The 110,013-nt window shown below is 44.7% G+C and overlaps 6 protein-coding genes across 13 annotated transcripts; 3 read left to right on the top strand and 3 right to left on the bottom strand.

The window, feature by feature from the left end:
* Positions 1-17,341: 17,341 nt before the first annotated feature.
* MMP19 (matrix metallopeptidase 19) lies at positions 17,342-22,674 on the top strand. Its single transcript, XM_047064865.1, has 9 exons — positions 17,342-17,431; positions 17,750-17,835; positions 18,744-18,874; positions 19,111-19,326; positions 20,046-20,291; positions 20,725-20,850; positions 21,448-21,612; positions 21,775-21,902; positions 22,082-22,674. The coding sequence occupies exons 1-9, from the start codon at positions 17,342-17,344 to the stop codon at positions 22,535-22,537; spliced, it is 1,644 nt and encodes a 547-aa protein (XP_046920821.1). The 3' UTR covers positions 22,538-22,674.
* A 577-nt stretch (positions 22,675-23,251) lies between these two features.
* Positions 23,252-27,783, bottom strand: LOC124502524 (transmembrane protein 198-like). 4 transcript variants are annotated; one of them, XM_047067201.1, is made up of 5 exons: positions 27,493-27,783; positions 26,226-26,485; positions 25,054-25,635; positions 24,479-24,639; positions 23,252-24,357 (listed from the first exon to the last, which is right to left on the bottom strand). In XM_047067201.1, the coding sequence occupies exons 2-5, from the start codon at positions 26,398-26,400 to the stop codon at positions 24,220-24,222; spliced, it is 1,056 nt and encodes a 351-aa protein (XP_046923157.1). In that variant the 5' UTR covers positions 26,401-26,485; positions 27,493-27,783; the 3' UTR covers positions 23,252-24,219. The 4 variants fall into 4 exon arrangements, with proteins under 4 accessions (XP_046923157.1, XP_046923158.1, XP_046923160.1 ...); XM_047067202.1 differs by having other exon boundaries at positions 24,479-24,636; XM_047067204.1 differs by lacking the exon at positions 26,226-26,485.
* Positions 27,784-28,304: 521 nt separating this feature from the next.
* DNAJC14 (DnaJ heat shock protein family (Hsp40) member C14) lies at positions 28,305-36,086 on the top strand. 4 transcript variants are annotated; one of them, XM_047067311.1, is made up of 8 exons: positions 28,305-28,365; positions 28,553-29,068; positions 29,521-30,986; positions 33,498-33,604; positions 33,833-33,952; positions 34,562-34,722; positions 34,805-34,907; positions 35,108-36,086. In XM_047067311.1, exons 3-8 carry the CDS (start codon positions 29,577-29,579, stop codon positions 35,316-35,318), a joined length of 2,112 nt encoding a protein of 703 aa, XP_046923267.1. In that variant the 5' UTR covers positions 28,305-28,365; positions 28,553-29,068; positions 29,521-29,576; the 3' UTR covers positions 35,319-36,086. The 4 variants fall into 4 exon arrangements, with proteins under 4 accessions (XP_046923267.1, XP_046923268.1, XP_046923266.1 ...); XM_047067312.1 differs by having other exon boundaries at positions 28,323-28,365; positions 28,920-29,068; XM_047067310.1 differs by having other exon boundaries at positions 28,328-29,068.
* A 224-nt stretch (positions 36,087-36,310) lies between these two features.
* On the bottom strand, positions 36,311-38,965 carry ORMDL2 (ORMDL sphingolipid biosynthesis regulator 2). Its single transcript, XM_047067317.1, has 4 exons — positions 38,780-38,965; positions 37,685-37,859; positions 37,368-37,519; positions 36,311-36,794 (listed from the first exon to the last, which is right to left on the bottom strand). The coding sequence occupies exons 1-4, from the start codon at positions 38,911-38,913 to the stop codon at positions 36,659-36,661; spliced, it is 597 nt and encodes a 198-aa protein (XP_046923273.1). The 5' UTR covers positions 38,914-38,965; the 3' UTR covers positions 36,311-36,658.
* Positions 38,966-38,990: 25 nt separating this feature from the next.
* On the top strand, positions 38,991-95,627 carry SARNP (SAP domain containing ribonucleoprotein). 2 transcript variants are annotated; one of them, XR_006959940.1, is made up of 12 exons: positions 38,991-39,230; positions 50,356-50,455; positions 52,123-52,169; positions 52,382-52,449; positions 56,935-56,986; positions 58,048-58,121; positions 58,565-58,593; positions 61,235-61,260; positions 62,404-62,472; positions 84,518-84,607; positions 88,677-88,896; positions 93,253-95,627. XR_006959940.1 is itself a non-coding variant. In XM_047067316.1 (11 exons), exons 1-11 carry the CDS (start codon positions 39,195-39,197, stop codon positions 88,716-88,718), a joined length of 633 nt encoding a protein of 210 aa, XP_046923272.1. In that variant the 5' UTR covers positions 38,991-39,194; the 3' UTR covers positions 88,719-88,962. The 2 variants fall into 2 exon arrangements, 1 of the variants encoding a protein (XP_046923272.1); XM_047067316.1 differs by lacking the exon at positions 93,253-95,627 and having other exon boundaries at positions 88,677-88,962.
* Positions 93,215-102,926, bottom strand: GDF11 (growth differentiation factor 11). Its single transcript, XM_047067314.1, has 3 exons — positions 102,446-102,926; positions 97,131-97,528; positions 93,215-96,605 (listed from the first exon to the last, which is right to left on the bottom strand). The coding sequence occupies exons 1-3, from the start codon at positions 102,876-102,878 to the stop codon at positions 96,225-96,227; spliced, it is 1,212 nt and encodes a 403-aa protein (XP_046923270.1). The 5' UTR covers positions 102,879-102,926; the 3' UTR covers positions 93,215-96,224.
* Positions 102,927-110,013: the final 7,087 nt, after the last annotated feature.

Below are 110,013 nucleotides of genomic sequence, written 5' to 3'. Positions count from 1 at the left end.
ATAAATATAATATATATATTTTTTAATTTTATTTTTTATGTTTTTAAATTTACATCCAGACTAGTTAGCATATAGTGCAACAATGATTTCAGGAGTATATTCCTTAGTGCCCCTTACCCATTTAGCCGATCCCCTCACAACCCCTCCAGTAACCCTCAGTCTGTTCTCCATATTTATGAGTCTCTTCTGTTTTGTCCCCCTCCCTGTTTTTATATTCTTTTTGTTTCCCTTCCCTTATGTTCATCTGTTTTGTCTCTTAAAGTCCTCATATGAGTGAAGTCATCTGATTTTTGTCTTTCTCTGACTGACTAATTTCACTTAGCATAATACCCTCCAGTTCCATCCATGTAGTTGCAAATGGCAAGATTTCATTCTTTTTGATTGCCGAGTAATACTCCATTGTATATATATACCACATCTTCTTTATCCATTCATCCATCGATGGACATTTGGGCTCTTTCCATACTTTGGCTATTGTTGCTAGTGCTGCTATAAACATGGGGGTGCATGTGCCCCTTCGAAACAGCACACCTGTATCCCTTGATAAATACCTAGTAGTGCAATCCTGGGTCATAGGGTAGTTCTATTTTTAGTTTTTTGAGGAATCTCCATACTGTTTTCCAGAGTGGCTGCACTAGCTTGCATTCCCATAATATATATACTTTAATCCATGATTTTGTAATTATATCTTAAAAACCCTGAAACAAACAAAGAAAAACTTGGTCACTTTTAGAGGTTTTCTATGTTACTAACTAAATAGTCCTAAAAACTTATAAATAGAAGTAAGAATAAAACATATCCTGACATGTAAAGGGATGTATTTCAGGGTTACCTAATAATTAATAAGGGAAATTTCTTTCTTTCTTTCTTTCTTTTTTTTTTTTTAGAAAAATCACAGATAATAAGATCAGAAGGAATTATGGAATTATAAAATCACCAGCAGGGGAGATATAGGTTTTATAAGGTTGAAGTTTGTGCATTTTGAGAGAACCTCTTACATAGAATACATACTTTCGGAACAAATTAGTTAGAGCACCTTGGAAAGGATTCACTGAGATGAAGGAGCCTGAAGTTTAAAATTCATTAGCTTCACAGTAAGTCTACCTCAGCCAATTTCTGCTAGGCCTGATTCTTCCTACAGCCTCCAATGATCTCTCAGTGAAATCTTTCACAAGATCACATGTCTTAGATAATCTATTGATTCCATTTTTTTTTTTTTTCATAGTGACATCCTCTGGAACCTACCTCTGTGCCTATTAGTCTGGACTGGTTGCTGTCTGGGCCTGCTACATAGTTGAGATCCTGGGACTTCCATTTGTCCTCATCCTGGGAATGATTGTCAACTGTCTCATGTATAAATTCTTGTGTCCTTGATCTCAGGTCATCCTCTTCCTTGGCTTCATCTTTTTGGTGGAGAACACCTTACTGAGAAAAGGCACATAGAAGATAAATTGTTTGAGAGCTTACATTAATGAAGATTCTTTTATTCTACTCTCACACTTAGTTTGTTGTTTGGCTGGGTATTAAATTCTAGATTGAAAAGAATTTTCTTCAGAATTTTGAAGGCATTGTTTCTTTATTTTCTGGCTTCAATTTTTTTGTTGTTGTTGTTTTGTTGTTTTGTTTTGTGGGGTTTTTTTTTAAAGAAAATTTACTTTATGGGGTGCCTGGGTGGCTCAGTCAGTTAATTGCCCAACTTTGGCTTACATCATGATTTTGTGGTTCATGAGTTTGAACCCTGTGTCGGGCTCTGTGCTGACAGCTCAGAGCCTGGAACCTGCTTCAGATTCTGTGTGTCTCCCTCTCTCTCTGCGCCTCCCCCTCTCCTGCTCTGTCTCTGTCTCTGTCTCTCTTAAAAATAAAAAAATAAAAACATTTAAAGAAAATATACTTTATTTAGAAAGCATATATACTATGTCCCATGATATAAAATTCTAAACAGTATATTTTAAAAACAGCATAATGAAAAATATAAATATCAATATTCTGTTCCTATGTATACCTTTTATGCACTTACTGTCCTTTCCTAGGTTTGCATTTTTCTTTATTTTACAATTTGATTCATACTTCCAGTAAAAACATTTTAAATATCATAGATAGGTATAAAGCAAAAAGCAGAAATTCCCTTCTCTTCATCCCCTCCTCAGATATTGGTAAATATCCTTCCACACTGTCAAACAGCTGGATATATTTTTGTTTTTTGCATAGATGATTTCACATTATACATGTTCTGTAACTTACCTTTTTTAAGAAAAATGTTTATTTACTTTGGTGGGGAGGGGCAGAGAAAGAGAGAGAGGGAGAGAGAGAATCCCAAGTAGGTTCCATGTTCATTGCAGAGCCCAACACAGGGCTCAATCTCACTACCTCAAGATCATGACCATGAGATCGTGACCTGAGCTGAAACAGGAGCCAGATGCTCAATCAATTGAGCCACCCATGCAATCCATGCAACTTACTTTTTTCACTGAATGCTGTAGTGGAAACCATTCATGATAGTACATATAGAGCTACTTCATTCTTTTTAATGCTTTTATTTTATTCTTTTATGTATCAATATCTATCTAGCCAGTTCCCTCATGATGGCTATTCAAGATATTTCCAACATTTTATTAATAAAAACAAGGCTGCAACAAACATGTTGACAGCTTATTTAGACAAATGCCATTAATATATTTACTTACATATCCCTACACCTCCTTTTAAAAACTAGATGTTTTTTGGGGTACCTGGGTGGCTCAGTCAGTTAAGCATCCGACTTCGGCTCAGTTCATGATCTCAAGGTTCATGAGTTGGAACCCTGCATCGAGTTCTGTGCTGACAGCTCAGAGCCTGCAGCCTCCTTTGGATTCTAAGTCTCCCTCTCTCTCTCTGCCCTTCCCCCTGCTCGTGCCCTCTCTCTCTCTCTCTCTTTCAAAAATAAATAAACATTTAAAAAATCAGATGTTTTTAATGAAAGTTAAAGTATTGAAAATGAGTAATGGAATATGTGGGTAATATGTGAATTGAAAGGGAAAGAATCAGGGTTTCTCCAATCCTATTTTCATTAAGTAATATTCACATCAACAAACCAGAAAGCCATGTAAAACTAACTCGATTTATTTATTTATTTATTAAAGTTTATTTTTGAGAGAGAGCACGAGCAAGCGGGGGAGGTACAGAGAGAGAGAGAGGGAGACTGAGGATCCCAAGTGGGCTCTGTGCTGACGGCAGAGAGCTGGATGCAGGGCTTGAACTCACAAACCATGAGATCGTGACCTGAGCCAAAGTCAGACGCTTAACCAACTGAGGCAACCAGCTGCCCCCAAACTAACTCTTTTTAAAGACTATGACTGAGTTGGTGAGATGGAGGATTATCTAGATTAAGGCTGCTTTCTTATTATGGAATTTCTTGATGGCTCCGCTTAATTCCCTAAACACATCCTTTTTGTTCCATGCTCAGAAGCTGCCTGGTTTATTTCAGTTCACTTTTCATTTTCAAACCTGTTTGGCAGCAGGTGCTGTACATTTTTTAAGATGTTTGTATCAAAAGAAAATCTTAAAGACTTTATTATTTTTTTAATGTTTCTTTTTATTTTTGAGAGAGAGAGACACAGAGTGCAAGTGGGAGAGGGGCAGAGAGAGAGGGAGACACAGAATTTGAAGGAGGCTTGGGCTTTGAGCTGTTAGCACAGGACCCCATGCAGAGCTCAAACTCAGGAACTGTGAGATCATGACCTGAGCCAAAGTCAATGGCTTAATCGACTGAGCCACCCAGGCTCCCCTCTTCTTCTTATTCTTTTTTTTTTTAAGTGCCCCTCTTCTTTTTTTTGTTTTTATTAAAAAAATTTTTTTTAACATTTATTCATTTTTTTTTCCAACGTTTATTTATTTTTGGGACAGAGAGAGACAGAGCATGAACAGGGGAGGGGCAGAGAGAGAGGGAGACACAGAATCGGAAACAGGCTCCAGGCTCTGGGCCATCAGCCCAGAGCCTGACGCGGGGCTCGAACTCACGGACCGCGAGATCGTGACCCGGCTGAAGTCGGACGCTTAACCGACTGCGCCACCCAGGTGCCCCTAACATTTATTTATTTTTAAGAGAGAACAGAGCATGACCTGAGCCAAAGTCGGACACTCAACCAACTGAGCCACCCAGGGACCCCTTCTTTTATTTTTTAAAAATAGTGTCCTGTACTTGTTTCATAGTATTATTTTATTTTTATCTCTCTGAAGATATAAATTATATATATATATATGTTTTAAAATCTTTTCCTGTTGCTTAGTCTCTTTGTTTTCTCCAAGCCCCACCCCTCCTTTTTTGTTTGTTTGTTTTAGTCTGAGTTTTCCCTATTGGAAGCCTTTCTTGGATTATTCTGCAAACTGTGACTGTTCCTTTATATGTGAGAGTGTGAAACCAAAAAAACTGATTAGAAGCTCTGTGTTTCAGGGAGGTATGTTGATAGATGAGTTTCACTGTGGGGAGAAGCAGGCAGTGAGTTGGATTTTTGTTGGGGGGTACCCAAGTATCAGTAGCTGTAAGTCTCTCTGGAGCTGTTCAGTCTCTCCAGAGAAGAACATTCCAGTTTTCTGTGAGGTGGGTGAAATTCTGGGTGCTAGCATGCTAGTGGCTGGGAAGGAAAAGGGGTCTGTCTCGTTCTTCGGTGTAGCAACTGTGGTAGGCACACACACAAAAAATGCACACCCCCACCAAAGATATATGCACTGTCTAATCTCCAGAACCCGTGAATACTATATAGCAAAAGAATGACTATTTCCATGTATGGAAAGATGTGATCAAGTTAATGATCTAAAGAAAAGTTAGTTTATCCTGGATTATCTGGGTGGATCCTAAATGTAATTATATATATCCTTATAGGAGAGAGGCAGGGGAAGATTAGATGGAGGTCCACACAGAGGAGAAGGCAATGTGAAGCTGGAGTCAGAAATCTGAGTGATGTGGCCATAAGCCAAGGAACATCTAGAGCCACCAGAAGCTGGAAGAGGCAAGGCACAGATTCTCCCCTAGGGCCTTTGGAATGCATGTGACTCTGCTGATACTTTGCTTTTGAACTTTTGGTCTCTAGACAATGAGAGGATAAATCTCTATTGCTTTAATGCCACCAAATTTATGGTAATTTGATAGCACCGCTACGGGAAACTAATACAGGGACTTTCACTTAAACTCCTGTTCTCATTCTGATTTAGTGCCCTGGTCTCCTCTGGGTTCTCTGGCTCAATTTCTCTGGAGAAGAAACTTCATATTTCCTTCTGGGAAGTTATCTGAAGAAGTTACCTGGCCGGGGAAGCATGGGAATGGGGATCTTATATAAACTATACAAACTGTCCCTTTCTCTTGCAATCTGAGGGACTTGTGCCTCCAAGTTCTGAGGCTTCTGGAATGAGGGGATGGGGCAGGGTTGTAAATTAGCATGCTTCTTATTGGTTTCACCCACTATGGGCATTTAGGCTTCATCTTACACCAAACTGTGAAGTTATCACTCCTACATTTGATTTCTTTCTTCCAAAATGTGTTATCTCCTATCTACTGTTGACTTCTTTCCAGTTCTCTTTGCCGCTGTAGGTTTATTTACTTTTTGATTCTTTTACTAGCATTTTAGAGGAGAGACTGTTCCATTTGCCTGTTTAACTGGACTTTTTTTTTTTTTTTTAACTTTTCAAACTTTTAAAAATGTTTATTTGATCATAATGGCTTCTGGATTTTGCCCGATGCTTTAGAAATAAATACCTTTTTTTAAATGTTTATTTATTTTTGACAGAGAGAGAGAAAGAGACAGAGAGAGAGCATGAGCAGGGGAGGAACAGAGAGAGAGGGAGACACAGAATCTGAAGCAGGCTCCAGGTTCCGGGCTGTCAGCACAGAGCCCAATGTGGGGCTCAAACCCGCAAGCAGTGAGATCATGACCTGAGCCGAAGTCAGAGTCTCAACTGACTGAGCCACCCAGGTACCCCAGAAATAAATACCTTTTTTTTTAAAATTTTTTTTTCAACGTTTTTTATTTATTTTTGGGACAGAGAGAGACAGAGCATGAACGGGGGAGGGGCAGAGAGAGAGGGAGACACAGAATCGGAAACAGGCTCCAGGCTCCGAGCCATCAGCCCAGAGCCTGACGCGGGGCTCGAACTCCCGGACCTCGAGATCGTGACCTGGCTGAAGTCGGACGCTTAACCGACTGCGCCACCCAGGCGCCCCTTTACCTTTTAAAAATACTTTTATGTGGGGTGCCTGGGTGGCACAGTTGGCTAAGTGTCTGATTTCAGTTCAGTTCATGATCTCACATGGGAAGCATGGGAATGGGGATCTTATATAAGCTATATAAGATTGTGCTCTATCTCTTTTAAAAATAAAAAAGAATATATTAAAAATACTTTTATGGTTCATTAATTTACAGTTCTTCTTTTTTTTAAGTTTATTTATTTATTTATTTATTTATTTATTTATTTATTTTGAGAGAGAGAGAATCCTAAGCACGCTCTGCACTGGCAGCACAGAGCCCAATGCAGGGCTCAAATCCACGAACCGTGAGATCAAGACCTGAGTGGAAACCAAGAGTCTGGTAGATTAACCGACTGAGCCCTCAGGGAGCCCCCAGTAATTTACATTTCGATCACTGTTTGGTCTGCAATTTATTTCAGTTCATTTAATGACATAAGATCTAGCTTTTTCTTTCTTTTTTTAAATTAAATTTAATTTAACTTATTATTTTTTGTAATGTTTATTTATTTTAGAGAGAGAGAGAATGACAAGGCATGAGCCGGGGAGGGGCGGAGAGAGGAGACACAGAATCGGAAGTAGTCTCCAGCCTCTGAGCTGTCAGCACAGAGCCTGATGCTGGGCTCGAACCCACCCACGAGCAGTGGGATGATGACTTGAGCCAAAGTCAGATGCCTGCCTGACTGAGCCACCCAGACACCCTGCTTTTTCTAGTGTTAGAGAGAGAGCACATGGGGGAGAGGAGCAGAGGAAAAGAGAGAGAGAATCTTAAGTAGGCTCCACACTTAGCACAGAGTTTGAAGCAGGGCTCCATCCCACAACCCTGGGATCATGACCTGAGCTGAAATCCAGAGTCAGAGGCTGAACTGACTGAGCCACCCAGACGCCCTTTGATTTTCTTTTTTAATGACAAATAATTGCCTTAATTCTGTTCATTGAAAAATCTACTCTTTCCTCACTGACCTGAAATACCCTATTTATTATACGTGCTAAATTAAAAAAAAAAGTTGTTTCTTTGATTAATGGGTAATATTATTTCTAACTTTGGAAAGGTTGTTTTATTTTTGTTCCCATATATACACTAGTAATTTTTTTAATTAATAAACTTTATTTTTTAGAGCAGTTTTAGGTTCACAGAAAGATTAATCAGGTACAGAGAGTTCTCATATACTCCCTGTCCCCACACATGCAAAACCTCCCCCACTATTTACATCCCACGTTACATTTTTACTGTATCTGTAGTTTTGCCTTTCCAGAATGTCATATGTAACCTTTCCTGATTGGCTTTCAGTTAGCGATATGCTAACATGGTTCCTCCATGTGTTTTCATGGTTTGATAGCTCTTTTTATTTTCAACACAGAATAATATTCCAGGGGCACCTGGGTGGCTCAGTGGGTTAGGTGTCCAACTCTTGGTTTCAGCTCAGGTCATGATCTTGTGGTCCCTGTGATTTAGCCCTGTGTTGGGCTCTGCATAGACAGTGAGGAGCCTGCCGGGGATTCTCTCCCCCCACCTCTGCCTCTCCCCCACTTGCACACACTCTCTCTCTCTCTCTCAAAATAAACAAACTTGAAAAAAAATAATATTCCACAGTCTGGATGCACTACAATTTATTTATCCACTCACTTACTGAAGGATGTGTTGATTGCTCCTAAGTTTAGGCAACTATGCGTGAAGCTGCTATAAACAAGCATTCACGTGCAGGTTTTTGTGTGGACACAAGTTTTGGCTCATTTGAGTAAATACCAAGGAGGGTGGTTGCAGGATTTTATGGTAAGAATATGTTGAGTTATGTAAGAAACTGCCAAACTGTCTTCCAAAGTGGCTGTACCATTTTGAATTCCCACCAGCGATGAATGAGATTTCTTATTGCTCCACGTCCTTGGCAGCATTTGGTGGTGTCAGCGTTTTAGATTTTGACCATTCTAACTGGTGTGTAGTGATACCTCATTGTTGTTTGTAATTTGCAGCTCCATATGATATAGGATGTTGAACATGTTTTCATATGTTTACTTGCTATCTGTATACCTTCTTTGACAAGATGTCCAGGTCATTTGCCCATTTTAAAAAGTCAGATGGTTCATTTTCCTATTACTGAGTATTTTTGAATTTTAAATTAAGTTAAATTTCATGAGATTCTGCTTGTTTTAACCTTTTTTTTTTTCTGAGAGAGAGAGAGAGAGCCCAAGAGAGGGAGTGACAGAGGGAGAGAGAGAGAATCTTTTTTTTTTAAGTTTATTTATTTATTTTTGAGAGAGAGAGAGAGAATGAGCAGGGAAGGAGCAGAGAGAGGGAGAGAGAGAATCCCAAGCAGGCTCTGAGCTGTCAGCATGGAGCCTGACATGGGGCTTGACCCCAGGAACCATGAGATCATGGCCTGAGCCAAAATCAAGAGTCAGATGCTTAACTGACTGAGTCACCCCAGGCACCCCGGGAGAGAGAGAATCTTAAGTGGGCTCCACACCCAGCTTGGAGCCCAATGCAGGACTCAATCTCACCACCATGAGATCATGACCTAAGCCAAATTCAAGTTAGGTTCTCAACAACCTGATCCTTCCAGGCGGCCCTCTTATTACGAATTATTAAGAGTTCTTTGTATATTTTGGATACCAGTCCTTTATCAGATGTGTCTTCTGCAAATATTTTCTTCCAACCTGTGGCATGTCTTCTCATTCTCTTGACATTGTCTTTCTCACAGCAGAAGTTTCTAATTTTACTGAAGTCCAGCTTATTAATTGTTTCTTTCATGGATCGTGCCTTTGGTATTGTCTCTGAAATTCTTTGCCATGCTCAAGGTCATCTACGTTTTCTCCTAGCAGTTTTTTTTAAGTTTTTTATTTTTTTTGAGAGAGAGAGCGTGAGTGAGTGAGCACAAGCAGGGAGGGGCAGAGAGGGAGAGAGAGGATCTAAAGAAGGCTCTGCACCACCAGCACGGAGCCTGATGAAGGGCTTGAACCCACAAACCGTGAGATCATTACCTGAGCGAAAATCAAGAGGTGGACACTTAACCTATTGGGCCACCCAGGCACCCCTCTCCCAGGAACTTTATAGTTTTATGTTTACATTTAGGTCTATAATCCATTTTGAGTTAATTTTTGTGAAGAGTATAAAGTGTACGTCTAGATTCATTTTTTTGCACGTGAATATCCCCACAGCAAGATCCTTAATCGCATCTGTAAAGCCCCCCCCCCTTTTTTTTAAATATTTTTATTTTTGAGAGAGAGAGGGAGAGAGTGTGTGTGTGAAGTGGGGAGGGGGAGAGAGAGAGGAAGACACAGAATCCAAAGCAGGCTCCAGGCTCCGAGCTGTCAGCACAGAGCCCGATGCGGGGCTTGAACTCACAAACTGTGAGATCATGACCTGAGACTAAGTCAGATGCTTAACCAACTGAGCTACCCAGGCGCCCCTGTAAAGCCCTTTTTGACATGCAAGGTAACATATATAGAGGTTCTGGGGATTAGGACATGGACATGTTTGGGGGCCATTATTCAGCATAGCTCTGTGTTACAAAGAACCAAGAGCAAGGATGCATCTGTTCTTGTGGAACCAGAAGAGAAGCTATCATGAGCCCAGGTGTGTTCTTCCCGTCTCTCCTCTCCTTTTGCCTCCAACCTTCTGTTTTTTGTTTCTTTCCTAGCAATAGGCTTCCTCTCGTTTTTGTCCTGAGAGGCGGAAAATAGCCACAACTTACTGCCTGAGCTTTACATGTTTCAGATCCAGTCACATAAAGAGATAAATGTATTTCTTTTTCAGACCCAACTCCTGGGGGATTGGGAGGAATAAAACTGCTTGACTCCGTTGTCTATCTCTGGTTCACTTAGCAGGTCTGAAGGACAGAGTTTTACATAGCATAAATATGGCTGCTTGCAGTCACCCATTTGACCATGTGGAAGGGGGACAGAGAAGAGGTAATCATTGTGAGATGGACAAATTTCCCACCATATTTACATACATATACCTTTAACCTCTAAGCATGTATTTTCATAATCTACTTGGGGAATTTTGGTAGAAATTTTAAGAAACACCAATAAATTCAGTAAGTGAAGCAGCGAATGACAAATTAATACAATTTTTGCCAATGGTCAGTTCTTTTATTTGCAAGGGTACAGTTGATTAGTCAGAAAAACAACTCTTTCTACTTGCCCTCAAATAAATGCCCTTAATCCAAGCTAGGATTCTTAGAATCCTTGAGTTCTCACCCTTTTACTTGTTTCTTTTTCACTCTCTTTTGTCTCTGGCCACCACCATTGGCCTCATATCAGAGGGTTAACATGCTTGCTTATCAATTTTATCTGATTTTATTGATCACCATGGCTACTCTGGTCAGTGGCCAGCCTTAATTTGTGGCCAGTGATCAACTAGATATTTTTCTATCTGTTCCAGCTCCTGTTTCTTTTCTTTTTTTAAATTTTTAATGTTTTAATTTATTTTTGAGACAGAGAGAGACAGAGCATGAGCAGGGGAGGGGCAGAGACAGAGGGAGACACAGAATCTGAGGCAGGCTCCAGGCTCCAAGCTGTCAGCACAGAGCCTGACATGGGGCTCGAACTCATGGATTTTGAGATCATGACCTGAGCCGATGTCGGACGCTCAACTGACTGGGCCACCCACACACCCCACCAGCTTCTGTTTCTAAATATCTCCAAATCTTTCCTCCCGGTGTGCTCCTATCCCGCTAATATCTGGCTTCCTTTTTGTTTTGTTTTGTTAAGTTTGTTTGTTTATTTATTTTGAGAGACAGAGAGAGAGAGAGAGAGAGGGAGAGAGCATGAGCCAGGGAGGGGCAGAGAGAGGGACAGAGAGAATCTCAAGCAGGCTCCACGCTGATAGTGTGTGGCTTGAACCCATGAACTATGAGATCATGACCTGAGTCAAAGTTGGACAACTGACTGAGCCACCCATGCACCCCTGGCTTCCTTTTTGAAAGCAGGAAGTTATGTATCATCTCAAGTTTTTACAACATGGAGCATCACTCCTATAATAACAACACACACACACACATGCACACATGCACAGACACGCTAAGGAGTGTTACAAAAACGGGCAACAGGCAAATGCACACATCATTAAGAATAGCTTCTGGATTAAAAAAAAATCTGAGAATACAGCCTTCTTTAGGATCCACAGCCTTCTTTTTCCATTATCTTTTTCTATTTCCCATTTTTTTAAAGTTTGTTTTCATTTATTTTGAGAGGGAGAGAGCAAGTGGGGGAGGGACAGAGGGAGGGAGAAGGAGAATCCCAAGCAGGCTCTGCATTGCCAGTGCAGAGCTCAACGCGGGGCTTGAACCTATGAACTGTGAGATCATGACCTGAGCTGAAATCAAGACTTAGATGCTCAACCAACTGAGCCACCAAGGCGCCCCTATAGTTCCCATTTTGAAAACTTCTTTCGCAGCTGAGAGGTAGTGCTCATTATGCCAAAGCTGCCTGCTGCTCAAACTGGAACTTTGACCCTTTGACACTTTAAAATCCTTTAGCACTTTCTTCCTCACTATCTGCAGGACATACTTCCCCCATTGTCAATTAATGAATTCACTAAAAAATAAAAACAGAACCAGACTGGTGAACCCTCCACTATCCTTCTTAAGTAAGTTAGGAACAAAACATGGGCTGCAAAGGAGAGCCTGCTCCCTACGTGCCTCGCCCATCAAGCACAGCCTTCTTACCCTGCCCTCCCCACCCCCCCACCCCCCCACCCCCCCACCCCCAGCCCTCTCTGCGGTTGCTGGCCTGGTGGATGCAGAACTGGGTTATCCCTGGGTCTCCTTTCCCCCATCTAGTTACTACCCTCTTCAAAGGGGGAAGTCAGTGCTGAAGTCCTTCCTTTGCCAAACCCCTATCAGAGCTTTTTGCCAATACATAAGGGAGCCAAACATGAACTTTCCAGGCCCATGACAGTACCCAAACATTACAACAGATCTGTTTCCTGGGATCACAAAGTGAGAACAGGAGGCCAGAGTGTTTCCCCATATCCTACTGCCCTTGCGAAAAACAATAAAAATTAGTTTGGTTTTCATTAAGGAAAAAATAGTCATTCCCAGAAGGAGCAAAAATCCTTTGTGATATCATCATTTCGTTATAATCCTAGATGCTGAAAGAACACTTAAGCTTTTTTTCCCCTTTAATTTAGTCACTTCAAAAAGAAAAAGTGAACTTGAGGGGCGCCTGGACGACTCATTTGGTTAAGTGTCTGAACCTTGATTTCGGCTCAGGTCATGATCTCACGGTTTGTGGGTTCTCACTAGCAGTGCAGACCCTGCTTGCGATTCTCTCTCTCTCCACCCCTTCCCTGTTCATGGTTGCTCTTTCTCTCAAAATAAATAAATAAATAAATAAACTTAAAAAGAAAAGTAAACTCTATACCCAATGTGGAGCTTGCATTCAGGACCCCAGGATCAAGAGTGTATGCTCTATAGGGATGCCTGGGTGGCTCAGTCCGTTAAGTGTCTGACTTCGGCTCAGGTCATGATCTCACAGCTCATGAGTTCAAGCTCCGTGTCGAGCTCTGTGCTAACAGCTCAGATCCTAGAGCCCGCTTCTGATTCTGTGTCTCTGTCTCTCTCTCTACCCCTCCCTTGCTCTTGTTCTGTCTCTCTCTCTCTCAAGGATAAATAAACATAAAAAAAAAAAAAGAGTGTATGCTGTACTGATTGAACTAGCCAGGTGCTCCCACTTAAGCTTTTTATTCCTCTACTCCCCTCCTTATTCTGGAGGCTAGCATTGATCCCTTCATGCATCCTTTTGGCACTGTCCTGGGTAATGGTATAACCAGCAGAAGCCTCCAGCAATCTCCAGGGGAGTGCTGTGGGATAATACTTTCTTCTGTGAATTGGGGTCAAGGAGCAGATCTTGGTCTCCCTCACAGGAACTAAAGAACTTAAGGATTTGGGTCTGATGTCCTCTCAGCTGAGCCAGTTCAGGCCAGTGCCCCAGTGGGTGCATGTTTGAAGAGCTATGGGTGGCTGGGAATGCCCACGATAGGGGAATGTTTGTAGGGTTCTGAGGAAGTCTGGAGCATCCTGGGAACAGAATGAGCTGGCCCAGGCCATGAGCCATCTCCAAACCCCTCCCACTTCTCCTGTCACTAACCAGTTCCAGCTGTGCACGATCTAGCCCATTGCTTCCCATCTGGCTTCTAGGAACTCATGACTAATTAAAGGAGTGTGTGTTGGGGGGTGGGGGGAGGTCCTCTTAAAAACAGAGGTTTCCAGGGTAACAGCTTGGAAAACTCAATCCCATTCAGCCAGGGAAAGTTCCCTCTCTCCTGATTCCCTCAGGGCTCAGGGGAAACAGGCCAGAGGCTAACACCACATTTCTCTAAATCAAGAGCAGTATCTGTGCCCACGAGTTATATCTTATGTTTTTCTCACCTCCAGTTTCCAGTTTCAGTTCCCAGACTTACCCTTATACCAGGATGTCCAGCCCTAGGAGCCACCCCATTCGGGTAAGGGTAGCTGTCGGAGAGGGTGGGTGGTGGTTTACACATTGGCTTCTCTTGGATTTAGAGACTTCTGCAAACTTTTGCCCCATGGCCCCTGATCACTAGAAAATACTCTCAGAATCTAACCTACTTCCTCCTGCTACCGTTTCAAATATTTTAATTAATAATATTTCTATACAAACTCTTCCACCACAATTTGTGGGCAGAGAGGGAAACTAGTTTGCAGGAAGGGAGCAAGCAAGCCAAAGAACTTGGGAGTTCTTTCTCTCAGACTCCTGTTCTCTTCTGGGGGCACGCAGACCACATGTCCTAACCCTTTGCACACATCCCCATATCTCCCCCAGTGAGAGATGACAAATTCAGAGGCAAAAAGAGCTGGCCAGCCTGGCTCAGGGGGTGGGGGCTGGCGGAAGGGGTGGTCACCATGCCATTATGGGAAGAGTTAGTCATGCAATCCTTGACCAGATGCCCCGCCTGCAGCTCCTGGCTCTGTAGGGGGGTTTTGTTTGGGTGCATGTGGAAACTCTTGGGAAGCTGCGCACATCATCATAGCTTGAGCCCGAGCCTCTGCTGCTTCCTGGCTGTGTGACCCGAAGTAACCTACTAGACACTCGGTTTCCTTTTCTGTAAGAAGGTGATAATACCAGCCTGGTTGTTGAGATTTAAACGAGGTAAATTATTTGGCAGCTTTTACTAGTTTATTCTCTCCTGGCTCCTTAGCATCTAGAATGTGGTTTCATTCCCCCGGGGCCTTCCAAGGCAGGCCAGAGTGAGCACCTACCTTTCATAATAATAATCATCTCACTAAGATGCTGTCACACAGTCTTAAGCGTCTGCCCTGTTCTGTTTGTTTTTGTCTTTGTTTTCGTTTTTGTTTTTTACTTATGTGAGAGAGGAGAGAGTAGTCTGCTATCACATTCATCTCCTTTCTTTCATATCCTCCTGCCTGTGTCCTCCTCTCCCCCCACCACCCTCAGCTCCTGTTCCTCCTCCATTATTTTTACTATTTCTTACCACTTTTTCTTCCATCCCAGCCCCAGTCTCCAGGGGCGGAGTCTGGGCAGGCGGAGCTAGAGCTGAACCACGGGAGTTTCAAGTAAATGAGTCAAAATGTTGCCAGTGAGTCTCTTCTGGGTAGAAGCGTAGAATTTAGTGGTGGTTTTCGTGTTCTTCCTTGCTTATTTTGGTATTTTCCAAATTTACGACAACGAGCAAAGGATAGCTTTTATTCAGAAAAAAGAGCAAAAACTTTAATCAGAAAGAAATTATAATATTCAATTGGACCATGTCCTGTTCTCAAAAAAAGAGGGAGTGAGGGGTGGAGGGTGGAAAGCAGGAGAGAAGGGCAAGGTTGAGAAAGAACCCTGCGGGGGGCTGAATGGGAGCTGGTTCCTAAACTCTGTCATTTCCTGGGGACATCAGCCTTGGTGATGGCTTCAGTCATGGCCTTTGTCACTCATCAGTCAGAAGCTCTCTGTTCTTCCTGGCCTGTCACTGGCCATTTGGGACTTAGTCAGCTGATTGTTACCCAGTTGAGGGTTGGATGGGTCAGGGGGATCAGCGTCATTAAAGGAAACAATATGACTCAGGCGTCTCCCCCACCTCAACCCTGGAGTGTGAAGTGTCCCCCTGTAGCCTGCCAGCCTTATAGCCTAGGATGTGGGGAAGGGCTCAGAATTGGGATCCTACTGAGAACATGAGTTCAGTAACACTTTCTCCCAGTCTTACCCCTACTTCCCTGCACAACATTGTATGATGCATAAGTAATAGTGGAGCCCCTAAAGTTTCCCCTAAACATTTAAAAAAAAATTTTTTTTTCCTTCAACGTTTATTTATTTTTGGGACAGAGAGAGAGCGAGCATGAACGGGGGAGGGGCAGAGAGAGAGGGAGACACAGAATCGGAAACAGGCTCCAGGCTCTGAGCCATCAGCCCAGAGCCTGACGCGGGGCTCGAACTCACGGACCGCGAGATCGTGACCTGGCTGAAGTCGGACGCTTAACCGACTGCGCCACCCAGGCACCCCTCCCCTAAACATTTAAAGAGCAAAACTCTGAAAGTCATTAGTGTGGTGCATGGAAAGAGTATGGGTTATGGAGTCAGCAGAGGGATCTGAATATAGCCTAGATCAACTGGGAGCTCCGTGTCCTTAGTCAAGTTCCCTCTCTGGGTCTCCATTTTCTCTTACAAAAAATGTCCAAAAAAAAAAAAAAAAGGCCAGAATAATTCCTCTGTCCTAGGAGGGTTGTGAGAATTAAATGAGATAATAGTTAAATCACCCAACACAAAGTAAGTGTTTTAAAATGTAAGTTTTTCAGGACCTGGGTGGCTCAGTCAGTTAAACATCCATCTTTGGCTCAGGTCATGATCTCACGGTTCGTGGGTTTGATCCCCATGTTGGGCTTTGCCCTGATAGAGCCTGCTTTGGAGTCTCTGTCTCCTTCTCTCTCTGCCCCCTGGCCCTTCTCACACAAGCGTGTGTTCTCTGTCTCTCAAAAATAAAAAATAAAAAATAAACTTTTTTTTTTCATAAATAAAATGTAAGTTTTTCACTTCTTCCTTAAATAGCACTCAAGACCCCCTCTAAACTCTGGCTCCCAACCACTCTCCCACCCCAGTTATTTGACAAAGATTCATTAAGCACCACCTGAAGCATTGAGCTGGACTGAAGTAGGTACTAGGGAGTCAGTGGTGAATGAAGCAATCCAGACCCTGGAAAACCACTCAGTGAGCACAGTGGCTTTTCTCAGCTCTGCACTTTTACTCAAGGCCTGCACTGTCTGTGTCCCTCGGTACTGTTTTACTCCATCCAATTCTTAGTCAGGCTTCAAAGCCTGGTTTCTTGGTGAGCCTCCCCACGGCCTCATGATCCTTAGGATGGGGCATCTCCTGCCTGGCATCCTGGTTCCCCTCATTTCGGGTACTTGGGTCAGCCTTGCCACAAGCTTCCACAAGCTTCCTGTAGGCAAGCTCTGGCCTTTTACTTCTTTGTACCCTTGTTAACCCCCACCCCCACCCTGACATTATGGGCTCATGAAATGCTTGAAATAATGACTTTTTATTAAAGCAGACACAAGTAGGCTTCAAGAACATTTAAATTCCTAATTTGGTCTTGAGTACAAAGAAACTGAGACCTCATCTCTGATTCCTTCACCTGAAACCTAAGCACCTAAGCTGCTTCCTACCTCTTCACTTTTATTTTATTTTTTTCCTATCCTAGAGCAGACAGGGACCTATGAATGTTGAAGATGAGAGTTTGCTGCCCAGGGTTCCTGGGGCACAGGAATGTCCAACTCCAGGGGATAGCCATGGTCCCCATCCCTAGCTCTGCAGGGACTCTGCTTCTCATCCTGCCAGGATGCCCACCCCTGGGGCAGGGCAGTATGAAAAGTCTTCCCATCTCCAGCAGAGGACCCTGTGGGAATGGGCTGGGGGCCCTTCTTGATGGAAGCTCTGTGGCAGGGCAGGGGTTAATGGAGAATTGCAACATACCTCTGGGCTTAGTCACCTCCCACTGCCACTCCCCCCAATTCCCCTCCCCTTAAGTTTTGTAAAGAGGGCCAGAGACTGGAGAGTGGAAAGAACTGGAGGCAAGAGCCCCCCACCAAGCCCTACTCCCCAGGCTCCCAGAAATCTCAGAGCAGAGGACAAGGACAGCCTCTGGAGTTCCTGCCTAGTGGGACCATGAACTGGCAGTGGCTATGGCTGGGCTTCCTACTCCTTATGACAGTCTCAGGCCGGACCCTGGGGCCTTCAGGGAAAGAGGCAGCCGTGGTGAGTTCTCCACACCCCTCCCGGGGAAAGAGGGACCAAGGCCTAGGAAGGGATCGGGGTACTGCGCCACAGTCCCATCCAGGCCTCCATCCTGAACTTCAACGTGCCTCTCCCTTCCTTCCTCTACTTTATGATCTATTCTGGCCCATCTCCCACTCCTTGCCTTTGTTCTACCTGAGCCCCTTCCCGAAGGTGCCTCTCTCCTTTAATCCTTCCATGTCTGTCCTGCCCTATCCTTATGGATCTGCTAGGTCACTGAGAAGCTTTACCCTAAGACTAACTCCCTTTTTATTCTGCTTACCCTGACCCCCATCATAGGATTACCTGTTGCAGTATGGATACCTACAGAAGCCTCTCGAAGGACCTGATGACTTCAAGCCAGAAGATATCATGGAGGCTCTGAGGTGAGAGGTCATAAGGCACATGCTGTAAAGGTTGAGGTTGCAAGGTCATCTTTCCTTCTTCTCATCTCTTCCTCTCCCCAGGCCCACTTCTGCCTGACCCAAATCCATGTCAGGGATCTAGGGAATAGGACACGCCACAGTTTGGGTGGTGGGGTGTGGAGTGAGATGGGGATCAAAGATGAGGAGCAGTCATTGGGTCTTCCTAAGCCCCAAGCATCGTTTTGGGGGCTCCATTCCACATCATATCCAATATACTATTGGTGACATCCCACATGAAGTATGATTTGTATGTAAAGCTATGAGTTGGGTTGAATTGGAGTTGAGTTGTTGACATGATGTTGCTTTTTGTAGACTTTTAAGTCAGCATTTACTTATATTTTGAAGTTTTCTTTTTATATTTTGGATCTAACGGATAGTTTTTCTTTCTGCTTTCGGTTATGTTTACAGTCCCTTCAAAAACCACGATGCCTGACATGCCTATGGGATGAAATTGCCCCAGAGCAGGCTGGGCTGGCGGGGGGCGGGCATCTAGCCAGGAGGAGAAGGCTGAGGGAGGACAGGCCCTCAGGTGGGATCAGAGGTGGGAGAGTCTCCAGAGCAGGGGGACGGGACACTTCCTCAGGAGAAGGTTAGAAATTGTAGGGGAAGAGGGCTACACCTGAGGGAAACCTAACACAAATAAGAGACGGAAGATGGGGAGATGAAGCTGGAGTATCGCTATTTCTGCAGAACTGGAGAGAAAGTCCTAGTTATGAGGACTGGATACTGGAGTGACCCCATCAGCTTCAGAGATTCTGTGCCATTCTCTGCTACCACTTTGGGCAGCAGGTGGCCAGAGAGCTTTCCTCAGTTTCCAGTCATTCCAGATTCCCCTGCTCTGCTGGGCCCATCATTCTTCCTCTTCTCAGAGCTTTCCAGGAAGCATCTGAGCTGCCAGTGTCAGGTCAGCTGGATGATGCCACAAGGGCCCGCATGAGGCAGCCCCGTTGTGGCCTGGAGGACCCCTTCAACCAGAAGACCCTTAAATACCTCCTGCTGGGTGAGGACTGAGACTGGGAAAGGGAGGGAAAGGAGGGGGTGGCATGGCTCTGGAGTACAGGTGACATTGGGACAGCCTGGCCCAGCTCAGTGTTGAATGGATGATCACCTGGTGATTACCTGATAATCACCTGCCTGGAGACATAGCTTTGCTGAATGAATGCCCAGACTCAGGGGATCTTTCTGGGGCTGGCAGGGGATCTGTGTTTCTAACCTATTTTCTGGTCTAATAACCAGGCCGCTGGAGAAAGAAGCACCTGACCTTCCGCATCTTGAACCTGCCTTCCACCCTCCCGCCCCACACAGCCCGGGCAGCCCTGCTTCAAGCTTTCCGGTACTGGAGCAATGTGGCTCCCCTGACCTTCCGGGAGGTGCAGGCTGGCTGGGCTGACATCCGCCTCTCCTTCCATGGCCGCCAGAGCCCGTACTGCTCCAATTCCTTTGATGGGCCTGGTAGGTACCAGCTCTTGGCTCCCACATCACAGACCTCGAGATTATGTCTGTCCCCTTGAGCTAGTGACTCTGGAACCTTAATGTTCAGTCTGCCGCCTATGTCCAACTGCACCCTACACTCTCTAACTACCTTCTTTAAAAATTTTTTTTTTCAACGTTTATTTATTTTTGGGACAGAGAGAGACAGAGCATGAACGGGGGAGGGGCAGAGAGAGAGGGAGACACAGAATCGGAAACAGGCTCCAGGCTCCGAGCCATCAGCCCAGAGCCCGACGCGGGGCTCGAACTCACAGACCGTGAGATCGTGACCTGGCTGAAGTCGGACGCTTAACCGACTGCGCCACCCAGGCGCCCCTCTAACTACCTTCTAATATTCCTTCGGGGAGCAGTTGGTCACCTCCCTGGGGCCTTATCAAGCCTCCTCTTTGAAGGTTATGTCTTATTCTTTGGTCTAAGTTCCTCTTCTCAAGGCACATCTCAGAGAGGATTGGGCCGGAGAGAAGAGAGTGGTTGGGAGGTACAGAAACAGAGTGATGGGCATCCCAGAGAGAAGTGGGTGATGACAGGGGATCTGAAAGGTGAGAGAGAGAGAGGCATGCAGGAGACTGAAAGTAGATGGAATTTTAAGGGAATGGAGAAATTGGGGTTTGTAACAGGCAGGGGATGCTCTAGCCTAGGAGACTCTGACCTCATTCCTGTTCACCCTTGCCTTTGTCCAGGGAAGGTCCTGGCCCATGCTGACATCCCAGAGCTGGGCAGTGTGCACTTTGATGAAGATGAACTCTGGACGGAGCGGACTTACCGGGGAGTGAACCTGCGCATTATTGCAGCCCACGAACTTGGCCATGCCCTGGGGCTTGGGCACTCCCGATATACACAGGCCCTCATGGCCCCTGTCTATGCTGGTTATCGGCCCCACTTCAAGCTGCACCCGGATGATGTGGCAGGGATTCAGGCTCTATATGGTTAGTCTTTTCCCCCGGTGATCATGAGGGTCAGTGTGACCAGCATCTCTTCAGGCTTATAGAGACAGGTCTAACCTCCATGGCAGGAACTGACTTGTCTTCTTCTCTTCCTCCTACCCAGTTATTCAGGCATCTTCATTTTCAGCAGCTGTTTTTCTGACACTTCCATGTCTGATCTTCCTTCCAGGCCTCTCTCCCCTCTTGCCCTTTCTTGGGGATGAAGAATGAATATTCCAGCAAACTTCCTTCTCCCTTTCTGGTGCCCGTCAACACTATCAATTGATATCAATATGATCTTGCTTCCCATGAAGAGAAACGCTCTAGGATTCCCTTTTCCCCTTTATACAGGGCCTCTGAGCCAAACTTACAGAAGAGTGGGGGGAGGTCAGTTGCTATGAGTTCTCTCCTTGAACAGCATCATGCTACCTTGCAGGGAAGAAGAGCCCAGAGACAGAGGATGAGGAAGAAGAGATGGAGCTCCCCACTGTACCACACGTGCCTACAGAACCCAGTCCCATGCCAGACCCCTGCAGTGGTGAACTGGATGCCGTGATGCTGGGTGAGGCCCTTCCCTTTCAGGCTATAGGTGGGCAGTGGCAGCAGCCCACTCACTTGAGACTTGGACAAATGGGAATGACATGGAACCTCAGCATGAGCAACAGGGGTTAGATACCCAGCAGAGGTTAGTGGCCATGGAAGGAGGCATGTGGCATGGGGAGGGAGGCTTCAGAGCCAAATTAAAGGTGGGTTAGGCAGGCATTTACCTCGGTTGCCTCCCTATAAGGGTCACTAAAACACATCTGGTAATCTAGCAAGATGGAGAAAACTATATTTACTGGAATGTCTATTAGAGAGCGTGTTATACATGCAGGGAAAGACAACTTGGAAGCTATTGGAATGGAAGGTGAGGTCCCCAAAGGGGAGCAGCTATCTGCAGGGCTTTTGTTTTATTGTTCAGAGCTAAACTGCTCTGAACAGCAAAGAGGCTGAACACGGAGTCTTCCTTCTCTACCTTTAATCTTCTCTTTGAATTAATGTTGAGTGAATTTCTGAGGGACCAGCCTGTGGGATGAAGGCAGATAATCAGCTTGTCTGAGGTATCCACAAGTCTTTATTTGACCCATCTCTTTTTGACTTGACACACTTTTGCTCTCAGGGCCCCGCGGGAAGACTTATGCCTTCAAGGGGAACTACGTGTGGACTGTGACAGATTCAGGGCTGGGTCCCTTGTTCCAAGTGTCTGCCCTTTGGGAGGGGCTCCCAGGAAACCTAGATGCTGCTGTCTACTCTCCTCGAACACAATGGATTCACTTCTTTAAGGGTAAAGGGACTAGTTTACAGTGTGTTACCTGAGGAGGGCCTACTATTAAAGAAGCCATAAAAGGGAGGGAGAGATGAGAAGTTCCTGGAAGGGTGGGATGGGAGGACCGAAAGCTATCACCTGAAGACAGAGATGACTTGTTCTTTCCTTACATGCACTCAGGAGACAAGGTGTGGCGCTATATTAATTTCAAGATGTCTCCTGGCTTTCCCAAGAAGCTGAATAGGGTAGACCCCCACCTGGATGCAGCTCTCTATTGGCCTTTCAATAAAAAGGTGTTCCTCTTTAAGGTAAACAGTTCAAAGCAAGGGCAAACAGCTTCTTAGGAGGGGTGGGCTACCTCACACTGAGAAGCCAACTTGCTGTTGAGGGGAGATCATCTGCAGCTGCGGTGGGTTGGGGTTAGACCTCTGGGGATCCTTAAGCTCTCTCCTCATCCTCTTCTCTTCCCTACCCACCCCACATCTAGGGCTCCGGATACTGGCAGTGGGACGAGCTGGCCCGAACTGACTTCAGCCACTACCCTAAACCAATCAAGGGATTGTTTACAGGAGTGCCAGACCAGCCCTCTGCTGCTATGGGTTGGCGGGATGGCCATGTCTACTTCTTCAAGGGTAAACAGTACTGGCGCCTCAACCAGCAGCTTCGAGTAGAGAAAGGCTATCCGAGAGATACTGCCCACAATTGGATGCACTGTCGTCCCCAGACCTCAGACAATACTCCATTGGGTGGGAACACCACTCCTTCAGGGATTGACAACTCAGCCATAGGAACAAACTTGGGTACCACTTCCTCAGCCATAGATACCACCTTGAACACAGCCCCCTCACCCAGAGACCCAATCTTGGACATTACCCCCTCAGCCACAGTCTCCACCACCCTTTCATTCCCTGGTAATGTCACCCTCGCAGATGACAAGATGTGAAGCAAATGTCTGCTCACTAGGCAGGAGGGCTGCACCAGGGGCATGCTGTAGACCCCAGGCCTCTAACTCCTAGCCACCACTCCTCTGTGCTCTTTCCCTCCTGGGCAGGACTCCCTAACTCTGGGTCAGCCTCTAGACATTTTTCCTCCATTCTAGATAGCACTTCCAGCTGTGTTATCTATTCTCTGGAAGACAGTGGTAGAAGGAAGGCACCACTCAGGCCCCTGGCTTACAGGCAGCAAAGCTGGGAAGCTAAATGCCTGGGTCCTGTTCTTCCTAGATAAAGTGCAAGGAAACAGCATGGCCAGTAAAATGAGCAAGGGCTTTGGAACACTTGAGAATCACATTTACTTGCTGATGACTTTGGACAAGTTAATTAACCTCACGGAGCCTCAGATTCCCCATCTGCAAAATAAGGTGGATACCAATCCTGCAGGGTTATTGCATTAAATGAAATACTATTTGTGAAGTATATGGCACAGTGTCTGGCACATTTGTGCTTAATAAAGGCTAACTCCATGTTCATTAGAGAGGACTGAACAGTTCTTCCTCTGGCTGTGTGTGTGTGTAGCTGTGTGTACCGTAGTCCAATCTGATAAGATCATACCAGACCTTTAGGGGACAGAGGACTTGTCAGTCTGGCTAACTGGGGATGCAAAAAAAGAAAAAAAAAAAAAGGAAAAAAACAGCAACAGCAGAGGCTGGACTCCCTGGTTCAGTGTTCAATGCCATTTTATTCACATGCTCCCATATTCTTCTTCCCTCCCATCCTAGCTTTGTTGCCCAGGGGAGGAATATATCTTCCTTCATGCTGTCTGGGGAACCAGGGAACAGACTTTGAGCGGGAGAATCAGAGGAGGGAGAGTTAGAATGGGTTAGTGGGTGGGACAAAGTTCTAGTTAAGGAGATTAGCATCACCTACAATGAGAAGCAGAGAAGGCACTTGTCTCCTGTGCAGCCTTGAAGACCAGGCTACTTTGGGCAAAAGGGCAAGACTCTGGCATGTGGGCCAATGCTTTCTCCTTGGGGCAAATAGCCAGCTTTTGGGGGAGGCAGGTGCTGTTCCATACATTGCCCCATCGTCTTCCCTACATTAAGGAGGGAAAAGGAAGCACCATGGAGGACAGTACTCCCAACTGAGGTAGGAGAAGGAGGCTTGAGCCTATGGGACTCGGGAGTAAAGGCTAACCAGGAAGCCAACTACCTTTTAATGAGAGAGGCCTAGGGATTAGGTGATCCTAGAGTTCCTCTGTGTCCTTCTCCCCATCAAAAAGCTATCAAGTGCTTTAGTGGGCTTCCTGATTTTCAATAGGTCCTAAAACAACAAAACTCCTTATTTTACCATTGTGAGGCACACCAAGGCAAGTATATAAAAGGCTATTTGGGTAAGGGCTCTCCTTGGTTTAAAGGGAATTAGAAAGTCAGTTACTTTAGGGACCAGGGCACCTCTATTTTTGGAAGAGGTAGGTTCTCCTACTTCCATTCTTCTCCCCTCCCCACAAGATTCTCCTTTACCTGTCCCTGAAACATATCCCTACAGGGTTGGTCTGGGTTGGAGTACAGATTCTATCCCCAATCTGAGAGGTGGGGAAGTTTGTGTGTGTGTCCTGCGGGCTCAGGCCTTGCACATTTGGGTGTTCCCAGGCTCTTGCTGGGGTGGAAGCCTCAGTGGAGGTTTAGGCTCAGGTATGGGTGGAACCAGAAGGTGTGGTGAGGGGTACAGTGGAACCACAGTCAGAATCCAAGTCCAGGACGGTGTGGGGGGCTGTGGCCCGGGTGCCTGGTCCCAGTTGGCGCTCTCGAAGGCTCTGGAGATAACTCTGGAGAGGCACAGGGCAGAGAAGGCAGAAGGAAGGGCCTAGGTCAGAGCCCCCCCTCCCACCCTGACCATCCCTGAGTGCCCTCTGCCCCATCCCCAGGTGTGCCCCTCCCCTCACTCACAGGAGCCAGACTATCAGCAGGGCTCCGGCCGTTGTGGGGGAGCTGGCGCCGGTAACTGCCCTCACAGAGCCCCACCCCAGGGGATGTTCGGTGCCACTTGGCCTCTTGCTGGCGGATCCGAAGGAGTTGAAGATGCCTTCGCTGGTGGCTCAAGACCACTGCTTGGGAGGGGGCAATACAGACTCAGGCCTCTTTAGACCCTAAATCCCACCCCCAAACACACTCACCCTCTACAGAAACCCATTTGTTCTTCCTGTTCTGGGTCTCTCAAACCTCATCTTTCCCCTGGTTATTCTAAAAGAAACTCTTCTTTGGAATCCTCCTACACTTTCCTTCTGGACTTCCCTGAGATATTCCTTTCCTTCTGTAACGGTCCCCAGTAACTAACTCCTCCTTATTCCCTCTGACAATTTTTCCTCATTCTCACCCAGACCGTTGGTTCCTCCAACTCTAACTTTCTTTCGATGCCCTGCCCCATTCACCTTAGACACTCCCCCCCTCTTCCCCCCCATCAAGTCTGGGAACTGGGGACATGGGCACAGGTTAGCTGCTTCTGTACCATGGCACTAACTCACCATTGGCGTGGCCTCCATGTTCCTCATCCATGAGCTTCCACTGGGCCAGGGCCCCAAGGGCCCCCAGGGCTGGCCAGGTGCCCAGCAAGACCCAGCTATACCAGCAGAGAGGAGGCAAGGCTGGAAGTGCCTGCAAGCGTTGGCCCAGCCGACTGCCCAGTGCCAGCCCCTCTAGGAAGTAGTCAGCACAGGCCACCAGCACCGCAGCACCCAGCAGGGCCGTGCCCAGAACTGTGAATGGACGTGGCCACCGAAGCGTGAGCAGGGCTCCCAGCAGTGCCAGCCCCACCAGCCCCCCAGCTGGCACCCAGGCTGAAGGTGGTTGGTAGATGGGCTCTGTGCCCAGCAGGGCCCCGGCACCCAGGGTTAGGCCTAGCAGGAGACCAGTCAGGAAGAGCCCAACGCTGCGAACCAACATGGTGACCAGGCCACAGAGGAGTCCGATGCCCAGCGCAATGCCCGCGCTCACCTCCAGGCTCAGCTGTGTCTCTAGCACTCGTTCCTTGTGGCACAGCAGGAAGATCACCAGAGCTCCTGACAGCAGGCCCGAGAGAAACATTACTGCCTTGAAGCAGCGGTAGCCTGGGAAGGGAGGCAGGAGGCACTGAGAGACAGAAAGGGGGCATCTACACGGATGGCTCTGATGAATTACAAGGGAGAGGAGTGGCTAACGAGGAGCAGAAGACAGGAGCAGCAACCCAGGGACCACAAGGCAAGGGGTAAAAAGGGATCATCTCAGGGAGGGCAGGGACCTTTCAAAACCTGTGAGGGGTGGGAGGAAAAATTAGGAGGAAAGATGGATATGTTGAGGGAAATAGCTATAGAAAAAAGGTTTAGTCCTTCCAGGGATGGCAGAAGGAATCAGCACAGGCTGATTCAGGTTATTGGGGAAGGGTTGAAGAATCATGGAGGATAATGTGGGAATGGAGTTTTGAGGTAGGAGGGAAGGGTGAAGCAAGTGATAGTTGCCAGGGGTCAGAGGCAGGGGGCATGGATGTGTGTGTGGGGGGGTGGACAAGAAGAGCTGGCAAGAGCAGCAGGGGCTACACTGAAGGTAGGCATCCCCTAATAGAGGAGTAGAGGTGGCCTAGGAGCAAAGAAGAAACTTCCCATCATCCTTGAGGGTGAGAGTCTTGGGCAGCTGCCCCCCAGAATCCTGGCCCTGCCCTCACCGAAGCAGCAGTAGATGATTCCAAAGCAGCAGCAAAGAGCACACACCAGGGCGGGTGCCAGTTCAGGATTGTCCTGGGGTTCCAAGACACATCTTGGGTCTGGAGGCTCTGGGAGTTGTTGATTAAAGGGCCTGGGGTCAGAGGTCATGGCCAGGGGCAGCAAGGCTTCCTCCATGGCCGAAGAAAAGGTGATCACAGAGGGGAAGGTCAGTGTCAGCTCCTCTCATCCATCCATGAATGTCTTGAGGGGGTTGGGAAACCTGCAAGGGGGTAGGGGGCAGGAACTTAGGTGCCCATGAATCTTGAGGATTCTGTACCCCTATGTCTTACGAAGAAAGGCCCATTTCAGGAGGGAGCATGGACTTGCTGGGGTAACTGAAAAAATCTACAGGAGTGGGTCAAGGGGAGCTGGCTGTCTCTTTACTAACCTCTGAAACAAGGACACTAAGTGAAACTTAAACTAAAATCTCATAAGGTAATGAGACTTTGTTCCCTAGCTTTCCAGGGTGGGAAGAGTCAGAAGTCCTAAGTGGGTGGAAGGAGGGGCCCAGGGGCATTAGTGGGACTGGGAACTGAAGGTTCAGCCGCCTGTTCGAGCTAAAAACAAAGCTTGCCCAATCTGCAGCTGGAACTCAATACGACCCTACCGGACTGGGAAAGGTGGGGTTAATCCTGGGGGGGAGGAGGAGAAACAGGAGAGAATGAGTCATAGTGGGGTCTCTGGACAGCTGCTCCAACCCCAGGGAAGGAAGACGTAAAAAGAAGCATATCAAAAAAGTTTGGGACAAGGAACCAGAGACAGTTCCCGCACTTTGTCAAGGTTCTGAAGCCTCCGCTTCATAGGTAGATGGAGTTAAGTTGGGGGAAGGGGTATCCGGCCACAGTCCAATTCCCATATTCCCATGGTCCCTCTTGGACTAAGCAGGCACCTTGCCCGCAGACATCTCACATCCTGGTAGCCTCTTGCTCCTCCCCTCAGGACACTGATGGGACTTTTCCTCCCCCCCCCTTTCCCCAGGGGTGTCAGGGTTGCCAGTGGGGTTTGAATTCAGTTCCTGAAAGGAGAACACCAAGGAAGGGCTGGTTTGGGGAGCACTGTGGGAGTGGGGTAGGGTGGATGCAGGCACTTTCATCTGTCTTCTTTTGGACATCAAGGTCCTAACAGGCTGGAGGGTTGGCGTGGGGAATCCCTGGGGCTCCTCACCTCAATCCGCTTGTAGGGACCCTAAATAAGGAGAGGGTTGGGGAAGGAGTGTTAACTACTCACCACCCTGCCAGGACTCAGGAGAGGAGGGGGTAGAAGTGCTTCCCTAACCCCCCTGCTGCATCCTTGCCCGGAGGTCCTAGGCGTCGGGGCGGCTGTCGGGCGTGGGCACCCCCAGGGCCACTCTGTTCGTTGCCCCCCTAAACTCTTGCAAGTCGTAGCCCAAGCCCTGAGAGCTAAATGCAATCAGCCTAGGGGGTGGAGGAAGGGGACAGGGTGTGTGTGTGAGGGTGGGGGAGTGGGGGTGACATCACGGGGCGGGCCCCTCCAACTCTTTTCCCTATGTGTGGGGGGACCCAGTTTGCCCACTGATCTAAGCTGGGACCAGAGACTCCCGCAACCATAGCAGGGAAGGGTTTGGGGGCACCACACGAAGTTGAAGAAAATGTCTCTGAATACTTAGGCGATAACTCGACAATTAGAAGCTCTCAAAGCCCCAACGGGGGTCCCAGCACCCCCCTAGTCCCGGCTTGGTTTCTTCCACTTCCCAGAGAATTGGAGTATTGTCTTCTGGAGAACCTGGTGGTCGAGACGGGGACCCGGGGAAGGGGCTTTTACAGGACTGGGGGCGCCGGCGAGGGGCTCATGGGCGGAAAAACTTGCGGAGCAAGACGGGCTTTGGAAGGGGGACTAACGAGAGAGGCGTGTGCAGAGGAGGGGACCGACAGAGAGGGGACCCAAGTCTGGTCTGCGTGGGGGCGGGGGCGCGTGTCGACGTCGACCGAGAGCAGCTCGGTATGCAAATGAGACGCAAAGCAGCATGCAGATGAGTGCAGTGTTTTTTGGCACTCCGCTCGGGTCCTGAGCCCGGCGGAGCTACGTTCCTGGTCGCCTGGAACCGCTCCGTGACCGTGCCTGGGAGCTGCGTCCTGAGGGGTGGGTCTGGGCCGTGGGAGCTGTAGATATACCGGGCAGTTCGCCAGCTGGGTCTGGCGCTGGGGAGGCCGAAGATTGCTGGGAAAGAAGGGGCAGTGCAGGGAGGCCAGGGTGGGGGCTAGCCCGGGGCGTCCTCCCCGCCGCTCCACCTCCGCATGATACAAAAGGTCCTCTGTCCTCGCTACAGGCAGCAGGGAAAGGATCGGGGCGGTGGCTCCTCTACGCTCCCTGGTTTTGTCTGCAAAGGAAACAGACTGTGGCTCGGTGGCTATCCTCTATCTCCCAGTCTCTACAGAGCCCAAGAATACAGCCAGAGGAACCCTGAAAATCTGCCCCCAGTCCGCAGGCACAGCTGCAGCGCCCACCAGCGGTGCAGCCAGCGGGGATAGGACTCCAGCACTCGGAGGGCGGCAGCAGAGAGCCCTTTAAGGGGAGGGGCCAGTGTTCCCTAGGACCGCCTCCTCCGATTTGACTCAGCGCTTGCTGGACTGGCTCGCGCCTCCGCCAACCGCCTTTTCGTTTCCTTCCCGTCTCTTCCCTGGTGACCCCGGAAGTGGAAGTAACCGTAGGTCGGTGGCCACGGCGGGGACGGAAGGCGGAAGCAGAGCGTGAGCGGGAGGCGGAGCCGGGGGAGCTGCTCTCGTAGCTCCCCCTGGCCCTAGGCCCAGCTGCTGGAGGGGGAGGAGTTACCGCCGCTCTTCCGGTACGTTACCTTTACCCCCTCTACCCAGCCCAAGGGTTTCCTGGATGTCTTTCTCAGCTGCAACCCTAAGCTCGGTCCCCCAGGTTTTTCTTAAGAGCCGCGCGGTCCCCACCCTTTCGGGCAGCCTGCGGCACCCCTTTCCGGTCGTCTTTCCCTTTTTCCCCCACGAGTGACCCTAGGACCACACCCTTTACGGTACCTCCCTCTTTCCCAGATTTTGGTTTGTAGCTTTCCGGGGGAAGAAGAAAAACTAAGGGGATTTGGAGGAGGGGAGGGAGCATGGTTGTGGTTAATGGAGTATTTGCTTATTGCTGGGGACAACGAACGCTCCAGAAGAATCTGAGAAAACAAGGGAGGTGGGTGCATTAACTGTATCCCCAATTTAAGATAATTTAGCCCCTCTCTTTGTGTCCTATACTTGATCATCCCCCACCTTAATACCTTTGTTACAGGCCTCAGAACTTATCATGATGGCTGTGACCTAAAATCCTCAGGAAGCCCCGGGGTCATGGCCCAGAAGCACCCCGGAGAAAGAGGGTTGTGTGGAGCCCACCACAGTGGTGGCGCCTCCCTCAGGACTTTAGGATCCTCTGTGGACCCTGAAATACTTTCATTCTCAGGACTCAGGGACTCAGCGAGGCCTGCTTCTAATGGTACCCGCTGCCTCACAGAGCACTCTAGTCCTAAGTACACACAGCCCCCAAACCCAGCCCACTGGTCGGATCCAAGCCATGGCCCCCCAAGGGGTCCAGGACCCCCTAGGGATGGAGAGGACCCTGATCAGAGTGAGGCATCTTCAGAGGAAGAGTCAGGAGTGGACCAGGAACTCTCAAGAGAGAATGAGGCTGGGTACCAGGAGGATGGGAACCCTTCTTTTCTTTCCATTCCATCTGCTTGCAACTGCCAGGGAACCCCTGGAATCCCTGAAGGGCCTTACTCTGAGGGAGGAGATAGCTCTTCTAGCAACTTTTGCCACCATTGTACCTCTCCAGTTTTGGGGGAAGATGAAGAGTTGGAAGAGGAATATGATGATGAGGAACCTCTTAAGTTCCCCAGTGATTTTTCACGTGTGCCCAGTGGAAAGAAACCACCTCGGAGACAGCGGCACCGCATTCCAGCCAAGGAGGATACTCGGGAAGGTGGACGCAGAGATCCCAGGTCCCCTGGCCGACATAGGCTGGGCCGGAAACGAAGTCAAGCAGATAAGCGCAGAGGCCTGGGATTATGGGGAGCAGAGGAACTGTGTCAGCTTGGACAGGCAGGCTTCTGGTGGCTGATTGAACTGCTGGTATTGGTGGGAGAGTATGTGGAAACTTGTGGCCATCTCATCTATGCATGCAGGCAACTGAAAGGCAGTGATCTGGACCTTTTTCGAGTCTGGGTGGGAGTCTGGGCAGGGCGGCTGGGGGGCTGGGCCCAGGTGATGTTCCAATTTATGAGCCAAGGATGTTGCTATGGGGCAGGGCTATTAACCCGTTTTCTTAGGCTACTGGGTGCTTTGCTCCTCTTGGCTCTGGCCCTCTTGTTGGGCTGTCTACAGTTGGGCTGGCGGTTTCTGGTGGGACTGGGTGACAGGTTAGGCTGGAGGGGTAAAGCCACTTGGCTCTTTTCTTGGCTGGATTTTCCCACCCTGCAGCGTTGCCTGATTCTGCTGAGAGATAGCAGGCCATGGCAACAGTTAGTAAAAATGTTTCAGTGGGGTTGGCTGGAGTTGCCTTGGGTCAAGCCAAGGACTGACAGGCAGGGGAATGCACCTATAGCTGGTGGTCGCTACTGCCAGCCTGAAGAAGAAGTGGCTCGACTCTTGACCATGGCTGGGGTTCCTGAGGATGAGTTAAACCCTTTCCATGTGTTGGGGGTTGAAGCCACAGCATCAGATACTGAACTGAAGAAGGCCTATAGGCAGCTGGCAGTGATGGTGAGTATTCTTCCCTTCTGTTTCCTTTTCCTCTTTTGTTAAATTTTATTTTCTATTCCAATTTTAGGGAGAGTAGAATAAAGAGAAGGCAGAGTAAAAAGTCAACTTGAAGCTGGAGTAACTTTAATTCTTAGGAAACAGTCATAAAGACTTTTTCCCCTTCACTATGGGATCTGACTTTCCCTTCATTTTAAGTTTTTTGTCATGAGATTCTTAATAAAAAGAAATGAACCTAGTGGTTCAATGTTGGACCACTCACCCTGGAATTTCCAGGTGAAGTCCCTCTAACTAGGGTGGAGAAAAGGCCTAGTCAGATAGCCTGTCAATTCCTCTACCTTGAACAAAAGAGGGTTTTTTGAACATGGGGAAATCCAGCTATCTGTCCCAGAGAGGCAAATGTGGACCTAGAGTGGGAAAGTTCAGGAAATGCATGTGATTATTCCAGGACCAGGTGAAAGAAAACGTATTTCAGGACCAGCAATGTAGAGTGGGAAAAGGAAAGAGAACAGAGCATAAACCGTAGAGAGGCGTGTGCATATGTATGTCATACGTGAAGATACAGTTGTCTGTTTTTTTTTTAAATTATTTTTTAATGTTTATTTAGAGTGTGAGCAGGGGAGGGGCAGAGAGAGAGGGGGAGAGCGAATCCCAAGCAGGCTCCACACTGCTGGTACAGAGCCCAATGCGGGGCTTGATCTCACCAACTGTGAGATCATATGACCTGAACTGAAACCAAGAGTCTGATGCTTAATTGACTGAGCGAGCCTTAAGTAATCTCTACACCCAACTTGGGGCTTGAACCCACAATCCTGGGATCAAGAGTCACAGTTGCCTTAATGACTGAGCTGGCCCGGCACCCCAAGATAGGGTTGCTTTTGTTGATAAGAGGGCATGGTACAGATGGCAGTTGTGATGCCCCATATGCTTCAGGGAAATGGTTTAACACGAGCATGCAATCAAATTGCTATTAGTAGATATTAGGTAATTATTTTCAGATGTGATGATTATTGCTATTTTCTGTAAGTTAAACTATATTATGAATATTAAGTAATGTGTGTAAATTCCATTGGGGACCTATTTGAGTGTATGGAACTGGACTGGTAAAAAATCATGGTGTGTAAATTACCTCAATGATTGCATGACACCAAATAGGAATGAGTAACCAAGGTGTCCATTAACTATTCAAGACACAGTAATATACCAGGTGTGTAACTTAGCAGAGGACTAAATTAGTTTGGTGGGAAATTCATGCCCCTTAGTGGATAGACGGGGGCATATTCTTAAGAGTGGGGAACAACAGCTTACACTCAGTTAGATACTAGTAGTAGAGCTCTTTTCTCCCTTTCGTGTCTTTCTTTTTTTTTAAGTTTATTTTTATTTTTTGAGAGAGAGAGCACACACAAGCAGGAGAGGGGCAGAGAGAGAATCCTAAGCAGGCTCATGGGGCTGGATCCCACGACAACGAGATCATGACCTGAGCCAAAATCAAGAGTTGGCCGCTCAACCCAACCCAAACCAACCCAACCCAACCCACTGAGCCACCCAGGCGCCCCTCATTTTCATGTCTTTTAGCAGATAATCCTCTCTTGGGAAATATTGTCACAAAATTTTTCATTTTCAACTTGTTTTCTTGGAGTAGAGATGGAGTTAAGTCCCCCAATCTTCAACACACCTGTAACACATGTAAGAATTCTTCCTTGTTCTGGGCCAGTGTCTGTGGGCTTCTTTTATGGAACCTCTCACTGCCCTTATTAGGCCCCAGAGTGACCATGACTAAAAGGCTGTTCTCTAAGCTTGGATATGTGGGAGATTTAGCAGCATTCTATTTATTTGGCATCATCAGGAGACTAGCTTTATTCTGTACCTTTGGAAAATAAGGATGGGAACAATCAAGAAGCTGTAGGAAGTAAGGATACTATTTGTCCTAGAGAAAAGGTTGAAAAGTGGGTAAAAGGCCTGTGAGGATCACAATATGCTATATTTCATTTCTGGGACAGAAAGGCAAACTGTTGTAGGAAGTATATATGAGAATTTTCTAGTTAAAAAAGAATGAGTTTGAGGATATAATATCCTTGGAATTCTTTATGATTGATGATAAAGCTAAAATGTGAGGGCTTAGTATATGTATACCAGGTAGCGTATACATCCCTGTTTGCCTGGGATTGAGGGTTTCCTGAGACATGAACTTTCAGTGCTAAAATTGGGACAATCCCAAGCACACTGAGATGGTGGATCACCCTAATGCCAAATTCTGTACTATGTACATCATGTGTATTCTCATTCGATACTCCCAATAATCCGTGATAGATACAATATTCTAGGTCATATAGCTAATAGTGACAGACCTGGGTCTTGATCCTGAAACTATTTGCAGAGCTAGAGCAATTACTTATCTAGGTGTATTGACTCTCCAAAAGGGTGGTCAAAGAGAACACTTTGATATGAGGTTATTTTGACCTAAGATGGGGAGAAAGTTGGAATGGATTTGTGAGGAAATCTTTGTCTTGGTAGGTTCATCCTGACAAAAATCATCATCCCCGGGCCGAGGAGGCCTTCAAGGTTTTGCGGGCAGCTTGGGACATTGTCAGCAATCCTGAAAGGCGGAAGGAATATGAAATGTAAGTGGGAAATAGGAAATTGTAAGCGGAAAATAGGAAAGTGGGGTAAATGAGTAATCTTCAGTAGTAGAGGTCCCTGGACTTGTGGCTGGAGGAGGCTCTCTGAGGTGGAGGGAATTGGGGTTGCTTATCTTTCTAGCTGGCCAGGAGCCTCAAGAGGCTAAAAGATTCATCTCCCTTTGTCCCTTGCTCAATACCCTCTCATTTACAAAGGCTTTCTTCTCTTAGGAAACGAATGGCAGAGAATGAGCTGAGCCGGTCGGTGAATGAGTTTCTGTCCAAGCTGCAGGATGACCTCAAAGAGGCAATGAACACTATGATGTGCAGCCGATGCCAGGGAAAGCATAGGTATGAAATAGGACAGGAATGGGACAGCCACAACTTAGGGATTGGGTAGCCAAAGACCTCCTTGTGAGTATTTCTGGTAGTTGGGGGATATAGATGATGAGTAAAAAGACCCTGAGGTTTCTGCTTTTGCCATCGTATCAAGATTGGGGATTTGAATTAGCAATAAAAAAAAAAGTTATTTTTAGATTTAATATAGAAGGCTGAGGGTAAGGGTGTTTGTAGGCATATGTAACAACTGAGTGGAGATAATTTTAGATCTTTCAGCCATCTTTGTTAATAACGAGGATATTAGGGGTGCCTGGGTGGCTCAGTCGGTTGAGCGTCCGACTTCGGCTCAGGTCATGATCTCACAGTTTGTGGGTTCGAGCCCTGCGTCGGGCACTGTGCTGACAGGTGAGAGCCTGGAGCCTGCTTCGGATTCTGTGTCTCCCTCTCTCTGCCCCTAATCCACTCGCATTCTGTCTCTGTCTCTCAAAAATAAACAACAACAAAAAAATATTATACACTTGATCTTAGCCAAAAGGCTGAGAAGTGATCATAATGATGATACTATAGCAACACCATAGGCTTGACAAATTAAGGAATTTTTGTTGTTGTGTTGGGTTGTAGGAGGTTTGAAATGGACCGGGAACCTAAAAGTGCCAGATACTGTGCTGAGTGTAATAGACTGCATCCTGCTGAGGAAGGAGACTTCTGGGCAGAGTCAAGCATGTTGGGCCTCAAGATCACCTATTTTGCGCTAATGGATGGAAAGGTGTATGACATCACAGGTATACTTCTGTTCTCTAGAAATATGGGCTTATGTACGCTCAAAACTATAATGTTTTGGCTAATTATTTCTCATGCTTGCAGAGTGGGCTGGATGCCAGCGTGTGGGAATCTCCCCAGATACTCATAGAGTCCCCTATCACATCTCATTTGGTTCTCGGATTCCAGGCACCAGTGGGCGGCAGAGGTAAGTGTTATTTCTTTCAACAATCTACCTGTTATTCTAGTTCTGAGTATGATTTCAGACGACATGCTGTTTAGGACACCTAGATGTCTCACCCTTAAGAAGTCTGGCAACTGACTTAGTATGTTTTTAACTTAGGTATAAACAGGTAACAATATAACTCAGTATTTCTTGCCTCGTTATGTCTTCTATTGTCCCCTCAGAGCAGCCCCAGAAGCCCCTCCTGCAGACCTTCAGGATTTCTTGAGCCGGATCTTTCAAGTACCCCCAGGCCAGATGTCCAATGGGAACTTCTTTGCAGCTCCTCAGCCTGGCCCTGGGGCCACTGCAGCCTCTAAGCCCAACAGCACAGTACCCAAGGGAGAAGCCAAACCGAAGCGGCGGAAGAAAGTGAGGAGGCCCTTCCAACGATGACACCCCTTCTCTTCTTTCCTCAGATTAATGTCAGGGAGTCAAAAGGGCTGTGTATAGCACAGGATGGAGTTTTGATTTGTTTATTTTTAAATATTGAAAAAAGGGAAAATTTTAAGTTCAAATTGTTCACTCAGTACCTGTAGGAAGCCCCAGAACCACTCTCCCTCCTCCACCAGCACCTAGGAACTGAAACTTGTCTTTAGACAATACCAAAGAAATAGGGGGTGGCTAGAGCAAAGAACCTAGAGCCTGGATCTGGGCTGGACAGTATCTCCCATGGTAGCATGGGAACTGGGTATTTCCCTGGGGTCTGTATGCCTTTGTCTTTTGCTTCTAGAGCAGATGACACTTCCCCCTCTCTTTTAAAACTGTAAGTCTATCTGATTTCCTGACCCATTTCAGGAGGGAGCCCCCTCCTTTACCCCAACATACTAGTTAAAAGACAGAACAAGAAAGCATGTAGCCCTAATTATAGGAGATTATACATAGAATTCAAAGAGTGGGAACTCTGCATTTTTCCTGACATTCACCTTGTGGGTAATCACCCAACTTCATGCTTGTTGCTGCAGGGATGGCCAAAACTGATAATTTTTAAAAAGCAGACTCATGCCCTCTGCCCTTGGGTGAGAGGGAAGGAAAAAGGGGCTCCCAGCAGCCCCTTTATGATCCAAGGGTTTGTATTTTTTTAAGTTTGTTCATATTTGTATGTACATATCTATTTAAAGCCAGGGGATTATCTTTCTATAAATATATAACTGGCAACCTGTATCTTCCCTTTCTTCTTTGCCCATATAGTGGAGCCCTTTTTCTCACTTGAGAATCCTTTTCCTACTCTTAGCTGAGAGTGAAGGGCATCTCCTACTGGACCAAGGGAGAGGGGATAAAAAAAAAATACCTTAGAGAAGTTTTATACAGAAAGTTACTATTGTTTCTTCCCCAGTCTTATGAGGACATTTCCCAACCCTTCATGCTGACCGAACTGTAGTCATATCTGAAAAAAAATTATCTTTATTATAAGGAAAATACACAGTAAAACAAAGCTGGAAGGTAGTGGGAGTGGAAGATCTAGAAAAACTTAAATCACCAACCAAGCTGCCCAAACTTGGCTTCCTTCTGTGGAAAAAAGAGTGATTTGGCCCTTATCTTTCCCACCTTTCCTGATTTAAAGAAACCTGCTGTTAGCAGGGCTGGGCCCAGGGAGGCCCATTTTCCTATCTGTTCTCTTCCTGGGAGTTTGGGAAAGGTGGTATAGTTCTCAGGCTTTCAAGATACAGAAGACAGTATGGAGAAGGAAAGGATGTTACAGCCCTTTGGTCCAGTGTCATCCCCAGCCCCATCCTTCAGTATTTGTTGATGCCAAAGAGACGAACCCCATGGAATTGGGGTAACTTAGGCAGCAGTACACTGAGCAATGAGGCTGTATTGATGAGGAAGTGAGCAGCATCATACTTGGTGTAGAAGCTGGCAAGAAGGTAGCTGTGGAGAGAAGAAATGGGTTGAGTGAAGCTGGCCTTCTCTATCCGTATTTATGCCTTTCCAGTGACTTTCTCTTCTATTTTAAATGACCAGTTTTATTGCATGTAGTCCTAGAATATCTGAAAATATTCCGGTCACTTTAACAGTGTTTACTTTGGGGTTGGGGAGATAATCAGATGACACCTTTAACTGGAGATTAAGTTAGAGTGTTTTTTAATTGTTAATGACGTGGCAAATGACAGCTGAAGCCTATATGTCAGAGTCCCTTTGTTTCCATTCCCAACAGTTTTCACAGATTTATATAATCTCTGCTTTATTCATTCACTTCCTCTGGAAGTGTAACACCATTTGGTTTTACTTGGCGTTTTCTTAGTCCTTTCTCCATTCCCCTACCACCAAAGGGACAGCAAAGAAAACCTATTTACTGTCTTCCATTTCTTTACTGCTCTTCCTAGATTTAGATCATACCTTATCTTCAAAGTGTTTAAGTGAGTAGTCTGTTTTTTTAAAACTTCCCTGTGGGTGTTTGTACTTGGCACTTGGAGCATTTCCCACCTCTCCCCCTGGACTCACAGTACAATAGGAGAGATGCTGAGGAATTTGCGGGAAGAGGTAAATTGGAGCCCGTAGTCCATCTGTTCCCAGTGTGTCAGTAGCCGAGCCTTTCCTTGGTCAGGGGTCTCAAAGGGTGTCCCTTTCACAGTATGTAAGAAGACATACATAGCCTGGGAAGAGGGATGGGGGCAGTGTGAGGAGGCAGAAAATGGTCCTTCAGCCCAAGAATTACACTGAGATCCCCAAAGGAAGACATACATCCCCAAATAATTGGTGCTTTTGGTTTTGGTTGGGAAAAGCCTGGGTTAGGTATAACGGTGTGGTTTAGTGCTCACCAAGTTATGGATGACGTTGGTCAGGGTCCAGACAACAGGAATGCTGAAGAAGGGGATGCTGAGTAGAACCACATGCAGCAGTCCTACCAAGATGATGTAGGCCAGCCAGATGCCCCGGCTATTCATCACTCGAGTGTTGGGGTTCACTTCACTGTGTGCCACCCCTACATTCATCCTACCACAGTGGGGGATCAGGCAGGAGTCCTACTCAATTTCCTCTCCACCTCTTTGAGTTTGTTCCCCCAAGTTGTCTCCTGAATAGTCCAAATCCCCTGACCTCTATTGGGAAAGAAAGAACTTCCCCCACTGCGCACAAAGGAAAAACTGAAGACTTAGGGAAGAAAACTTGAAAGACGAGATGGGTCCTCTCTATTCAAGACATTAATAGTAATTTTTACTCTGATCCTTACACTTCAACTGTAACTTGAAGGGGCACGCCTAGGCTTGGGGCAGGGACTTCAAGCAGCAAGGGAAACAAGTATCTCACTTTCCTGAAGAAGCTTATAAGAAATCAGAGAGAGGTTACATGCACCAGAATTTCATTAGAAGGTCATGGGAAACAAGGAACCACTGAGAAACGTGGTAATAAAACTACTTCTAATTCCCACCTTTTCCTCTGGGGCTTGCCCGTCCTGTCTCTCCTCCCCTTGGCATGTGAGCAGGCAGCATCCCAATTCCTTCTCTCAAGCGTCGGGCGCTGCCAAGTATTTACCCGTGGCTTTTGGATTGAGCTACGAAGGGACCTGCGCTCAGCATCCTGAGAGATGGAGCCCTTTCCCCGAGTCCAGGGGCGGCTCTGAGCGTCTGAACCTGGCTCCTTGAAGTCGTGCTAATTCTAAACTTGAGGTCTGTTTGGGAAGCAGATCTCGTCCCTCCCCCTTACTTAAATTCCTCACACCCTGCTATGAAACCACCCCAAGCTCCTCCCAGCTTCCCTCTCTCGTTTGTCGTTCATTGGCTGTTCTCAAGGCTCTCTTCAGAGCTCCTCTCTCGGTATTTAACTCGCCGCTGCTCTTGTCTCCCTCCTCCCCCCCCACCTTTCGGCCCTCACCAATTTTCCTCAGCACCCCTTTCCAGTCGGCCGGCCGCCCCTACCTGCTGGCTTCAGAAGCCCGTGGGGCTCGAGGAGCGGCGCTCGCTTCCACACCTGCGGTCTCCAGGAAGCAGCCGCCCTCGCCCATCTGCGCTCTTTCTATTGGTGGAACAGAATCAGCGCTGCCACCACCCATTGGTTGGCAGTTTGCAATGGAGCCGCGCAATTGGTCTCCAGTTCCGCCGGTCGGGAAGTGCGGAACCCGCCCCTCTCCCTGTCCCACCTTTTGAGAGAGGTGGGGAAAGCTGCCTGGAAGAGCGAGAGCGACGTCAGCTGTTGACTAATGGGAAGAGCTGATAGTGTGAGGTGGGAGTAAGAGTGGCAGCGATTGGTCGGCCTTGGTTGTCTGCGCCTAGGCGGGAGCTCCTGGAAGCCGAGGCTGCGGGTGGGGGCCTAGTGGACTGGAGGGGTAACAAGATGGCGTCGGAGACGGTGGAGCTCCATAAGCTGAAGGTACCGTGAGGCGGGGAAGGGCTGAGTTGGACTTTGCTGGGACTGAATTCTGCTGGGTGGCTTGCGCCTTTTCCTACGTGTTCACCTTGCAGGCTTTTCCACTTCGTTTTCTGGCTCCCGCCGTAGTTCTTTTCTTTTGTGCCTTCCTTCGTCCCCGCTACGCCTTCCCCAATTTTCCATTTCTCCGCATGGTTTTACGGTATCTTTGTTATTTTGACTCTTTCTTCATCGTTGTCTCATCTGTGTCACTTCCCCACCGGGTGTGCAAGTGCTTTCAACCTGTTATACCCCCTTCTCGTTTCTCGTCAGAGCTGCATTACGTCAATGGTCCCCTCCTCTTTGCCCCGTGCTGGAGCCAGGACCCCTATCTCTTCCTTGGATTGATGCTTCCCAGTCTGTTGTCCAGAGCCGCGATTGCGGTTAGCAGATGGCACCTTTGTGTTTTCCACCCATCCAGGTCTCAGACAGGAGCCAAAAAATGCTTCCACTCCTTTTTTTTTTTTTTTCTTTTTTCTTTTTTAGGTGGGGTCACGCCTTCGGAGCTAACTTTGAAATTTGAGGAGAAGCCTCAGAAGCTAGGCCTCTCCGTAGAAGCCAGGGGTTTCGAGACCTAAAGGGTTAGTAAAGGCACAGATAGGTCAGATTTAAAAGTTTTTCGAATTCTCCCACGCGCTTCTCCGCCCGCCAGCCTTACCCCCACCCTTACCCCTTACCAATAGAGAGACAACTCAGTCATAGCTGTTAATATTTTGGGAAAGCATTTCCGAGGTTAGCTTTAGCTCTTCCCATTTCACGTTGCGGATGGATCCGGACCCTGCATCTCTTGGTGTCACCACTGGGTGACACTCTCAGTCACAGGGTGGTTTTAAGTTGTATCTTTGAGGAATGTTGGTAGCTTCGACACATTGAGATTGTTATTTTTCTAGAAGAAAAGAGTAATTTTAGGGCGAATTAAGAGAACTTCTTCTTTAGTTGTCCATTTGTGGTTTCACAAGTAGCTTTCCCATCAGATGTTTTGGTTTTGTTTTGGTCACATCCTGGGAACCTTAGACAAACCAGGCTGATTTAGCCAAAGCTAAAAACTGATGCTTTAAAGCTTGATGAGCTTAAAAAAAGACATAAGAGTAAGTGTAGGGAGGACACATACTAGTTGACACCAGTTAACCTTTCTGTGAAAACTGGTTTCTTACTCATGGATTCTAAACTGTGCTAGTGGGTTTTCATGGATCACGGAGTTACTGTTAAATTGGTGGCACTGAAATGTGTAGATCATATTTGTGGTCTCCTAATATAATGAGTAAAAAAAATTGAGTAACCACCTCTGTCATATGTGTAGTTACTTAAATAAATTGTGTTCTGCCATAATGTTATGTGTGTTATGAAGCATGCACAGGAAAGAAAGTTTTGAGTGAATGAGATAAAAAGGAAATATGAATAGAAGACTTAATATTTTCTTTTTATTCCACTTTTGAAATCACTGGAGTAAGTCACCAGCTGTATGACTTGCCTTTATGGATTTAATATTGGTTTATGGAGTGATTCTTTCTATGAGATCTGTTTTGTCAGGTCTGTATTAAATTTGATATTGATAGGATAATGTCCTTTGACCTGATTTCGGGTTTTATAGTCTGAGAGAACATGAGGCACTCCTGACAGCCTGAAAAAGATTCACTCTTTTAATCACATTTGCTTGTCTTTGCTTTTTCTCTAGAGCACTTCTTAACCTTTTGGAGGTCACAGATACCTTTGAAACTCTGATGAAAGGTATGGACCCTTTCCCCAGAAAAAGGCATGTACACATACTTTGCATGCGATTTGAGGGGCTTCATAAAACTACCTTGTAGCCCTGAGGAGTCCGTGGACCTCTGGTTAAGAACCTATGCCTTTAATTCTGACTTCCGGGACACTTAATGTTTGGTTCCACTGTCGATCTTGATGGAGTGATCCTGATTTTTGGGTTGACTTAGAGTTTTATCTCTTTTTTAAAAACTCCTCCCAGCTTTATAAAAAGAATTTGGGGCTTTAGTATGGAGTCCCAGAAGAAAGAAACAAGCTTTGAAGTAAGAGGGGAAAGTATTAATTGGATTGATATGTAAGTCCACATCAACAGCAAATTTCTGAAGATTTTGTAGAAATGCAGTCATTCTAACACAGAAAGAGACTGAATGTGGATGAAAATGCCTTGAATTGTAATAGTACCAAATTTATAGTCCATGCTGAAAACAGGGACTACTGCAGAGAGAACCACAAGGGTGTATAGTATAGTGTTAGATAATATTGAATAAAGCGCATGTGTGTTGGTGGTTGAAGATAGTTTGGAAAGCAGGTGAACTTTGTGACCATAAAGGTGGAATGGAGTGATGTTGAAAAGGGCCTTTTGACTTGTGTAAGGTGTTTGTTTTTTGTCATGCAGGTGGAAGGTGAGGAGCCTTTGAAAATTTGAAAGGAAGAGCTGATATGATCAGTTGTTGTTCTTTTGGCAGTATGGAGGATGGGGTCTGGAGACAGAGAGATTTTTACCAGTTAGATTTTCATTATAGTAGTCACTCTGCTGCTTAAAACCTTTTAATTATAGGGACGTCTGGGTGGCTTAGTTGGTTAAGAATCTGACTCTTGGGGCGCCTGGGTGGCTCAGTTGGTTGAGCATCTGACTTTGGCTCAGGTCATGATCTCATAGCTCCTGAGTTCAAGCCCCGTGTCGGGCTCTGTGCTAACAGCTCAGAGCCTGGAGCCTCCTTCAGATTCTGTGTCTCCTTCTCTCTCTGCCCCTCCCAGGCTCATGCTCTGTTTCTCTTGCTCTTTCAAAAATAAATAAACGTTTAAAAAAAAAAATTAAAAAAAAAAAAAAGAATCTGACTCTTGATTTCAGCTCAGGTCATTATCTCACAGTTCCTGAGATGGAGTCCTGTGTTGGGCCCTGCACTGATAGCATGGAGCCTGCTTGGGATTCTCTCTCTTCCTCTGTCTCTTCCCCTTCCCTGCTCATGCGCATCCTCTCTCTCTCTCTCTCTCTCTCTCTCAAAATAAATGAACTTAAAAAAAGAAAACAACTTTTAATTATATTCTTATAAATCCAGCTTAGTTTCTTACACTCCCAACCACAGTGGCTTGATTTTATTTCATTCCTCAGAATGACTGTGTTAATTACTAATACTTAGCATTTACTATGTTGCAAGATCTGGTTGAAGCTACTTACATAGGTTAACTGATGTAATTCTCAAAATAACCCTGTAAGGTAAATGCCTCTATTATTCTCATTTCAAAATGAGAAAATTGGAAGCTCGGAGAGATTAACTGAGTAACTTGCCCCCTAGGTTGCAGAGCTAATAAGTGGTGGCTCAAATCCAAATAGCCTGTCCCCCAGATTTGTGGTGTTTTTTTTTTTTTTTTTTTTAATTTTTAATGTTTATTTTTGAGAGAGATAGAGAAGCAGAGCATGAGCTGGGGAGGGGCAGAGAGAGGGAGAGACACAGAATCCAAAGCTGGCTCCAGGCTCCGAGCTGTCAGCACAGAGCCTGACATGGGGCTGGAACTCATAAACTGTGAGATCATGACCTGAGCTGGAGCTGGACACTTAACTGACTGAGCCACCCAGGCTTCCCTCCAGATTTGTGTTCTTAATCACTGCGCTACAGCCTGTCTTACCTCGGAACCCAGAAGTGTTATACATGCTTTTGGCTGTAGTGCTCCTGCCACTCCCATCCCCCATACCTTTGTCTAATTAATTAATTAACTGCTAGTTCCCTTCCGATACCAGCCAAACATCATTTACCCAAGGAACCCTTAGGTAGGATAAGTTCTCCGTATCCACACACATGATTTGACTACTTTTTAAATGCTTTCATGGGACCCTGTACTTTTTTTTTTTTAAAGTAGACTCCATGCCTAATGTGGGGCTTGAACTCACGACCCTGAGATCAAGAGTACATGTTCCACCGACTGAGCCACCCAGGTGCCCTGTACGCTGTACTTTTTTATGTTAATTAAACATTATATTAATGATCATTGATTGCCTTGTTTCTGTTTTTGTTTTTTACCAGATTGTAAACTTCATGTGGGCAAGAACTCTTTTATCTTTTGTTTATGATTATTTCCTTGTATCTAAAATAATGCTTGATGGAATGGGTGTTCAATAACTGTCAAGTGAATAAACTTAGTAAAATCTGAAATAAGGTAGTGGCTATTAGAATGGGAGTAAATTTGAAAGAAATTTGGGATATAAAACTGTAAGTATGTATAGATCAGTTAGATGTGGGAGGAATGAAAGATGAATGCAAGGTTTGAGTAGTCTAGGTTGAGAGAAGAGGAAGAAGTCAGTTTTGTGGAACAGAGAAGATAAGTTCAGTTTTTGGCTTAAGTGTCTTTGAGATTTGCACTTGGAGATGTCTAATAGTTGCAAATGTGGGTCTCTAGTTCAAGAGCTGAGGGCTGATAGGAAAGGTTTGCAACTTACTCAAAATATTTATGGAGTGCCTACCATGTGTGCTACCATAGGTTTTGAACATACAGCAGTGAACCAAGCAGATGAAATTCTTGCTGTCATGGAGTTTATATTTTAGTGGGGGAAGTCTCAATAAATAAAATTTATAGTATGTCAAATAGTGATAAGGTCTGTACAGAAAAATAGTAAAGGGGTTAGGTAGTAGTACAGTGGGACTAAGGGTATTAAAATTTTAAACAGGGTGACTAGGGAAGGTCTTGGTGAGAAGGTGATGTCAAAGCAGAGACTCAGATGTGAAATTGGGAGTCTTACATGCAAAGTGTTATAAGAAGACCTTTTAGGTGATTAGAACTCTGGCTTACCCTTGAGATAAGAAACCAGTGGGGGATTTTTGAATAGAGAAATGACATGTTTTGACTTTTTTTTTTTCCTGATTTAAATTTTTAAAAGATCACTCTGGATACTTTGTTGAGAGTAAACTATAATGAGGTGCAAGGGCTGAGAGTTTTTACAGTAATTGGTATCAAAGACCTGAAAGGGTTAGATTCTGGATGCAGTAGATCCCTCCCCCCACCCCCCATTCATAGGAGATATGTTCCAAGACCCCCAATGGCTGCCTAAAATCTAGTGTATGGAAACCTATGTGTATTGTATTTTTTCCTATAAGTATATACTTATAATAAAGTTTAATTTTTACTTATTTGTTTTCTTTAACATTTACTCATCTTTGAGAGAGCGTAGTGGGGGTGGGACAGAGTGAGAGGGAGACACAGAATCCAAAGCGGGCTCCAGGCTCTGAGCTGTTAGCACAGGGCCCAACGCAGGGCTCAAACTCATGAACCCACAAACCATGAGATCATGACCTGAGCCGAGATTGGACGCCTAACCAACTGAGCCACCCAGGCACCCCATAAAGTTTAATTTTTAAATTAGGTACAGTAAGAGATTAACACAGTAAGTAATAGAATAACTATAACATACTGTAATAAAAGTTATGTCAACGTGGTCTCTCAAAATGTTGTACTATACTCAACCTTATGATAATGTGAGATGATAAAATGCCTTTGTGCTAAGATGAAGTGAGGTGAATGATGCAGGCATTAGGACATAGTACTAGGCTATTATTGACCTGATGAAGTGTCAGAATGAGGATCATGTACTTCCGGACTACAGTTGTCCCAGGGTAATTGAAATCACAGAAAGCAAAACTGTGGATGAGTGGGGGACTACTGTTATGTTATGTTATTTTATGTTTTTGTTTTATTTTTAAATGTTTACTTATTTATTTTGAAGGGGGGAGGGGCAGAGAGAGAGGGAGAGAGAGATGACCTGAGCTGTAATCAAGACAGACACTTGGGGCACCTGGGTGGCTCGGTTAAGTGTCTGACTTTGGCTCAGGTCATGATCTTGCCGTTCATGAGTTCGAGCCCCAAGTCGGGCTCTGTGCTTACAGCTCAGAGCCTGGAGCCTGCTTCTGATTCTGTGTTTCCCTCTCTCTCTGCCCCTCCCCTGCCTGCTTGTGTGCTCTCTCTCTCTCTCAAAAATAAAGAAAAACATTTAGAAAAAAGAGAAAAAAAAGATGGGCATTTAACCTGAGTGAACCACCCATGTGCCCTGGGGGACTACTGTATATTAAAGTGAAGCTGACAGGATTTGCCAATGATTGGGTTCTGAGATTGAAAAACCTTTTGAGGGGAGCCTGGGTGGCTCAGCCACCTGGATGGCTTAGTCAGTTGGGCGTCCAACTTCAACTCAGGTCATGATCTCACAGTTCATGAGTTCGAGCCCTGAGTCAGGCTCTGTGCTAACAGCTCAGAGCCTGGAGCTGCATTGGATTCTGTGTCTCCTTCTCTCTCTCTCTCCCCCCCCCCCCCACTTGTGCTCTCTCTCTCAAAAATAAATAAATATTAAAAATAAAGCTTTTGATATAAATGGAATGAGAAGAAGGCCAAAGCAGTCTTAGTGAATATCAATATTCACAGGGTTAGATGGAAGAAGAGCTAGCAAGGAAAGAGAGAAAGCAAGGAAAAGATAGAGGGGTGCCTGGGTGGCTCAGTAGGTTAAGTGTCCAACTCTTTTAATTTTTTTTTTTAATGTTTATTTATTTTTGAGAGAGACAGAGACAGAATGCGAGTGGGTTAGGGCCAGAGAGAGAGGGAGACACAGAATCCGAAGCAGGCTCCAGGCTCCGAGCTGTCAGCACAGAGCCTGATGCGAGGCTCGAACCCACGAGCTGTGAGATCATGACCTGAGCTGAAGTCAGACGCTCAACCAGCTGAGCCACCCAGGCACGCCTAAGCGTCCAATTCTTTTTTTTTTTTTTTTTTTCAAAATTTTTTTTTTTTCAACATTTATTTATTTTTGGGACAGAGAGAGACAGAGCATGAACGGGGGAGGGGCAGAGAGAGAGGGAGACACAGAATCGGAAACAGGCTCCAGGCTCTGAGCCATCAGCCCAGAGCCTGACACGGGGCTCGAACTCATGGACCGCGAGATCGTGACCTGGCTGAAGTCGGACGCTTAACCGACTGCGCCACCCAGGCGCCCCAAAGCGTCCAATTCTTAAATTTTGGCTCAGGTCATGATCTCAGGATTCATGAGTTCAAGCCCCACGTCAAGGGCTCCTCACTGATAGTGCAGAGCCTGCTTGGGATTCTTTTTCTCTCCATTGCTCTGTCCCTGCCCTGCTCGTGCGTGTACACGCTTGGCCCTTTCTCAAAGTAATAAACTTAAAAAAAAAAAATTTTTAAAAGGCGGGGAGATAGAGCTTGTATATGAGAGCAGTGCCAGCATCTTGGTAGTTAAGATAGAGCTTAAATCAAAGAGCCTGAGCTGGCATATTATCTCTACTATTTTTTAGCTGTGTGATTGTTAAGCAAATTGTTGAATTTTTTTAAGCTGCATTTTCTTAATTTCTTAGTTTATAAAGTGGGGTTGTACTACTAATCATATATATTTGTTGTGAGGATTAAGTGAGGAAATCACATTCAAAGTACTTCGTGCTGTTGGAGGTGGGGTCCTGGATGGTTCAGTCTGTTAAGCGTCTGTCTTTGGCTCAGGTCATGATCTCACGGTTGGTGGAATCCCAGCCCCGCATCAGGTTCTGTGCTGATGGCTTGGAATTCTGTGTCTCCCTCTCTCTGTGCCCCTCCCCCACTCATGCTCACACGCACCCTCTCTCTCTCTCTCTCTCTGTCTGTCAAAAATAAACATTAAAAAAATAAAAAACAAAGTACTTAGCACTTTATCTGGCATGGATTAATAAAATAAAGTTGAGGGGCCCCTGGGTGGCTCAGTTGATTAAGCATCTGACTTCATCCCCCATCATGATCTCAGGGTTTGTGGATTCGAGCCCCTCGTCAGGCTTTCTGCTGTCAGCACGGAGTCTGCTTCAGACCCTCTGTCCCCTCTCTGTCTGCCCCTCCTGTACTTGCACTCTCTCATTCAAAAATAAACATTAAAAAAATAAATTTCAGTTCCTGTCATATGAAATATTATAAATTATATAAGGCGTCTCTGCCTTCAAAGAATGTACAAACCAGATTGAGAGATAACAGATGAAAAAAGATTTGAATTAAAATTCAAGATTTGTAAACTAGAGGAAATCGGGAGAATGAATGATTAATGTCAAATGTCAAATGTCAAATGCTGTCCAGTTTGGGGAAGTAAAGAGAAGGGAGGAAAAGCTTTGTTAGAAAGTTGAACTTTTTTTTTTAATTTTAATTTTTTTTTTTAATGTTTATTCTTGAGAGAGAACACAGAGTGTGAGCAGGGGAGGGGCAGAGAGAGACGGAGACACGGAATCGGATGGAATCAGAAGCAGACTCCAGGCTCTCAGCTGTCAGCACAGAGCCCGATGTGGGGCTTGAACCCACGAATTGTGAGATCATGACCTGAGCCCAAGTCGGATGCTTAGCTGACTGAGCCACCCAGGCTAATTTTAATTTAATTTAATTTTTTTTTAACTAGGCTACATGCCCAATGTGGGTCTTGAACTCACAACCCTGAGATTAAGAGTCACATATTCTAGGGGCGCCTGGGCGGCTCAGTTAAGTGTCAGACTATGGCTCCGATCATGATCTCACAGTTTGCGGGTTGCGGGAGCCTGCTTCTGCTTCAGATTCTGTGTCTCCCTCTCTCTCTCTGCCCCTCCCCCACTCACGCTCTGTCTCTCAAAAAATGAGCAAATGTCAAAAAAAAAATTTTTTTTTAAAGGTCTCATATTCTACCAACTGAGCCAGCAAGTCAAACTTTGAATTGTCTGAATATTTACCAAAAGTGTTACTTAAACCAGGGGGAAAAGGAATGGAGGCTTCTGAGGAAGATAAGGGGTTAAAAGAAATAAAGAAGTTGTATTGCTTTGTAACTAACCAACCAGCACCTTCTAAACACATACACACAAATGACATATTTAAAATGTTAGATGTCTGAGTGTTGGGCTTACATAAGATTTTATTTTCTTCTATACTTTTTGGAATTTTCAAACCATTCTACAGTGAACAGTACTTTTGTAAGGAACTAATAAAACTTTTTAAACTGTAACTAAAATCAAAAGCCTTGTTCTCCAGGAAGCTGAAAGAAAATGAAGAAACAAAGTACCGATGTGGGAAAGACCCAGATTCTTAAGAAATGGACCTTAGAGATCACTTAAGTCTAGATTTTAGCTTAATACTATTCAGGGTATGGCCTACAGGCCAGTGCTGGTCCATGAACTGTTACTGGTTAGTGATGAGCTAAGTTTAAAAAAAAAAAGAAAGAAAAGAAACTTTTTCTAGCAGTTTGGCATCAGTGCTCCATCCAAATGTGTGATCCTTTTTCTAGTAATCAGTTTTTATTGTTTTTTATAAAAGTATCCATCTTGTTGGAATATTATAAAAAGCTGGCAGCCCTATCAGTCTGCCTAATAAAAAATACACTGATCTGTGAAATTCAGAAATCTGAGAAGCAGTGATTCTAATCTTGTCTAACCCTTCACCCAGTGTTTAACACTTATGAAGTGCTTATACTAGCTTGTCAAACACTATTGTAAATGGTTTACAAATATTTACTGACTTAATCTTCCTAACAACCCTATGGTATAGGTACTATTTATTGCATTATCCCCATTTCATAGGAGACTGAGGCACAAAGAGGTTAAGTTATTCATGCAAGGTTATACAGCTGTAAGTGGTAAAGCTAGAATTTGAATCCAAGTGACTTTAAAAGAGGCCATGTTATGCTGTGCAGCCATTCCACATTTTTAATGGGTGATTTACCTACCATGTTTCTCAATAGAGGGTGCTGTTGGTTTGTTGAGTAGGACAGTTCTCCACATAGTATCCTTGCCTGCCTGACCTGCTCAATGAATGCTCCACTTGCCCAATCGTCGTGGGGAGGAAAAAAGCTCTCCTCTCCATTTTCAAATGCTCCTTTGGTTGAAAGCCTTCTAGAGATGGCCAGCATATTCCCTTAATTGTAAAGTTTTTTCTTCTATAGGGATCTGCTTTCTGACTTCTTATTGGTCTTCTTTCAGTGCACATCTATTTGTGCAGTGATCTGCATATAGGATTTCTGGAGCTTTCCTTTTCCTGCTTGTTTTCCTTGGATCCGCATGTCATTATACTTCTTAAAATAAGAATCAAATAAATAATCACTTAATAATATAGATTCTGTTTTTCAGTTACCATAACCTGGAATTACTTTGGCAGCAAATCATACTGTTAACCCTCTTTGTACTTGTAATCATCTAAAATTATAAGGTCTGTATCCTTAGAGTTACTGTTGAGTCAGATCTTCCTTATCTGGTTTTTGAACAATTTAAGTTTTGAATATAAATGTAATTATAGGTATACCTATTCCTTCTAAATTGAATCTTCTTTTTGGCTCGTTCTCTCTGAAGAGATCTCCTCCCTGCCCTCCCCACCCCTTAGTTCTGTCAGTAATCCATTGATCCTTCCTCCTGTTGTCTGCACAGTTGATAAGCATACCTGTTACTTGTTTAGTCAAATTACTGATTTAAAACTCTTCTGGGGCGCCTGGGTGGCTCAGTTGGGTTAAGCGGCCGACTGGCTCAGGTCATGATTTCACGGTCCGTGAGTTCGAGCCTCGCATCGGGCTCTGTGCTGACAGCTCGGAGCCTGGAGCCTATTTCGGATTCTGTGTCTCCCTCTCTTTGACCCTCCCCCGTTCATGCTCTGTCTCTCTCTCTGTCTCAAAAATAAATAAACGTTAAAAAAAATTTAAAACTCTTCCACATAACCCTATGGCATGCCATTAGAAATTTTTTCCACTTTGACTAGATTCTTTGATTGTTGACATTAAAGTAGCTGACACATCTACCTAATTCTTCAGTGGTCAGGCCTGTATGCATGTGTAGAGTAGATTGCAGTAAAGGATCTGGGATAATAGTAAGAAGAATCTGCTTTTAGATAATTAGATTTTCTACTTAAAGATTCATTTTTTTATTCTTATTATTAAAGTAGGACACTTACTCTTCACCATCTGTTAGAAAAGTCCTTTTGTATATTGACTATTGTTACAGGGAAGTGGACCATCTTTGTGGATCTGGAGGCTTGGTGTAGTTAAGAGCAGTAGTTTTGGATTGAACTTTTCATTTTTTCTTTATTGTGAGAAGTAATTTTTTTTTTTTTTTAATCACCAGGTTCATTCTGTTAACTAAGGAAAAGCTTTACTCTTTTTTCTCAGCTTGCTGAACTAAAGCAGGAATGTCTTGCTCGTGGTTTGGAGACCAAGGGAATAAAACAAGATCTCATCAACAGGCTCCAGGCATATCTTGAAGAGCATGGTGAGTGCTTTGTAGAGGCAGAGTAATATGAGTGAGGGGGTTAATTTTTAGGCTCTGCCATATGAAGATTTCTTTTTTTCTTATAGGTTGTTGGTGATGTAAGCTCTTAATTTACTGTGTCAGGAAAACTCTTGATCATTTAAAACGGTGGTTATAATGTAAAGAAATACACCCCTCCCCCTTTTTTAAGACACTAAGTTTATTTCAGCAAATTATTTAAAAGGAAGTATGGGAAAACAAGTATTATTAGACTGAGAATGGGAAGATTTGAATTCTGAATCCTCTTATGACAAATTTATTCTGTCACTTTGAACAGTCACTATTTACATGATTAGGTGTCTGTTCTGATCTATGAAATGAGACAAATGTTTCCACCCTTGAAATTCATAAACCTAGGTAATCTCTGGTCCCTTCTAGCTCTGACATTCTGTAATTCCACCTTTTTAAAAACAAAACTCGCTTTATTTAAGGCATATTATTATCCCCGGTTGTACAAGTCCCTGCTGTAATTTTTATTTATTCCCTTTTATTCTCATTTCTTTTACCCCAGCTCCCTTAGGCATCTATTCTAATGTGCTTGATATGTAATTTTTGTCTTTGTCCTTGTAAACCATGTAGTGTTGTTTTGGAATACAATATTTTTATAGAATTGGCAATGAGGCCATAGCCTGCCTTCTTGCTTTTTTTTCTCTAAGTACTTTTTTTTTTTTTTTTTTTTTTCTTTTTAAGACTTATTCGTATGGCCTGCAGCTGTGTGGTCATCTAGTCTTTTAATTCAAATTCCTGCATAGTGTTCTACCATGTATGGAATCCACCACATTTTACTTTAATTCACCTCGTGATAGACACCTGTATTGCCTCCTGGACTACTTTCATGTTCCTTTGTGTTTCTCTGTGAGAGTTTATACCCAGGAATGGGATTGCTAATTAATATCTATTTATAAATGTATATTTGATGTGATTAAGCATTGACAAATTGTTTTCCAAAATTGCTCTGTAAATCTACATTCTCATCATCAGTGCATGAGGGTTCTTGTATCTCCTCCACACACCTGAACTTGGAACTATTTTATCAAGTGGCTTAATTTTTGCTAATCTGCTGGCTCAATATACTTTCCTTTAATTATTAAAACGTTTGGACATTTGCTGTGTTCATGGTTTTTTTTGGCTTTTTCCTTTGCTGTCTTTCTGTTGGTGTTCCCATAATTCACTTGTTAGTTTGCAGACATTTATTTGACATTCTGGTAACTATTCCCTTGTTGGTTTTAGGCACAAGTACCTTCTTTGTCATTTGTTTCTTTTTCCATGGTGTCCTTGCTTAGTTTTGGAAAATCTGCGATTTTTCATATATTACTTTTGCTTAAGGGCTTTTTCCAAAAATCCTTCCCCACCACTAAATCTTAAAGATATTCTCCCACATTACTTTTTACTAGTGTTGTCGTTTGACCTCACCACAATTTTTCAGTCCAGCTGGAGTTCAACTTTGTATTAATGTTAGAGAATACTGTTTTATTTTCTCCATGTGGAACAAATTTTAAGAGCATCATTTTTACCTTCTATTATTGAATTTATTTTGGGAAAGCAGAATGATTATAATTCTAGCCTAAGTACAGTGATCAAGATGGTTTTTTAGCAGGGCTTGACCTGAATATTTTAATATTCTTTAGCTGAAGAGGAGGCAAATGAAGAAGATGTACTGGGAGATGAAACAGAGGTGAGTTGGAGAGTAAGGTTAGTCAGTGTGGCTGCTACCTTGGCCACATTGCTTAACATCAATTATTATAGGGCTCAAATGCTAATGTGCTAGGGGAGCACAGAGGGGGAATGAAGGTTCTGAAAAATTGGTTCATTTTTGAGTTCTCATATTCTCTTATTGATGGGTATTTACTGTTGATTTATATTAACCATTGTCTCATTTGGTTTTAGGAAGAAGAACCAAAGCCCATAGAACTGCCTATCAAAGAGGAAGAACCCCCTGAGAAAACTGTTGATATGTAACTATCCCTTTTTATGATCTGAGTATAGGGCAGACAGTTCTGGGTTTTGGAGGGGTTTTAGTCTTCTTTTTCCTTTTTTAAAAAAAAAATTTTTTTTTAACATTTATTTATTTTTGAGACAGAGAGACAGAGCATGAACGGGGTGGGGGGGGGGGGTCAGAGAGAGACGGAGACACAGAATCTGAAACAGGCTCCAGGCTCTGATTTGTCAGCACAGAGCCCGACGCGGGGCTCAAACTCATGGACTGTGAGATCATGACCTGAGCCGAAGTTGGACACTCAACCGACTGAGCCATCCAGGCGCCCTAATGGAGGGGTTTTAGTCTTTTACTCTGCTTACCTTTTATACATTTCCATTGGATTTTTATTTCTTTCTTTTCTTTTTTTTTTTTTTTAAGGTTATTTATTTTGAGAGAGAGGGTAAGTGAGCGGGGGAGGAGTAGAGAGAGGGGGAGAGAGAATCCCAAGGAGGCTTTGCACTATTCAGTCTAATGAACCACGAGATCATGACCTGAGCTGAAATCAAGAGTCAGATACTTAGCTAACTGAGCCACCTAAGTGCCCTCTCATTGTCTTTTTCATTTCTCATTAGATCATTTTCAGAAGAGTCTAATTCATCTTAAGTACACGGTCCCAGTGAAGCAAAGTAGTTTGTCTCTGGGTTATGTAATAGATAATTAGGACCAGGAGACTTCAAGCCCAGACAGAGTTTAGTTCTAGCCTCTGGGGTAGCACCATAATAGGTGATTCTTTTTCCATATAGAGAGTCATATAGATTCTCTGTGTATAAGGAATTTTGTAAGGAGGGAGGGTACTGAGCAGAGATTATATCTCTGAGGTAACACTATATTTTCTCTTCCTTTTTTGATTTGCAGTGGAGGAAGGGAGGCCAAAGTACTAGAGTGGGAAGTAGATCTTCATTTATGTATCCCACAAGGTTGATAATAAAACAGACAGACAAACAAAAAGGTTGATCACAAACATCTTTCTGGGGGACTCTTTCTATGAATGTCTGGCCATTTTATACTCCACATTAGTAACAGTTGAATCCTTTTTAAAATTTTTGGGGGCGCCTGGGTGGCGCAGTCGGTTAAGCGTCCGACTTCAGCCAGGTCACGATCTCGCGGTCCGTGAGTTCGAGCCCCGCGTCAGGCTCCGGGCTGATGGCTCGGAGCCTGGAGCCTGTTTCCGATTCTGTGTCTCCCTCTCTCTCTGCCCCTCCCCCGTTCATGCTCTGTCTCTCTCTGTCCCAAAAATAAATAAACGTTGAAAAAAAAAAAAAATTTTTTTGTTCCTCGTAGCTATATTTATGCAGTTAATTATAAGAGATCATATATGTCTTAGTGAAAATCAAACAATACGTAGAGGAGTATATAAATAGAGAATTATGTACCTCTTGTTCCCACCCGCATCTGACTTCCCAGAGGTTTTCAGTATATTCTCTTAGAATGTTTTATATGGGGAGTTTGTGTATATACAGATACATACACACACCAGACATATTGTGGGTTCCTTGATTTTTTTTCAGATCTGGAGATCTTTTTGTATCATTACATGTAATGTTTTTATTTAAATGTGAGTTACAGTAAAACCTTAGATTGTGAGTAACTTGTTCTGCAAGTGTTCCACAAGATGAGCAAACATGTCTAATAAATTTTAACTTGATTAACAAGCAATAGCTTGCAATACAAGTAGTATGTGACACCAAATGTCACATGATCACAACTGAGCCAAGGGTTCTTGAAATTCGCTTTGAAATACTAGTGCTTTGGATTATAAGCATGTTTCCTGAATGAATTATGCTCGCAAACCAAGGTTTTACTGTGTATATTAGGCAGGGTTATAAGCATTTTTACGTGTATTGTCGCTTAATCCTCACATCAGCTGTATGGAATAAGGATAATTATCCTTGTAAGTGATAGGTCTTTTTTTTTTTCTCTTAGCTTGTTATGGGAAATTGCAAGTATATACAAAAGTTACGAGAATAGTATAATAGACCCCCATATACCTATCACCCAGATTTAATACTTATCAATTTAGAACCTTATTCTTTCTAGCAGCTAATAGTACTCCATCCTATAGATAAACAGTAATTTCATCAGTTTCCTATTGGTGGAAATTTAGATAATTCATAGTAGCAAAAAATGCAGTGATGAATGTTGTTATGTAACTATTTTTATACTGACACAAGTATGTCCATATGATAAACTCCTTGCAGTGGATTTGCTGCAAGGGGATGTGCATTTTTGTCTAACAGTACTGCTTTCTAAAGCCATGTAGTTATCTTCCATCATAGGAGGTTTATGTTTAGATATATTACCTTAAGGAAATGGCTTATGGAATAGTTTTAAGTTTACTTACTTATTTTTGAGGGAGAGAATCCCCAGCAGGCTCCATGCTGTCAGCACAGAACCCAATATGGGGCTTGAACTCACAAACTGTGAGATCATGACCTGAGCCAAAATCAAGAGTCAGATGCTTAACCAACTTAGCCACCCAGGCGCCCTATAGAATAGCTTTAAAGTACTGATGTTTTGGGGACTTCTAGAGTAAGAAAGAAGATGAGGTAAATACAGTGATAATTGGCTTGTGTGGGTTAACAGTGAAGTTTGAAAATTCTAGAAGTTTCATTATCCTTAGAATATGTAAAATGTGTAATTCTTCATTTAGAGGGCTTTGATTTTATTAATGAATTTCTAAACAAGGAATTTGAAAGTGTGTGTGTTTGGGGAGGTGATTTTGCTCTTTAGTCGTGGTTAGACTACAGAAAGGTTCTGGGTCCCTGAAGTTTGGAGGATATCTTGTATGTGCCTATGAGTAGGAGAGAAATTTCTCAGTGAAGAGAAGAAATTTCCCATGAGTTCCAAAATGTGATGTGTATTTATGGCTTGAGCTTAATTGTGCCTGAAGGAGTTGGAACACAGCAGAAGGAAGCTTCCTCTCTGGGGTTCCCTTTCTACCACGAGGTGTACTGCAGTAATTGTGCTTCAAGATGGGAATGTGAAGAAAGTCATTAGCTTGAGGTTGGCCGAGGTCTTAATGGCATTGGACTTCAACTAAAACATTAAACTTCAGTGACCTTTTCTGCCAGAACAAGACAGAGAGAGAGCTGGAGAAGGAAGAATGACCAGGAAATGGGAAGAATTCAGGAATTTCTTTAAAGTAGGAATATTCAGGGCTAATATAGGTGCTTTAACCATTCAAAAGGAGATCTTCTTGCTTCATCTTTGGCTTGAGGTTCTCCCAAAATTTGCTTGCTTCTAGTTTGATCTCCTCCCCACCCCTCACCAACACCCTCCATCCCCAAACAGGGCAGTTAAATATTGTAGGATGTAGTTATGGTCAGCAGGGGGCACCCATTGCTTATCTGTCAGTTCAGGGACCTCCAACAAAAGGATGGAGAGAGTAAGTTCCTGTTCCAGAATTGCTTCCTCTGAAAATGCCATTAAACCATTACTACCTTTCAGGGCATCAAATGGGAAAAGTGTCCGGGATACTGGAACAAAGGCTGTCCATGTCTTTAAATGAGGGACCTTAATGAGACTGGTTATGACCCACAGTTTTATGGGAGTTGTTTGGTGGAGGGTTAATGCCCTTCCGTTTATCCTGGGTACTTCCGAACTTTGTCTCCCACCCCTATGGTCCCCCCTCTTTTGTTTTCTGTTAAACCTTTTGACTAGTAGCTTACCATGTTTTCCTAATTCAAACTCCCCATAGCCTTTTTTCTTCCCACCCCCTTTGGCATTTTTATTTCTCTCACTTTGACTATTCTAGCTGGAGCTACAGTCCCCATGGGAGAAATAAAGGATTTGTAACACAAGGAAACCAGAGCTTGTAGAATAACACTTGTTAATCGTCGTCGTGATGAAAATTGAGAGCTGCCATTTAAATGAGGGTTGGAGGAATAGTCATTAGTCCGGAAGTAAATTTAAAGTTCCTAAAGTAAATGAAATGGTTTCTGGTGTCCTTTGAGTGTTTTCCTTCAACCCAGTGTATATACCCAGGCCTCTTTTCTGATATATTTTTTTAATACTTTTTTTTTTAATGTTTTTATTAATTTATTTTTGAGACAGGGACAGAGCATGAGCAGGGGAGGGACAGAGAGAGAGGGAGACACAGAATCTGAAGCAGGCTCCAGGCTCTGAGCTGACAGCACAGAGCCCAATGCAGGGCTCGAACTCACGGAGTGTGAGATCATGACCTGAGCTGAAGTCGGACGCTCAACCAACTGAGCCACCCAGGCGCCCCTATTTTTTTAATACTTTATTTAGCAAAGTAGGTTAGTCTGTTATTTGAACTCATCAATAGATGGCAGTTCAAGAAACTGAAGTTCTCTTGGGTTTCATATTTTTTTGGACTAAGGGATGGTGGAGAGATAATGGGACAGAAGACCTGATTCAGGTGAATTCTTCTACATTCTAAGGTTTAGGGTTAGAATATTAATAAGTTTTCTGATTTAAAAAAAATTTCTTTCATTTCCAGGACAACAGAGAAGAAAGTGGTAAAAATTACATCTGAGATACCACAGACTGAGGTAGGTATTCTGCTCCCTAGTAGAAAAGCAGTCTTTCTATATATCTTTCTGTTTCTTACTTTTTTTTTTTTAATGTTTATTTATTTTTGAGAGAGAGAGAGACAGAACATGAGCAGAGGAGGGGCAGAGAGAGAGAGGGAGACACAGAATCCGAAGCAGGCTCCAGGCTCTAGGCTGTCAGCACAGAGCCTGACATGGGGCTCGAACTCACAAACTGAGATCGTGAAGTTGGACGCCCAACTGACTAAGCCACCCAAGCACCCTTCTTTTTATTCTATCTGTATCATCACTTTAAAGAACTGACTCATACGCACAAAATCAGTATTGACAGATTTTGGTATTGATATATTTTTCTGCCACCTGCCTCTGGGAAAATATTTGGGTTGGTATAGTCATCTTTGAAGCCCTAGTCTTTTTGTATATAGTACTAAGGCTTTAGTGGTATGTCTCTTTAGATGTTGGCAAACTAGGATTAGAGTTTGGGAGGATTGTACCTTGGAAAAGATGAAAAATAAGGGAAGATGTCACTACTGGAAAGCTGGTAAGACTGAAATGTCTCTGGACTTTGTGTCAAGATCTCTGAAGTTAGGTTCCAGTTGAGATGTATGGGGTTTTTTGGTTGTTTTTTTTTTTGTTTGTTTTGTTTTGGTACCTTTAAAGTAGAGATGGCATAGGACAACACTGCCTCATTTCTAACTGAAAGAGTACTACTAGTGTTGGAACCAAGCTGTTCCTTTGATCCGTTTTCAAAGGTCAACTAAACACAGCTTTTGTCTTCTTGGCTTCGTGCAGAATGTGGGTTTTATTTTATTCCTTTCCTTTTGTTTTTGAGGACATGAATGTAATAATAGTCTTTTGTGTTTGCTTTCTGGAAAAGGCTGTTGAGTTAAGCCCTGGGTGGATACAACCTGATATCCTCTAGGGGTGTCAGTATTCTGTTTAGACCTTATGAAATATACTTCTGATGTTCTAAAGATACCCTCTTCTAAACAACTTTTCTCTTTAAAGAAGGAAACCAGAAATTAATTTTTCTCTTCCACTTCTGTCTTTTTATCACCTAGAGAATGCAGAAGAGAGCTGAGCGATTCAATGTACCTGTGAGCTTAGAGAGTAAAAAAGCTGCTCGGGCAGCAAGGTGAGTGTCCTGAGCCTTTTAGATCTGAGATAGTGATAGTACGAAGGTGGAGGCATGATCCTAGATTTTAAATATAATTCTTGATTTTAAGTAGAATAGAGACCTTGCTGAAAAGAAATACTCTTTTGGCTTTGTTCAGAACATCTCTCCTGATTTGGATGTAGTAGCTATAGATTGGGTCTTATCAAGCAGAATTTTTCTAATAGGTGAAAGTCAGAAACTGACTTCCCCCAATTTTGATAAGGCTCCCTTTTAGCTTATTCTGTGGGCTCTTGGTGAGAAAAAGAGTAAACTGAACCTCTTTCATGAGGTTGTTAGAATTAGCTAATGATTGCAAGGCTTGAGATCACAAGCAAGAAGTGCCATATGTACACTTGACACGGAGACAGACAACCAGGAGTGTGAACAGCTTCCTAAAATTTAACTTGTTTTTCTTTCTACAGATTTGGGATTTCTTCAGTTCCATCAAAAGGTAAGAGTACAGAGACTCTAATGAGAAAGTTGTCTTTATATTTTTACTTTTCTGTCACAACAAATTAAGGCAAACTTGTTAGTTTTAGAAAACCTTTAAGAGGTTATAGCATTCACCTCTTTGCTTTATGTAAAACCATACTTAAGCCTTCCCAGGCAATTTAGCATAGGAGGGAGTACCAACATTTGTTTTGGTCTTCTTGGACATCTTTAGAGAAGTTTCATTTTTTTATTACTTTCCCTACTTATTCAGGTGTCTCAAATCAGCATGTAATCATTGTGTACCTGTCCGGTGTTCTGCCTTATGTGAGTGGTGAAAGAACAGAGTTCTTTTGCTTCAGCAGTCTTAACTTCTAGGAATTTACAAGGAAATGATCTTGGATATGCTTAAAGACTTGGTTAGCCAGGGGCGCCTGGGTGGCGCAGTCGGTTAAGCGTCCGACTTCAGCCAGGTCACGATCTCGCGGTCCGTGAGTTCGAGCCCCGCGTCAGACTCTGGGCTGATGACCCGGAGCCTGGAGCCTGTTTCCGATTCTGTGTCTCCCTCTCTCTCTGCCCCTCCCCCGTTCATGCTCTGTCTCTCTCTGTCCCAAAAATAAATAAACGTTGAAAAAAAAAAAAAAATTTAAAAAAAAAAAAAGACTTGGTTAGCCATAAGGATTATCACAGTATTATTTTTAGTGGTAATTGGAAACAATGTAATATACAATAGGGAATTGGTTAAATAAATGTGTACCATAGTATATAGTAGAAGACTATGTAAATGTTAAAGTGATACTGAAGAAAATTTGTCAGAAAAATATTAAGTGAAAACAGGTTATAAAATTGTATTTGCAGTATATTCCCCTTTTGGTAGTAGAAGTACACATATGGATAGAAAAAAGTTGGGGTTGCCTGACGGGCTTAGTTGGTGGAGCATGTGACTTTGGATCTTAAAGTTGTAAGTTCAGGCCGCACATGTGACCATGGAGTTTACTTAAAAATAAAAATTAAAAAAATTTTTTAATATAAAAAGGAATAGAGGTTGGAGGAATATATACTAAATTGTTACTGCTCCTGGTCTCTGATTGGTGGAATTTTGAGTGACGACTTTTTGCTGGTCTATGTTTTTAAAATTAGTACATTGAATGTGTATCTTGTAATAAATTAGGGGGAAAGTTACTTCTTAAAATTTTTTTATTTTAGAGAGAGTGTAAACGGGAGAGGAGTAGAGGGAGAGAGAGAATATTTTGTTTTGTTTTGTTTTTTCTTTCAAGTGTAAGCTGGGGAGGGGCAGAGAGAGGAACAGAGGCTCTGAAGCAGGCTCTGCCCTGACAGCAGTGAGCCCTGAACTCACAAACCATGAGATCATGATGAGCTGAAAGCAAGAGTCAGACACTTAACCTACTTAACCACCCAGGTGCCCCAGGAAAAAGTTACTTTCAAAAAGAATAAAGTCCACATTCTAGAGACTTAAATTTTAAATGTAATATTTTAATCTAATTTAGTCTTCCTAGTGATCTGTCAGTTTAAAGTGTGTTAAGAAAATGTCCTCCAAAGATCTAGTGTTTTGGTGTGCTTTTTAAAAAGACTAGCAAAATTCTAGCCACTATCACTACATGTTTTGTTTTATTTGTTTGTTTATTTTTAAATGTTTATTTTTGAGAGGGAGAGCATGAGCGGGGGAGAGGCAGAGCAAGAATGAGACAGAGGATCCAAAGCAGACTCTGTGCTGACAGCAGAGAGCCTGATGTGGGGCTTGAACTCACAAGCAATGAGATAGTGACCTGAGCCGAAATCAGACGCTTAACCAACTGAGCCACCCAGTCGCCCGTCTTTCTTTTTTTTAACAGCTTTATTGAAATATAATTCATATTCCATATAGCTTATCCATTTAAAGTATATAATTCAATGGTTTTTTAAAAAATATATTCACAGCATTGTGCAGTCATCACCACAGTCTAATTTTACATGTTCATCTCCCCAAAAAGAAACCCTGTACTTATTAGCAATTGTTTCCCGTTCCCTCCCACCTCCCCTACCCAAACAACCACTCATTTTTTTCTGTGCATATAAATTTGCCTTCATATAAATAGAATTGTACAATTCATAGTTTTTTGTGACTGGCTTCTTAGCATAATGTATTCAGGGTTCATCCATATTGTAGAATGCATCAGTACTTCCTTTCTTTTTAATGTTGGATAATTATCCATTGTATGCATATGCCACATTTTATCCATTCATCAGCTAATGGACATTTGGGTTGTTTTTACTTTTGGCTACTATAGCTCATGCTGCTGTGAACATTCATATATAAGTTTTGGTGTGGATGTATGTTTCGTTTCTCTTGGGTGTATAGTCAGAAGTGGGATTATTGGGTCATATGGTACATTCTCTGTTTAACTTTTTGAGTAACTGCCAAATTGTTTTCTAAAGTGGCTCTCCCAGGGCGCTTGGGTGGTTCAGTCAGTTAAACATCTGACTTTGGCCCAGGTCATGATCTCTGTGTTGGGCTTTGTGCTGACAGTACGGAGCCTGCTTGGGATTCTGTCTCCCCCTCTCTGTGTTCCTCCCCTGCACTTGCTTTGTCTGTCTCTTTCTCAAAAATAAACATTAAAAAAAATTAAAATGTTAAATAAAACTTTTTTTATTTTCTTCTTTAGGCCTGTCTTCTGATGCCAAGCCTATGGTAAGACATCTTTTTTTTATACCTTGAGAGAGAAATCTCAACTCTAGTTTTAAAGTTAGAAACAACTTCTCCCCAGATCATAGGACTCTCTGAGATCATATGAGTTTGGTGACTGTTTTCAATATAGTGTTTTATGTCCTAAATAAAATGAATTGAGTACTTAGAGGTCAGGAAAATGCCATATCTTCAGAGTCACTATAGACATCTTCCTTCCTATCATTCTTCTTGAAAAAAATGAATAGATTTTGTTAGCTACAGGACAATCCATATAATTCTTTGTTTTATGATACTGTAGTTTTAGGCCTTATCCAGTGGCTTTGGACAATGTCTGATTCTTAGTTACCACAAGTGAATCTGTGGAAGCAACTTATGAGTTCTGTTGGTAGATACTGGTATTTTTCAACACTACCTATTAAATATAAAATCCTAAAATAAGGAATACTAGAATATGTCTGGACCATTGTGATTAGGTGGCATATTTAGAAAATGAAAACAAATACTTTGGGTGGATGATGTTTGACTTTATGAAATCCTGTTTGGGATTACAGTGTAGTATCATAAGTGAAGCTGAAATGTAGTAGTACCAGTAGTTGCAGTAGTAGTAGTAGTAGTAGTAGTAGTAGTAGTAGTAATGAAATGTCCCACATATCCTTATGATAGTAAGTTTTGTATATCAAGGCTTCCAAGAGAAAGGAAGAGAATTGAATTGGGTACTGGTGGTAGATTTGGTTTCTGAAGTAATGAGAGCTGGGTATAGAGTTAAGAACTATTGCAAAGGCTATGTATAGGAATTAATGATTTTGAACTGTGAATAATAGACTTGTTTGGAGGTGATTATTTAGGTATTTGTTTGCTCCTTCAAGCAGTGTTTGGCCTACTTTGATTTTAAACCCTCTTGAGGCTCTTGCCACCTTTGATGAACGAAGGAGGCTGGGCTGAATCTTTGACTGCATTCCAGAAAAGACCTTTTAATAATTAATGGCATGGATGGGTGCTGCTTAGTTTCCTGATTTGGCACATATAGAGTATCTTTGATATCGTAGGTTTAATTGAACTCTTAGCTTTGGACTATAATTTCTGCTTTTTCTATTTTCTGTTTTGATTTTTTTAAATATGGGTTCCCCCTTTGCCTTTTTTTTATAGGTTAACCTTGATAAACTAAAGGAAAGAGCTCAAAGATTTGGTTTGAATGTCTCTTCAATCTCCAGAAAGGTAAAGTACTGTTTTTGCCACCTTAGAACAGCTTGGGGGCTACATAGACTGGAAATGACTGTCCTGAGAATATAGCAAGCTATTCAGCACTTCATTTCATGAAGTCTTTTGACTATCACCTCTTCTCACTGACTTTTTTATTTTTTAACGTTTGTTTATTTTTGAGAGAGACCGCATGAGTGGGAGACAGAGAGAGAGGGAGACACAGAATCTGAAGCAGGCTGCAGGCTCTGAGCTGTTAGTGCAGGGCCTGACACAGGGCTTGAACTCACGATCATTGAACATAAGATCATGACCTGAGCTGAGGTCGGATGCTTAACTGACTGAGCCACCCAGGGGCCTCCTCTTCACTGACTTTTGATTGCATTACAGGAATTATTTCACATAGCGAATTTTTTTTTTTCCCCTGCAGATTTTTTTCATAGTTTTCACTCAGGAAGTTAGAACATGGTCTGCATTTCTCTTGGTTAGGATGTTGAATTCAATGATGTTAAAAACCTGCTACATCTGCTGTAACTTCTGATATAGTTATAATGGAAACAGGAGATGACAGTCCTGTCTTTAGATCAAAGGTACCTAGAAACAAAATTTGAAGGTTTCCTGGAACAAAAACGAGAAAATTATTTCATTCTTTCTGCTCCTCTGCTAACAGACACTACTGAGTTTATTAAGCAAGATAACACCTGCTGTGTGGTGCAATCAGTTCTACAGGGCATTGTTGTATTTGGAGTTTTGCCAGGCACATTGGCGAAAATGCTGAGGATTCTCCTTTGCCTAGAGCAGGTAGTCTCTTAATCTTTGTTCTGTGAGAATGAAAGCATGTTTCTTGGTTGTTGAAATGGGGACAGGGTTAAGGAAGACTACTTCAAACCAGAAGAACTGTCAAAAGAAAAAAAGTCCCTGGGGCGCCTCCTGGCTCAGTTGGAAGAGCATGCGACTCTTAATCTCAGAGTTGTGAGTTTGAGCCCCATGTTGAGTGTAGAGATTACATAAATAAATAAACCTAAAAAAAAGTCATTTCTTACTTGAGTATGTAAACATTTAACTCTCTGAAAATCTATTGGAAAATACTGACAGTGGTTGTTACATTTTTGCTCAGGAGAAAAATTGAGCACTAAAAAGTAAACACTTGTGACTCAGTGGGACTTCTCAGACAAAAGTGTGCTCCATTTTCCTTCCTTTTAGGTTACATTTTTTATGTTTACCAGAAGCATAACATCGGGTCTTTGTGCCCAGCTTGATGCTGAGACCATAGGTGTTCAGTAGGGGTATTTACTAGTTTATGTGAAATTTTAATTTATTTTTATTATGTTTTTAAATGTTTATTTATTTTTGAGAGAGGCAGAGAGACAGAGGATCCCAAGCAGGGCCCGTGCTATTAGCACAGAGCCCATTGTGGGGCTCAAACTCAGGAGAACTATGAGATCATGACCTGAGCTGAAATCAAGAGTCTGCTGCTTAACCGACTGAGCCACCCATGTGCCCCTATTTCAAATTAAAAAAAAAAAAAGGAGTTGAGAGTAGGCAGAGTATGTGATTCTTAAACCACATGTAGCTTAATTGGGAAAAATTATAATAAACCAAGTCTTTTGTGTTTTGCTCGATAGCCAAGGGGAAGGGTGCTTGGATCTGTGGCCTCAGTTCTTATCTCTCTCCTTTTGTATATGAAGACTAGGTGTCTGAGAATCGTATTGGAATCAGTGTAATAAATGGAAATTGTATGCAAAGAGAATATCTCAAAAGTTACAAGCTTCCAAGCAAAGTGGTTCCTGGAAGAAATCTCAGCAGTAACTTCACTGTAGAGAATTGTGTGTTCCATTAAAATTAACAAAATTGAACATACTATCTCCAGCTATGTAGCTCATTTGGGTACATTCCTGAGAGGAGTTTGCCCCTCACTTTATACTGCCCACCTGAGTTATTTTCATAGTATTTCATTACAGGGATATCAGCCTTTTCACTTCACTTACCTAGAATCTTTCTCCATATTTGACTTGCTTTCATTTTTAGTCCATAGGAAGAAGCTAAAGCATGAATAAATACATTTTTTAACTTTGTGACTTTGAGCAAATTACTAAACTTCTGTAAAACTGGGAGTAACACTAGTAAACTAGTAACACTAGTAAAACTACCTAACACTGTTTGTGAAGGGGAAATGCGTATATGAAATTATCTAAAGTAGTGACACTTTGATCTTTAATAAATGTTTGTTTTCTTAGTTCTGTTGGCCACCTGGCTTTATGACTTTAATTGAGGTAATTAACTTTTGTGTTTTAGTTCATCACTGATAAGATTTCAGTTCCTATTTTAAATCTCTGAAGAGTTGGGGCACCTGGCTAGCATGCAACTCTTTTTTTTTTTTTTAATGTATGTTTGTTTTGAGAGGGAGAGAGTCCACACATGTGTGTGCAGAGGAGAGGCAGAGAGAGGAGAATAGGAGAGAATCCCAAGCAGGCTCCGGGATGTCAGTGCAGAGCCCGACGTGGGGCTCCATCTTATGAACCACAAGATCATAACCCGAGCTGAAGTCAAGAGTCGGGCACTCTTGCCCAAAGTGTGCAACTCTTGATCTTGAGGTTGTGAGTTCCAGCCCCAGGCTGGGTGTAGGGATTACTAAAACAAAATAAATAAACTTAAAAAAATAATTTAAAAAATTAATCTTTGAAGGGTTATAATCAGATAATGGTAATTGGTAAAACTCTCACTTTATGAGTTCCGTTTTCAGATAACGTTCATTGTCATACATATGTTCTAGAGTAGTTTTCTTAAATTCTGTAGCAAAATACTAGTTAAAAATTTTTAATTTAATTAATTAATTTTTAGAGAGACAGAGAGATAGTGTGAGTGGTGGAAGGGTGGAGAGAGAGAGAAAGAGAGTCCCAAGTAGGTTCTGCACTGTCAGCACAGAGCTTGACGTGGGGCTTGAACCCACAAACTATGAAATCGTAACCTGAGCTGAGATCAAGTCGGATGCTTAACTGACCCACCCAGGTGCCCAAGGTTTTTTAAATTTCTAATTCATTTGGGCCACCTGGCTGGCTCACTCAGTAGAGCATGTGACTCTTGATCTCTTGGTCGGGGAGAGCTTTCTTAAAATTTTTAGGGGTGCCTGGAAACTGAAAATTTTAATTAAATTTAAATAGCTACATGTATATTGGACAATTCAAGCGTACCTTATATCTCACACAGTTTTCACACTTGGAAGTATCATAGAAATTCTTTATCAGACCACATACTTGGACCACTGTCTCTGTAGCCCAGAATTTTTTAGTGCCTATAGAAGATAAGCAGTTTTAGGGGCTCCACGTGGCTCAGTTGGTTCAGTTTTTTTTTTTTTTTTTTTTAATTTTTTTTTTTAACGTTTATTTATTTTTGGGACAGAGAGAGACAGAGCATGAACGGGGGAGGGGCAGAGAGAGAGGGAGACACAGAATCGGAAACAGGCTCCAGGCTCTGAGCCATCAGCCCAGAGCCCGACACGGGGCTCGAACTCACGGACCGCGAGATCGTGACCTGGCTGAAGTCGGACGCTTAACCGACTGCGCCACCCAGGCGCCCCAGTTACAGATTCTTAATAACCACTCAGGTCATGATTTCATGATTTCATTGAGCCCATGTCAGGCTCTGTGCTGACTTTGTGGAGCCTGCTTGGGATTCTCTCTCTGCCCTTCTTTCTCTGCCCCTCCTGCATGCACATATGCAATGTGCGCACTCTCTCAAAATAAACATTAAAATATATACATGCAATCTCAGAGTGAATGTGGAAGGAGAGAAATTGGAGGAGAGGGAGTAGTAAGAGATAAGAAGGACTAAGTGTTCTTTTTTTCAAGTAACTTTTCCCTCAGAACTTAGTTGTTCTGGATCCAGATCCTCAAATTGCAACTGGCTGCATTCTCAGTGAGAGTTGTTTGGTTCAGAATCTTGTGCTTAACTGTTCTCTATCACCAGAGATGATTTGCTACTTAGTATTTGGTTGGCCAAGGTTAGTAACCTGATTAAGTTTGTATTTATGGAACAGCCAGATCAGCATACTCTGGCCGCCTCACTCTGGGGTCCTGGGTTCCAGTATAGCCTCCTCTAATATAATTTGGTCATCTATCTTTCAAGTTTTATAATTCTCTAGGCACAGATCTCATTCATTTAGATAAAATGCAAATAGTGGAAGTTAGCAGGTAGTGTAGAGATTTCTCTTTTCATCCTAGTATTCTGAAAAAGGCAATGAGAAACCCCCCTCCTGTTATCTCCATTGCATGGGGTTTGTGTTTGCTTGATCCAGCTTAAATCCCAGATTGCTTGCTGGTTTCTCTTCAGTAGATTCCTCTATAGACCAGTGTATATGATAAAGAGAAAGCGTGTGACAGGAAGTGAGCCATGGGTCAATAGTGTTTATGACTGATTTTTTTTTTTTTAATTTTTTTTTTTCAACGTTTATTTATTTTTGGGACAGAGAGAGACAGAGCATGAACGGGGGAGGGGCAGAGAGAGAGGGAGACACAGAATCGGAAACAGGCTCCAGGCTCCGAGCCATCAGCCCGGAGCCTGACGCGGGGCTCGAACTCACGGGCCGCGCGAGATCGTGACCTGGCTGAAGTCGGACGCTTAACCGACTGCGCCACCCAGGCGCCCCCTGATTTTTTTTTTAACTGTCACAATTCGATCATTTTTTTCTTTATATTTTAGATTTACATCTTGAGCATGTTACAAATTTGGGGAAACTAAATCTCTGCTATTCTTCTTAGGCTGACTTTTGCATGACTGCTCGTGTATTTCAGCTTTCATCTCCACTAGTATACTTTACATGTTAGGCAGTACACAGAAACTTAAAGAAATCTGGCTTCCCTCCTCCCCCTCCCCCCCAATCATCTTCCTCCTTTCCCCCTGCCCAAGAAAGGCCTGTCCGTTCATGTTTCCAGCTCAAGTCTCAGTGAATAGAATCCTGTTGGTTTAGGATAATGGGAAGTGACAGGGCAAAGAATGGCACTGGCATTTATAGACATTTTTTACACAAGAGGCTGTAAATTGTCCCCTCCAACTCTTTGGACTATTTGAGGATAGAATGGCATGCCTTTTCTCATATAAGCCTCATGGTGACTATGGGCTGAGAAACCTCCCACCCCCTCAAACAAAACAAAACCCAGATAAAATAACCTCTGCCTGGTTGGTTCTGATTGATCACCAGCTAGGTTTTCAGTCTTGTGCTTGACTGGTTGTTGTTGTTGTTGTTGTTTTCTCCCCCCCCCCCCCCCCCCCCCGCCCGTCAGTTTTCCATGTCTCCTAAGAGGAGTAGTGTTTGGGTTAGTCCTATTGGTGAAGGACAGGACTTGGCTTGGCATGTAAGAAACTCATCTTTGAAAGGAGCGAGAGATGGATAGAGGGAATAGATGGGAAGCCAGCTCAGTTAATAGGTGATGGTCATAGGACGTTAGTTTTATCAAAACTCTGGGCTTAGAGTTATGGTGTTAAGTGATGTAGCTAATTTGGATTGTTTTGTTTTCATTTTTTTCTCCCCAAACGTTGGCATATTTGGGGGAAGTAAAACTTGATACTTTAGGAAGTTATAGAACATCCAGCTCAGTAAGTATTAAAACAAAACAAAACAAAACCGAAACTCAGGCACTAAGCAGAAAACTGAAATGTAGTTTATACTCTTCTCCCCCACATGTGAGGGGCATGTGTTACTGCTTCTTGGTTCTTAATTAGTAGTAGAAACTATAAGCATCTTTTATCCCTATTGACCTTAGTATATCTTCCTTATTTCTGTGCTGGCATTTTACTGAGATTTCCCTACTTTGTAGCTTGTGTTAAGGTCACTGTCCTAATGAGTTACCTTGAGGCCTGTATACTCTAAAGGCTGCTTTTCCTGTGTTTTGATTTTTGCCAGTTTTCTTCCCTGATGGTTATGGTCTGTGTTATTATACAGTGTCCGAATATAAAAAGGTTAAAAAATTAAATATCCCTCCATTGATCATTGTCTTGTTGTTGAGGCTGGTAGTTAGAAGATTGTTAGGCAGTGATTAGTTTCATGAACTTTTCATGTAATTACATGTTTTTGCTCACCATTGCTTGGGGATGAACCACATCAGAGTGAGAGAGATACTGGACTTTCCTTGTTTTTTGAGGATGTCACTGAAATCTGTTGAGCTATCAGAGAAGCAGCTGGGACAAAGAGTCAGTTCCAGGCACAGGAGAGCATCAGTGTCTCCTAGCATACAGATTTCACTGTGGCTAAATGATGGTGGGTTGGTTTCCATTCAGTCTCTTCTGGAAGGCCTATTTGATTCTGTCTATATTCCCTTCCACCACCTGAAATAAATGAAGAAATGTTTGTTCTTCCCCCTCAGCATTCGGTTTTGGTATAGAGGGATGTGGAGAGAAGGAAGTTCACACTATGGATTTAGTCATAGTCATCAGCTTTCTCAGAGAGTCTGTAAATTGTTAGAGTTTAGGTATATGTATACAAACCTTTTCCAAAGGAAGAACTGTGGGGCCACGCATAGGACATTGCCAACATGGGACTATAAGAACCTGAAGAACCATAAGCTATGGTGAGGAATTTGGTAGAATATTTTTTAAAAGGGTAGTGGTAGAAGATTTAGATCCCAAGATAAGTTGGAAAAGTAGCCTGCTAAGTGGGTTTGGATTCTTTTCCATCCAAATATACTCAAGTAGCAGTACCTAGGCCAAGTACACTACTTAATTCTCTATTAGCCTTTCTCATGGGGCCCCATGAGACCAAGAAGAATGCGTATAGTAGGATTGTAGATGGGAAGAACTTAATTGTAGATCTACTTAGACATTGTATTTCATTGAGCAGGGGTTTGGGGGGGAACATCGCACACCTCATCCTGGATTGGCATTTTCCCAAAAATGCTTCTTCTTCCACTTGAAAAACTACATTATGTTGAGCTTACATTAACCCACAAGAAAAGATTTGTATGGGTTTTTTATATATGGTACAGATAGCACTTGAGAGTGGCTGTCAGGATGAATTTCAGGAAGAGCTAAGATGAACCCCACATAGTTTTCGGCATTTCTTAGGAGCATTTTGGGGCCCAACTAAAATTTAACCAGTCCTTAAAATTTTCTTCTAGTTAATAATAATTTGAAAATGAATATTTGGCCATTTTTTTCCCTGCCTCTTCTCTAAGATAAAAACTGCTGTTTCTCCACCCACCCATTGGAACAAACCTTGAGGGAGTGGTGAAGGAGCTGTTTAAAGAGGAAACAATAGGGAAAACTCTCTGACCTCAGTTTATCCCCTCATCTGGTTCTTCATTTGTCCCTGCTGAGGAACAGAACTTGTCTTTTGTCTGTAACACAAATACATCTTCACCTCCCTCCCTTCCCACTCCCCCCCACCACCCGCTCTTCTCACTCTCTTCTATTATAGTTCCAATCAATGATGTCATTATGTGTGCCATTCAACTGCTGTTGAGCCACTTGGCTATAGGAATTTGGAAGAGCAAAGAGGCAGAATGGAATTTTTCTCTGTCCTGCCCAGGGCTCTTGAAAATGTATTCCAATTTTAACTTGAGAAATAGGAGTCAGGTTTTTCTTTGCTCTGTTTCTTCTTCTACCCTCCCATCTATATTCTAACCCTTAAACATGTTTTTACCTAGCTGTGTGTGAGGGAAAAATTGGATAAGAAGTGTTAGGAATATAAATTGAACACTTGAAGAGGAAAAACTTTAAAAATTTGTGGAAGCAAGATGAAAATTTTGATGTTTTGTCAGCATTTATGGCTGGTGTTTTGCCCTGTTTCCTATAAGTTGGGTCTTTGAGAAGTTTCTGGTAGAGGGTTGTATTTCCCTAGGGTGCGTGGTTGAGAACACTAAGGATCTTATACCTTTTCATTTTATTTTTCTTACCTGATTTTATACCTAAAGAACTAGAGGTAAGGAAGTTTGTAGTAAGAAAAAAACTTACTCTTCGCTATCTCCCCAGCTAAACACCCCACCCCCGCTTACGTCTTTGCATTCCTTCTTCTAACATGTCAGAACTGATGGCTTTGATAAAAAACAAGTTTTATGCCTCTTTGTGGTTCCCCTGTAGTATTTTCCCTAAGAATAAACACAGCCTGGAAAAGGAGGGAATGCTGGATTCTGCTGAGTCTGTTTTATTTTAAATACATTTAGTTGTTTGTGCGAGCCAGGTTGTTGGGGTGGGATCATTCTCTGAGTGTCAGTTTAAAAAAAAATTTTTTTTCCACTCATGGTACACAAGGTAAATAATTTTTTGTATTTTTTTTAACGTTTATTTATTTTTGAGAGAGAGCCAGAGTGCGAGCAGGGGAGGGGCAGAGAGAGAGGGAGATGAGAATTGGAAACCGGCTCCATGCTCTGAGCTGTCAGCACAGAGCCCGATGTGAGCTCTAACTCACTGTAAGATCACGATCTGAGCCAAAGCCGGATGTTTAACCGACTGAGCCACCCAGGTGCCCCTCATTTTTAAAATTCACTTGCAAACACATATCTGATTGTATATCAGTCTGACTTGGGAGTGACCAGTACCTGTGTCTAATTTCGAGGTGACCAGTAGCTGGCCTGGCATTTTTAAGGAGAGCAGTATCTGTCTGATCACTCTCAGATACTCTCCCTGTGGTGAAATGTGAGCATGAGCTTAGTTTCTGAATCCAAGTCTATCTGTCCTTCAGAATCTGTATGGGAGAAAAAAGTATGGGGTGTTTTTTGGGTTGGTTTGGTGGTTGGTGTGTGGGGGGGGGTGGGGGGTGGGTGTGGGTGTGTATTACTACTTTTGGGGGGGTCTGAGAACTCATGGTTTGAGAGTTGCAGCAATATAGGGATGTTTAAGATGTATTTTAATACTTGAGAGGCTAACACTTGAGTAATAGTGTTCCTTGGACTAACATCGATAAGAAGTAACATTTTATTTTTGAAAATACATACAGGTTCAAAAAAAATAGATATAAGTTCAATTCAAATAAAGTTTAATAATTATATGACAGTTCATTTTCTTAGGTATTCACTGGAATAATAGAATTACTTTTCAGGCCTGATAGCTGATGCTGTATATTTTGGAGATAGGGATGGGGATGAGCCAGGGTGTCAGATTGGGAGATATCTTATGGGGGGATATTTGGTGGTGATGTTTGCAAACTAGCAAAGGCCCTGTTTTTTGTTTTTTAAGATTTTTTTTTTTTTTTTTAAGTAATCTGTACACCCAACCTGGGGCTTGAATTTACAATCCCAAGATCAAGAGTCTCGTGTTGTACTGACTGAGCCAGTGAGGCACCACGAAAAGTCCCTCCTGTTCTTAATAAAACCTGAGGTGTTGGGGGTGCCTGGGTGGCTCAGTCGGTTGGACATCCGACTTTTGGTTTCAGCTCAGGTCCTGATCTCACAGTTGATGGGATTGAGCCCCGTGTTGGGCTCTGTGCTGACAGTGTGGAGCCTGTTTGGGATTGGAATTTTCTCTTTCTCTTTCTCTCTGCCTCTCCCCTGCTTACACTGTCTCTATCTCTCTCAAAATAAATATTAAAATAAATAAATAAAATCTGAGGTGTCTTGTTAAGATTTAGAAAATGTTAGCTCCTTCCCTCCCCTCCTTTCCTTTGTTACTCTTTTCTCACATTTTTTTAAATAGTATTTTAACCAAATTTTACCTTCTCATTGCTAGAGCAGATTCTTAGGTCAGAAATTGAAATGTATTTTCAGGATGTTCTACACTTGGAATTCATGTCAAATATTGAATCTTTAAATCTCTAGCAGTGAAGATGTGTTCCTGAGAAAGATATTATGTTTATAGTGCTTGCTTTCTGGATTTTAGAAAGTATCAGGTGAGGAGTTCATTGAGGTATAGAGTAGAGGAGGAAGTTACAGAATTTTCACTACCATGTTCATGCTTAGGTATGAGGTAGTTGAGGAAGTGCAGCCGGAAGTGAAAAGAGCTATGAGAGCCTTCATGTAATGGACTTCTTTGGTTCTCTAAATAACAAGCAAAGCACATGAGCACTAAGACAAATTCTATCTGTTCTCATGTCTGCTCTCTACTGATATTCCCCCTCACCCTCTGTATCAATTCTGCAGAAAAAAAATACTTTTGTGTACTTGAACCTAGTTGCCTCCCTCTTTCCCCCACATACCTGAAGTCTTCCCTGATCTTGTTTTGGCATGTTTTCCTTGTATTGAGCTCCTCTTGCAAAAGAGTTTCTGTGTTCTGCTTGAATTCTACAAAGGAAGCAAGACAGGTGTGCTCCTTAGAGCCAGCTGTGATTTCTTCATAGTTTTCTTTTGCCTTTCACGTCCCTACAGCTGAGATACCCTGTTTGTAGGAAGTGTAAACTTTTTTAGAAGGCCTGACGCTTTTGGGGAAAAATTGGAGTCAAGCAGCAGCCTTGTTTGGACTTGGTGAGATTTTTTTTTTTTTTTTTTTTTTGTAATTTTGGTCTCTGTTTTCTCAAAGCCATTTGCAATTATTCATAGCTGTAGCTGCACATAAGGCTCCAGGGGACCCTTTTTAAAATACATTTCCCTAAGTAAGCTCTTCGTTTTGAGATTCAGGTTTATTAGGTTGGATTGAAGCCAGAAATCTGCGTTTTGTTTTATTATTTTAGAGAGCAAGAGAGAGCATGCCAGCAGGGGAGAGGGGCAGAGGGAGGGAGAGAAAGAGAATCTTGAGCAGGCTCCATGCTCAGCACGGAGACCAACGTGGGGCTTTATCCCACGACCGGAGCCAAAATCAAGAATCAGACGCTCAACCAACTGAGCCACCCAGGCGCCCCAGAAATCTGCATTTTATTTTATTTTATTTTTTAATTTTTTTTTTTAACGTTTTACTTATTTTTGAGACAGGGAGAGACAGAGCATGAACAGGGGAGGGTCAGAGAGAGGGAGACACAGAATCTGAAACAGGCTCCAGGCTCTGAGCTGTCAGCACAGAGCCCGACGCGGGGCTCGAACTCACGGACTGCGAGATCATGACCTGAGCCGAAGTCGGTCGCTCAACTGACTGAGCCACCCAGGCGCCCCGAAATCTGCATTTTAAAATACTGCAGATGGGGTGCCTAGCTATCTCAGTTGGTAGAGCATGTGACTTGGGTTGTGAGTTCGAGCTCCATGTTGGGCGTAGCTCTTAACATTAAAATACGTGTGTGTGTGTGTGTGTGTGTGTGTGTGTGTGCGCGCGCGCGCGTGTGTGTGTGTATATTACAGGTGAGAAGAATCTGCTTCCCTAGTGCCCATTCTAATTTCTGAATGCTCAGGTAACTATCATCCTTCGTTCTCTGTATATTTGGTTAAGACCACATTTACTTCCCCTCAAAGTTTTTAGCTTCCCTCTACTGACTTCTTGACATTTCTGCCAAGCTCTGCATCACTTATCCTTAAAAGCAGCAGCTTCCTGGCTTTTAAGGGAGGGAGGGTGGGGACTTTTAATAGAAACTTGGTTTCCGGGGGTCTCAAGTGTGAAGCCTTCATTTCCTCCACCTGCCTTGCTTTGTCCTACAATCAGCTAGATCAAGACCGAGACGACCTCCTCTGGGGTTGGAGAGGAGTGGGGGTTGGGGAAGGAACTTGATTTAGATAAAGAGAAAAAGTGATGGGAGCTCGTGACTCAGAAGAGTGTTTGGTTCTGAGCTGTGTTTGGGGACTTCAAATCCTGGGAAGATAGGAGGAGATACAGTTCCTGGTGGTCTCTAAATCTCATGTAGCTTTAAATTCCCTGGCATCCTCTTGGCCCTAGAAAGTTGATTCTGATCTCACAGTTGAAAAGTTTTTGAGTAGGTAAGATGGTTGTATTGGGAAGTGTATTTTTTGTTATGTGTGTGGGAGTGTTGGGAGTGTCTCTATTATTATGTGCTAAAATGGCATACCCTTTGCTAGTCCAGCCCTTCACCTTTGTCTTTTTTAGTTAGCTTCTGTGCATTAGTGTTTAGGACCACCTTATGTTCTGTGGTCTGACTGGCATAAGCAGGCTCAGGAATAAACATGTTCAGATGAATTTCAGAAACTGGGACAGGGAGGTGACAGCTGTGTGTTGAAGCATTGCAGTGTTTCTGAGAGAAAAACCATCAGTTGCTGTCATTCACTCTGAGAGTATGAAATTGGAAGCCCACTTACCCTGGAGTGTTTCATAACCTTTACCTCTGGGAAGTCAAGGCCATGTCATTATTAATCTACCATCGCTTGAAAGCCCCCAGCCTCTGCTTTTCATCCTGACATTAGTCACGTGGCGGTGAGAGTCAGGAAAGTGCCCATAAAGCTCTTCCTTTTCTTTTTGCCTGACTCTTACCTTACATTCCCTTGGAAAATCAGACTGGCCTGAGAACTATTAACATTTTTGTATGATAATTCATTTACAAAAGGGGACAGTTATTTGTTATTTTTGAAATGCAACCCATCTTGGCTCGCTCTTAGTCTCTGTTCTACCATTCCAGGCAAAAGACTTCTGAGAAAATAACTGTTAAAGTGAGGTAAATAAAATGGCAGAGTTTATGTCGTGATGGAAATATATAGGAGACTCTTACATTGAAGAGTGTTGAATGTGAAGAATAGCTGTCATTAAAACAGTTCTAGGAGAGCAGCCTGCTCCAACTCATAGTAGTACCTGAGCTTCCCTGAAGTGTCTTTTTCTGCTTATAAGGATATCTCTGACTGAATTGTTTAGATTGAAATTTCTGCTTCTCAAACATGGTATAAGGAGGGATGATGAGTGATGAGCTGTTGCACTGACCAGGGAAAATGTCTGGCTTGGTTAATTCATTTGGTCTCCTCTGAGAATAGTGAGGATATCTTTTTTTTTTTTTTTTAATGTTTATTTTGGAGACAGGGAGAGACAGAGCACGAGTGGGGGAGGGGCAGAGAGAGAGGGAGACACAGAATCCAAAGCAGGCTCCAGGCTCTCAGCTGTCAGCACAGAGCCCGACATGGGGCTGGAACTCACAAACCATGAAATCATGACCTGAGCCGAAGTCGGTTGTTCAACTGACTGAGCCACCTAGGCACCCCAGTAGTGAGGATATCTTACATTTAAATTCAGTAAATACTTTTGTTTTGTGTTTTGGGATTACAGTTCCCTAAAAAAGTCTTGGTTACATTTGGGTCGCTGTTTTGTTTCTCCTAGTTGTTGTTGTTGTTGTTGTTTCTGTTTCTGTTTCTTCTTCTTCTTCTAAGATTTTATTTTTGGGGGCACCTGGGTGGCTCAGTCTGTTAGGCATCCAACTCTTGCTTTCGGCTCAGGTCATGATCTCACTGTGTTGTGAGATCAAGCCCCTCTTTGGGTCCTGCACTGGGCGTGGAGCCTGCCTAAGATTGTTTCTCTCCCTCTGTCCCTCCTCTGCTCGTTCTGTCTCTCTCTCTAAAATACGTGTGTGTGTGTGTGTGTGTGTGTGTGTATATATGTTTTTATTTTACTTCATTATTTTATTTTTGAGAGAGAATCTTTTTGGGGGGGTAGTTTCATTTTATTCTTAACAAAAGGAAAATTTAGGTTTAAGAGAAAGTCTTAGTTTGTTAAGACATGTTTGATGGTTAAAGTCTTTTTTTTAATTTTATTTTTTTAAATTTACATCCAAATTAGCATATATATAGAGAGAGAATCTTAAGCAGGCTCCATGCTCAGTGTGGAGCCCCGTGTGGGGCTTGATCCCACAACCCTAGGATCACGACCTGAGCCAAAATCAAGAGTTGGACGTGTAACCAACTGAGGCCACCCAGGTGCCCCAGTATTTTATTTTTTTAAGTAATCTCTGTACCCAGAATGGGGCTTGAATTTACAACCTGTAGATCTTGTTGCATGCTCTACCAACTGAGCCAGCAAGCCACTCCTAGTTTCTTTTGATGATTCAGGATGGCATTGGTAACAAGATTGTATCTTGAAGATGCAGATTGGGTTTGGAAGATAACAAAGCTAGAATCTACTCCATCTTGGATATTCTTGCTACCCTTTGCCATAGAAAGAAACAATCACTTTAGAAAGCGTCTGTGAATTTCAGGCTGCTGATTGTTGCAGCTGATCTTCCGTTTAGGACTTAATTCCTGGCTATAGTATATATATGCCATGCAAACCATTGACAAGAGCCCTTAATATATCTAGTAATAACCTGGTACTTCCTTTCCCTCTCTTTTTCCTTCTTGGGGGCACTGAAGTGTTTTCTAATTAATCCCATTATATTTAGAGAGGAATAAGTTCTTTTTTTTTTTTTTTAAATGTTTATTTTTGAGAGAGCGCAAGCAGGGGAGGGACAGAGAGAGGGGGACAGAGGATCTGAAGAAGGCTCTGCGCTGACAGCAGTGAGACCAAACTCACAAACCATGAGGTCATGACCTGAGCCGAAGTTGGATGCTCAATCGACTGAACCACCCAGGTTCCCCGAGAGGAGTAAGTTCTTAAGGCACCAGCAGCAACCCTGTGACTAACTTCACTTCATCTTCTAAGCTTCTGTCTAGGGATCTGGGTAGTGGATCACTGTCTCTAGATCTCACCTTAATACTTCTCTCTCACCTTAATACTTCTCTCTCACCTTAATACTTCTCTCTCACCTTAATACTTCTGGCTAATAGAAATATTATCAAAACCACTTACCAGAGACAGACCATACATTTGGCTCCAAATTTTATAGCTATCAATAGGAAAAAACACAGAGTGTTTCCAGTGATTCACAGGGTTCAGAAGGTAAAAACTTACAAGTTGATCAGCAAAAGCATAATTATTTTACATCTGGGGACCAGAAAGAAAATTTCCCGATGGGTCCTCATAATGCAGTAATATAATAAACAATAGTATACATCTTTACCAGAACTCAGTCGTAAATTCATAAGTCCCATGAGGTTAAGGATCTTTGTCTTACTCATCTCTGTTCCCAATGCCAGAACAGTGCCTAACCTAGACACTAAGTAGATATTTGAATGACTAGTGGATGAATGGATTAATTTTGTGGTATTATTTAAAATGTTGATGGAGGAATGCCTGGGTGACTCAGTTGATTCCAATTCTTTTTTTTATTTTTTTTTAATGTTTTTATTTATTTTTGAGATAGAGACAGAGCATGAGCAGGGGAGGGGCAGAGAGAGAGAGGGAGACACAGAATCCAAAGCAGGCTCCAGGCTCTGAGCTGTCAGCACAGAGCCCCATGCGGGGCTTGAACTCACGGACTGTGAGATCATGACCTGAGCTGAAGTCAGACGCTTTACCGACTGAGCCACCCAGGTTCCCCGATTCCAATTCTTTAAAAAAAAAAAATTTTTGGGCGCCTGGGTGGCGCAGTCGGTTAAGCGTCCGACTTCAACCAGGTCACGATCTCGCGGTCCGTGAGTTCGAGCCCCGCGTCAGGCTCTGGGCTGATGGCTCAGAGCCTGGAGCCTGTTTCCGATTCTGTGTCTCCCTGTCTCTCTGCCCCTCCCCCGTTCATGCTTTGTCTCTCTCTGTCCCAAAAATAAACGTTGAAAAAAAAAAAAAAAAAAAATTTAAAAAAAAAAAAAAAATTTTTTTTTTATAACGTTTATTTATTTTTGAGACAGAGACAGAGCATGAATGGGGGAGTGTCAGAGAGAGGGAGACACAGAATCTGAAACAGGCTCCAGGCTCTGAGCTGTCAGCACAGAGCCCGACGCGGGGCTCGAACTCACAGACTGCAAGATCATGACCTGAGCCGAAGTCGGCCGCTTAACTGACTGAGCCACCCAGTGGCCAGCCACTGGGCTCTCAGTGCCCAGATTCCAGTTCTTGATTTCAGCTCAGGTCATGATGGTTTGTGAGTTCAAGACCCACATTAGGCTCCAAACTATCAGTGGAAACTGATGTCTGTAATTCAGTGAAAGCAATTCCTCAGGGGCCTTTATAGTTCGAACCTAAGATTGGGTCTACAGAGTTAGAGTTTGGATCCTTGCTCTGTTCCCTTGGATATTATCTAGATATTTTTGGTGTTGTCATTAATTGTTAGATTTAATGAAATCAGTAAAGCCTGGCAGCATAAATTTTTTTTTAGGGTCTCAGAAGAAGATGGTTAATAATACTTGTTGGAGAAGACTGGTTTTGTCTCATTACTTACTCTGCCACACTTTAACCCTAAATCTACTCATCATTCCAAATAATTCATTCACTTTGCAGACAAAGGGAATTTCTTTGTTGTCTTGGTAATGGGTCTGATTCTTACCTACTTTTTTTTTTTTAATGTTTATGTTTGAGAGAAAGAGTCAGAGTGTGAGTAGTGGGAGGAACAGAAAGAGGGAAACACAGAATCTGAAGCAGGTTCCAGGCTCTGAGCTGTCAGCACAGAGCCCAACGCGGGACTTGAACTCACAAACTGAGATCATGATCTGAGCTGAAGTTGGATGCTTAACCAACTGAGTCACCCATGTGTCCCTACTTTTTTTGTTTTAAGTTTTTATTTATTCGCTTAAGTAATCTCTGTACACAACTTGGGACTTGAATTCATGGTCCTGACATCAAGAATTGCATGGTCTTCAGACTGAACCAGCCAGGCACCCCAAGATTCTTACCTACTTTTTTTTTTTTTTTTTTTTTAATTTTGAGAGAGAGAGACAGAATCTCAAGCAGTCCCCGCACTGTCAGTGCACAGCCCCACATGGGGCTCGAACCCACAAACTGTGAGATCATAACTTGAGATAAAATCAAGAGTCAGATGCTTAACTGACTGAGCCACCCAGGAGCCCCCTTACCTACTTTTGATGACTTTGCTTCTAATGTAGAAGATAAATAAATGGTATTATTATCTTCGGAATTTTGTTGGTGGTCTCAGACTTTGTTTCAAAGACCAGGAGGAAGATTGCAGTAGAAATAATAGCTATCATTTATTGAATATTTACATAATAGTCCCTATATACAAGTGCTTTCACACATGTAATTTATATCTCAGGGTAGTCTTGAATGTCTCAGTCTTTTCTTTCTAGAAGGCATTGTTTTCTTTATGTTGCCTGAGGATTTTCCAAATATGAAAGGGAAACAAGAAAAGTGAATTTGGAAAGTTGAAGAATTTGTCTGAAGAGCTCAGTTTAGAACTATCTTATTCCATGATGGAAAATACATTGATAGTGATTCATGGGGATATTTGGCTTTTTAAATATATACCTTGCTTTCTGTCCTGTGTTTTGTATATGGGCTCTCTCATCTTTTGCACAACTCTCTTTCTTATTTTTATCAACAAGCTTTTAAAAAGAAAGACAAGGTAGTTATTGGGAGATAGAAGGATTTTATGTATGCTGAAATTACTGGCTATCAGTCAGTTGGCTTGCTCTTTAAGTCTTGAGGATGGGGCAAGTGAAGTATATGGATCAATCTGAACATCCAATGCCTGTGTTTAGTCAGTAAGGACAGGTTCCTTTTCTGGTTTTGGATACAAGTTGTATGTTTTGAGGAGTTTCCACTTGATAAGAAATAAGGGCACTTTAGATTCCAGCACTATTCTTCCCACACAGGAGCATACATGGGAAAAAAAAGGATTTGTTAGTGGTTGAAGGTTTGCGGGAGGGAAGTGGGGGGAGAATCAAGGGAAAGGTTTGCAAATGCATATGACACTGAGCTAGAGGGGTCAGTGCTGCCTGCAGATGCACAACCCCATTTGTGCACTTGAGCATGGCCTGAGGGAGTATTGGCCTGATGAATGCAGAGAGAGATGCGTTTTGATCGAGGTAATTTCCCTCAGATGGGTCTCACCATCCCATGAATCAAAACCTGTCAGCAAGGAGCTAAAGATGGAGTGAAGTTTATTGTACGTTTGTTTCCATGCGACACCGTCACGCTAGAAGGGTCAAGTGAGAGAGATCATTAGAACTGTGTTGATTTACTGGGCCTGTTGTGCACTTTCCCTGCAGGGCAAGGAGGAAAGAGGCTTTAGGAGGGGAGCTGAGGGGCTCTGGGTGGGGAGGGAAGGGCAGGCATGCACAAAATAAATAAAACCCTCACTGGTCTCTGCGGGTGAGGGGTGGGCAGGCTGTTTGTAGGGGGTGGGAGGTGGGGGATCTGTATTGTTTTTTTTTCCCCCTAGAGCCCCTGGTAGATTTGCAGCAGATGCTCTGCCTGGATCTCCAGTAGATACCAAAGGTCTGATTAAAAAGGGAAGCTCATGGAGAACTCTCTGACCCTAGACTTAGTGGCTAGAGAAGTGTGCCCCCTCTCCTTTCTTTTCCTCCCTCAGTCTTTCCTCACCTCTTAGTTCAAAAGGAAGCACAGGAAATTTAATTTGGAAGTGAAAATCCCCATTTCAGGATGTAGCAAAATAGAGAACCAGAGGAAAGGCTGTCCCACACATTCTAAATAGACATAGGCTTTGTGATGAGATTTGTGAAGGGAGTGGCCCCAGGGTTTGCACTGGGGGGGGGGGGGTGGAGAAGGGCTGTGTTTCAAAAGTACCATCTCCCTGTCTGTAATTTGAACTTGCTAAAAGTACCCCTACCTCTGAATTGAATGAAAATAAGTATATAGTGATAGTTCAGCAATATACGATCTAGTCTTGCCTTTCCTCATGACGGGTGTGGATGCTCCTTTTATTACCCCTAATACCGTGCTTGGCCTGGAGACTTCATGAAATTGAGAGCTTTCATCTAGAATATTCTATAGAGATTCTCATTTTGAGTGCTCCATTTTTATCTTACTTTTATCTAAATGGTGGTAGATGAAATCAAGAAAACTTTTCCTAGTGACTTTGGTAAGGAAAAATATATGAGAGCTGTGTTCATTGGAAACCTTCCTAATTCTTTTATTACAGTTCAACAGATGGAGTAGCCAGTTAGGCAAAATTAGAAACAAATTCAGTTGAGAAAATCTTTAGTATAAGATTACGAACTGGAGTCCTTTCCCTAGATCCCTAGTTAGTTACAGTGTGGAGGCATATGTTATGGTAGAAAAGAGGATGGGATCCTAGCATTGACCCAGGTTATTTGATATGGAAATTGTTGAAGTAGTTTACAACTACCTTTAGCTAAGGGTCCTAGTAATCCATCTTCCTTTAGGAATTAAGCAGTTCTTCCATTCTGCTACTGTTCTTCCAAAGAAATGCTTATGTGAGATACCTGAGGAAATGGTAAAGTTAGGAAAGTGGGTTGAGTAAAATGTCCTGGGTTCCATTCCTGGCTCTGCCACTTACTATTTGTGAGACTTTGGTCAGGTTACTTAATTTCTCCAAGTCTTAGTTTTCTTATCTATGAAATGAATTTAGTCATAGTGCTTACTATGTATGTAATAGTACATACCTATTTAGTACAAACTTACCGTGTTTGAGATTATTATAGGAAGTAAATGAGGGGTGCCTGGCTGGCTCAGTTGGAAGAGCATGCAGCTCTTGGTCTTGGGGTCTTGAGTTCAGGCCCCATGTTAGGAGTAGAGTTACTAAAAAAATTAATTAATTTTAAAAGTAAGGGTGCCTGGGTGACTCAGTTAAGCATCCAACTCTTGATATCCGCTCAGGTCTTGATATCAGGGTTGTGTGTGAGTTCAAGCCCTGCACTGGGCTCCATGCTGGGTTTGAAGCCTACTAAAAAAAAAAAAAAGTAAATGAGATAACTGCATGTAAAGAACTTCATACAATACCTGGCATATAGTACGCACTCAGATGTTAGTGACAGTAATATCATTATTTTAATTTATGATTATTACAAACAAGAATACTTTTTTTCTTCAAACCTGGCTCAGTGTTATTACAGTAGTTTAGATTGCATCAATTATGTGCCCACTATGGACTTGCTGATGGTTATAATGAAAAAGGCAGAAAAAGAAAAACTATGTAGGCAATATTTTTTTCTTAGTAATACACTATGATTAAGTGAGACCTTGTGTGTGTTGGATACTTCAGTCTTTCATAGCCACCAACCTTTCTTGGCTCCTTTCTTTTTCTTTCTTTTTTTAAGTTTATTTATTTATTTTGAGAGAGAGAGAGACCGTGCACAGGAGGGGCAGAGAGCAAGAATCCCAACCAGGCTCTGCACTGTCCGTGCGGAGCCTGATGTGGGGCTTGAACTCATGAACCGAAGAGATTATGACTTGAGCTGAAATCGAGTCAGGTGCTTAACTGACTGAGCCATTCAGGCACCCCTCTTGACTTCTTTCTAACTTACTAGAAGGCAGGTACAGCAAAAGGGAGAAAATAAACATGCTTCTCAAGCTGAAAGAACCAAAGTAAGACCAAGAAAGTATTCCTGCCTACTGTGTTCGGAGAACTGGACTAGTTAAACAAATTAAACGCAGAAGGTTGGATAGCTGCCCTGTTTTTGGCCAAAGTGGTGGCTTCTGTGGTCATAGGAACAAAGGCAACTCCTTGGGGATGAGAGTTAGAGGTTTTAAAAAATTCCTGTGTTTCTTGGGCACCTGGGTGGCTCAGTCATTCAAGAGTCCGACTCTTGGTTTTGGCTCAGGTCGTGATCTCGTGGTTTTATGAGTTCGAGCGCAGCATCGGGCTCTGTGCTGACAGAGTGGAGCCTGCTTGAGATTCTCTCTCTCCCTCTCTCTTTCATGCTGTCTCTGTCTCTCTCAAAAATAAAATTAAAAAAAATTAATGTGTTTCTGTAGATCTCTTGATTGCCTTTCTTTTGACTGTCTTATACAACCTACTTTCAGACTGCAGGATATGAACTCTCTGGGGTTTTAAAAAAAAAAAAATTAGCTCAGGAGCATCACACAGAAGTATGTTCGAAAGTTTGTTTGAACTATTGACTTGACCTTATATTGGTTACCTTTTGTAAATAAAGTCAAAGAAACTGTCCTAGCCCTTGGTGAGGGTGCGTATGTATGTATGGAGTAGAGGGTCTCATGAGATATACAGAGAGGATAGGATCTTTGTCTAGATGTGTGCCAAATTCTTTAAAATCCTTCTGGATGGAAGAACACCCAGGGAGCCCATCTGATTTTATATGTTTTTTTTTAATTTTTTTTTTTTTTAATTTTTTTTTTAAGTTTATTTATTTTTGAGACAGAGACAGAGCATGAACAGGGGAGGGGCAGAGAGAGAGGGAGACACAGAATCGGAAGCAGGCTGCAGACTCTGAGCCATCAACCCAGAGCCCGATGCGGGGCTCGAACTCACAGACTGCGAGATCGTGACCTGAGCTGAAGTCGGACGCTTAACTGACTGAGCCACCCAGGCGTCCCTGATTTTATATGTTTACTAATCCCAGGGCTGTGGTTTTGATTATTGGTGATTGGGTGTGGGGGGGAAGGTGAAAAAGAAAATAATTTTGTTTTGTTTTTAAGATTTTAGTTTTAAATAATCTTTATATTCAACGTGGGGCTCGAATTTACAGCCTTGAGATCAAGAGTTGGATACACCAAGCCAGCCAGGTGCCCCGAAAATAACTGTTTAAAGTGGGGTAAATAAATTGGCAGGGTTTAGGTCCTGATGAGAATATATATGAGCCTCTTAACATTGAACAGTGTTAGATGTGAACATTAGCTCAGTCATTAAAATAGCTATAGGAGAATGACCAGCTCTAATGCATACTAGCTGTAATATTCTCTCCAGTTATAGGTCAGATATCATAAATCTCTTAGAAGCTTGGGAAAGGTCCAGAGCATCTTTTCTCTTAGATGACTGCAGCTAATTTCTTGACGCCCCTTTTTTCAAAATCATTTCAAACTATTCAGAGCCTTCTGTGACTTTGCTGGGCATTCATAATGCTTGGCTTTCTTTGTATGTTCTTCAGAAACATCATTCTGGTGTCTTTCCTTTCTAATCCTTGGCAAGTAAATGGAACTTGTAAGCAGTGTTCAACAAATAGTTTGGGTGTCTCCTACTAACCTTTTGTCCTTAGGTGTTACTGAAGCCTCAGTGTTCCATATGTCTGAATTACAGAAGTTTTTTCACAGAAATTTGTTGTATGGGTATTTTGTTTGTTTTCTTGACTCCACGTGTCTTATGAATATTGAGGCCCTACTTAAAATTAATTTTTTTGTCATTCTTAGGGATGGCATACTGTATGCTTGCTTGTTCAGTTTCCTGTTTTTTTTCCGTTTGTGTGATAACTTAGTTCTTAGTGCAAGATTGGCTGGCATATTGTGACCATTAAGTTATAATTTCATTCTCTTTTGTCTTGTGAGTGGAAGCTCACTTGTTTCAATCCTCTTCTTTGTCCCTGAACAGTCTGAAGATGATGAGAAACTGAAAAAGAGGAAGGAGCGATTTGGGATTGTCACAAGTTCGGCTGGAACAGGAACCACAGAGGATACAGAGGTAAAATATACCTAGACTGCTTCATAGAGCCCTTGAAAGGAAGTGAGGGTGAAGAAACATTATTTCCCCAGCCTACTACTACTACTACTACTACTACTACCTTTTTTTTTTTTTTTTTTTTTTAAGTAGGCTCCACACCCAACTTGGGGCTCAAACTCACCACCCTGAGACCAAGAGTCAGGTGCCCCTCCCTGGCCTTTTTTTTTTTTTTTTTTTTAAGTTTATTTATTTTGAGAGGCAGGGGCAGAGAGGGAGGGAGAGAGAGAATCCCAAGCAGGCTTCACACTGCCAGCGTAGAGCCCAATGCAGGGTTCGAACCCATGAACCATGAGATCATGACCTTAGCTGAAATCTAGAGTTGGACAGTCAACCTAATGAGCCACCCAGGTGCCCCTTCCTCAGCATACTACTTAAGTACCCAAGTAATAAGATTTTTTGTTCTTTGCTTGATATCTGTTTGGATAAAGTGGCCACACTGAATTCCATCAGTACATTTAATTCGGTGTTAAAGCCAATTAGCCTAGAAAGGAGCACAAGATTTGGAATCACAGAAGCTTGGATTTGAAAAGTGTTTTTGCCACTTGGTATTACTTACAAGTTATGGCACTTTTCTGAGCCTCAGTTTCATCATCTGGGAAGTAGAGATAATACCTACCTCGGAGTGGTATTTTAAGCATGAAATTATTCTATGTAAAAAGGGATGATTCTATGTAAAATGCTTGACACAAAGCCTATCATATTATATTTAGTAAGTAACAATGTGTTTGATTATGTGCTTGGCGTATTTCTTTGATTATTTAGTGAAGACCGTATCCAACTCAGACACTAGTTGTGCCTAACTCCCCTCTGGTCAGTGGACTCAAATGAGACTTCTTGTTCTTACCGCTTTATTTATAGTTTTTTTTGTTTTTAATTTTTTTTTTAAGTTTATTTATTTATTTATTTTGAGAGAGTGCATGAGAGGGGCAGAGAGAGAGAGAAAGAGAAAGAGAAAGAGAATATCCCAAGCAGGCTCTGCACTGAACTCACGAACTGTGAGATCATGAGCTGAGTCAAGATCAAGAGTCAGGGTGCTTAACCAACTGTGCCACCCAGGGGGCCTCTGTTGTTTGTTTTTTAAAGACTTGTGTTTATCCACCGGAGTAACTCACTGAGTTAGCTGAGACCCTGAGCACTGGCAAAACTACTCAGAGCTTTGACAGACAATATTGTTTTGGTTTAAATTTAAATTTAAGAGTATCAATAAGGGGGGTCCTGGCTCAGTAGAGCATGGGACTCTTGATCTCAGATCATGAGTTCCAGCTCTACCTTGAGCATAGAAATTATTTAAAAAAAAAAAAAAAAGGTATTTATAATGGAGACCAAGTATCACCTGAGGTTTACATAAAGAACTGTTGAAATAATATGTTTAGAATTCTAGAAACTTCTTGGGTGGTAAAGAATTTGCAATGTTCTTTCTTCCTTTAATCCACATTTACCTCTTTCCATCTACCTCTGGAGATGGACTTTATTGTTTTGTTTTGTTTTGTTTTGTTTTGTTTTGTTTTGTTTTGTTTTAAAGTAGGCTGTATGCCCATCATAGGGCTTAAACTCATGACCCTAAGATCAAGAGCTGCATGCTCTACCAACTGAGCCAGCCAGGCAGCCCTGGAAATGACCTTTGAATATCTATTACCTAACACATTCAAAATCTTACAAAGTCTTTTTATGAATAAATATCAGAGTCAGTCTTGGGGTGCCTGGGTGTCTCAGTTGGTTGAGCATCTGACTTCAGCTCAGGTAATCTCAAGGCTGGCGAGTTCAGGCCCCATATCAGGCTTATGTGCTGTCACCCTGCCAGTGCAGAGCCTGCTTCATATCTTCTCTCTCCCTCTCTCTGCCCCTCCTCTGCTTGTGCTCTCTCAAAACTAAATCAACATTAAAAATAAATAAATATCACAGTCAGTCTTGTAAATAAACCCTGAAAATTTTACAATCTGATAAGTTTACATCTCTTTTAGGAAGAAACTTGAAGAAGTTTGTATTCTTTGTGCTACTAATTTAGAATAAAGCATTACCTATTTTTTTGTTTTTTGTTTTTTTTTTAATGTTGATTTAGTTTTGAGAGAGAGAGTACAAGCAGGGGGAGGTACAGAGAGAGGCGGGGACAGAGGATCCAAAGTGGGCTCTGCACTGACAGCAGAGAGCCTGATGGGCTCAAACTCACAAACCGTGAGATCATGACCTGAGCCCAAGTTGACGCTCACCCAACTGAGCCACCCAGGTGCCTCAGAATAAAGCATTACCTGTTATAAATATCAGCTTAATTACTGACTCGCTAGAATGAGCAGTAGTAAACTTAAAGGCTTGTTTTTTTGTTTTGTTTTGTTTTTAACATTTATCCATCTTTGAGAGACCGAGAGAGTGAGAGCGAGCGCGTGTGAGTGGGGGAGGAGCAGAGAGAGCGGGAGACACAGAATCTGAAGCAGGCTCCAGGCTCTGAGCTGTCAGCACAGAGCCCGTTGCGGGACCTGAACTCACTGGCTGTGAGATCATGACCTGAGCTGAAGTCGGACGCCTAACCGACTGAGCCACCCAGGTGCCCCCTTAAAGGCTTGTTTTAATTGTAGTAAAACTACTCCCTCTTTGCCAAGGAAACTGTTGAACTAGTGGTGTTCACTAAGGTGGTACATTTGGCTTCTCCAAGATAAGGCACATGAGGATTTTGTTGCTTGCCAAGGAATAGTGGCTTTTGTTGGGAGAGTCAGTGCATGTAAAGCAGTAGTAACATCAGAGGTTGATGGAGTTTACATGAATCAGGTAACTTTTATTTGATTCCAAAGAATTGTGTCAGTCATCCAGGTAAAATGGGCTGGGCTTATATACTCTTTTTTTTTTTCTTTTTTTAAGTTTATTTATTTATTTTGAGAGAGAGAGAGCGGGAAGGGCAGAGAGAGAGGGAGAGAGAGAATCTCAAGCAGGCTCCGCACTGTTAGTGCAGAGCCCGATGCAAGGCTCAAACTCCCAACCCGCAAGATCATGACCTGAGCCAAAATCAAGAGTCAGGTGCTTAACTGCCTGAGCCACCCAGGCACCCCTCTATACACTCTTTTTTTTTTTTTTTTTTTTTTTTAATGTTTATTTCTGAGACAGAGACAGAGCATGAGTGGGGGAGGGACAGAGAGACCGAGACACAGAATCTGAAGCAGGCTCCAGGCTCCGAGCTGTCAGCACAGAGCCCGATGTGGGGCTCGAACTCACAAACCGTGAGATCATGACCTGAACCAAAGTCGGTCACTCAACCAACTGAGACACCCAGGCGCCCCATTACACTCTTCTTTTTAATCTAAATTAAACTTCCTGTGTGGATGGAATGAAAAAAAAAAAAGTCCCCTCTGCTGGAGGCAGTAGTTGGAGTGAGGATGAAAGACTCAGTGCTGTTTGTGAGTCACTCCCAGAACAAAAACATCTTTATCTCCTTCTCCCCCACTCCTCATTTTGTGCCTCTCTCCAGTACTGACTCCCTTAAGGAGATTCATATTAAGGACTCACTTCCCTCCCAGTTATTCTGTTAGCATTGTAGATTTATGTGTCCTCTGTGGATTTGGAGGCTTACCGAATAGCTGGTGGTTGGGGCTTAATGCCCAGAAGGGCATCCTCCTCACTTTCTCTATGAAAAAATAGCATTGGTCAACTCTTTTCCTGTGAGATCTGTCATCTCCCCACTGACTGGAATACTCTCCAGCCTGTTAAGAGTCCATTGTTTCCAGACTAACTTGCTATAAGGCTGAGTGGCCCTCTCCTTCAGGAATCTATTTTTCTACCACTATTCTCTTCTTCCTCTTCCCCCCACTCCCTACTCCCCACTCCCTACAGTCTTCTCCCCTCCTTTCCCACCAGACCTTCCCAGCTCTAACTGGATAACTAGAGAGATTCAGGAATGAAATCTCTGGCTAGCAAGCTTAAGCCTGGGTCTTCCCTCCTTCTTGAACCTTGTGATAGCTCATGTGAGTTTGGATTAAAGTAGCCAGGAACCCAGGCCACTGTTGTCTTGCAATCTAATTTTTTTCTTCTTGCTTCTTCCTTACAGGCAAAGAAGAGGAAAAGGGCAGAGCGCTTTGGGATTGCCTGATGAAAAGCTCTTAATGCTTTCTGTTCTCCAGTGGTTTCCATCTCTCTGACTTTTCTTGGTCATATATATAAATGCACAGTCATGTGCCTAGGTCCTGCCTCACAGTGAGAGAGCATGTACCCCGGGTACATCCAGGAACTTCAGCAGCAATTTGACTCATTGCTGTTCCAACTTTAAGGTTGTTGTTCTTGTGTTGTTTTTTAATTATTATTTTGCTTGTTAATAAAAAACAAATAGAAAACAATGCGTTTTATCAGATGCTCCTTTGAGTTCTTGGGGCCAGATTAGACTAGATAAGGGGGAGCTTCAGGGGCAAATATTACAGGAAATTAGCCATAAGGCCTTTATCCTTTACAAAAGAGAATAAGGAAAAGGATTTGAGTCTGTCCCTTTAAGCCTATTTATTCCCTTCTCTCATACTCACAAGCATCCTTTTATTCTTTATCCTCTATGAAGAGGCCAAGTTTCACCCTGACTCTTTGCTTTGGCAGGTTGGCGTGACCCACAGGAGTAGAACATGGGGGAACCCTGAGTTTTAGGGGGTGCAAAGGATATAAATACAAGGGCTGATGATTGATAGTCTGTTAGGGAATGGAGTTCCGTGTCCCTATTAAGGAGACCAGCAGGACCCTATTTTCAAGAGTGACCTGGTATGATACTATCTGGTTTCAGTCAGAGCCAATATGTGGAACCCTACTGGTTATGCAGTTCAGGAAAGGAGATGGGTCAGTTACCCCTCAGAGCTAGAAGAAAGTGTAGGGATTCAAAGCAAGACAGAAGATGGTCAGAGGTGTTAAGAATTGTTATCTAGGTCATTAGGAAGCAGTGGACTGGAGGCCTCTACTATTTTTTTTTTTTAAGTTTGTTTATGTATGTATGTATGTAATCTCTACACCCAGCTTGGGGCTCAGTGAACTCAAGATAGATCTGGAGATCAAAAGCATGCTCTTCCAGCCAGGCCCCCCTGGAAGCTTCTACATTCTATCTAATCAAATCCTGTGCTAATTTGTTGTCTTCTGTTACAGAAGTGTACAGTTTTAGTGGTTGTGTTTCTTAGATATTACTAAAACTCCTTTTCCTTGCTAAGCCTCTTACTTAGGTTTGGCTCTAAGCAGGCTACTTGTTTGTATTTGATGTTTCACCTAGATTTGAGACATCCTACTTAATCTTTTTTGGATATGTTGGTATAGGGTTTCTCCTCTTACTCTTTATTTCTAGACATCTCTGTAAGGTTAGTTTTTGTTTTTGTTTGTTTTGTTTTTTAGAATAAAACTTAAATGCCTGGCACCTTACGTGAAGACTTTCATACCTTGATCAGATCCTGTGTTGCTGTGGTGTAATTCCTTATTTCAGTTTCTACTGAAAACCCTCCTGGTTTTGTGGTTAATAGAAAAGTAATGGTTTGAATTCCTTCCTAACAAGAATCTCCTTCCACAATGCCTCTTTGGTAGCTGAGTAGGATGGGGACCTAAGTTTAGATGCTTTAAAAAAACTATGCCTTGGAGAGCAGATCCAAAGATTGCCTATTTATTGTGAAAATTGCCCCAATTTGAGGCTTTGGAGAGGTGAACAAAAGGGAACACTGGTTAAACTTTTCCTTCCCTCTCTTCCTTCTGGCCTGTTCTGTTTGCCTTCCTTTTCTTTTCTCCAGGCCCTGATCTTGAGGCCAACTTTTCCTCTCTTTACTGTGTCTCTTACTTCATTTGAAAACAGAACCACAGAAAATTAGTTGTTTTGTAGCTTGAGAGAGACTATAGATTCAGTAAGGGTTTTCTACCCAAGGATGGGAAAAATAAGAAATAGGTATAGGAATAGAGCACTGGGTCCTTCAGAAGTTTTCTTCACTTTGTCTCTTCATCATCATCTTTGTTAAAAAAATTTTTTAACGTTTGTTTTTGGGAGAGAGAAAGACAGTGTGAGCAGGGTAGTGGCAGAGAGAGGAGGAGACACAGAATCTGAAGCAGACTCCAGGCTCTGAGCTGTCAGTGCAGAGCCCAATGTGGGCCTTGAACTCAAGAACAGTGAGATCATGTGACCTGAGCCGAAGTGGGACGCTTACCTGACTGCACCTCCCAGGTGCCCCTAAATGGATTTTTTAATAACCTTTTTCATCCAATTCCAGCAGCTGTTCTTATGTTGGTCAGAAGTCGTTCATCTCCAAACCTGATCACCAAATCCTCCTCTTCCTGTCTCATTGTAGTCATTCCTTGCATACTTTTTGAGTGTATGAAAATTCAGGATGCCTGCCTTTTTTAATAATTCAAATCTTAACATAGTAAGTCCCTTTAAAAGCATCCAGGCTTGGAATTCATTATCTAAGATCCAAGTACCTTTCCTTTCTATCCCCCACTCGCCCTAGTGTAGCTGATCTAGGATCCAGATATAGTTAGCTGACTCCAGTCCTCTTTTCCCTGTCCTGAAGCTGTGACATTCTCTGCATACCTGGAAGCTCTTAATGAGAGAGTCTATAAAAGATGTGGAGGGAACTACCTTTCTCAGCTATAAATCTGTGCCTTTTTATGGTTCTCTGAGAACCATGGGATCGTTCTTTTTCTCCACCATCACCCCAAAATGCCCTTCCCCCTACTCCAACTCCTAGGAACTTCTGAAGATAGAAGGCTAGAAGTTTCTGTATTGGTGAGAGCTATAGGAAGGAAGACATGAATAAGAGCAGGACTTCTTGGGTTTGAGTCGTATTGCCATGTCTGACATGAGAAACAGATGAGGGGAAGAAAGGAACTTAATATAAGGGAGAATAACTTTTTCTCTGTTCTCTTCTGTGTGGGCCTCTCACAGGTAATGTCTTCCCTCTGATTCTTGAAATCCACTAAAATCTAACCTCCCCCTCTTGCTACATGTCCACATTCTTGTTTTTTACTTTCAAAGGGATTGAAAAATAATGGCAGGTTTCATACCTTTGCATACCCTTTGTGCCCAGGGTGATCCCAGCTTTCTCTTTAGAAATAAAGAAAAAATTTTCTTGTCCTTTTCTTTCCCTGCCTTTAGTTTTTCTGCCTCTCAGATTACTATTACTAGAACAGATTAGAGTGGAATATTGTGTAGCAACTACTTAGATGTAATTCCTCATTCCTCCATACTAATTCTACTGGCTCAGACTGGGCAAATCATTCCATGACTTTCCAGACTACCCAGTAGCGACCCTATGAAAATTGATAATAGATTATGTACTCAGCACAATTTGTTTACCATAGTTTGCATAGTAATCATTCAGTAAACTCTTAATTTTACTAGGTGACTTACAGTGGAAATATTTCTTTTCCCTGAGTAGGTTCCAGCCAGAGGGTAGGGAGGGAGCTGAGTAGATTCATTTGACTGTGTTTGTGAGTGTATGTGCTCAAGCGCTGCATGTGTAGATGCATGTAGGGATTCTGAGGGTGGGAAGAGGTGGGAGTCCTAATTGCTCCCATACTCCAGCTCAGGGGCAGGAAAGCTGATCTTGTGGCCTGGGGCATTGACTTCCCTGCCTCTGCCTCACTAAGGATCAGAAGCTATAAATGCCACTGCTTGCTGGTTCTTAGCATGGGGCCCTGGCATCCTAAAAATGGGCCAAGGAAGAGACTAGGATAGCTACTCATGCATTGGGTGGGGGGTTGTTTGGGGATAAAAGTCATCCGGCAATCTCTTCTAGGTGTCCTTTCAACATAGGAAATGAGTGATGAGAGAGAAAACCTATTTTTAGCTCAAGCCAAAATCTAGGAGTAGGTGTGGATAAAGCAGTTCCTTGGGAAAATACAGTATGTAGCACTTTCATCCTCTTTCAACCTTATTGTTGTAGTTGGTCTGAGGTGGGGTCAGTCTACTGACAGAACTGACAGGACAGGAAAAACATGGTGGCACACTGAACCCACAGTGGCCCTGGCCCCTATTACAGATCAGGTAGATGTGATAGGAGCTTTCCTTTGTTTTTTGTTGTTGTTTGTTTGCTTGCTTTTTAAATGTGAATTAGGCAATATTCTTTTGTTCTAGGTACATGGGAGACATTTTTATGGCTGAATCAGAGAAAGACTATTTAAGATGCTGAATCATCTTGGTACATTTACAAGTTGAAGGCTATGTTGGTTTGGTTTGTGGATTTTGGTGAAACTTTGTTGAGGAAACCTAGGATCAGGAAACTGTAGGAGAATGGGACAGATATTAGCTGGATCATCTTAAGAGAACCTACAGATCTTCTGTTAGTGTGAGCCTAGAAGAGGGTTTTGGTAATCTTTGGGACTGTTTTGGATCAAGTTATCCAGAGAGGAGTTGTTGCAGGTCCCCTCCCTTTCCCATTCTCTGCCCATCCTCCGTTGGACTATATATGTCCCCACCCTCATCCCAAATACCCCTAATGTTTTTTTTGCTCCCAAAACCACCACCACCCCCAACCCCCATCTTCTTTGAACACAAGGTTTCATCCTGTCAGAGCCTCTTTTGTTCCTGGTCTCCGATAAATAAATGTGGCGCTTGATTAGGGAGAAGAGTTCATCACTGAATTCTAAACTCTTTGACTGCTTTTATTTATTTTTTTTTTCAGGTTCAAGTGCTGGATTGTGTCATGTGACCATCCCAAAACTCAGAGCACCCTATGGCCATCCTTGCCCTCTGTCACATAACTTGAAAACTGCCAGATGGCCTTTTTGCAATGGTTCCCTCCAGGAAGCCTTGATCTCAGTGAAGAAGTCCTTTCCCGGCATTCCAGTGCCCCTGTCATCCCCATACTCCTCAGTCACCCTTAACAAACAAAGGCAATCACACACATGGTGTAACAAATACACAAAGTAAATAATAATTACACTACTTATGATCAGAGGGGCACTGGCCAGGTCCACACACAACATAAAGTGGGAGAGGGGGTGCTAGTTCCCACTAGGTTGCTGGACTGTGCCTCCAAGCCTCTTTAACCCCATGCCTCTTTGGGGGTGAGGGGGACCAAGGAAATGAGATTTCAACTCTTAGATTTATGTTCAAAAGAAAAAGACCCTCCCCCAACAAAGGTCATTATTTGGTGGTGTTAAAGTGGCATAGTCTAAGTGTCCCCCAAGTCTAATGCTCCAGCTCTCTAGAATTTGTAGAGGGAAGCCACCTGATGTCTGTTGCCTAACCCCCACCCTGTGCCAAGATCAGGAGACCGGAGCATTTGATCTTGGAGGAGGCATCTTCTGTTCTTCACTTCTCTGTTCCTCTCCTTCAACCAAGGAAATGTGAATGGTGTTGTCAGGTGTATCTTGTTCTCCAAGATTGGGGTAGAAGGAAGGATGAAGAACAGGGCCAGAGAGGAGAGGCTGGGGGTTAGCATAGCTGTTATATGGGAGGCGAGTTGAAATACTTAACAGCCCTTGCCCATTCCTGTACCAAAACACCTCATCTCATTTTTTCACTATGGGAATGGGCAGAAGATACTAAAGCTCACCAACATCACCTTCCCAAGGGTGGTCACATACCTTTGCCCCTTCTACCTGGGCCAGTCAGGAGAGTCATACTCGGGAAGAACAGGCCTTCCAGGTCATCTCTCCAGGCCGGGCTTTAGTCCAGTACTGTTTGCATCAGACCCATAACTGCTGGCTCTACTTAGAGTGACAATTTCGCTGAAGGTTCTTTATCTCCTCTCCTGACATCCTCTAGGCTCTTGCCTGGAGCCAAGAGGTCTGTGGTGAGGTATGGATAGGGTGTGGATCAGGAGAATCTCAACTCCTTGGCTTCAGGCACACTGTCCAGCTGGGAGGCAGAGGGGAACTTGTACTCTGAAGCCTGTGACTCCTCTAAGCCTCACATCTCTTCACCACTACTCTGGTGCCCTGGTTATCTGTCCCACAGCGAGAGGTATTTTATGTCCATAAAGTGCCCGTGGTAAGTGCTCAGAATTCATCTCTTGGCTGTGGCGGGTGCTGCTATTTCTCATTCCATCGAGGGGAAGAAACTGAGGCACAGTGAGTCCAGAGGATGGTGGGTCAGGATTATGGGAGGAATGAATAGGCCCAGCTAGTGACTTGGAGTGGCAACAAGTCCCTGCCTGTTTCCTAGCCTTCCAAACCAGGGAGTCTCCATCCTTCTAATCCTCTGCTCTAACTGGCCTTGTCAGATGCTTTTTCCTTCCCCATTGTATTGTCCCCTCCCTGCTGCCAGGTACTGCTAGATTCCAAAAATAAAAGATAAAAATAATTATAGACACTCTGCTCCCTTGTTCTCCCCCCTTCCACCCTGAGCTTTGGGTTTGGAGGAACTAGAATGTCCCCCCTCCAGAATCCCTTCCATCTTGGTCTGCTGGCTCTATTCCCTAGCCCAGAGCAGTGATTTGGATTCAAATGCCCTGTAACCTTCAACCTTCTTACTACTCATTTCTTGACTCCTCCTAACCCTTCCCAGACCTGGGACTCTGGGATCTCTATACTTTTTTTATTGACCTGAAGATAGAGGCTGGGAGTAGGGGTATTCCACAGGCTCTTTGGTCTCTCTCTTAGCTGGGGGGAATTTGGGCATATGTGGGCCACACCCTCTGGCTAAATAACTCAGGACTATGAGGGTGGATATGAGGGTTAATTTAGTGGCTCTCATACAGATCCTGAATGTTGAGGGTGCTCCCCTCCCCTTCTCCCCACCCCCAGCTCCTAAACCCTAACCTCTTACCAGTTTCCATGACTGCTGGAATTCAGTTCAACCCATTTGGCTCAGGAAGGTTAAGTTGGGTGATTATGGGTTGGAAACTTCCATGTGTTAGCCCTCTTGCCCTCTACTCCCATTCCCAACCCTGGAGGCTTTATACAAGTGCTTAAGTAGGTGGGTATTGAGGGAGAACAGTGGGTGGGTAGGTGGGTAATAAGGGAGAAATGGGGCACAGTGGGCAGGGGCCCTTCTATTTCAGTAAAGCCAAATACCAAAAAATGAAAAGTCACAATAAATAAATAAATAAAATTCCAAAATCCTTACTTTTGCCCCTGCCCTCGCTTCCCTTCCCCTGGCCACTGCTGGAGGGAGAAAGGGAAGAAGCTAAGAATGGATTTTTTATTTCCTCCTACTGAGAATGGTAGTCAGGGGATCTCCCCAAACCATACCAAGCCCCCACCTTGCCAGTGGAAGAAAGGAGGCTGGGTGTGGGGCTTTCTCTTACTCCATTTCAGCCTCTTTCTCATCTTTTATCTCTGCCTGGTCTCTGTCTCTTCTGCCTCTCTCTCCCTTTGCCTTCTCACTGCTGCTCTTTTTGTTCCTCTGTCTCTATCCCTCTGCTCTACCTCTGTCTCTACATCTCTCTGTCTTCTTGCCAAACCTTCTCACTTGCAAACCTCAAACACTCCCCACCTGACCATGCCCCCTCTTCCCCCTGTCCCCCAAACCCCTCACCCATCAATCCCCACCTGCCTCCCTCTGTTGTATTGCACACTGCTTGGGCAGGGAACAAGGTGTGATGTTCATGGGAAGAGGTGGAGGGAGCTCAAGGGCCTGGGGGCATGGGGATCAGGGCTGGGGGTCTAGGGGTAGGGTCTATGGGGGAGGCATCCTCTGTCCCCCACCTTAGGAGCAGCCACAGCGATCCACCACCATGCCAGGGATCTTGCCGTAGATAATCTGCTGCTTGTCATTGAAGTAGAGCATGTTGATTGGGGACATCTTGGTGGGAGTACAGCAGGGCCCAGCAGAGCCTCTTGGATTAGCCTGTTGCACCAAGTGGGTGTGCGGATACTTTTGCATGAACATGTACTCGCACTGGCCGGAGCAGTAGTTGGCCTTGTATCGTTTAGGCGCGATGATCCAGTCCCAGCCAAAAGCCTCAAAGTCCACTGTGAGGGGGTATCGGCAGCAGCGGGACTCACTCGAGTGCTCATCGCAGTCCAGGCCCAGGTTCCGCCGGGACCGTTTTGTGTTCTCTAGGACCCGAAGCTCCATAAAAGGATGCTGGGGATGAGGGAGAGGAGAAAGAGATATGATAGAGCCCTGAAGAGTTCCTACTCCCTTTCCTTTCTCACCTGCCCTTCAACAGGGGCATCAGAACAGAGACCATTGCCTTCTAAGCTGTTCCTCTGCTCCCATACCCTATATCTTCTACCCTCTCTCCTTGTAAGCTAGCTATCTGTCCTTCAACTCACTTCTTGAATTCCCCCTCTCCTGGCAACCTGACCCTGATCAGCCCCTTGGCCCCAGGCCTCATCAACAGCCCATTTTTGTGTTCTCTTGGATCTCCCATTAACTCACACTTCACCCCAAATCCAATCTTCAGCTGTTGTCTGGCTTGTATCTGAAAAACACTAGCTGCCACTCCCCACCCAATCCCCCAAAACTGCTCCTCTAGAACCAGCTCCTGGCCCAAGAGAAATAATGCTGGTCCCCAGCCCTTCTCATCCCTGGTCTACCTTTTCCAACATCCCACCTCCTCAGGACCAGGTTACACATATCTGACACCATCTCAAGCTCCCTGCTCACCAGCCCCTCAGCTCCCGGCCCCAGGGAGGTGACAGCCAGGTCTGTGCCACTGGGATCAAAGGCGTTGATCTCGATGCCCCAGTTGCTCTGTGGCTGGCGGAACCAGCTGTGTAGCACTTGCTTGAAGTCGATGCTCTGCCAGTGGCCTGAGCGTGAGTGCAGCTCAATCTTGAGTGAGCGGATACGGATGTGACGCCGGCCTCCGCCCCCTCCCCCTGCAGTCCCTTCCCCAGTTAGGGGTTTCAGTCGCAAGATCTGCAGGTAGACTGTGGCTGGGCGGGGCACGGGCCGCAGATACACCCACAGCTGGGCCTTCAGTACCTTTGTGAACATCACCTTGGGGCTGAAGTGGAAATGGCAGCAGAGAGGGCTACCATCTGTCTGCACCGCAGGGTCCGCTGATAAGAGAGAAGGGGACACAGCATCAGCAAAGGGTATTTGTGAAGGGCATCAGCAGCCCTGGGTGGCATTGACAACTTGGAAAACTCCTCCTGAGTTGTCCAGTTCTTTACCCTTCTCGTGTTTGTCTTGTTGACTACTATGTCACTGGTACTCAGAACAGTGCCTCCTTTATTTCCCTATAGGATATCTCTCTCAGGCCTTACTGATCTGCATCCATTTGCCCCAGTACACACAATCCCCTCTACCAGATAACTTGCACAGATAGCTATCAGGGATATCCCCTTCCACCTGCAGCCTTCCATTCCTCCAACTGCACCCCCTGCCCCCCAGCATGTAGGGCTCCAAATTTTTCTGAACTTTTGATGCTCTTCATAGAAGCCAAACCTCATATCACACCTGCTGTCCTCATGGCACCTTGCCCCATTTCTGCTCTGTGTTGTATGGTGGCCAGGTGGAGCCTGGCACAGCCCCCACCCCCAACCAGATGGTCTTGAGGGTGGATAACCAGGGTCCAGGTAGGGAACAGGGGCTGAATGTATTCCATGAGGTAAACCAAGAAGCATCTTAGGCTTCTTGTACCATTCATGCTAGAAATAATATACTCAGAAGAATGGAGCTACTCAAGTACTTCCTGTGCATCTGACTCTCCAGTCCCTTGAACCTGAGAACAAGCTTCCTGAGCTGCTTCTTCCTCATCATCACCATACTGCCTCAACTTTTGAGGAAGGGAAAAACTACCTCCATGTTGTTTACTCCTACTGCCCAAAAGCATCAGCAATAATATTCAACACATCAGATCAACTGGAATCAGTCTTCTTTTCTCCCCCTAGTTTCTTTTGGTTTCTCAGTCCAAGGCCAATAAGTCTTTACAAAGGTTTAACATCTCAACTTTACATTTTGGCCCATTACCCCTTATTCTGGACTATAAATTGACCCTTCTTGGGTCTAATGGCTGATCCTCAGCATCTGCCTTTGCTTCCATTTCAGTTCCTCTCAGTTCCGCTTTCTGAGCTCTTAAGTCAGTTGGAAATGCCCTAAATAATGTTTCTCATTCTAAACAAACTGAGAGAAAAAGAGGCATGAGTGTCCAGAGCTATGTAATTATGAGCAGGAAGTCCAGGACCTTAGGTATCATGCCCAGGTCTTGAGTTCTGCAATATCATGGAGGACTTAGCATCTATTGTCTCCCATCAGCACTGCCCCATCCCCGCCCGCCCCCCTCTCCCCCCAGGAGAAGGAGGGTCTTCCAAGTGAAGCGAGGAAAGTGTTCTACGATCTTCATATATTCAGGAATGAGACACAAAATTCCTCTGGTAGCTTCCTTTCCCTTGGTTCTTCTCTGAGGTCCTAGGGCACTGGTAGTCCTCCCAGTTATCCTCCTGCTGGAGCTGTAGTGCCAGTATTCAAGGGAGGGTTCAGGGAGTAGAGATTCAGAGAGTAGCTGGGGTGGGGAAGCTGTTGGTGAGATGGGGCTACTTACTATGCCTAATTTCATAAGGTTGTCTTATTTTCCCACCTGTCTTCACTATTAGCTATTAATCTCCATGAGGGTGGACACTTGTCAATACTGTGTCTGTTTTGCTCCCTGTTGTAGCTTTAATGCCTCCCATAATACCAAGCAGTGTTCAATAAATGCATGCTGAATGAACTCCTGAAACTTCAAATCTTATATTATACAGGCAAGGGCCTAAAAGTTCTTCCTGGCATTGAAACACTGTTCTTTGACTACAATCAAAGTGGGTTTGATCACTGCTTGACTTCTCATTAACCTGTATCTGACCTTACCCACCAAATGTCTCAGGGATACAGATAATAATTCTTGTTTCATAGGAGTGCTCAGCATTAAATAAAGAATGAAAATAGTAGTAGCTTCTCAGTAAATGGTGGTTTATTGTTAGTTTTGTAAACTCTAAACATACTGCCCTACCTAAGCTGACCCAAGGTTTAGAAATGGAGAATTGGGCACCAGGGCCCCATCCCTCGAAATCTTTGGTTTCTTCAGACAGATACCCCAGGGAATCACTGTCCCCTTCTCCCCCCAGTGGATGTGGGACAATTGGTACTACAAGGGGACGGGGCCAAGATGGATGGAGAAAGAAAAGGGAAAGGAGAAGAGACAGGAGAGAGACTGGAGGTGGTGAGAGAGATAAGAACAGAGAAGAGACTGTTAGAGATGAAGGCAGGCTGAAAAAGACAGGCAAGAGAACTGGAGGAGAGGAGGAAGGGAGAGGGGAAGAGGGGAAGATCATGGTAGGGGGAGAAGAAATAAGCTTGGGAGTTGAAGAACACTGGGAGAGAAGGGGGAATGCAAAAGGAATAGGTGGAGGCTAAAAAGTGAAAGGAGGAAGGTAGTAAGCTCTGTGGGGTAAAGAGAAAGGATAGAAGGATACAGAGAGAGGAACAAAGGAGAAGCAGGTAGTGCCACAGAGGGAAACAAGAGGCTTGGGAGAGTCCCCAACACACACATAGGCCCAGCTCCCAAGGGGAGGGGAAGGAGCCACATCTGTGTTGGATTGATCGGGTTGATGGCAGGCAGCAGGTCAGGTTTAGTAGGCGGTGCTGGTCTGGAGAGAGGTCATTGCACTATTTTCAGCAAAAGCCCAACCCCCTCCCAGCTCACCACCTCCTCCTCCACCGCCCCCCCCCCAACCCCTTACACACTCTCCTTACCCAGGCTGGAAGGCCTAGGGGCAGGAGGTTGGGCTGAGAGGGCAGGGGCCTCTTGGTGTATGAGAGCAGAGAGAAACTGAGGGGCTGGGCTTGGCTCCCAGAAGGGCAAGGGGGCTGGGTTCCCAGGATGAAGGCTGGGGTGGGAGAGCCTGAGAGGGTGGAGGGAACTAGGGCAGGCACTGCAGCCTAGGAGAGGTGGGGGCTGGGGTCCAGGGCTGAGGGCTGGGGGAGGGGAGGAAGGGGGAGGGGAGCGGAGGCCATCTCTGCTGACAAACACCTCCCCCGATTAGCAGAGCACAAGTCTCTTATTAAAGCGGGTCCCTGGGGATTAGACTATAAAAGTCTCTTTTTCCTTTTCCCCTCTCTCCCTCCCTTCCCCTCCGCTCCCCCTCCCTCTCATAAGAGCTCAGCTTTGCTCTTAAAGGGGACGTACAATACCTGGCTGGAGACCTAGTTCCCTAGTTATCCTTAAGTGAAAAGAGGGCGGAAGTTCGGGAAGAACCCCACCTACTGGTGTTCTTCCCTGCACCCCCCCTCACCCCAGCCTAACCTGCACTTCCCGATGCAAGCACAGAGTGCCTTCACTTCCTGCACCCCCTTTACCACGACTAACTCTGGGCTCGAGTCCGTTGGTTAAGAGATGCTAAGGATGGAGAAAGGCAAGGGGAAGGTCCATCACCCATTCTGAAACTCCTTACACACACTATACCACAGGGACCAGAGTACCTTTTCCCTCTGTACCCTTCATCTTCTTCCAGCAAACTCTTTTTCAGAATTCCTCTACAACTGTTTCCTAGAATCCCCACCCCCACCCCTGCCTTCAGTCAATCTTAGACTGACCCTAGCTTCTGTAAAGCAGAAACCTCAGGAACACAAGGGAGACTGAGGAACCCAGACAGATCCCAGGCTTTCTTCACCACCACCACCACCCTCCTCAGCAAGTTTCCTAGTCATTTGGGTTTTCTTTTCTTTATGGCCTGGCCAAGTATTGTGGAGTTAGGGTCTGCAGAAAGACTGGTGGCAGTATGAGGCACTCAGCCTCCCAGAAGCACACCTGGGTTCCTGCTTCTCCCATGGGGTGGGCTACTAGGACTCCACCTCAGCCCCCAGCTTTTTATGACCCATCTGCCAATAAACCAGTCCCCCCCCCCTTCTGTTCAGAGCCATAAAACCAAACTGTGGGGTGGGGGGAGTGACTTTGCCAAACCACTAGGGAATAAGAGAGGGCCTGGTTCCCTGGAGTTGGAGCGGGGAAGGGGTGAAGGGACCTCAGTGGGGGAGGGGAAAGGGAGTCATCTGACCCTAGGGAGAGCTGGGGGGGGGGGGTTGGCCTGGATTTTCCAGGCCATAAAATTTCAAAGCAGCTCAAGTCTATTAACATGTTCATCTTCCGTTTGGCCAGGGGCTTGAATGCCTGGGTTCCCCCTCCTTCCTTATCTATTTCTTTCTTTTTTTCCCTAGGTCTCCCTCTCTCTCCTCAAATCCGGTTTCTAGTAAAGGCGGGTGAATATGGAAAGGAACGATAAGCTTTGAGTAGCCAAAGGGGTGCCCTTAGCCCTAGCGCAAGAGTTGAGTTCTCTGAGCTCGGTCAGTACGGAGAAGACACAGCTTTTCCAGCCCCTTGGGAGACCTGGTGTCAGAAGGGCTCTGGGTGAAATGAGTGCCAGTTGGGCTGCCAGGAGAGACACGGGGCTCTGGGACCTCACTCCTGCTGGAGGGAGAAGAGCGCTCAGTTCTCTGCAGCTCAAGTGGGCGCGCTGCGGTGCCAGGGGTGGAAAGGGTGGAGAGTTGGTGCCAAGGCTATTGGGAGGCAGAGAGCACCGCAGCCCGCTAGGGACTGCGGGGGTCCCGAAGCGTCCCGATTCGGTTCTCCAGCCTCTCCACCATCGCCCCTCAGGACTGAGCTGTTGCCCCTTCCACTCCGCTGCGAATGGGCCCCAGCTTCCCCAGTCTCCCCGCAACACGGGTCTTTTTTCGCACACACGGGGTGGAAGGCAGTATCTCGCAACCCTCTCGGTTTGCCCTCCCACCTCAGGGAACGGAGTGTGCATACAACTCCGCAGCCCATCTCCACCGCTCAAAAAACTTCTACGGAGCAGCCCCCGTCCCCCAATCAGTCAAGTTTTCGCAGAAAAGGCTTCTGGGCCAGAGCAGCCGCGAGCGCCCCGCTTCAGAGCGGGAGGCGCTCACTTTCCCGGAGCCCGAGCCAGCACCCCACTGCTCGCGCCCCGCCGCCCACTTACTCTCCTGAGCCATGCTAATGACAGTCTCGGTGGTGGCGTGGTACTCGTCCTCCTCCAGGAAGTCCTCGGGCTGCAGCGCGTCGCCCTGGAAGTCGTGCAGGTCCAGGATCTGCTGTAGCGGCGGCGCCTTGGGCAGCAGCTGCTTCACCACCTCGCGGCTGATGTTGGGCGCCTCCTTGAGCCGCAGTTTGCTCAGGATCTGTGACTTGATGCTCTCCAGGCGCAGCTCGCGGCTGTGCTGCCGCCACACGCACACGGGGCAGCCGTCGGGCTCGGGCGCCACGGACGGGGCCGGCCGGCTCGAGCGCTCCCCCCCGGCCCCCGCCGCCGCCGCCGCCGCCGCCGCCGCGGGGCCCTCGGCCGCCTCCCCCCGGGGCCGCAGCTCCAGGGCGAGGAGCAGGAAGCCCAGCAGCAGCGGGGCCGCGAGCACCATGCTGGAGGGGAGGGGAGGGAGGACTGGGGGGCGGGGACGCCGGAGTCCCGCAGGGAGGGGGCGGAGGGAGAAGGGAGGGAGGAGGAGGGGGTCCGGGCGGCGCGGGATTGGGGGCTGCCCGGCCGAGGGGGGGCCGGGGGGGCCGGGGGCGGCGGGCGCGCGGGCGGGGCGGGCGGGCGGCCGGGGCGGGCGGCTGGGGGGGCCCGAGCCCGGGCCAGGCCCTTTATAGCCCCGGCCCCCGTGTCGTCAGCGGCCGCGATTGGCTGCGGAGCCAACAAAAGAGGCAGCGCTGTCATCCGAGGCGAGAGAGGGAGCCGGAGAGAGCCGAGGAAAAGAGAGAGAGAGGGAGGGAGAGAGAGAGAGAGAGAGAGAGGGAGCGAGGGCCCAGAGAGAGATGAAGAGACAGAGATACTGGGGTGAGGGAGAGGAATGGAGAGAAAGAGAAAGTCAGAGTCAGAGAGACCAAGGAGAGACAGAGAGATAAAGACGTAGGAGACAGATCAAGAGACAGAGAGGAAGAGCAGCAGCAAGAGGAAAGAGAGACAAAGGGGGGAGAAGACAGAGGGGAGAAGACAGAGAGAGGAGAGACTTAGCTAGAGAGACAGAGACAGAGAAGGAAAGAGACTGGTAGAACTAGTGGGACAGTTAGAGGGGGGAGAATCAGGGACAAAGACAGGGGAGAGAGACCAGAGAGAGGAGAGAAGTATGGCCAGACCGAGGGAAGAGATGGAGGTCTATGGAGCCAGACCGCAAGAGGTCAGGGATACAGAGAGATGGGAACCGGGGCAGAGGAACTGATGGGACAGAGACCAGAGCCCCAGGAAAGAAGGAGAGGGAGAGAAATCTAGAAAGGGAGGCTTGGGAGATGTCAAGGGAGCCCCTGAGGAGGCAGGCACAGAAGATCAGAGGAAGGCAGAGATGAGAAGACAGAGACTCGGCAAGGGAAGGAGAGACAGCACAGTGACAGGGTCAGCCTTGGTGGGAGTATGGAGAGCCCAAGGGAGAGGAGGTAGAGAATTTGAACCCAGAGGAACCCCAGCTACCAGAGGTAGCCCAAATAAAATGTTTCCAGAAGCCATGGAGGGAAGCATCAGGCTAGGCTCCCTAGGGGCTCAGGAACAGTGAAATGGAGGGAAGGGACATGGGGGTAGCAAGAGAGACCAGGAGAGAAAGAGAACAGGGACAATCTGAGCAGTTGGGAAGGTGGTGGGAAGCCCTGATACAAGAGGGAGTCTTAGAGCTGGGAAGAGTGTGAGCCTGAAATTGAGGCCTGAAAGGGATAAAGGAGTCAGCAGGCTGGAAAAAGGCAGGAACTATGGACCACTGGGGACCACTGGGACTGGGGGAGGAGTAGAGGAAGCATGCGGGCGACCACTTGCTTGCAGAGGAATCTGGGACTCTGAATTCCTAGCTACACTGTTGCATCTGCAGGGTCTTAGAAGTCTGAGAAGGCTCTTGTGATTGCAGAGAATGAGAGAGAAGTCTGCCCTCAGTCTCCTTGAGTTGGAGACAGCAAGTTGCAAAGGGAGAAACCCAGATGTGGGACCAGCCCTAGCTTGCAGGTGTGACTCTGGGTACAGCTAGAGGGCAGAGTGAAAGAGAGCTAAAATGCTCCTGAGGTGCTTGACTTCGGGTTCTGGATTCTTTTTCCCAGTCCTCAGTTTGCCCATGCTTATTTCTTGAGTCCAGAGCCCTGGAGATCAATAGACAACCAGTAGATTGAAAATGTTTGAAGGGATTGGGTCTTGCTCACTTCCTGGTACACACAGTGTTTTATTGAGTAACGAGATGATCATTATTGGGCTTCTCAGGCAGAAAAAAGAGACACTGCTTTCCTCTGTGGATTAGAGCCCAAGAGAATGTCTTGAAATGGAACACTAGGCATAAGGACAAAGTTGGGTTGGGAGCTGGAGTGAAATGAGGGAAGAAACTGGAGGTCCAGGTGTGAGGCAGGAAGGTTGGGTAGGGATCCGGAAAACCAAGCTGGGGAGCTTTGAAGAGATGAACCATTTCCGTGGAGAACAGGAACTAAGACTGCAACAGAATGGAGTAAATTAGACAGTTTGTTCTCTCTCTTGCTTTGGACCAAGACACGGGCATCTCAACATTTCATCAAGTTTCTTCATCTATAAAATGTGGATCACACCATCTCTCTGCAACAAGCTGCGAGGATTACATAGTAATCAATCAATCAATAATGGCCTTGATGGGCTCCTTCTTCTTTGTGACTCTTTCCTTTCTGATCTCCTAGAGCAATGATTGCCTTTACCACATATCCTGGCCTAGCCTGTTCTCCAAAATGTTTCTCTGATGTAATTTCCTCAGCAAAACTCCTTGAGAGCAGAGGTGGTATCACCTCCTTCTCCTTCCTGGGAGGAAGCTGTCTAGCCTTCTCTTCCTCACTAAGCATGTTTCTAATGGTAGGTCTACGAGAGATGCAAAGATAAATGACTCAGCCCCTTTCCTCAGGAATCATCTAGAGTGGACATGACACTAGGTAAACAGTAGCAGCCAAAACTCCAAGATAGATGCCTTCTTGATATTTCTATCTGGATGTCCCAAGGTACCTCAAATATCATGAGTTAAATATGATAAATAGATAACTCCTTCTCTCCCCTGAAAATGTGCCCCCAGTGTGCCATTGCTGAGGCACATTTTCATTTTATTGAATAAGAATCATCAGGCCAGAAACCTGGAGCTAGACTTCACCTTTTTTCTCTTGATCATCTCTGAATCTTTGCATAAATTGTTTCCTCTTCTTGGAACAACTACCCTTTCTACTTCCCCTGCCCCCACTCCCCAGTCTCTTGGCCAAATTTATTCTGTCTTCAGGTTGCAGTGTAGAGATTTTAGACATGTCTTCCAAAAGTCCAGTCCTGACTCCAAAGCCTAGAGTAGATGCTCTTCCTAGCTACCTCTGCACCATTCTGTGTGGTATGGAGGTTACTCTTACATAGCTTCTAGACTAGAACCAGTCTGCCTGGGTTCAAGGTCCAGCCCTCCTGCTTACCTGGCTGTGTAAACTTGGCTCTTTATGCTTATCCGTAAGATGGGGATAACAATATTGTACCTATTTCATAAGGTTATGAGGATTAACTCCCTGACACAGAATTCTTTTTTCCCCCTGACACACAATTCTAAATGAGTTAATTAGTCATTCCTATTACCCCAATTTATCACCCTTACACTGTGACTGGGATCCAAGGCAACAGGAAATTTTTCCACGGAAGTGTTCCTTAGCTCCTTTGAAAGAAGAATGAATGGACCCCGCTAACTGGATCTGGTCAGAGCCGGGTTGGGGGGAGAGAAAACTGGGTATTTATGGCCATGAGGAGTTATGAGTGTCTGCCAAATGCCAGAGAGCAGGAGTCAGGAACAACTTGTGAGACAGAAAAAATTTTCACCTCCTGGCTTCCCCACCAGTTCCAGGACTGGGCTTAATCCAATGAGTGGGCAAGACTGCCATCTGGTGGTAGAATCTGGAATTTTAGCTCCTTGGAGGTGGGACTAGAACTGCTGTTTTGCTTTGCATACTTTGCATATTTTCACTTTAGATTTCTAACCCAAGAGTTCTATATCATAATGCGTTAAGCCTTCTTTCTCCAGACCTTCCCGCATCTTGCCTCGTTCCTTAGTTCTCTCAGGCTTGATTACTGTTGGGTTCCCCTGAGCTGCAGGAACTAACCCCTGGGAGGTCTCTTTCAGAAGCTTCAGACTTCCAGCTGCCCTAGACCCAGTCCCTAGGAGGGGGCCCTGGAGGCTTCACAAAAAAGGAACTGGGAGAGAGTATCTGGACATTTAGATCTTTTCTCATCCCCAAACAGGCTAACCAGGGTTTGGGGCCCCGCCCACTGTCCTGGTCTCCCTAGCAACTGTCTTCCTGCCAGGGGTGCCCCTCTCAGGCGTTACCCAGGCAACCTTCAAGGCCCGCCTCCTTCAAGGTCCTGACTGGTTCACGGCAAATGTGGGTCGGGGCCTAAGGGAAGGCATTGAGGTTTGAAGGCTGCGAGCTGCCCGGAGAGAAGCAGGAGGTGTCCCAGGGGGAGGGGTAAGGTTTCAGGAGCTACTGGAGGATAGAGGCGCTTGTGTAGCCTCGGGTGGAGGGTCTGTTCCATGCTCAGGAAGAGGAACTGGAGGTCTTGGGAGCCGGTCACCAGGGTTCAAGCCAGAGACACCTGGGCCACTCTCGGAGCAGGAGACACCAGAACTGGGGAAGCTCTATAAAGAGGGAGGACTCCTGCCATCGTGCACCCCTTCCCCGCAGACTACCCCGCATACTTAAACTGCCTTATCCCTCACAGCTGGGTCAGTGGGCAGCAACCCAGGATCCCTAATGCCATCTCTTATCACTTTTTCCTCCTAAAGTCCCTATTTTTAGGATCAGTGGCTCATTCCCTGGCACCGCAGGTCTTTCCAAGGAGGGGAGGGACTGGGGTCATTGAGAAGCTGCTGAGGGGAAGGGGCTGAGGGGCTTCCCTACTAGGCTTGCTTCCCCCTTCTCCTGCCCTCCCAGGGTGAGCCTCTGGGAATGTGGTTTGGGGAGACTATTCTGGGCTGGAATGTTAGTGGAATGGACTCCTCCCAGGTCTCTGCCCACAAAGCCTGAAGCCCCCAGAGAGGACCTCACTGTGTAATTACCATCCTCTTCCACACCACATTCTAAACCCTATAATTACCCTGCTGGATCTCCTAGCAGGCCTGTTAACCTCTTTAACCCCAGGCCCTTGAAGAGAAGTTGGAGGTCGGGAGGAGGGATCCAGAGAGTTTGTATTTTGTGGGGAGCAGGTGGAGGTGGAGTACAGCTGGGGAACTCTGAGAGTCATTTGGAAGTCACATCTTTCTTTGCCCACTGGCCTTCTTCCTAAAGATACCCTACCCTGCCCCCTTCAGCTCCTCTTAGGGCAGGCCCAGCCCTCCAGACTCACAGGTGCACCCTCTTTCCCACCTTCACTCAGTCTCCCCAGGCTTCTCCATCTTTTCCCATCTTTCTCAACAATTGATCCCTCTCCATGCCCAGGCCTGACATGGGTCCTGCTGGGGGCCACGGCCAACGCCGCCCCCGTGCCCCGTTTGGCCAGCACGAGGCACCTGCTGATCCAAGGAAAGGAGGGGTCTGAGCATAAAGCCGGTTCTCCTTCTCCAGGGACTTCAGAATGCTGGTGGGTGTCCTGACCCAGGAGATGGGCTGCCAGGTGAGGAGAGCTGGAATGTTCAGAGGGAATCCAATGTCTAGGAGAAAGCATGGGGCAGTGAAGGTCAAGGTTGTTGCCAAATGAGGTGTGTGTGCGCGCGCGTGTGCGTAGCAATGGCGAGGGTGTGAGGATGGCCAGAAGGTCTGGGTGGGGTCTGGGAATGGGAACCAGAGATTAGAGATGTGAGGGCAGGACAGACTGCTCTGGGCTCTGCCTGGTGGTGCCAGCGACCCCCACCCTTTCAACCCTGCATCCTCTCCTCACTTCTAGTGCCCTGGACTGCAAGGCCGCATCCACGGGAAGGAGTCTACTGTGTGAACAGGTTGAGTGAATGCTCCCCGAGGCCTTCAGTGCTCTCTGCTCCCCTGAGCCTGTGGTGGGTGGCTCCCAGCACCCAGAGCTTCTCTTTGGCACACCCCTACCCACACTATTTGTTGTCTGTGCCTACAGGCTGTAACTAGAACTGTGTCTCACTCATCTCTGTATAGTCCCTGTGCCTGGCTGGTTTAGGCTTTCAGTAACTGGATGGATAGATGGATGGATGAAGGAATGCCCCAAGGAACAGAAACCTGAAGTAACTACCCCGTCCCAGCATTGCCTCTTCTCGTTGCTCCCATGTTCATGTCTGCTGCATCCCAGGGGACTGGTTAGTTGTGCGGGTCTGTGATTGTCAGGTGGGAGACCACTGCCCTCCTGAGCTGGCCCTGGACCAGAACCACACAGCAGCTGACCTCCTGGCCCAGGATGTGCATGAACAGCCTGGGGCACTGCCCTGCTCACTCACCAGCTGAGCATCTGGATTGACCCCCTGGCAACAGTGAGGAGGGTGGGACAGGAGCCAGGCAAGGTTGGGGAGAAGGAGGGGCCAGAAGTCCGGCCCAAGGAGCAGGGAAAGGAACAGGCAAGAACTGGGGCAGAGCGCTGCGGATGGAGCCTGGGCAGTGGAGGGGGTTCTGGGGAAGGCCCTGGGGCTTGAAACGGGGTTCTGGGCTGAGACCAAGGTGGGAAGGAGGGATGCAAGGAGGCTGAATTGTCCCTCCCAACACTTTCCTTGGCCACGTCAAGTGGCGTGGAGTCCAGATATTTCTCAAAGCAAAATCATTTTCATTCTCATGTTATTACCCCAAAACGGTAGGATAAAGCCTTAAGGTAACAAAATCGATCCCCTTAATGTCTTATGCAATCCTCACAACTTCCCTGTAAGGTGTAGAAGGGAGTAGTTTTCCTCTTACTTAAGGGGGGAGGAAGCTGAGGCTCAGGAAGTGTGAACGTTTGGCCAAAGTCCCCCCATTCATGCCATGCAGAGCCTGTGTGGCACGAGTGCCTCTGAACTTAGGGCACCTGCTGGAGGTGGGCAGGGTGCACCCGGAATCTGTGTGTCTGGTATCTGCGGGATCTGCAGGCTGCCCCTGAGCCTCGCTTTCCTTGAAGAAAGGATGTAAGGTGACTTTGGCAGTGATGGTGTTCTCCTGGGTACTAGGGTGCTGTGACCTTGTCTTGCCAGGCATCTGGGGGAGTCAGAGAGGGCCACCATGGTGACTCCACCAACCAGGGCATCTCTGACCTTGCCCTTGTTTTGATCTAACCCTGTAGTCTGGGAGCTGCCATGGAGCACCCACGCCTCCCTTATAACCAAAGCTGGGGCCTTTGGATTTAGGTCTCAGTTCCCTAATTCAGACACAACCTCCTGACCTTAAGTTCTAGCCACCACCCTTTCTATCCTCTCTAGCAAAGGGATGGCCCTGATGCTGCACCCTTTGGTTCCTCTGTCTCCCTCCCCTCTCCTCCTCTTCCTCCTCCCCACCGTTTCCCTGGCATCTCTTTCCCCTCTGTATTGTTTCCCTCACCAACCCCCCCCCCGCCGTCCTTCCATGCCTCCCCTTCCCCTATTCTCTCCTGTATCTCCTAGCTGTCCTCAACTCTTCTCTTCCCTTCTCTCTCCT

This window comes from Lynx rufus, unplaced genomic scaffold (genome assembly GCF_022079265.1).
Source record: "Lynx rufus isolate CCGP_SWC_20201006 ecotype Redwood Valley unplaced genomic scaffold, mLynRuf1.p SCAF_7, whole genome shotgun sequence".
NCBI lineage: Eukaryota > Metazoa > Chordata > Mammalia > Carnivora > Felidae > Lynx > Lynx rufus.
The sequence above is the reverse complement of the archived record's forward strand: the minus strand, read 5'-3'. Positions and strand labels throughout refer to the sequence as shown.

Bases quoted from the DNA above. Each gene is read 5' to 3' on its own strand.
- GDF11 (XM_047067314.1), bottom strand. From the start codon at position 102,878: ATGGTGCTCGCGGCCCCGCTGCTGCTGGGCTTCCTGCTCCTCGCCCTG. The intron at 97,529-102,445 runs GTAAGTGGGCGG...CTCTCTTATCAG, and splicing joins CATTAGCATGGCTCAGGAGA to CGGACCCTGCGGTGCAGACA. The intron at 96,606-97,130 runs GTGAGCAGGGAG...CCTCATCCCCAG, and splicing joins GGCCGGGAGCTGAGGGGCTG to CATCCTTTTATGGAGCTTCG.
- SARNP (XM_047067316.1), top strand. From the start codon at position 39,195: ATGGCGTCGGAGACGGTGGAGCTCCATAAGCTGAAG. The intron at 50,456-52,122 runs GTGAGTGCTTTG...AATATTCTTTAG, and splicing joins GGCATATCTTGAAGAGCATG to CTGAAGAGGAGGCAAATGAA. The intron at 61,261-62,403 runs GTAAGACATCTT...TTTTTTTTATAG, and splicing joins CTTCTGATGCCAAGCCTATG to GTTAACCTTGATAAACTAAA.
- MMP19 (XM_047064865.1), top strand. From the start codon at position 17,342: ATGAACTGGCAGTGGCTATGGCTGGGCTTCCTACTCCTTATGACAGTC. The intron at 17,432-17,749 runs GTGAGTTCTCCA...CCCCCATCATAG, and splicing joins CAGGGAAAGAGGCAGCCGTG to GATTACCTGTTGCAGTATGG. The intron at 21,613-21,774 runs GTAAAGGGACTA...ACATGCACTCAG, and splicing joins ATGGATTCACTTCTTTAAGG to GAGACAAGGTGTGGCGCTAT.
- LOC124502524 (XM_047067201.1), bottom strand. From the start codon at position 26,400: ATGGAGGAAGCCTTGCTGCCCCTGGCCATGACCTCTGACCCCAGGCCC. The intron at 25,636-26,225 runs GTGAGGGCAGGG...CTCCCTTCCCAG, and splicing joins AATCATCTACTGCTGCTTCG to GCTACCGCTGCTTCAAGGCA. The intron at 24,358-24,478 runs GTGAGTGAGGGG...GTGCCTCTCCAG, and splicing joins CTGCTGATAGTCTGGCTCCT to AGTTATCTCCAGAGCCTTCG.
- ORMDL2 (XM_047067317.1), bottom strand. From the start codon at position 38,913: ATGGGTGGTGGCAGCGCTGATTCTGTTCCACCAATAGAAAGAGCGCAG. The intron at 37,520-37,684 runs GTGAGCACTAAA...CCCTCTTCCCAG, and splicing joins CCAACGTCATCCATAACTTG to GCTATGTATGTCTTCTTACA. The intron at 36,795-37,367 runs GTGAGTCCAGGG...TTCTCTCCACAG, and splicing joins AGCATCTCTCCTATTGTACT to CTACCTTCTTGCCAGCTTCT.
- DNAJC14 (XM_047067311.1), top strand. From the start codon at position 29,577: ATGGCCCAGAAGCACCCCGGAGAAAGAGGGTTGTGTGGAGCCCACCAC. The intron at 33,605-33,832 runs GTAAGTGGGAAA...TTCTTCTCTTAG, and splicing joins AGGCGGAAGGAATATGAAAT to GAAACGAATGGCAGAGAATG. The intron at 33,953-34,561 runs GTATGAAATAGG...GTTGGGTTGTAG, and splicing joins CGATGCCAGGGAAAGCATAG to GAGGTTTGAAATGGACCGGG.